General features: G+C 38.6%; 3 protein-coding genes across 3 annotated transcripts in view; 2 read left to right on the forward strand and 1 right to left on the reverse strand.

Moving 5' to 3' along the window:
* The window catches only part of PTPRK (protein tyrosine phosphatase receptor type K), a gene marked incomplete at both ends in the record, with an annotated part of 369,996 nt that extends 355,613 nt beyond the window's left edge, over positions 1-14,383 (forward strand). Inside the window, 10 exons of the mRNA XM_079550348.1 lie at positions 481-597; positions 1,313-1,467; positions 2,603-2,738; positions 3,475-3,624; positions 4,263-4,436; positions 7,404-7,535; positions 7,765-7,890; positions 10,349-10,512; positions 11,764-11,899; positions 14,330-14,383. Of these exons, the coding sequence (XP_079406474.1) occupies positions 481-597; positions 1,313-1,467; positions 2,603-2,738; positions 3,475-3,624; positions 4,263-4,436; positions 7,404-7,535; positions 7,765-7,890; positions 10,349-10,512; positions 11,764-11,899; positions 14,330-14,383 (1,344 nt within the window). The remainder of the gene's footprint in view (positions 1-480; positions 598-1,312; positions 1,468-2,602; positions 2,739-3,474; positions 3,625-4,262; positions 4,437-7,403; positions 7,536-7,764; positions 7,891-10,348; positions 10,513-11,763; positions 11,900-14,329) is intronic.
* Positions 14,384-32,832: 18,449 nt separating this feature from the next.
* On the forward strand, positions 32,833-108,611 carry THEMIS (thymocyte selection associated; the record flags this gene model as incomplete). The annotated part of the gene is made up of 6 exons (XM_079550232.1): positions 32,833-32,923; positions 46,988-47,146; positions 56,152-56,610; positions 59,503-60,548; positions 98,965-99,109; positions 108,181-108,611. 6 exons carry the CDS (start codon positions 32,833-32,835, stop codon positions 108,609-108,611), a joined length of 2,331 nt encoding a protein of 776 aa, XP_079406358.1.
* Positions 108,612-123,973: 15,362 nt separating this feature from the next.
* LOC306958760 (protein LEG1 homolog) lies at positions 123,974-134,582 on the reverse strand (the record flags this gene model as incomplete). Its single annotated transcript, XM_079550349.1, is given in 7 exon segments — positions 123,974-124,083; positions 126,130-126,368; positions 126,792-126,922; positions 128,057-128,241; positions 130,918-130,995; positions 134,230-134,555; positions 134,557-134,582. Coding segments are annotated over 7 exon segments (1,095 nt in total).
* Between the last annotated feature and the right edge of the window lie 9,597 nt (positions 134,583-144,179).

Raw genomic sequence — 144,179 nt, forward strand, 5'->3', positions numbered from 1 at the left:
TGAGTGAAAAATCATCTGAAGACAAAATTCATTTTTGCATATTAGGAAACTGAAATGAGCACAGTAAGTGGAGTAGTGATTAAATGTGCTTCTATATCAGTGACTAGAAATCAGCAAATTGTTTACAATAGCAGTAACATCCCTCAGGGAATAATATATCTGGGATTACTTGCAACGGTTTGATTACTGATATGAAATGCATCCCAGTTTAACATAAGTGGAAATGTATCCCATAGTTTGACACTAAAATTTTAAAAAAAGCTAATTTAGAAATGAATTTGGTGTGTAACTGCAGCTATATAAAGAAGCATAAACTCCCTGTAACTAGTATTTAACCTGACAGAGAAACCATTAGCTATGACAAGTCACATGCATTTGTGGTCATTTTGGAAAAGTATGGTGTAACATAGTACGTGCAGTAACATATCTTCAAGGTTTTATTTTTCTTGGATGTGAAGTGGTTCCTCGTTTTATATTTAGGTCAAGTGTTACAAGTATTGGCCTGATGACACAGAAGTTTATGGTGACTTCAAGGTGACTTGTGTAGAGATGGAGCCCCTGGCAGAGTACGTGGTCAGGACCTTCACTCTTGGAAGGGTGAGCACATTTTGAAAGGGCTTAGAAAAATGCTATTCCCTGATGGCAAGAAGTAAGTCAGGGACTGTGCTTCCATGTGTTCAGGTGGGATACCAAATCCCTCTGTTTGGTTAAGCCCACTGCATAGGCAGCCATAGCACCAGGTCTTTCCACTCATGTCTCTCTGGGTTTCAGCTTCCCCAGAAATGTTGACTGCTACCATCCTCTCTCTTACATTCACCTTTTCTCTGTAGCCAGACTTCTGAGCTGAGCTCAGGTACTCTGCTAGGAATCATGCCATTCATCTCATTTCACTCTGCCCTGAATGCAGCTGAGCCAATCTCAGTTAATCAAAGAACAAACTCTGTGAATGCAAGATATATGATACAGCTGTGGTCCACTGATGCATTATTATACTTGCCTGTGGATGTTGATAACTTACTGTCAATGAGCAGAAGTTCTGGAAATTGATGCAAATTGCATCTAAGTATAGGAAAACTATCTAATGAGGCAAAACTAGCATACTATAATAGCAAAAGAAAGAATGATGAACTTCAAAATGGAAATTAAAATACAATAACGTCTTTACACTTCCTATGTTCTTAGCTTTAAATAATCGGGGAAATGATGAAAATGGCATGTAGGTTCAATCACTGATGCCATTATTTGAGTCAAAGGATATCTTATCTGTGAAATACTTTGAAATTCATAACCTTTTTTTTTTCGCCTTTTACAGAGAGGCTACAATGAAATCCGTGAAGTCAAACAGTTTCATTTCACTGGCTGGCCTGATCATGGAGTTCCTTACAATGCTACAGGCCTGCTTTCATTTATACGAAGAGTCAAATTATCTAATCCTCCTAGTGCAGGACCTATTGTCGTCCACTGCAGGTGTGTGCAGATGTGGTAGATTGATTTTTTCCACAGCTGCGTATGGGAGCATTTGTAATAGTTTCTTCTGAAGCATTCATCATTTTGAAGTGTTTTGGGTTTTGTTTTTTTCATTTTGAATTACCTGATTCACGTTGCAGTAGGATTTGGTTGTCTACAGCAACATTTGAAAATAGCTGAATTCTAATACTGCTTTCCTATCTGGTATGGACAAAGATTTGCTTTTTCTGGCAAGAAATGCACCAGCTAAAGTAGTTTTATATTCCTGGCTGCCATCCTGGCTACCATTAGGTAACCTACAGTCTACTTTTGTGACAGCATTCAAGAAATGTAGATAGAGTTGTTTGATAATCTAACGTTATATATAGTATTGGAACAGATTATTAATTTAATCTATGTAAACAAGTAGATGAATGAAGATAGAATGAGGTTAGTGGCAGCAGGTACAGGCTGTTGTTTCCTGTGCAAGTTTTGCAAGGGTTGTATTGTTAAGCCACAGCCTTTTGATGATTTCCTTTCAGCTTATCAAATGTTCAATTACATTTACATTTCAATTACTACAGATAAAGTTACTAACTCTATACAGATTTTAAAATTTTAAAATTCTCTATGCAAAAATTATCTTCGGTTTATATAAAAATGAAATAAATCAAGCGAGAATCTGTGGGACACTGTGCTGCCGAAACCAGTTTAGTGCTTGGCTGATAAAATGAACACTTTAATTTCTGACTGTAAGGTATCACTTAGAAATCATCCCTAATCATTTATTAAATAAAGACAAGATCTGTCATATTTTGAAGTGCATAATGTGCATTTTGAAGAGCTTAATCATCTTCCAAGTTTAATTTCACCTAACTTCTTTTTTACTCTATGTATTGATTTAGGTGATTAAAAAGAGAAAAACAGATGCTTTTTTGCTATTTCTTAGTTAATCAAATCTGATTAAAAGTGGTTGTTTGGGGCACACCAAAATTTTTAAAAGACATTATGAAAGAGAGAAAATAAATATTTGGTAGTGGTTGTGATGAAAAAAGAACTGGATGGTTTTACAAATAATGCTCACAGCAGAGAGTTTATAAATTTTATAGGTGTTTTCATGGAACTATTTCTAACAGTGTTTACTGCTCCTCTTCAGTGCTGGTGCTGGACGCACAGGTTGCTATATTGTGATTGATATCATGCTAGACATGGCAGAAAGAGAAGGCGTTGTGGATATCTACAACTGCGTCAAAGCATTACGGTCCCGTCGCATCAACATGGTACAGACAGAGGTATAGTAGTTTTTCTTCAAAGTACCTGATGCTTTCTGAAATATGCCTGGTCAGAATTTCACTGTTACTAGCCAAAGAGCAGACAGTGGACAAGAGCTGGGGGGCAGTTGCCTCCATGGGAGGCACTGCTGTGTGCCAAGGTCATGCAACAAGCCTGTCAGCTCTTTCTGTCATCATACAAGTGAGTACTTGCCTGACTTTGTAACAAAGGGAAAGCCAGAAAAATAATGGGAAGAAATACTTCCTATTGAGACACACTTGATTTTACAACCAACCTAGCTACTAGGTAATTGGTGTACTAGCTCACACACACACACACAAGGAGAACACAGCATGCCAAATAATTGCTAATCACAGGTAGTGCTTGAAGCAATTTACACTTTCTGCTACTACTATAAGAAAAGCTATTTTTGAAAAACAAAACGAAAAAAGACAGCAAGTCCCTTATTCTGTATATACAGAATTATACAGGTTCTGTATATACAGAAACCCATAAGCACCATTAGAAAAATGAGCCCCTCAAATAATTTGCCGTGTCTGAGCTTTTAAGTTTTACTAACTTAAAATTGGTTCCCAATTATGACAAGACTGTTTGTACTAAAGCAGTATTTAATGATTAATTAATGATGGACAGTACCTTGAGTTTTATACTGTGCAGATCTATTTTTCTGAAAAGAAGGAAAGATTGGTTGTTTTTAAATGACAATAATTCTTGTTTCTTTGTGTAATTTGGTAGGAGCAGTACATCTTTATTCATGATGCCATTCTAGAAGCTTGCCTGTGTGGGGAAACTGCCATTCCTGTCTGTGAATTCAAAGCTGCTTATTTTGATATGATTAGAATAGACTCTCAGACAAACTCTTCACATCTCAAAGATGAGTTTCAGGTATTCACAGCTTTTACTAACTCTTCACATGTCAACTTTTTTTTTTTTTTTTTTTTTTTTTTTTTTTTTTTTTTTTTTGCCTGTAGATACATTTAATTTATTTTAAGGGAAAGAGTTTTCATATCATATTTATAGCATTTTATCTCTTACTTGTATTCCACAAAATAAAGTATCCATGTTTACATGCTTTGCAGAGTTACTTTAAATATGAAATACTACTCTTTGAATAACATTTCAGTAAGTATCTGTCTGGAATAAAGAGCGCTGGCTGAGAACCAGAGAGAGTTTCAGCTTGCATTTGCACAGTGAAGGCATAGCTCTTTAGAACTCCAAAGGATCCTCTTTGCTTTATTCCTTTCAGAGGGGATGGTGTCTGGTGGAAGCCATTCAGTGATACTCAGAGCATCTTTAATGCCCTCAAAAAGCCTTAGTAACCTTATCATACAGATAGGAGCTCTTATTTGAAATGTATTTTTATTCACATCAAAACACATAAGATTTGTTTGTTTGTTTGCTAAATTGTTTGCTAATGCTTTATGTTTTCTCACATTGCAATATTTTAAATTAATAACTTAGTGAATCTTGAGAATGTTGTCTGTAAGGCCAATGTATTAAAACAAGTCTCCTCTCTTTCTTAGACCCTGAATTCTGTTACCCCTCGCCTGCAAGCCGAGGACTGCAGCATAGCTTGCTTGCCAAGGAACCATGACAAGAACCGCTTCATGGATATGCTGCCACCTGACAGATGTCTGCCCTTCTTAATTACTATTGATGGGGAGAGCAGCAACTACATCAATGCAGCTCTTATGGATGTAAGAGACTGTCTTCTTTGTCTACGTACGGTGCCATGGAAAGCTGTGTAATATGAGAGAACACTTACTAGTATAAGAAAGAGTAATTCTTTCTTAGCATAGTGCCCAGTAAAACAGTCTTAACAAAGAAAGGTGGCAAATGGGAAGGAAACCCCACCAGCTTGTTTTGCTGGATCAGAAGGTTTGGTATCTTCAGTCTTTTGCATACTTATATGACCCGTTGAAAAGCTCTCCATATCAACACCATTAAATAAAGGTTTAAGTTTCCAGACCTCAAAATCACAGCAGGATCTCAAAAAATCTTATGCTTATCTGGAAGTAAATATTACCAACCTAAGGATGAGGTTACTATCTGTTTTAGGAGAAAATCTATGTATGTTGAAGTAAAAGAGATAGGGAGAGAGGAAGCAAAATGTTTCTTTGATATGCTTGGGGGGTAGATGTTTTGTGGTTTTTTTTTTTTTCTTATTGTTTGTATTTTGACTTGTAGCTCTCATATAAAGATTTTTAATCTTTGAAGTTTGAGTGGCAGAAGTACTCTCAGGGAAAAAAGGTGAAGTAATGGAAAGAATGGAGGTGAACCTATTTATAAATGTCTTGTTGATAAAAAGGCTCATCAGACATGCTGTCAGATACCTGCCTCTGCCTTCCTTTAACACTGCCAAAGTTAGGCCTCCAAAGCCTCTTTTTACTGTAAATACTTCAGTAAGTGGCCTGATTTTCAGAACATCTCATTTTCCTCAAAAATGTATTTTTGTCAGAAACTGCAGTGTCAAGAAGAGATTCTGGAATAAAATGGTAAATAGCATCAAAAGTCAACAGGACTGAGTGGTATTTGTTCCTGAGCTAGTGCAGGAAATGTTTGAACTACTAGCAAAATACAGTTCCTGATCTCACAATTAGCTATTGTGCCAGAAAAATAGAGTAGCATGTGTGAGACTAATCCATTACAGAATCATAGAGGCTGAATGGATGAATTAGAGTAGTGAGTAGAATTTTGGTAGCAGTCAAAATTGTTTAGAATTGCAGCTAAAATTACATGAAGCACCTGGATAAAATTGATGTTACAGAGACCAACCAGCACATCTATGTGAAGGAGTGTTTGGGGAGAAAGAAAAACAATAGAGACTAAAGGTGGTATGGCAGAAAGAATCTGAGTGTGTAACAGTGTGGAAGGCAGAGAGAGAAAGCAAGCAGCATGTTAATGGAGGCAAGTTTGTACAGACTGAAATGATAGTAATAAAGGGAAAGAAAGCAGCAGAAAACATTATATTACAAAGAATGCATATAACAAGGCAGTAAGTACAGTTAAAAATTTGGTTGATGAAAGGGTGGGGGTTGTTTTTGCTTTTTTTTGTCATTTTTTTTTAGTACTGATTTAGTCGGAAAAGAGAATCTCATTGCCGGGAAAGGAGAGTTTCAGTAGCAAAACAGAAATAGAAACTTTCTTCTTTCCACAGCGTATTTGTTCCTGTGTTCCCACAAAAAGGTGTCTGCTTCCCAGTGTGATAGCAGATACCCTGCCTGCTCTTTTTGAAGGTCTGATCATCTTAATCTCAGTATGAGCTCTTGTCTCAGGAGAAACCAGAAATGATGGGGAAAGGGCTAGGAAAGCATCAGCTTCTTTCTATTTCTTAAAAATATAAGGAAAGAATTGACAGCTGATGTTCCTCTTTGCTACCTGAATAGATGGAGGAAGCAGGACACAGGCTGCACCTCAGTATACTTCACACAGTGGGAAAAGATAGCAAACTATAGGGAGAAAACTGTCCTCTTCCTTATTTTATTGTCAAATAAGCACTGATACTAAAGGCATTAGTTTGTTATCTTCACAATTTACAGTAAGTAGAAAGGGAAAAAGTATTTTTCCTTCCTGGACTCAAACTGTGCTCTCTGAGGACTTATTGATATATTGCATTTGAAGTTCCCTCATGCCAATCTGCAAGCAAGCAAGCTGCCCTGCCATGTCCCTCTTCTAGGCTAATGTAATCTACTTATTTCAGTAAAAAGCATCTTAAATGCTTTTGTGCCAGTACAGGTGCTAAGTACTTAGTGTGGGGATCCCTGCATTGTGAACAGAAGTCCCAGAATTTTTACTTCAAACTTGACACTTAGGTTCCCATAAGCCTAACAAGGGTATCATGTCCTTACTTTTTTTCTCAGATGAACCTATCAGTGCTTTCTTGCCAGTTCCCTTGTTGCAGAACTCTGCCATGCATAGTTGCAGATTGTCTGCATAAAACTGCCATTCTTTTTTCTTCTGATTGCTGCTAGCAAGTCACATTCTAAAGAGACTTAACCCCTCTGCTGTTAGTTGTATCTCAGGCAACTTATGCTGGGCTGGAAAACCCTGTGTACTTGTGCATAACACAGCAAGCATGAAACAGAATCTTCTGTCCTTACACAAAATAGTATTTTGCTGTTTATCCTCTGCTTTGTCATGGAAGTCAGTTCAGTAATTCTGATGACCCGGACTGAAGTCTAGTAAAAGCTGCCATCAGCTTGGGATTGCATCTCAGTACACTGTCAGGGATGAGCTTTGTCTGCATCTCAGTTACAGAGCTGGCATGTGTCTTCGTGTGTGCAGGGTGACTAGCTAGGACTTTTACCACTTCTAAGTGCAGAATGGAAACAGGTTGTCTGCTGAGTCTCCCTGGCACAGTGCCTGGAATGGCACGGCCCTGAGCCTCAGCTTCTGAGCAGAGCCCTCCAGAGCCTCTGCTGTGCCATCTGCGCATTTGAACTGTGGTACATGGCCCATCACCGGAGGTCACAGACCTGAGCACAGCAGCATCCTTGTTCTTACTTGACGCAGTGATGTATTTGTAACACCACCTTCAGTGAAATCTGCTGTAATTAATGTTACAGCTTTGTTCTATTTATAGTTTGTTTTTTGTTGTGGAGTTTGAGCGGAAGTTAAGAAGTACTTCCTCTACCAATTGCTAATAAATTTGTTTGCCTTTGCAGAGCTACAGGCAGCCGGCAGCTTTTATTGTCACGCAACATCCTTTACCAAACACTGTGAAGGATTTCTGGAGATTAGTGTATGACTACGGCTGTACTTCTCTTGTGATGTTAAATGAGGTCGACTTAGCACAGGTTAGTTCGGGGCTTGAGTTTTCCATTTACTGTCACGTGCTTTAATATCTCTGCACCCACTACATGATCAGGATGTTGAGCAGTGCGGCTGTTTTACAGTTACTCTGTTGCTCTTCTTTACAGCAACTAACTAATACAAGTAAAGGCCAGGTGTGGTGTCTACAGTGGTGTAAGACAATGCTCCCGTTGTAACTTAACATTTATTTATACCCATTTTGCTCTGGCACAGGGCTGCCCACAGTACTGGCCTGAAGAAGGAATACTGCGTTACGGTCCCATTCAAGTGGAATGTGTGTCTTGTTCAATGGACTGCGATGTAATAAACCGAATTTTCAGGATATGCAATCTAACAAGAGTAAGCATTATCATAACATGTAACAGTTTTTAACACTCTCTTGGCTATTCTGGTTTTTAATTTTGAATAGTAGTAAAATATTAATGTTCTTTCGACAGAAAAATTAAAGTACTAAAGTCTAATGCTAGTTTCCAGGGCTATACTAGAGCTACCCATTAGGTAGAGAGAACAGTGAGATGAGTGACTGCTCTGTAATATTCTCCATGTAAGCAAAAGTTGTGTGAGAAGGATTCTGTTTAGTCAGTGTATGGAGAAAGGGATATCCATGTAAAGAGCATGTAGTGACAGGCATTTTATTTGCAACTTCCATGAGATGTTTCCCATCCTACATCAGCAACTGCAGCACTCAAAAGTGGTTATGCAACGAGCACCTTCTCAGTTTTAACTCCAAGAACTACACATCCTATAAAGCGTGGTGTGAAAAAACTCTGAAAGTTCCTCTGGAGGACTCTGCACCACTGTACCTTAACCTACCTTTGTCACCTTTTCTTAACTTCAGAACCAATGCCAGTCTTGCAATTTTGTCAGTTCTTTCACACGTTGTCTTGTCTCTTTGCTGTTCCAAAGTGTTTCACACTGTCACAGCATTTTATCAAACCCTGTTTGCAACACAGTGTCTGTTCTTGCTCACCTCTATAAATCACTTATTTATGTTGCCTACAAGTAAAAAGATACAGATGTATCTGTGCAGTTAACCAGCAGCCCCTGGTTGACGTACTGTATTATTCAGCTAATACTGATCAGGCCACCATCTAATATTAGATACTAGCCACCAACTGTGGTTTGTAGTATAATTTTAACTTTCATTAATGTTGAACAATTGCTGTTACAAACTTCAAGAGCAGTGCCTCCTGTGTTATTATTTTGGCTCACAACATCAGAGGCAGATGTTGGTGGTATAGCAGTAGAGGTTGAACCTTCCTGCCAATATTCTATTACATTTTGTTGCTGTATGACAGATGGCAGCAGAGGGGCAGTGTGATAGAATGGTGTCTGACATGGAAGTGCATATGAAGCACAAGGGTGTCATTGAATTTCTCCATGCAGAAAAAATTGTACCCACGGACATTCATTGATGCTTGCTGAACATTGATGGAGACCAGTGGATGTGAGCACAATGAGGCAGTGGGTGGTGCGTTTCAGCAGTGGTGACAGTGACATGAAAGACAAGGCATGTTGAGGATGGCCATTCAAGGCTCTCACAGTGCAAAAAGAAGAGCTTTTCAATGAGCTCACTGACGCAAATTGGCTAATAGGGGTGTCTGAGTCTAAAAGCACTGTTTTGTATGATTCTGTGATTCTGATGATTCCCTATGATTCTGTGATTCTGCAGCTGAGAATTTGCTCCATCAAACAGTGTTATTACACTCTTTGTATCTTTTGTTGTGTCCATGGAAATAAATAGGAGGCATTACTTTGGAACAACCAGAGTATATACAAACCTTTTTCTTTTTTAACTAATATTTTGGTCACACTTTGATTTTTTTCAAGTAAAAAGGGCAATCTGTGTGTGACTAGCTTCTTCTGTAAATTGTACTTTGCTTACATTCAGAGTCAAGGAAAAAAAAAACCAAAAAAAAAACCAGCTCTTCATGCCCTGTTTGGAAACTACAGGAAGCAGAGGAATGGGGATGGTGGTAAATATTATGCTACGACACTTTTTTGTTGGTGCATGTTTAATTTCCTTTTTTTTTTTTTTTTTTTCCTGTTCATTTCTTATTGCTTTTTCAGTTTTTTTCTGTTTTGATTTTCTAATTCTCTTTTTCTCTTCATTTTCCATCCATTTTGCCTTAATATCTTTTTCTAAATATTTCTGTGCACTGTTCTCCCTATTACAAAATGCATATTCCTTTTACTTTTCACCTGCCTCCACTCCAAGAAACTTAACAGGCTTTTTCCAGTAGCTGAGGCTTCTCTTGTCATCCTAATACAATTCTAAAGGATCTACCACGTGGAAGGCTCAAACTGGCAACAAGGCCCTCATGACTGTAATAGTCTGACAGAAAAGGAAGACGTTATTTAAGGAAGAAGATACTTGAATATTACTTGCTTATTTATAATGGGGTTAGTTCATGCATGGGAAGGTTTAAAACGTAGCTAACGGCATGTGTCTCTGCATTTCTCTAGCTCTGGGAATTCAACAATGATGGTTCTGAAGCTAAGAATGGAACTCCCTAATACACTGACTCTTGAGAATTTTGCCTTTTAGAAGTGAGGATAGGTTGCAATACTGACTGATCAGCATTGACTCTGTCTTGAAAATATTTACATTTTTTTCCTTTTTAAATCTTTTTTGAGCCCAAGAAGTATTAATTGAGACCCTATGATATGCAAAGTATACGTGTTGTAATCTGTCAATAATATAAACACTTTTGTACCATATTAGTTGTATATGTGGGTTTTCTCAACCTAGATGTAAGGGTGCCATGTTGACCTAAGCCTCTTTGATTTCCTTCAGCCACAAGAGGGCTATCTAATGGTGCAGCAATTCCAGTATTTGGGATGGGCTTCTCACAGAGATGTACCAGCCTCCAAGAGATCCTTCTTGAAATTAATCCTCCAGGTTGAAAAATGGCAGGAGGAATGTGAAGAAGGGGAGGGCCGGACCATCATTCATTGTCTGTGAGTGATTCTGAGAAACTCAGTAACGGCTCTTCGAACAAATATATATAAATTACTCCTTTTCTTTGCATGTTCAAGTGGGATTCTAATGGGTATGTTCCTATGGATATCTTTGTCGCTTAAAAAAGAAAAAAAGAAAGAAAATGTATCCCTGGTACTGCAGGCCAAACTTTGGTCAACTTTCAGGTTTGGTTAACTTTCAGGTTTGTTTCAGGTCAAGGTACCATGAGTATTTTTTTTTATGATCCTAAATGATACTGTGTATTGTCTTCTGTACCTGATAGCATGTTTTTCAAGTGCAAAATATGTTCAGATGAATTTCTGCAGCTCAGTTTAAGTTTTGACAAATAACATAGTATTTTATACTGAGTGACAAAGGTCATGTTTTTTGTGTACCTCTGGCTTGTCTTGTGTTCTTTTTTATTCCAGAAGGCCTAGATCTAGAAAAAATTCTATAGTGTGATCCTAAAAATATTGTTAATACTGACATTAAAAAAAAAACAAAAAAACAAAAAAACACTTGCTCTGTTCCTTAAAAGTATTAGCAATAAAAATTCCTGTTAAAAAGGATTTGTTAAAAAGATATTTTAAAAACGCAGTATCTTTTTCTCCCAATCTCTTTCCTTTATATGTATCTTTAAGTAAAAAAATTAAATCTTAAAAGTAAATCACAAATTTCTCCTTTACAAGGGAAAAAAAAGTTTCTGCATAAATGTTTGGAATTATCTTGTGGCCACTTTCCACCCACTCATCCTTGTATCCATGGAACATTGTGGCTTATTTGTACTTGGCAAGAAAAAAGCACCTATCCAACTTTCTTTAAAGTGAAGATTAACATAGTTCAGAAGTATCCATAAAGGTCAACAAAATACCTAATCAGTGGTGCCTTGGCATTGCTCTAGCTGGATAATCCCCATATTCTAAAATAAGTCAAATGAGCCTCTTTCCAGAACTAAACAGAAAGTATTGTACTTGCCATTGAATTTGCTTTCTAATTTTAAATGCAAATTGAGCTATAACACAGCTGGATGGCATGGTGGTCTGCAAAGACAGGGTTCAAAAGAAGTTATTGAGAGCAAGGTCAGAAACACAGAATGTCTCAGACCAAACCAAACCCATTGGAGCTGCAAGATGATTGCCAAAACCTTGTCTCTTTGCGGGAGTCACAAGTCACTTACGCTTACAGAAGCATGCACTGGGTGCCCTGTTTTGCTATAGTGACATTTAATCAGCTCTTTTCCTTATGTACAGAAATGGTGGTGGCCGGAGTGGGATGTTCTGTGCCATCGGCATTGTGGTTGAGATGGTAAAAAGGCAGAATGTGGTTGATGTTTTCCATGCTGTGAAGACTTTGAGGAACAGTAAACCCAACATGGTAGAAACTCCGGTAAGCAAAAAAAGCCCAACAGAATTACTACAAGTGGCCAGGGAGCCAGAGACTTGTCTTCTGTGAGCTGCATGCAGTATTGTGTCCATAAATCAAAGCAACCCTATGTGGGACTTGAGCTAAGAGAAGGTGACTTGTCTTTACACCCCCTTATTGTAGTACATATTGAGCAGAGGCTGATCTAATTCTTAGTGTGAGCATAAAATTCAGAAACATAACAACTTATGGTGGAAATTTATTGTGTGTACACGTTAGTCAGCATCATGAGAGGCCAGGCTAAGTTTTTATGCTAGTTATCTTTTAGTGATACTGTTACTTTCACAGGACATTCTCATTTAACAGGCTGATCTTTAATTTCTCAAAAGAACCTGGACTATTAGAGTAGAAGTTGTGGCACATTGTGCTCACAGAAGCCATCCTGAAATTTCACAGAACAAGGCATTTCTTCTTGGTAGGAAGAAGCTGTAAAGGAGATCCGTATATTTTACTTCTTTATAATAACTGCTGTTTTGGAAGCTATATTGAATAATGCTAGTGTTTGTTACTCTACCTTTAGTAGTCAGAAATGATACCTCAGCACTTAAAAGTCAAAGACTATGGGATCTAGTATGGGAATACATAAACAACATAAGCCTGAATTAGCAAAGCCACAAGATGAAACAAAGTATTTGTATGTACATTGGCAGAACTCAAAATGACCTTCGCTCTTCTGAATGTGTTTGTATACATGAATGCATATCTGTCTGTCTAATCACTTCAGTCACCAAAACTGAACATCATGGAAAGTGCTTAAAAATTCCTCTGTCTTCCAAATGCATTTTTTTTCCTCCTTGTAGCTGAATGTGAAAGCAGGTTAGACAGTGCTCTGGTGCTTCTGCCATTTGACTCTCACGCTGCCAGAAGCCAGTGTCACTTTTCAGCCAGATGGCTGCCTACAGCATAAGATTCAGGGATGCCAATCGGAATTAAAAATGTTTTGCAGTTTATACATCCTGAAAATTGCTTCTGACCTTGTGAACTTGCATATTGAGCAAAATGGCTGTAGCTGTCTTTTCCTACACTGCCCTTTTTCCAGGTGTCAGTGCTTGTTTAGTATCAAGTAGCTTCTGTGGCACGATTTGCTTAATTAATGTGTATCACTTCCATCCATTGCTACTGCATAAATTAAAAAATGGTTAACGTGTTAACAACTAGAACATATTGCAGCAGCAGTAACATTGGTCTAGGTATTGCTTGTTTTGCTGCAAATACTTTACAATCTGCTGTGCTATAGACTTCTGAGATGCAACATATTGAATTGCTGCCTTGATTTCAGTTCACTGCTGTGAGGAAAACTGGTCTGATCACATGGAAAATTACTTTTGTCACTGTAAAGGGAGGCCAAGGTAGATTGTCTTTTTCTGATAAATAGTCTGAAAACTTATATTTAATTTCAAAATAGTCCTGAATTCCAGTGCAGTTTTCATTTGCAGATATTGAATTTCTGTAGTTATGTATTGCTGTGCTTTGTGGGTTTTTATTCAGAACTCTTGAACAGCAGCAGCTGTTGAGTCATTAGTTAGAAAACAAACCAGGAAAACCAATATACAACATTGTCATGTGCCCTACATTCAACAGCATGATCAGATAACACAAAAAAGCAGCACAATAAAACCTTTAAGATATCCCTACCATTTCCTGCTAATTGATCACACTGGCTTATTTTGAACCAAGAATGAATCACAAAAGCAGGTTTGTTTTGTTTGGTGGTAAGGACAATAAGGATTGAGTTCATTTCTTGTTTTTAATTCTCACTGCTTTCTCCTCTCTCCTTTCTCCTCCCTTTCCCCGAGTACCAGCTCTGAACAGCAGGGTTGTTGTAGGAAATACTAAGTATGTTGAACTTTTGAGCTCTAACTTCTCTTTTAAATGTGCATTCTCATATCCTGGGCATTACATCAGAGCTATTGAAAAAATGCAGACCCAGGGCAGCGTAGTGTCATAGTTCAGTATTCTCTATATTGCTGTCAAAGCAGTAGTTACCTGCTGAATATCAGCTAACTTACATGTACATGGTGTTTCAGAGTTGAGCAGCTTCACTGCAAAAATGTTCTGGCTGATAGGAGAGATTCTCATGTTTGATAACCAGTTCAAAAGCTGAAAAAATTGGAGAAGTAAATCATTGCATTTCATGGTCAGGTTTATTTTTTATATTTCGTTGGTTATGGTTTGTTTATAAGTCAGAGCTGGTAATACACTTGTGTAATAGAGGGGTGAAAGAAGAAAAGTGAAAAGAGGAAAAAAAAAGGAAACCAACCCAAGTGTGTCAGTCTTGAATTTAAAATTGTTTAGTAGTCAGAAAAGGCTATTCTTGTTTGTAGTCATTGTTGCTGTTTAATGATTTAGAACGTCAATTTAACTTTATTACTTTTTTCCCTTTCTCCCTTAAAGGAGCAGTATCGCTTCTGCTATGACGTTGCACTGGAGTATCTGGAATCCTCTTAGTTGGAATGGATGTGACAAAGTTCACCAAATATCTGAATCTCATTACGCTGTTTTGACAACAGTTCTTGATCCTGTGAAGAAAGATTTTAGGGGAAGAGGGGGGAGGGGGGGTTTTAAATTTTAAATGCAAAGTATTTTTCTTATGAAGTTGTGTATCTTAATAAAAGAATTCAATCTGTTTCTATGCTTGTATACAGTATCAACATTTAGTGCCACATAAATACTATTTAATGAAAACCAGAGTCAGAAGAGATTTGCGCAAATTAGGACTTTTCAGTGTTTGTATATGCAGCCGTCTCTCAATTACAGTAGAGCGACCATCTGTTGCATGTATCAATATTTCCTATATGGTATTAATTTTCTTTTTTTTTTTTTTCCTTTTGATACATTGTTAAAGTACAATAACAGTGCAGATTGATAGTAAGGTTCATTCTTTATACGTTTCAAGTGTTGCATATATATATTATATATAGTTAAAAAAAAAAAAACTGGCTTATTTTGTTTTAATGTGCAATGATGGCTGGATCACATAAAGATCTTTATAAAGAAACTTAAACATAAGCCAAAGACTCAAGTGTAAATATGTCTATATGGAGAAAGCACATGTATTTATTGTTTACTTGCATTCCTTTTTTGATGGCTGAAAAAAAAAAAGAATCATTTTTCTTGAAGAAAGCTTTTTTTGCTGAAATCAAGTGTAAACAATTTTTGTAGTTTATTTTTTGTATGTTTAGTGTAAGTAGAAGACATACTTTTTATGCATAGACCAAGAAACATTGGTATAGTGGTTTTGTTGTGTACATGCTTGTGAATCAGATCAGATCCATGTAAACAATTATAGAAGGTCTTTAACCACAGGACCAAAATCAAAACATTTTGCTGAAAATGTATAGTTTTTCACATTTGCATTAGTTAAATACTGATTAAAATCTGTGGAAGGAAGGGCGCTCATCAAATCGACCTTGCCTATGACTTGCACATCATTGGAAGAAATTTTTAAGCACCGTTAGAGTTCTAAGGGATCCAATTGTTAAGAAAGATACTGAAGCACAGGTCTACAGGAGAACTGTCAGGCAAATAGATGGTTCTACAAATGCCCTTTAGTGCAAAAAGCATTTGTTTAACAAATTGTAAAAATAAGTAATGTTTATTTTGATGTTTACGAACATGTACGCTTTGCTTCCGAGAAAGCAAAATTTGAATAAACCAAATCCAGATTCTCATTACTTGTGGTGTACAAAATATTACTGTGCTTTTGCTTAGCATGTATCCATTTGTTCAAAAGCTTTCCTATATCTCATCAGTTAAAGTCATTTCAGTCTCTTGTTGGTCTTTTTTAGAACGGACAGTAAAATGATAAGGTGCTTATAAATATTCTGTAAAGTAAGAGTGAATTAAACTTTTATTTAAAGATTTTTTTTTCCTATTTTAGCAAGCTCTCACTGTCCTTGTTAAGGAGTTGTATTTGTGTGAAGATATATATATTTGGATAAAGAAGAACTCAGAAAGAAATTGTGTTATTTTTCACTTCAGCATTTCAGGGAGTGTTTGAAAAGACTCTATATCATATGCATGAAAACCAGTGCATTAAAGTTTCTTTCTTTACTTCAGGAACATGGAATTACCCTTCTAAAACTATGGCAGAGAAATGTTTATAGGAATTTTTTTCTACTATTTTTTCAAAGCTCCTCTCTGTATTGTTTACATCTCTAGTTCCAGATCTTTAAAAAAATCATTTTCTTTTGTTGTGCAATGGTAGTTCCTGCCTATGAAAAGTAAACAAATTGGGTTTGAAAAAGTTCAGTGAGTCTTGGTACTCAAAATTACTCAATTTTTTGCCGTATTGGAAAGGGAATTTTAGTCTTCATGGAATGGAATGATAATGTTCTCAACTTTATCTGTAAGGCCATGGCATCCGGCTCTCAAAATGCTTGATCCAGCTCTCTGCTCTTCCTCTTCTGTGGGGACAATGCAGCTTCTCCGCAGATGGATTCATCCTGCATGTTTTAGGCATTTAATGGGGTTAAGTGAACTGGGTTCTGGAAGAACCCTCCTCCTTATCCTTAAAGATTGCTGAGAAAACTATATTACTCTAGAAGTCTAGATTAATATTTTTGACAGATGAGATGAGCTGCTCTTAGGGCTGTGGAATGTAGAAACCAAATTCCATACTGATGGCAGTGATTTTCTTTATTTTTTCTCTCCAGACCAAAAATGTAGCATTAGGCTGAATGAATAGTTAACTTTCATAGAGAGCTCCTACATGAGGGATCATAGGGTCAGTCCTCACTAGAAGTGCAAACTGCTCCCTAAGCAATTTCCAAGGTGCACCAAGCATGATTGGTGTGTGCACAAACCTGAAGCTGGGCTTTGCAGCATACTTGAGCAGAATGGTGCCTGCATGGGAGTCCTCAGTCTCCATCAGCTACAAGGTATTTCAGGTGATTGTTCTGCAAATAAGTACTCTGTCTGTTATTTAACTATTATGGGAGTGAGTGTAATTTCTGACTAACTACATACCTGACCTAAGGAACTTTGCAATAGCTCATGAAAAACCTGCAGGAAGTTCTTGCTTGTAAGGCTAGGGAAAAGTAAGCAGAGGGAATGCAGAGTGTGAAAAGCACCTCAGAAAAACCATTCACCAGTAGGGGTTTATGTACCTTGGGGGCTTCTTAAGCAGAATGCAACGTTATGTAGAATCACCCATTTCACACAGATTCAGAGACAATTGGTGCTATTTTTACATTGAAAGTAAACATGAAGCTTTAATCTTAGCATGCTCAGTATACGCAAGCAGTTACCTCTATTTATTTCATTCAAGAGGTCACTCAGAAAATAGTTATGTAGTCTAAGTAAGTCCTTGTGTCACCAAGGTGCCAGATTAACATCCGAGAAATAAGAAAGTAAACGCTGCTGTGGGAGTATGATATTTCAGTTCCAAAATCCAAGATCTGAAAATGCCAACAAAGGAAGCAATGGTAGGCAAGAGCTATGTCACTGAGCCTACAAAGTGAATTGGTGTGTTGAAGGACAAGAAAAGGGCAGTCTGAGAAAAATTGTTGCAGACTCATTGCGTGGCCAGGCCACCTGGACCGACAAATGACCACATAAAAGGCCTTTTTTAAGGTTCATTCTGCTGCTTTGTCAGAGGAAACCCAGAGATCTTGCAATAAATGTAAAAGCTGCTTTTATAGTGCTCTGTTCTGTGCTGAAAAGTAGCTCATTTTCTGCTTTACTTTCCCGTGTCATGTAGAGGTCTGAACTGAGTTAAGTGATCCTAATCTCACAAAGGAGCTTTTGTGGTGTTTTATTGCTGGTGCTCTTCCTTTGTTAAACAGACAAAGGTCTCTAACCTCTGTAGATCCAGGATTGTCGAGGACAGCTGTGAATATTCACTTATATCTTTACCTCTGGACTTGAATATCTGTTAGCAACATCTCTGTATACAGAGGGTGGCTTTCAGAACATATAAAGGTTTTGTGTCTTAAGTTTGCCTTTAGATAAATGCAGCAAAACGTTGTATTTATGATTTCTTTTAATTAGAACATCCTTTCAAACAGACTGGCAATGTAGAAATGTTTCTGAATTATTTTTAAAATTGTGTAAAATTTGATGGTTGACAGACGTGTTAGTTTGCTCCACTTTTCTCAGAAATTAATCTGTTCCCATGCTACTGGGTTTAGATTCCTAATTCTGCAAAGATTGACATGTATGATGACAGGCATAATAGGATCCTTACCTAATAATAATGTTTATTAACTGTGTCTTGAACAGCAAAGAACAGGTGCTTTTGTGCCATGTTGAGATGCAAAAGCTGATTTCTGTAGACATTCATAACCCTTTCTGGCTTCCATCTGGATCAGAAAACAGTTCTGTGTTGACAAATTATATCAAGATAAATTTGAAAACCCCATATGCTCAGAGATTTTTCACATCTCCACTAAATAAGCAGAAGAAAAAAAGAAAAAGAAACAAACAAACAAACAAACAAACAAAAAAAAAAACAGTTACAAAGCCCATCTTCTGAACCTGGAGCCAAAACATATTTTCCTGCAGGTATTGGAATATCCTGGAGTTCTCTGGTAATGAGCGTGAGATGGTATCTGGCAAAACTCAGTAACTCCAGATTTTGATGTGTGTACTTTTGTGCCAAGTGCAAAGCAGTGTGAGGTCTTAGCATTTCATGGTAGAAAACTTTGATCTTTCATTTCTGAGCCTGACCATTTGTAGAGCAGGAACTGAAGTGACAGAATATTTTTCCAAGTCCTGAAACTTTGAGGAAAGTTACTGTCTGTTTGCACTCCAATAGCGAATGTGAAAACTGGAGATTATAGTTGTAGTAGTTACATAGTTAGATCTATAAGTTTCTCTCCTGAGGTAAGCAGATTGAGTTGTTTTCTGTAGCAACTGTGAGAAACACACTCAAGATCAAAAATTTCTATTCAGGCAAAGATCTCTGTGAAAAGCAGTTTATTCATTATTGCAATAATGAGCGCACAGGCCCTACTGACAAGGGAGAAATTGCACTACTAGTCAGTGAAATCCATTCCGTTATATACCCAGGTCCAACACAGGTAAAGTCTCTCCTTGCACTCACTGGTTGAGCATTTCAGGCTTACAGTCTTCCAATGCTGTTGCTACATTATGATTCCATACACTGTCTGTTACCAATCCATTGTCTTTATGTTCTGTACTTTTTACAGTGACAGGAGGACACTATGTTAAACAATCTGCACGCTAGTTCTGTTCTGTACTGGACTCTCCCCTACACTATGTAATTACTTTACCTAGTGCCTCTGCCAATTTTACCTAGGTCGGAACGCCCCAGTCTCAACTTTACTCTGTTCAGCAACTTTCTTTGTGAAAGGCAACTTATCCTATGCTACATACAGAAATACTGAAAATTTCCACTGCAAAAACGTGATCTACCTTTCACACAACCACAAAGCCTAATTAAGATAAGCTTCAGAAAAGTTTTGAAAGATGCTTATTGTGCTAAAAATTGTTCTTATGGACCTCACTCCCAATAGGTGAAATCCAGTTCATTTGCAGTCAAGGACATACGGGTAAAAGTCTTGTTAGCCAGGTTTCATTAAGCATTTCTGATCCACTTGCTGTATCAAAAGTAGGCAAAATATGCATCCAGACCATCCAGACCAACAGTCTGAATGATCTGTAGCACAGACTCTGGTGCTGTAGCTCTTTTCCCCAGTTTCAGGATGGAGTTGTTATGAAACTTGCTGATGGTACAGAATAGCAACACAAAATTGCCTCCATTTACTGAAAGTGCTTGAAACCACCTGCTGAAATGGTATATGCATTCATTTTGAGTTAGGTAGAAATCACTTAGACTTAGGAAGCTGTGGCACTGCTGCAACCTTTTCTGTTGCACAAAATTGTATCATTGAAGCTTCAGTCAACGCAGTTTAAACTGTTAAACAGGTTAGTGCTTAGCTTCATCTTCTCAAATGATCAATGTTTCCAGCTTACCTTGCATTAAGAAATACGGCAGTGTTTCAGCAGCACTTCCACAGGTCAGACAACTTCAGGGATGAGGATAAAAGTGGAGCATAAAAGCACAAGGTACTGTATAGGTTCATCTAATATTTCTCCTCCAGCAAGATGAGCTAGTTCAGCTAGTGTGACAGTGAGCTGTAATTACAGCTGAGAGAAAATAGCTGTGTGGTTTTGTCTGCGGTAAAGGCTTTTAATATATATATATATATATATATATATATATATATATATATATATAAAATCTTTTCTTTTTTTTTTTTCTTTTTTTTTTTTTTAAGAGCAGTGTAGAAGTGCAGGCTTTGTTTCTACTTCAGCATGCCTTCCTTTCAGGTATTTGTTTGCTTCAAACAATAGTCTCACTTAATGCAAACCTTTTCTAAGATGATACTCCTTCAAGTAGTCAGTCATAGCCCATAGCACTCTCTGTGCTCAAAACACAAGTAAGCTGCACAGATATGATAGATAGATGCTATATTGCTTTCAAGGAGGAACTGCAATCCTTTTTCATAAGGGAAGTTGTAGCCTTTGTGAAAGAGTAACCTGTGAACTGTCTGGGGCCAGCAAGAGGATAGGAACCTTGTTCTCCAGTTTGAGCAGCAGCATAGGTGTAGATGTAGCATAGACAGGATGAAGAGTATAAGAACTGAGACAAAATGGGGACTTCCCCAAAAGGCTGCAGATAGGAAATGGAAGAAGTTCTGAAATCCTCAGTCAGTGAAGAATTTTCAGATTCTGAGTGTGTGTTGTGGCTGTGATCAAGCAAGGTTGAACATATGATATGTGTCACTGGGGATTAAAGATTCTGAATAAGGGGCAATACCAAGAAAAGGGAAGTGCAGTTTTTGTGAGCAGCTACTTTAGTAAGTAAAGGAGAGATCAAAGTATGTGTCATGAAAGAAAAAAAGCCCCCCTAGATGGGCTTAGAAGAGGCAAGAGACTTGAGGAGCAGTTTGTACAGATCATTTCATGGTTAATGACCTCCGCTTGGTATTAGGACTCAGGCAGTTAACAGCCTTGAAACCCACAAGGTGCAATGTTTGTGCTACCATAGTTCTCATCGTTCATCAAGAAAATGAGGAGAAACAACTTTATGATGTTGTGATCATTCAGATAATCTATATCTTAGTTTTCAGGACAAGGAACAGATGAAAAGTAAAGTAAATTTGACAATAAGTTACAGCTCAGGCATGATTCCACAGCATGATCAGCTCCTAGTTTACTCTTAATCAAGACCCAAATGTGGCCAAACAGTGGATGTGAGCACAGTGAAGCAATATGTACTGTGTTTCAGTAGTGGCAACAGCAATGTGAAAGATAAACCATGTTCTGGATGGCCACGCAGACTTTTAAGAGTGCAGCATGCAGGTTCTTGTTCATGGTTGGCAAAAATGCATAGCTATCAGTGGTGACCATGTTGAAAAATAGTGTTTTGTAGCTGAGTTTTCTCTATCTAATAGCGTTGTTGTGTTCTTTGTATCTGCTGTAGTTTCCAGGGGAATAAATTACTTTCAGAGCAATCTACATAATTTTAGTTCTGTTTTGTTCTCCCTTTCTTTGAAAAAGAAAATGTAAACTGAGAAAATTAAATAGAACTCAAGACTGTGGGTGAGAGAGGAAGCAATATGGGAGAGCCTGCTGAGGCACAGCTACTTGACCATGGCCTCAGAGGAGCCATCATAAAGGAAAGTTTCAGAGAGACGAGGAATTCTGAGTGTCTTGAAAACAAACACCAGTTTGATAAATGGAATAGCTTCAGAGTCCTACACCATTCAGTGTCTGGAGAAAGTGACAGAGTTAAGATGGGGGAGGAGTACATGCCCCTGCAAGTTGTTTATTTGCATTTACAGTCCAGCACACCAAAATAAAAGTTGAACAAGCAGGTGGCCCTGAAGAGGATAAAACATGACGATTTATTGATGATAGAAATAATACATTTTCTGTTTCTCTATTTTTAGGTCTTCAACACCTTTTTGGTCATACAACAACTCATTGCAGTATCATGAGCTGTGCTTGCTCGTTACCATGAGTTTCTGAAGGGAGGTATCTTTCTAGAGTTGTCAAAGGCCACAAAAACATTTAAGAAGGACAACTGTTAATCTTTTGCGGTTTTCAGAATAACATAACTTCTCATATCTACTTGGTTATATTCTTCTTCCAGTGGCTTCAGTACATGACTGGGATCCAGCAAGTGGATACTGCCCTTTTCAAATTATGGTTTATGCTGCTTAATTTTAGTTTTCCAATTCATGTTTTCACTAGTGTTTTTAACTCCTCTGCTCTTTGTTTATCTTCTACATCTTCACACAAGCCAAAGCTAGCAGCAGGGATGGGACATAATGTTATTTCCACAATGCATTTTGACCTTTTGGTAGAAAAGACTTCAAGGAATATTTTCAAAATTTGCACTAAATGGCTGGACACAGTGCAGCCCAAGAACTTACATTATGTAGGATCAGTTAGTGCCCTGAAAGCAAGCTTCCTACTGTTTATAATTAAAGTCTGCTGAGTGCGTTAAACTGGAAAACAAAAACTTAATTGCAAAGTGATACAACTGCAACTTCACTTTTGTTCCTTTGAGTGCTTTTCAAGTTGGGGGGGAGGTGGAAAATCCTGATGATTTACAGTTCTTGAAAAGTCTATGGGTTTTAAAAGCAATGTGAAGCTGTGCAGAGAAAGGTTTGGTTGGTGATGAGCTGATGTATGTTTCACTCAAAGAAAATGATTTACTTAGATATGTATGGGAAAGATCAGTTAACTCAGTAAAAGATTTTGGGTTAAGGAACTGGAAATACGGATTCTGGTCATATGTATTCTGGTGTGTATGGTATAACCAGCTTTGAACCCATTGCGGTTGATGGATAATGTCACAATTAAGCAGTTTTGAAATAAAACTTTTAATTAGTGAAGGGATTGTGGCAAAAATAATAATAATAATAATAATAATAATAATAATTTCCACACATTCAGCTTCCAATAATGTTACTCTAACTGGTGTACACATGGAAGCTGGGAGAGGGGCTCTCATCTCTCTGCCATGGTGCTGGGTTAAATTACATTGTTCCTGGACAGAATTCAGACATACAGTGGTTTAGGAAAACCATAACTGTCCAACGTAAGTTGAGGCACCCCAACTTACAATCTCTTGAACTGATTGGTCTTTTCACTACTGTCTAAGCAAGAAGAGAGGTTGATCCCAGGAGTGCCCATCATAGGGCAGGTTGGATGAACAAAGGGATCTGCTTACCTGCTGGTTTCAAGATGTACAGAATCCTCAACTGTCTGTTAAAGACAGAAATCGGCAAATTTTCTCTGGAATAATTGTTCAACCTTTGGGCTAATTTTTGGTGAAACTCTGTTTGCTTTGATTTTTTTTTAATTCTCCTATGAAGAGTTCAAGTGTTTGGATTGGATGCTTTTTTACCGTCTTTCTCTCATACGATATATTATATCTTCCTTGAAAATCTTGTCTTTGACTATACTGATTTTTGTAGATGAGTGGAGAATGGATTGCAGAAAAGAAATGAGCAGAATATGTTATTCTGTTGTTGTAAAACGGGCTTTGGTGTAAATGACAGCTTTCCAGATTTCATCCTTTAGATTTGGGAAGTCTGTTTGGATTTATTTGTCAACATAAACAAACAAGCACATTTATAAATACATTCTTCAGAGAGATGTGAAGGGAGCTGTAGTCTTTCAATTTTTTTCAAAATGAATCTATCTGTTTATGCCTGTTGTTAGTTAGAACTCATAATGTGGTCAGCAACAGAAGGTCTGGGATGCTGTAAGGCCCTACAGGCTCTCTGCACCCTCTGGCTCAGGGTCCCTAGCATTATGGTGAGGAGAAGGATCCAACTGTTGTGCTGTATGCTTTACCCAGGAGAACATGTGCTAGGAACACATTGAAGGAGATGCCCAAGGGTCACAAATGCTCTTGGATGCCAAACAAATGTAGATGTAACAAACTGAAAGCAAGATAAAGGCTAGCAGAAAGACTTAAAGTCCAAAGTGAGAACCCCAGGATGTTTCCTTACAGACCTTTTGAAATCTTAGATAATTCAAAAGGTAATTTGTGGAGAAGTATAATGCAAGAGGGCTTTGGTAGGGTTATAATATATGTTTATATTTCACTCTTGCCTATAACAAGAAATGGATGTAGTATATGCTTCTCAGTAAATTACCACAATACATAAGAAGCAATGAGATTTGTTTAATTTTGGAAAGCAGAAAAGACAGGTGAGAAAATTATGAAGAATCCGGACCGATTATTTTAATAGGAAAAGGCTAAAACATGAGAGAAGTTAGAGAAGTTCTTCAGAAAAGCTACAATAAATATGGTCTAGGGATTCTTCAAGAAAAAAATAAATATATTTTACAGTCTTTTTGTACTGTGTCCTGATGAAGAGCCTCTGTGCTCTTTCCTCCTCCATAGCTGGAAAGGCAGTCTCATTGAAGAATTCAGGAAGGAAGTACGTTTATTTTGCAGCTCTAAAAGCTTTATTTTTTTTGCACTGGGAAGCATGCTGTGTTAGTGCTCTTCCTGTTTGCTGTTATCTGCCACAAATATGAGGGTTTAGGGAGAGATGCTGGCTAGCAGCCATCGAGAGCATTCCCCTCTTGTGTGAGGTACAGAACTGAATGTGTGCCATCACTGAAGAATTTAGGGTGCTTTTGGTGATGGCTCTGATTGTGTTAATGGTACAGACAGGCAGGAGAAGACAACACTCTGCTCTTGGGAAGGGAGAAATAGGTCTGTAAGAGGAAAATAGGGGAGCACTTTTTTCTGCTTGGTGTAAAGCAAATATATGTTGTTTATGCTGGACCCAGATTTTTTTTAATGTTTTTGTGTGTGTGTGTGTGTACTTTATTCCCTTTTTTCTTTAAGAACTAGTACATATTTAACTGCTCTTACCTGAAAGCAGAAAACTTTATGATAGATAAGTAAAAAAAGCAAACATATTACACAAACAACAGAATTATTGTATTTGTGTCTATGCCAAAATACAGACATATCCTGGCTTCCAACCTACTGCCCCCAGGGATGAGGAGTGGTGAGAGGAGACAGAGAACTCCCTGGGTGCTCTCTTATCCCAAGGGCTAAAACTCTGGCAGGTGCCAGCCTGAGAGCCTGGCTGCCTCTTCCAATAAAATCACCCTCTGGCTTTTCTTTATCAAAAACCTTAGTTTTCCCACAGTACTCTTGAGCTTCTTAAAATGCCTTTGCCTACGTTTCATTCTCCTATATATTTCAAAACAATAATGATAATAATGATAATAAATTAAGGAAAGAAAAATAAAGAGATCCGCCAATTACTGAACCTTTATACTGCCTCTTCTTAAGAAGGAACAAAGGACACCTGGAAGAGGGCCATTGATGCAGAACAGTTAAGCAGCAAACACAACTTATCTTTCACATGTTAAAATAATAATGATAGACAAAATGCCTTGCGGCAGGATAATGTAAGTGCCTTGAAAAAAGTAGAAAATTAGAATCAGTTTAGCTGATATGTTGGCAAGTGTTAACTGCATTTTATATGGAGTCTTGATTCTTTGATGAACACCCAATTTTGCTGCAGAAACAATTTGCTCTTAGACTCAACTTCATAAACAGAGCGGAAGTAATTGCAATTAAGATTGTTCTCCAACTTTCTGAAGCTGTTTCCAAAATCAGGCCAATAAAATTGAGTGCTTGGCAGACTGTGTCTGCGTACCTTTTTCAGAAGTGTTCCTATTAGTAGTTAAAAAAAAAAAAAAAAAGAAAGAAAAAGAAATGCTTGTTGTTCTAGGTATTTTAGAGTAGCAGCTGATATTTCTGTTCCAGTAAAAATGGGCAAACACATTCAGTTCCATCACTTTATCGTTAATTTCAAAGTAACACGACAAGCATGTAATTTAAGATATATATTAAGTAAAAAAAAAAAAAACAAAAATGCAAGGTAACCGTTATTAAAACAGATGTTTTTCTGCTTTCTTTTCACATCTATGTAGACTAAACTCTGGATTCTAAAGCTCACATAAAAAGGAGTTGGTAGCGCTCTTTCTTCCTCTTATGTAGACATTAGAGAGGCGAGGAGGGTGAGGTGCCAGTTTACATTCTAGCTCTGTTAAGCTCTCTGCTGTCAGAGAAAGTCAAACTGTTTTCTTTCTTGTCTGTAAAAAAATTGTCAGTTGATAGGTGAAACTTCAGGAATAATTAGTGAAAGGAGACGTGTAAACTCCATTGGGTGAATCAATCTTTCACAAATGTATTTAAATGAATTCAATGTCCTTTTCTTTGAACAGTGGCAGGGTGCAAAAATTCTACTTTGGATTCCTTTAACAGCATCTAGAAACCTACATTGCCTCTTTAAAAATAAATTACTACACACCTCACTCAAGGAATCACAAAGGGAGAGAGTGATATTTAAAATTAATTCAAAAAATTTCTCCAACATGTCTCCAGCTGTCAAAAATACCTTGAAGATATGCCAAACATATTTCAAAACACTTTTTGTAATTTGAAGATATCTCAAGTAATTTTTCCTCCTGAAGTAAATCTTTAATGGAACTATACTTTTCCCCAAAACTGATGTCTTTTTTTTTCCTTTTTGTTTAGGCACCTTCCTTTCTTTTTCTCTGCAGAAATCATCAATCTGCAGAAGCCAGATATTTAATGGATTTTGCTGAGCTATGTGGATCTGATGGTTTCGGACCCTAGCTCTGTGGGTGACTGTGTTTAAGTTGGGCTTTCAACACAATTCCATGGCTTTTTCCTAGACATTCCGTGTAGCCCTGGGTAAATCACGGTTTCTCTGGCTTGGGTCTTTTTCTTTTCTTTGAGGCAAAATGATGCCTGAAACTGAGTATGGAAGATAGAGGCCAAAGTGTTTAACATTTGCTTAGCCACTGGAAAACTGAGTTGGATTTTTTAATAGATTTTACACTGTGATGCGGTATATACACATCTTAATATTCCCAAGAGGATACCAATCTTATGTACTGCAGTGTTAAATAAAAAGTAGCACTGCTAATTGGAGATAATCTGTATGGCCCATTTTGTGTAAAAATTATCAATTTTCACAGGTTCCTCTTTGTATTGGAAGGACCCAGAATTCCTACTGTACCTTTGCATTTTACTTCATCTTCAGTGTACTCCTCTTAATGTATTTATAAGAGGAAGCAGCATTAATTAATAACTCTCTGTAGATGAGGGAATCATTAGCTTTATATTTTGAGTCTACACAAGTGCAGAGGTTACAGATCTCAGATCACATCCTCCTTTGTGTGGTTGCACAATGCATTTGTGGAGCTGCGTGCCTGTGCAGTGCATGCATGTTTCAGGGTTATGAGTGTCAAATTCATACACACTGCCAATGTACAGGCAATGTTTCAGGGTTATGAGTGTCAAATTCATACACACATACAACCAACTGAAAGCCAAAACTCCTCCTTATCAAGAACATCTGTTAACTCATATTAAAATAATGGAAAACCTTTCTGACTCCAGTAGATTCAGAATTTCTCAATAAAATGCAGAAAATATATACAGGTTATTATTGTTCAGTCCATAAGCACGGTCAGCCAAAAACTTGCAGTTTTTCCAAACGTAATATGTGTATACGTGCTTCAGTACTTTTAAAAGCACTAGGGGATCCTAGACCTTCAATAGACCATTCACTGAAGTCAAACATTGGCAAACAACCCTTTGGGCTTGTGAGCTTTTACTAACAGACTTTTGTTCACACCTATTAAGCCATTTAAATTTTGTATGAAGAGCACATCTAAGATCTCTCTGCCAAGCTGCAAAGAAAAGTCAAAGAACCCAAAATGTAGTCCTTGAAAATATAATGGAAACTTCACAATGCATTCACAGGACATTAAAATGTTCCAGGATTTTAAAGGCAGGAACTGTCATAATCCATTGGGGTGACTGCTTACTTTGTGAAGGCTTTAGGATTTTTCACTCAATCGTTTTGTACCAAATCCAACAACTTGGAGTAGAGCAAGATAAAGTCTTTACAAGGGTGGATTTTATTTTTGTCTACAGGTTTCAGTTGATAGTGAAATACTATACATTTCTGGGCTTAATCATCTTTGATTTTTAACACAGAACCTTATTTCAATTTTCAGCAGGATCTTGGTATGACTTTGTCTGGAGAATTAAAAAGTCCTCTACCCAAACTGACTCATCCCAAGGGGAGTATGAACAGAGACTGCATGTGGAAGTAGGAATGTTGAAGTATATATATATGTGTATTTTTTATCATTGAAATACACTGTGCAATAAATGCTTTAAATTTTAAAGTGAAATTAGAAGTGATTGTTACAGATGTGGGAGGATTTTACATAAATGTGAGGCTAAGAGAACTGGAAAGAAGATTTCTGTGTTCCAGGGGCAATAATTTTGGCTTTACTGGGCAACCTATGCATACAGAAGCAGTAGAATAACTTTTACACAGAGATGCATCTATCATGTTGTAATGCCCTATTGGCAATTAGATCTTCAGCCTGTTCGATTCCTGTCTCCCCAGGATATCCCAGATTATCACTGTAGGGATTTTTTTTTGCGTGTATAATGACAGAGGTAATGAAGAAGCTGCTGAGAACACCAGTTTATGTCACAAAGGCCATTGAAAGGACCTGGCTGTCAGCTGTGAGTCAGGTGCAGCTCAGATGGGCTCTATAAAATCTTAATGGTCCTATAAAACCAAAAACCTGGGAGAGGAAGATCCCAGCTACTGAAATCTCTGTGGCTTCTTCTCTTGCTGGATTCAGGCCTGTGGATGAATTTCAGTATAATGCTGTTCAGTCCACTTAGCTGTAGAGCCAGTAGACTTATAAACAAAGCATGATTATGCAGCTGCTATGTTACCTATAGTAACAGATGACTTATTTATCAGAACACTGTTCTTAACCTTTGTGTAGTCCCGTATTTAGTTGAGGCCTAGACATCCAAGTGTCCATTTGTTCCCTTGGGAGATTATTTCACAGCTCAATGTGTGCTTGTGTCAGGAAGAATTCCCTACAGTTTAGTCTGACTTTATTTTTAATGACAGGTGGAATTTCTACCTTGCACTGGAATAAACACATAAGCATACTAAACTGCTGCCATACCTAGAGTTTGATTCAAAAGGCAGCAAAACCATTCAATACAAATCTTATTCACAGCTGCCTTCCAGGTCTTAGCTGTTCCCAGTTTCCCTAGAGCATCCTCCCCTTTGGAATTATAGTTCTGCCAGCTCAAATATCAAATACATTTCCCTTGTATTTATAAACTCTGTAAGTGGGGCATATCTTCCTGCAGACATAATGCCTGGTTTCATATTTACTGAACCATTTCAAAGATTCTCTTCAAGCAGCTCAACTAATGGCTGCATTTATCAGGAGATAGGTCTGAGCTTAGAAAAGAACCACAAACTTTTACAGATTTGGAACTGATTTTATTTGCAAACCTCAAACATTGCATTGGCTTCCTGGAAATCAGGAAGTAAAACAGATATATATTCACCAGTAAAAAATATCCCACTGGGGAACTATGGGGATGGAGTGGCCAAACGAAATGCTGCCTATAGACTGCTGGAGTACATGGGCAACATGGAGTTCTTAATGCAGAAAACAATAGCTCAGAGAAATAGTTGTGGTAAGGATAGGTTTGGGACCTATTGGTTCTTTTGGTATGAGAAGATTGGTCTCATATTTTGGCTCTTTTCAGTACAGGCTATATGTATTTTTATCCAGCTTGTCTTTATCTTCAGTATTGAAGCAGAATAAAATCTTCCAATTCCAGATCCTCCTGAGGATTTAATCTTCAATAGCTCACCTCCCCCATTTTTACCAGCAGTCCATGATGATGATGTGGCAGTCTTCCTTTCTGGGATGAAGAACATAATGGAGGTGGTGAATGGTTTTTCTCAGCACTTTCCGTCACCCATCAATCTGGAAAAAGCTCATGCAAAGTACTTGGGCGAACTGCTCTTGGTGCTATCAGACATTAAGATTCCTCAGGTAACACGTGAACAATGGGTAGTATTCCTGAATTTTGTTAGGTTGTGTGAGAAAGAGCTGCTCTCCACACACACAGAGAAACATAAGGTACCATAGCTGGGTATTCCCAGGTGTGCTACAGCAGGGCCATCAGCACAATGAGGGCTCATCTGCCCACAGGAGGAAGCAGAGAGGCACAAAAGCAGCTAAGAACTCAAATGACATCTCAGAGAAAAGAGATCCTGCACAAAGCACCTAGAGCATCATAGGGAGTGTTGGGGTGATCCCACTATAGGAGATTAGAGTGAGGCAGTTGGTGCTCGTGTGATTGTGTTTCTGAATTGAGCTCTGTGGCCAACAGTGTATTTGTGTTTAGGTCTATGTGTCTGCTGGGGACACAAGCTGCTGTACTGGGGACATGGATCTGTGACAGCCTCACTGCTGTTGTGCTGCTGGATTCATCAGCCTACAGCAGGTTTTGTGCTTGTCTTACACAGAACCCATACATGTTAGTATTCTTGCTTTGTTGGTTTTGAATGATTTCAATAACAGTTATTAATTTGTACGTGCCTTTGCAGCCCATGTTAAATGGCTTTTGTGTTTCTGGCAGTCTTAACAAACTGAAAAGCCAAATACAAATGAATTCAGGAACAGTAAAAATGGCTCCAAGGGCTCTTTATCCATAAACCAAAACAATGTGAAGAGGTAAAGCCAAGTTCTTGGCACTGACACACTCCCTGACAACCTCAGGAGCATGTATATGCAGAAAATTGGCTTTGATTCACTAGAGTTATGCACGTATTTTTTCAACATATGAAAATGTTGCATTGAAATATGTGTAGTTTCAGCTATTTCAGTAGACATCTTTATGTGCTTAAAAATTATGCATGCAATCCCAGTTGGACCCTGGGACTGTCAGCTTTTTACAGTTGATCTTTTGATTACCACTGAACCTGTATGATTTCCCCAACTCTCTCCCAGATCAGAGCTATTTGCTTAATTTCACACGGCTGTTGGGAGGAAAGAGGGGAGGAGTTCTGGGTGTTACAATAGTGCATGAGTCATTGGATCTGCATATTGTCTACCTTGCCTTTTACTATTAAACCTAAAGTCCTGTTATTTGTTTTGCCTGCAGCACTTGCAGCACTAACAACTGACGATAGCAAGCTCTGCACCTGCAGTCTCTCTGTTTATAAACCTTCTTTCACGTGTTCTGCAGCAACATTTGTTAAGACTAAGTGAATTCTCCAAGTACCACAGTTAAAATGGCACCTCAAAAGCATCCTCTTTTAGCATTTGGGTTTTAAACATATGCAGAAGCTGTTCTGGTTTCAGCTAGGGCGGAGTCGATTTTCTTCATAATATCTAGTATGTGTTTTGGCTTTTGGTGAAAAACAATGTTGATAACACAAGGGTGTTTCAGTTTTTGCTGAGCAGTGCTGTACAAAGCCAAAGATGTTCCAGTTTTCCAGTTTCTTGTGCTTCCCTGCCAGCTAGGGGGTTGTGGGCAGAAGGAGCTGAGTAGGGACAGAACTAGAACAGCTGACCCAGACTGGCCAAGGGGTCATTCCATACTGTATGATATCATGCGAAAAAAAACTGTAAACTAAGGGGAATTAGCTAGGAGGGGGCAGCCACTGCTTAGGAATGTCTGGGCACTGGTAAGCAAATGGTAAGCAGTTTTGTTGCGCATTACTTGTTTTTTAAATATACAGGTGTGTGTGTGTGTATAATGATTATTACTATTATTTATCTATCCATTTTCTGTTTTGTTAAATAGTTTTTATCTCAACCTATGAGTTCTACCTTTTTGTTCTGATTCTTTTCCCCTATCCTACTGGGAGGGCTGGGAGTAAGCGAAAGGCCGTGTGCTACTGCTTGCCAAGCTAAACCACAACATAAAGCTTATATTGTTTCCTCTGAATTTTAACATGAAATACAGTCTCAGAGGTTAGTGAAAATAAACAGTTGGTTATTGTCACGCTTACTAGTTTGTCTAACATCCTTCCTGCTTTCTGACACCTCAGGGCAGCATGAGAGTGGTGCAAGGGGAACATGAGAGCACACGCTTCAGCTTTCCTGGTGATCTGATTCTACCACTTGTTCGCTGCATGTCTCACTCTTCCAAGGAATGTTACTTCAATAGCAGCACTCATTAAGGTTCTGAACAGCAGCATCAGAACAAGTGCTGGGATTTTTCCTTTAATGCAGTCAGATTTTCACACTGTATTGGAAAGCAGCCTCTTAAAATCCATTCCTGGTTTCAGTATCTCAAATTGGAATCCCCATGACTCACTGGTGACAAAAAACATAAACATCCTGGTCATTTTGCATAGCAACATTGTGTCTTAATGTCCATTTACATGGCAAACTCAGGTACTCCATTTTTATAACTCAAATCCAGCTACAGTGCTTAAGGAAGAAAAGGTATCAGAACAAAATGGTTTCGTTTTTTCTCTTCAAAAAGTCTTTGTGGTTTTGAAGATACCAAACACTGAGTTATTTTGCCACGCTTATAGGGGGAAAAAAAATCAACTTCAACCCACCCCGATGTGATACCTTTTTCCCATTTTAGGTAGGGCAGGTGTTAAATACTTTTTTTTTTCTCTCTCTTTTCTTCACAGAATTGATATTTCCAAGCATCAAACCAGTAGCCACAAATCAATGAGATGGAGTTTTGCAGTGGATGCCCCTGCCTGCTCCCAAGTCCAGTACCCATACTGATGCCCACACCACTTGGTGGAGCCAGGTAGCCCAGCTCGGCATCCCCACATCACAGCACTCCACCTGCAGCTGTGGGAGGAAGCAGCCTGCAGGTCAAAGGAGTAGAAGTACCTCCCTGCACCACTCCTCCCCATCCCCACACCCCCAACGCTCACCAGCCACAGCACGCACCAGGCTGTAAGCCTTGCAGTTTCTAAAGCCTCGCTGGCCTTCAAGCACCAAAATTACATGCTGCCTTGTGGCTAGCCATGGTATCTACCCTGGAGAAATTCATTCATTCTCTGGACCCCAGAGCCCTTCCGAGGGTCCTCCAGATTCAGTCAGGCTTCTATTTCGAAGGTGAGTGAGGGGTACTTTCTGGCACAGCTTTCCGAGTTCATCTTGGACATTGGATTCTCCCTTGGGTGGCTGTGGGAGAGGCAGAGGGGGAATACTGACAGCCCTGTTTCCTGGCAGTTTTCCTCTAATTTTCCCTCTCCTTTGAAGAAAATAATATAAGCATCAATGGCTTTGGAAGTGTCTTTGGTATGATGTACATATGCTCTTTGCCAGAACTATGAGGAAAGCAAAGTAGTTAGAGCTCATCATATTCTGGAAGGAGTACTGGAATGAGTCATGAATTTGCTTCACATGGGTGCAGAGTCATCGATCCAGCAATGGCAAATCACAATGTGGGGGTTAATTCATTAGCACTAGCTCTGCTCTCCTGGGATTGGCATGGAGAAGCAATCTCTGTTTCTAAAGTAAAGAAATACAGAAACTGGAAAGCAAATGTGGGAAATGGTAAGGAAAAACAGTTTTCTGACATTTTGCCTCATGTTTGAGGGTACATCAGGTGTGTACCATTATGAATGGATGGCTATGAGCATGACAGGGGCAATATTTTGATAGGTATTTTTGCTGCATCAGGTCTTTCTATGTAGTTTTTATACTGGCCTATGTTTGTGCACAAACCAAAGAGGTAAAGAGGTTTGTGCTGCAGAGAGGTTCTGTGCTTGGTCAAGGCATGGACTGCACGTAATGAAAACACCAAGTCAAGCCCATGTACCAGTCTGGGAAAAGAAGGTTACCTACCTGTCACTGCAGATCAATGGTTTGCGTAGGGATTAAGCAAGGCCCCAGTGTAAGTAGACTCCCTGGCAGGACTATGCATGGTGTTACAAATTCCTGCCTGTCAAAGAAGAAAGAAGGAAAAGTTGGGCTTATGCTAGATAAAAGAGAGGGGACTTTATGAAACTAGCTTAAGCTTCAGAATCCATTATATCTACTTTTATGTAGATCTAAAAATCCCCACGTACCTCCATAGGAGAAGGAGGTAGGACACTGTTGCCCTTTTCTGCAGGCGTAGAAAGTCTGAGCCAGGGTTGTCTGGGCCTATCCACTCCTGAGGAGGTGCAGAACAGGAAGGGCACTCAAATCTGCAGGCACAACATGCCTAGGATGCATAGGACCAGCATGCAAAAAGGCACACTAAAAGATTTATGTGGCAAAAATTACCAGAAACTTTTGAAAATATGTTTTTCTGGCCTTCCCTCACTTTTACTCATGTCTTGTTCAAATTGCATTTTTAAAAATGACCTGAGAACTTGTTTTCAGCTTAAACTAAATGAAAATCTTGGTGATAAGGCTGCTACCTAAGTGATGAATAGTGGAATTTAAAGTAAAGCTAGAAGATCACTTCCTTGAATTTGAGTAGCTATAAATACAATATGTGCATGTATCTGGAGGTTCTGAAGACACGTGTAGATGTGGCACTGTGGGACATGGATAACAGGCATAGTGATGGTGGACTAGATGATCTTAGTGGTCTTTTCCAACCTTAATGACTCTGTGTTTGTATGCTGTGAGTATACACACAAAAATTACTGTGAGATACATGTATATAGGTACAAACACTACAACAAAACTGCAGCAGCCCCACTGTCAGCAGGTTTCTGAGTCCCTACAGTTTGCATCTGGCTGCTGGTGGGTGGCAACACTCCACACCATTAGAGAATGGAGTATTTCAGCACGTTTCCATTTGCTGTGTAGGCTCTGGTGCACAAGGAGAAGGAAAATTGTGGAGGGACAGCCCCCTGGCCAAGTTGCAGCAGTGCACTCTGATGTATGAGGCAGCTATCTCTCAAAAAAGAGCTACCTGACCTGGGGAGTGAGTGGCACATGCCACAGTGACCCATGAACATCTGCACTGGCAGAGTGAGGCCTTGAGCTGCTCTTCTGCTTCTTCAGCCCTGGCAGCACCACCTTTTCCTGTTCTCTGCTCTTAGTGCTTTCTTCTCCACTCCACAGCCAGTGTATCTTGCATATACAACAAGCTAGACTGATGCACATGTGCAGCTCAGCTCCTTTCTTCATGCATGGCATAGGGCCCCAACATTTTAAAGTACTTGACTACTCTGATCCCTACTTGCAGTGCTTCTTCTCTTTCTTTCCTTGTTTCAGGGGAGGCTTAAAGACACTCAAGACACTCTTTGTCTAAGAGGTCAGTGAGAGCTAAGGCTACAAAAGGTCTTCTTGCCTCAGTGCTCCCTCCCTCCCTCAGTTGCTGTCTGCACTGCATCTTTCCTGAGCACTTTACTTCCATCTATGTCTTGCAGCAGGGGGGAACATGCTGTTCTGTGATTGCATTCTGATTTATATTGCATTTTCTGAAGCAAGAGAGAGACTGAAGTAATTCCTGTTATATTGCTAAACAGGAGAGTGGGCCATTTTGTGCACTTTGAATTTCCATTAGGACAACCGGTTCCAAGTCCTTTCTTGACCAAACTGTCACTCGCCTCCATCAGCCCCTTTTGATTTCTTGTACTGCAGGCAGTACACCTGTAATCATGGTGTGGGCAATGCCACATCTCCTGACAGGAACGGATTTATTGCTATGGTTGCATGGACCAAATCAGAGCATTTGTACAAGAAGATATACTTTGAAAGCATCACACTGCTGGGTTTGTCTGAAACTGATCAATTGCAAAGGATGGCTAAATGTATGGCATGAGAATTTAAAATGGTGTGAACATATACAAAGGTACATGCTATGCTTTACCCCACCCTCCCCATCCCCCCCAAAAAAAACCAACCAAAACCCACAAGGGTTTTTTAAAACCATTGAATGGTAAGTAAAATAAATAATGATCCAATAAATCCATTAAAACTGTCAAATCAAAGCTGCAGCAACCAACCAATAAAAGTCATAGCCACATAGCTGGTAAGGATATAGTGAAGCTTAATTCATGCTCTGTTTTTCTGTGGTGCACTGATGTGCCATGATGGTGAAGCTCTTCATTTACTCAATCTGGAAGCAACGTTTTACATAAAATGAATCTATGTCTAAACAATTCTACAACTGTATGACTTGCAAATTAGACTTGCTGCTCTTAAGAGTTTCAGTACTTCTACAAGCATAAGAAAAGTATGTTACAGGTCTTTATAAAGATGAGATGCTTTTTTTTTTTTTTCCATGGTGGGAAGTGTTTTTATTAGAAGCTGCGAAGTCAGGTTCCAGAGTAAGAGTACGAATTTGGTTGCCCCTAGGCAAGAGCAAAGCTCTAATGATGATAATTAAAATGTCCCATTCTATCTTCATACCTGTGTAGCACCAAATACAGTCTAAGTTCTTCTTAGGCACAAGCCTACCTACTACAGCTCTGAGTGGAGAATGTTGGAAACATGCTTTGTGAACTCATTCCACCGTTAGTTTATCTATCAGCCTATAAAAACTCCATCTCTGCTGCTGTTAATAAAACTGTGATTTATTTAACCATGTCTCCCAAAACTGCAAGTGGACAGGAATGTGTAGATCCTGTTTCAGTTCGGAATACTTCATACTAGAAAAGTTGCAGACAATCAAAATGCTGCCTTTTGTGGTATGCTACACCCCCGACACCTCTCTAAGGAACAGTTCTCTTTTTTGTTCCTGGTTTGAAGCAAAGGGTTGGGTTTCCTGTAATGCTTTACATAATTGAGATGATACCAGAAGCAAACTTACACTCTTTTTCATGCCATGCTTGGACTTAGGTGTGAGTTGAAGACCTACCCTTTTTACCTTGTGAAGGATGGCCAAGGTTTAAGGAGCTGGCTCAAGTTCCCACCTTCTTTATGCCCTTTCCTTCTACCAGAGTGTGACTTTTGGATCAGTGCATCTGCCTGCAGTTACTCTCTACGACTAACACTGTGCAGAGTCAGGAAGATGGGTTTTTAATAATAACTCTAACTTTGTTAAAGTCCTTTTCATTCATCACACTCAGTGGGCCACATAGAAGAAGGGAAGTTATTGTCATCCTTGAAAACAGAAACACCAGTGAATGGAGAGAGTGGTTCTGCTGGCCCCAGGGATATTTCTCAGAGCAGCTGTTTAGGACTCTGCTGTTCACTGTTCTTTTCATAACATCACTGCTGCAGAAATCAAATTGCTAAACTACTGGAGGAATTAGAAAGGATGATTATAAGTTGAAAGCAAATTTGTCAGATACAAATATTTTAGTAATCAGCACTGATTAGAAAGCAACTGTAGCGCAGTCTGAAGTACATGACAATTTAATAGCTTCTTAAAATATGTTATTAACAAATTAAACTACTGAAACTCCATTGGAAAATGATTTGATTGACTGAATGTCTTTCTTTGAACATTTCAGTAAATATTGATGCTTAGTGAGCTAAGTATTGTATGGCCACTGATTTTTATAGATGGCGTGCAGTATGAGCTTTCATCTTTATGTTGCAAAAAATTACTTCTGTTTTAATACTGATATAATTATTTTATGGGTAATTTAATTTAATATTCTGCAGGCTTAAGTTAACCACTGGCAGGATAGTAAAATGTGTCAAATTTTAATTGTGAAAAATGTAGAACTGCTCAAGGCATCTATTCTGTTGCTGTTTCTTTCCACTAACGGTGTTCCCTACCCACAACCTTCCCAGCTTTTGCTTCATCTAAAAAGAAATCCCACATAGTATTTTTTTTATTCCCCTAAAGCTAAATATTCACAGTAGTGATGGGATTAGGATACAGGGAACACTTCACAGTACAGGGAGACTTGATAGATCCTCATCTCTTTTCAACTGTTCCAAAGCAGTATGTGTTTCATAAATTGCAGTGCCAGACCACCTCCTCTTTATGATGGAATCATGAAACTCATTGGGAAATTTTTTTGTTGCGTGTTCTTTCTGTGGGGAGAAGGGATCTTTAAGCCAGCAGCCCCCTGCTCCACAGGCCTGAAGTTCAGCAAGGCAGAAAGCTGCAAACGCAGTTCTGTGTTCTGCTCCTCCTGGAGTCTGAAAAGTACTTCAGGGACAAAGTGGTGAGAAGAGAGATCACTGCAGCCTCATGCACATCCAAGGTTAATGTCTTCGTATATTTAAGAGGTGCCTGATATTGCCAGGTGTGGGATTTTCCCCCCTCTCTCCCTGCCCTCCCAGGCTCTTTGGTGCTCCCTGACAGCTGCAAGAGGCAATGCCTAACAGAACTGATAGGGATGTGCTCCTCTGTTGGTTAACGTGAACTGCTCCGTTTAAAAACTTTCTTGCAAACCTTGAAGAACATGAACACGGTCAGATTCATGGTTTCTCTTGGCTCTCTTTTTCCTACCTCATATCCACATCTGCTTGCCTTCTTGGCAGTTTCAGTTTCACCCTTTCTGCTTCTGTTACTGGGAAGAAGCTTCTTTCCAGAGTGAGCTTCTGCAAGACTTGAAGGAGAGCCACAGGTTCTGCTGGCCATTAGCAGAGCACTGCAATTAATTACAAACACTCTGTTAACCCCTAAACTGCAAAATGACTAAAAGTGGAATCCTCATACATCATCTCATCTGGACAGTTTTGAAATGATTTGATGAAGATGATTAGGGCTGTATTTCTTGGAGATGGAAGATCAATGAAAATGACCTGTGCATTTGCTAAGTGGAGTTCCATATGAGTGAATACCAAGGGGAGAACCAGGTAAGAAATTGTAGAACTTTGTGGTATAGTGTTTTTTCTTTCTGATTTCTCTCATTTTTTCAGAGAGAGAATCCAAATGTGTCCATGAAAATTGAAGGGTTTCTTCCCTTGAAGATAGTTATTTTCTCTCCTCTTGATTCAGCATTTAAGAAAGTGATCCCTGGGTAGAACAAGAACAACAGATTGTTTGATTTCTCTTTTGTGGTCATTAGTCAGAGATGTTAGTAAATTTTCTCTATTAATACATACCACCGAAACTCTGCTGTACTTGCTCAGATTGCTTCAAAAACGTCTTTTATTCTGAACAAGAAGGAAAGTGCCTTTCAATGAATGCAATATGAGAACGAAACCTGACTTTTATGGGTCAAATATTGCTCATTTTATTCATCCTGCTGCCCCCAGTAGGATGACTCATCCACATACAGTACAAAAATCCTGACCCTCAGTAGCTGTCTCTGAGGGCAAAGCTGTTTTGCGGATTCCTACGTACACTTTTTTCCATTGACATTCAGCTCCAGGCCTCTCTGTTGAAGGCACTAGGTATAGGAAGGATATCCAAATTGCTTATTTCAGTACAGGGATCAACCCTTCCCCTGTGTGCTGATTGTTGCAGCAGTGAGTTGGAGACCTCTATGAGTGGGAGGAGGAGGTCTGTGGTGTGAGGAGCGATGTTCTAATGTGTTCCTGCCATCTTATAAAAATGCCACCACAGCTTACACAAATGCAGGCTCTGGGAAGATATCTGTATGACTACAGCAAATAAGTGGAGAGGAAATGTCGTGATACACACTTCCCATTTAAGTCTCAGCCCATGTTCTGTTGCTCAGTTGCTGGGGGATTTTTCTTTCAGTAACTTTTCTTCCCATCATGACTTATGTATGAGGGAATGTGGCATTTGTTCAGGTTCATAGTTACTAGTCAGACAGTAATGAGCAGAGGGGCAGAATGCAGTGGTCTCAGTGGGTAAGGTGGTTAAACAAGTTGCCAGTTTGGGATTTTATCTGTAACACTCAACACTCTAGCTTGACCCTGCAACATGATTTAAGAAACCCAGTTTATCAAAGCACATATGTTCTTAAACATCTACCTCAATAAGCATACCTTAAGTTGAATTAATGCTGCAAAGCAAATGAATAAGACTAAATAAATCACAAACAGTTAAAACCACAGTTCAAAAGCAGATTTTGGCATTGTTTTTGCTACTACAATAATTCTGACTTGCAGGAGTAAAACCAACAAAAGGTCAAAGATGTTGTATTTGGAACTGTGGTTTGACTTGCTCTTTCCATTATAGTGGGTGCTGCACATACAAAAGCTGTGCTGCCATATACACGAGCATGAGCCCTCAGGATAGATGAGAATTAGAAAAAGAGGGGAAAAAAAAACACATAAACCTTCAGAAGAGAAATAAATCAGAAACCACGGAAGTAATTTTTTAAAAATTCCATTATGATTGAAATGGCTCAAAGCACTTGACATTTAAAGTTTGACTTTATATGATGAAAGATAAATCTCACTGCTTCTGTTTTTTGATGGTTTTGTGTCGGTAAAACCAGACCTTCTGCAGTCTAGGTAGATGAGATCAAGATCAGATGCTTAGAAAAGAGCATTTTGAAGGTACCTCCATGGTAATTTAATTACTGAGCTCCTTGGAGAATTTGTGTCCAAAACTGACCAAATATGCAGATTTTTGCTGCTTAGAACACATTAGAAAGAGAAGACCTGTTACATAGCCCAGTAAGTCGTTCTGGCATTTGGTGGGGGTCCTGCTACACACAGTGCTGCTTTGTGACCACCGCAAGCATCAGGACATGGGAGCATGGCGTGCGCATGGAGACGCTGGGGATCCCCCACTCTCATTGAGTACAGGGTTATGAAGGAAGGGGTGGATAATAGCTATACAGGTACTTCATAATATTTGCATCCACAGCCAGAGATTGGAGAGAGAAACTGGGGCCTGCTTAATTCTTGGCCTGCCACTGATTGCATACAATATTTTCAGCCTCTATATTTTTCCCACAAGGTATTTAGCTTATGGGATTTAGTGAGGTAAGTCCAGCATGCTGATTGCCCTCTTCAGTTCTCGGGAGATATTTGACATAAAAAAAAATAAGTAACTTCTCACTGTCAGAAGCCAGTTACTTTTCCCTATTGCTTGATCAGGGTTTAATACCATTAATGTTGTTAAGCAAAACTCTCCAACCTGCAACTTCATAACAGATCTCTCCTTTTGCTAAAGAGCATGAACCCTGAACAATTGGCTGACCCCCTCATAACACTCATAAAGAATGATATCTTTTTTACTGACACTAATTACAGATACATTATGCTCTTCATACTACTTTAGGTGCATGTAGCAGCCTTAATAAAAAAAATTGCAGTTAATAAAACTGCAATTTCAGCCCAGCTATGTCCTAGCCAAAAGCAGGCTATTGTAGTTCTGGCTGAATGGCTACACCAAAGGGTTATGCCTTTCTGGGAAAGCAGAATCATGTCACCAGTCACTGAAACACAGGCACCTCTGATCTGGGAAGACAGCATCCATATGGGCAACCGATGACAACATAATAGTGGAGAAAGGAACATTTGGAGAAGGACACTGGGACAAAGTTCTCCTCTTTCAAGATATGTCAGGAGATCTTTCATCTCCTAGCAAAGCAGCCAGATTCCTGGTTCTTTGGATCTTCTTTCAAAGACCTCTGAGCCTGCCAGCTGCAATGAATTCAGTGGGCGCCACTGAGAGATGAAAAGAAATAATTTTTTTCCTTCAAGGATTCAAACTCACGGGGATGGGGAGTAGATGCCTCGTGTTTGGCTCAGAAAGTCATTTGGTTGCATTAGAGAAAAGTTTGAGTTTTGTTAAAAGAAGAATAGGGGATATTTGAAGTGCTTTACAGAGCACTCAAGCAGACAGACTGCCGGACTGGGAGTCAGCCAGCCTGAGCTTGAGTTCCAGCCCTGCTGAATGGTCCTCTGTGCAATCTTGGTCACATTTTTTGTCTGGCTTCATTGCTCTCACTGGTCCTTCTCCTTTCTGCAGTGCCCAGACCTTTGTGACTGAATGGAGTTAAGTAAAAGTGATATATTATCAGTGTTTAGTCATGGACCTAATTTTGAGCAACACTCCTTATTGGGGTCACTGAATTTTTCACTCCTAGAGTAGTCAACAAATAGACACTAAGCTACTGGGAGAGAACAGAAACTATTATGAGATATTTGCTGTGCTGTTCTAACTTGTAATATAAAATATTTATCTCAGTGGTGCTGTCACTAGACCTGATATGAAGAGTGACTTGATCCACCTCACCATTGGCTGTCTCTTATTTTTTATTGAAGTTTTTAATATGAAAACACTCTTTGTTTACATTTAATGAGAAATAATTCAAATAAAGGGCTCATGATAGGAAGGATGCTGGTGTGGCTGCTTAACATTTTGGGAAAGAATGGAGGAGAAAGATATTGAGCCAATTGTTATGGTTGCTTTGATGTGATCACAGCAGTTGCTAATATAGATTGTCAAACTAGAGATGAGCTTATGAAAGGATAGAAATGAGTTTTTTGCAGAACAAAGTAGCAATCTAGAAAAGGTGGTTTCAAAGACAACAAGCCTTTAATTACAACCTTCAGGGGTATTTTTTTATCACAGCAAATAGCTGCTTTATTCTGTGTTCTGCTAAAATGTATTTTGCATTATATTGCATACATCTTTCTCAAATCAAAAAGATTCAATTCTCAAGTTTACTGGATTTACAATTTCAACTTTTTCTTTGAGACTCAAATGGAAATGACATAGTGACTTTATGTTTCACAGCAAACGAACATATTGAAAGGTCTGCTATAATTTTAATTTTCCATATATTTTGTGGGTGTCCATTTCACATAGACTGCAATGAACTTTTTCAGGGTCATGTTGTCACACAGTGGGCATTTTCACAGTTTTAAGACTAATTATTGTTGCTTTTAAAAGAAAAAGTATTTTTCTTGTCATTTTTGAAAACCATGCTTTTTCCCTCCCTCCTTTTTATCAGCACAAATATTTGCTACAAATGCCTAGATGACAAATCACATAAGTAACATTTTTTTTGTCTGAACAAAATCTTCATTTTACTATTCCACGTGAACAGCCAAGCAAGGGCTAAAATCAAGGCTAAGGCAATTTACTTGCAGGCAAATATGTAATTACAATCAATACTATACATGCAACTGCACCCCCAAAAGTTAATCTGTTCTTGTATGGCTTACAGAGTTTCATTTTTTAATGATTTTTTTCATATTGGTATTATTAAAAATAAAGCTTCTGCAATCATAGTCTTGGTCTGTTAGCTATTCTCCTCCCAGCCCTTCAACCTCATATTCTTTCACCTTTGGTCTACCTCAAATGAATCTGGTAAAGGAAGAGGTAATTAAAGTCCTACAAGATGCCCATGAAAGTGGTCATTTAGATAGAATGCCTATCCCCATGCTAATCTACATATCTGGCTGTCAATCCACTCATATGCATGAATATTACTGCTGATAAGCTGTTGAAAGTTTTTCTCTGAATTCCTTAATTGATGGAAAATGCTGTGATGTACTTCAGCTGGTGGTTTACAAACTATCTACGTGGTCTCTCTTCTGGGCTGCAGAGTGCTGTCCTGCAGCTATGAGACCTGCGATACTTGGGTGCTCTTTACATTCAGTCCACTAAATTTCTTTCTTTTCTTGAAGACTTAAATTATTCTTCCTAAATGCTTAATATCCTTCTTGATCATGTCCAAAATATGTCTTTCCTTTCTTCCTTTTTTCTTTAACATGAGTTCATTTTCTTTGGTATTATTTATTACAAAGTATTATGTTTGCCAGTTAATTACATACTCAAGTAACCATTTATTTCTTTAATGGTAGGATAACCAGCTCCCTTGCCTTTCTTTCTTTCTTGCATTCTTTTGTTAGTGCTTTTTTTTTTTTTTTTTTTTTTTTTTTTTTTTTTCTCCTTTGGAGTTTTGTTCTTCTGCTCTTTTGTTTCTTTCTCTCTTTTTCTCTTTCTCTCTTAATTAGACCTGTGACTTCTTTTAAGTTTTAATTTTAATATAACTTTTTCCTGGAACTGGTGCTTTTGTATGAACAATCCATTTGTTTTCCTCTACATGTTTTTGTTCTGATTAGAGACTGTGGGAGTTAAGGTGCTGTGACAGCCCTGTGTGTCTTTCTGCACACATTCCTTGGTGGTTTGCAGTCTGGTGTTTATAATCCATCTTTTTCTGAATGCATTATCCTGGCCCTTGATGTTTCAAACTGAGCCTGCAGCTCCATGTAATGCTTTCTGTATACTCCAGCTTGAACTCCATATGCTTGCCTGCCTCAGGTATTTTGTCTCTTTTTGTAAGTGCGGATTTTCTTTTCTTATGTATTTTACTCTTTTCTTGTAGTGTTTTAGATTCCCTACTGTCTCTAAGGAGCTGAGCTTCTGTTTATCCCATTGTATGGGAACTAATTGATCACCTGAGGTGAACAATGAGTCAGCTAGGGGAGCACAGGTGAAGGCAATTCACCTGTGTTGCCGGAAGGGGTGGAGCCTGGCTCTACCTCTCCTAGACCCATTTAAGAGCTGGCTACCAGTGTGGAAGGGTCTCTTCTGGAGATCCCTCTTCTGGAGTTTCACAGTGAGCCCAGGATATGGGTAAGCATTCTATCTATTCTCTTTTGGTATAATAACTGTTGAGCCAAGCTCTCTGTTATATTTTATAATTATACCATCTGTACATTCACTGATTATACAGCCACGTAGGTTGCTCACTGCAGTTCTTATGCTTTGAAAATTTAGATTGCTTTCTCAAAAGTGTATTTTTGAGCCATCTAGTCATCTATTTTTGAGTGTTTGGCAGCACTAGGCTCTTTTTACAGGTGCTGCCAGACTGGTTCTTCAGTTTCTTTAGCCTGCTAATAACCGATCAGCATTAATGCTTTTTTTTAAAGTTGTGTTTATGTTTTATATTCTATATGGAGGGCAGAGCTTCTCAAATTCTCTGCAGTATAATTTGTAGCAAAACTATTATGCTCAAGGAAGAGCAAATCTGGTAAAAGTAGTACTGCCTCCAAAACCATCCATAATCAGGGACAACCTCTGTATCCCCTCCTCAATTCCCAAGGGCAGCACTCTGCTGCAGATATAGACTGAAACAGTGGTTAAATCTTCTTCAATTACACTTTTTTTTTTTTTTTAATAGAAATTTAGCATCTGTAATGCTACATTCTTTGCCCCAGGATTGGTTCTTGACTTGATTCACTCTAGCTACTGTGCTATTTGGAAACCACCTCGAGCCAGCTAGGTTACTGAACCTTCATTGTTCAGTGCCTGCATTCTTATGGAGCAGTGTTGCCTATGTCTGGATGTGTGGTGGGTCTCAGATGGACTGAGGGGAACTTGCAAAGGCTGTCTGACAGAGATGAAAGTAAATGTGCCTGAAGCCCATAATTAGTCAGTGGAGTTACTTTCAATACATTAAATGATTTCTAGGGGTCTCTTTTCAAGTGAAGTAAACTGGAGAAGCTAGATCTAAAGCTGCACTGAATAAGAAAAACAACCCTGGAAGTCACAAGCTCACACTTTGAGTGTATTTTTGCAAATATTTATTCAAGGGTGAGAATATTGGAATTCTTTTCTCATCTTTCCACATTTCTATAATATGGAGCTCAATTGGTCCTGTGGGAGTCCCTGTATCTAATAATATCATGGCTGCTTGTGAAATCTACTGTCTGATGTGAGGAGTGAGGTGATTCAGCTCAAAAGGGATATTACTCTCTTCATGGCTGCTCGATTTTTCTCTCCCTCTCGTTTTAATAATAATAAGTATTGCACACACAGTTTTCTGACTGTCATAAAATATCCTATGGAGTTCAGCTGAAGCAATGAGAGCTATGATAATTCCTCATGCATTAGAGCAGTGGCTACTGCAAGTGTAGCAATATCTGGTGGAAGAAGTTGGATTAGTCAGTGTTGAATTTCTAAGAGGCTGAAAGGAAACAACTACACAGTGTCTTTACAGTAAGAAAACCAAATTGTTTTTTTAACAGTAGAGGGCAATAGCTTTCTTGGTCTTCTGCTTGGCATCAGATTGATTGAAAGGATGCATGAACAGAATGTTCTTCCTCTTGACTGTGGTTAGTATTTGTATGGCCCTGTAATCCAGAACAACTCTACACTGACCATTGTACTAATGTGCAACAGAAAGTCATCAGTCTTCTGGGAATTTTAGAGTCTAAGTACAATAGTCCTCTCTATCCCATGTAGTACTACAGGAAGGGAAAACAGACAACAAAAATCAACTATCATAAGATTTTTGTTTGGACTGTTTGTTTAGATTTTTTAAAATTATTCATTAGATTCCTTCTGCATAAAGCTAAAACCTATGCTCACATGTCTTTTTCAGTGGAGTTTACTACTTTCTGTGTGAAGGGAGTTCTGCAGGCAATGGCAATATTTCAGTACAGGCAATCTAAATTATTGATTGCTGTATATAGCCAGAGGTCAGGTTTTAAATATCCCTCACTGCTTGAGACCATTCTGGCAACTTATGTTAAAAAGAAGAAAGAAAAATACAAGAGTTTAAATTGAACAAGATGCAAGAAAGTGCTATTAGAATGATTGTAGAAAGGAAAATTTATCTTCTTAAAGAAGATAAAGAAAATTTGTTTCTACGAGATTTTTGTCAATAATGAAACCAAGAAGGGACAAAATTAACTTTGCAAGTACTCTTGGAATGGGAAAAATGAAAATGAGTAAAAAAGAAACTTTTTACATAATGGAGCAAAGTCAGTAACAGAGGAAGGAAAAACAGTCAACAAAAAATGAGTGGAAATGAGAATAAGGTTTCTCACCATGAGAGAAACGAAACTCTGAGGAAGGATTCTAAGCATGACACTTCCATATCAATTCGGGATAGGGCTTGATAAATTCATGGTAGGAACTGCACTGCATCAGAAGAATGGAAGCTGGCGTTAAATTCAGCGTTTCTGACAAGAGGATTTTTGTGTTCAAAGTAATACTATCTACAAATAGAACTCACAGAAGACTTAATCACTATGTGTTTGCTGCACTGTATATATAATCAATTAATTCCATGCCTCAAAGCTTCTACTATTTCCTGCAGGGACCAGGAAAAAAAAATTCCTTCTTCTGCATAACTTCGCTTTTGTTACTCATTTGCGTTATTATTCCACTCTGACACGTACATGCTTCTGAAACACCCGAGACGGACATAGCTTGAATGGAAAAGGAAGGTCAAGCTGCACTTCTAGTTGGTGCCTAGAGAGACTGAAGTCTCAAGATGAATTTTCTTATGAACCTAAGGAAGAAAATAAAGATTAGATTAGTTGTTACAGGATAAGTATATTTCATATAATTTCAGGGTTTTTTTTTTTTTATATAAAGACATAAAGATAGTTGAAAAAGTGAGAAAAAGCTGAACATTTTTCATTTATGTTTCTTTTCAGGTTCCATCTATGAAATGTTCGGAAATGAATGCTGCCTGTCAACAGGAGAAGTGATTAAAGTTATTGGCTTCAAAATTAATAAGCTCATAGCAAGTATCTGTGAGAATAATGAAGACAGCCAGTTTTCTGCCAAAGTGGAATTACCACTAAATTTTCCTGGTATAGTATTTCATGAATACATGTTTTTGAGGAATTATAATCACCTTTTTGCATTTTATTTATTTACTGTCTTCACTGATATTTATTTGAGCTTTTGTCTCAGCTGTCAAGGATACAATTTTATCAGATGGCACAAAAAACGACCCACTCATTTTTACATTTCCATTCCTATAGTTCTCTTTCAAATCTGGATAGAAGTTATTCATGTTATAATGTTCAGAAATGATCTTTATACTTGAGGTCACTCAGCCTAAGAATTCTTACAAAGACATCCATTCAGTTGTTTGTGACTGTCAAATTTTGAGATTTTTTTTTGCCATATATGCAGAACATAATTTAATTACTGTTGGTATATCAACCATTCTGAGTAAAAAAGACTTCAAATATTTTCTTATGTTTCATTTTGATTTAATCATTTATTTTAATTCCTGTGGCCAAAGTGGCTGCATTGTGCCTGGGAACAGAGGAAACCAGACAGTTCTATGGAGATGTCCCAGAATGCTCACCTTTTTGAACTTGGACTTGATGCTTTGCATCTGATACTGGCTTAATATTTTAATTGAAAATATCATCCTCTGATCATGTAGGGAGAGGTGGCCAAGTATTGCATCTCATTTCATCTGCTTTTTAGGGACTGCCTGTGTTAAGTAGAGGAGTGACTGAAAAGCAGAGGGGGAAATACTGTGAGTTTATGCATGTGGGAAGTGGAGGAGGCAAACCAGGTTGAGAAACTGCCTGGAAAGTGGTGAACCTAGGAGCAGTAGATTGAATTCTTGACTTGGTAACATCACTGGTGTTTTTCTATGCATCACAGTGCATGTAAGACTGTGCGCAGGCACATATAAAATATTTAGGTTATATCAGCCACCAGAATTGAGTGTTGTTTTTTTTTTTTCTTCAGAGGGAGGCAAGGCACATTTCCTTAGCAAATAAAATGCAAAAGCACATAGAAAAGCAACATTTCATCTGAATTACATAGGGAAGTATCTTTTGCCATGCCTTCATTTTCAGTCTCTAAAATACACATTTCTCTCTGAAGTAGTCCTACATATAATGTTCTTTTCCCTAGTAGATTCTCAATATGCTTTCATGTTATTCTTATTTGATGAATCAGAACCTTTTGTATGACCACTTATTAAGAGGCTTTTTTGAAATGTCGTTTTCAAGCACTGATAGGTCCCAAAAATAATGATTAAAGACATTTTAATTATTTGTGTCTATCTAGAGATACTGAAGTACTGTGATACTGTGAACTCTCAAGATACTTAGTGTTTTTCTTGAATTCCAATCTTTGCTATTATTAATTTTTTTTCTATATCTCTAAAACATATGTACATGTAGTAAGCTATAGTCTGTATCTTGATTGACAGATGGGGTTGAACATCTGAATCCTAAAACATCCAGCACAACTAAGCATTAAAAGTAATCCTACATTTATTAATGTTGAATCTCATGATTTTTAGAACAGAATGACTTGTGATTTTGAGTAATTGAACTCGGTGACTCTGGATTTGCTTGCACTCAAGTGATCAGTTTTACAATTTGGCATTTGGATATCATGGCCCTGCTGAGAACACCTTTAAATTTAGTCAAATACCTACAATTTATATCTTTGTTATCTCCTGACTAGTTTTCTAGAAAATGTACGCATTATGTATACACATTATGTTCTCAGTGAAACAGTTGGACTTGATAATCTGGGCCTGAAAACCCAAATCTTGATCCAAATGAATGAAACTAGTCTAACAATGTTGTTGGCTTGTCTCATCTCTACAACAAAGAACAGAACCAAATTGCTGATGATATTTTTCCACACTGTTGTTGATTTTTTTTTTTTTTCTTCTGTAAAAATATCCACAAGTCTCTAGACTGTCACTGTATTCTCATTGCACTTGCAGGGCTTTCTTGCTAGTATTGATGAAAAGAAAACATTTTTGATGTTGTTTTCCACTTCCGTTATAAGTTGTCATTTGCATGTGATGAGCCTGTCTACCCTTTCACTTTATGCATGCTGACATAAGCAAGCCACTCATCTGTTTAGATAACTCTGGGGATGATCTCTCTGAGAGAAGAACTGGGCTCATTGGCTTTAAATGAGCCTTCCTCTTTGTCTTGCTGAATGTGTTTGCAACCTACAGAATTCTTTTTTTCTGCTCTGGCAAATCAGATTCTTGATAAAGGCCTTATCTGGCCTTTGCATTAGCAAGACCACTGCAACTGCAAGTTCACTGTGTTATTTCATTTTATCCTTATTCTAATTTGTTCATCTTCATGCCTCAGAGGGCCAGGCTGTTCTTTGTGTTCATACATTGGACCAAAAAGAAACCTGCTGCTACTCTAGGCATTTTGATGACTATATATACCAGCATTTTGAACTACAATTTTCACTGCTAACAAGTTAGCAGAGACAGGTAATTTACACAACATCTGAACAGTGTGCCAGCACAAATGATTTCATTTTGTTCTGTTAAATTCCCTTTTCTGCAAAGATATTATTTGTCTGTCCCTGTTCTCAACATGTCTCTGACAGCTGTCGCTGCTCATTCCTAGAGGACCTGACAGATGTAGCTGAGCACAACCATCCCTTTGAGCTCTCAGCCTTTGCTAACCATGAGGCAGGAGACTTGCCTGTGGCCATATATGCATGCAAGAGCTGGGACTGGGCACAGTAAGGCTCACCTTAGTAGGAGTTAAAGAGCTGTCAGTCTGAAAGACTTCCATGTAGCAGAGTGAATGCCCTGCAAAACAGAAGCTATCAGAAAATCAGTCCTTGAGCTTCCGTGCCAAGGAGATAACAGATACATGGCTCTCCAGTGGTGATGCCAAGTTTGAATTATGGTGATCTGATGAAAATATTACTGTGACTATCAGTGGCACAGACTGGAAAAATGATACAGAGGAAAATCCCATCAGCCTCAGGAGTGAAATAAGCAGCAGGAGATGAGGGATTATAGTAGAGAGTTTGAGGCACAATGGGAAAAAGATGCTGCAGCAGATGGAACAGAGGAGGAAGTGTGGGTGGTGGAAGAGTGGCAATCAAATCAGCTCCAGAGGAGTCAGGAACTAAGTTGATTCTGTTCTTCTACAATACTTTGGGAAACAGAAGCTACTATGATAACACCAAGCAGTGGGGTGTGGTTGGCGTACAACAGGGACAGAATGCCAATCAGAGGGACCTAGACAGGCTTGAGCAATGGGCCCAGGTGAACATCATGGCATTCAACAAATCCAAATGCTAGATCTTGCACCGGGGTTGAGGCAGTCCTCACTACTGATACAAGATGGGGAATGAAAGGATTGAGAGCAGCCTTGCTGAAAAAGCCCTGGGGGTACTGGTAGATGGGAGGCTGGATATGAGCCAGCAATGTACCCTCACAGCTCATAATGGGCTGCATCTAGAGAAGCGTGGCCAGCGGATTGAGGGTGGTGATCCTGCCCCTCTGCTCTGTGCTAGTGAGGCCTCACCAGGTACTGCATCCAGATGTGGAGTCCTCAGTACAGGAGAGGCACAGATCTGTTGGAAAACATTCAGAGGATAGCCAAAAAATGATCCAAGGTTTGAACACCTGTCCTGTGAGGACAGGCTGAGGGAGCTGGGGCTGTCCATCCTGAAGAAGGCTGCTTGGTGACCTGATAACAGCCTTTCTGCATCTAAAGCGGTGCTACAGGAAAGAATGGGATAGACTCTTTAGCAGGGTATGTGGTGATAAAACAAGGGGAAGTAGTTTCAAGCTTAAAGAGGATAGATTTAGGTTGGATACAAGGAAAATGTCTTTTGCAGTGAAGGTGCTGAGGCACTGAAACACGCTGCCTAGAGATGTGGTAGATGCCCTGTCCCTGGAGACTTTCAAGGTGAGGTTGAATCAGACCCTGGGCACCCTGATCTACTTGTGCATTTCCCTGTTCATTGTAGGGGAATTGGACTAGATGGCTTTTAAATGTTCATTCCAACCATAAGAATTCTATGATTCTAGTTTAGGACAGAAGGTCATTCTGTTATTTTTAACTTGAAGACTATTTGCTGCTCTAGTAGGTGAGCCTGATTACCTCAGTAATCTGTTGGACAAAGAAGAAAAAGAGAATGGAACGGATGCTCCTTTTCTTCAGAACTCTTATTAAGGCTGGAAACAGGGAATGTGTAAAACTTCATAGAGTTGCACTGTATTACTAGTAAAAGGGAGCTAAATATATTGTTCTGTACAAATGTGGAAAAACATCCTTCTATATAAACATGCTTTTCCACAGCCTGAAACGAATCATCCATATCATTTTCTCTCCCATAACAATAAAAATTATTTTCTCTGACTCCAAAACCCTCTTCCTCTATCAATGTGTACACCGTTAGCTAAAACATTTCTTGTAAGTTATAGGGTGTTCAGATTTAGGGCTTAATAATTCTGAAATGATAATTAGGCAGGAATTTCACTAGCTGATATGGATTCTTGAAGAGTAACAATGCCTATAAATTTCACTAATTACTGTTTATGAGGTCTGCTCCGAAAGTTATGCTTAAAAGTTATTTTATTATGTAGGCCTACAGTGGTACAGAGATTGAACCTTCCCACCAATATTCTGTTGCAATTTTTTTTGCTATGTGACAGATGGCAACGGAGGGGCAAGTTTACATACTGACATCTGACCTGGACATGGATGTGAAGTAAAATGTGAAATGAATTCCTCCATGTAGAAAAATGGTGCCCATTGACATTCACTGACACTTGGTGAATGTTGATGCAGATCAACAGTGTATGTGTAGACCAACAGATCTGTGTGTTTGATCATATCCCAAATTATTTGAAAAATAGATATATGAGCAAGAATGTCAGCTCACAGTAAACCTGCTGGATTTTTTTTTTTCTAATTCACTCTGGTATTCCCCCTAACATTCCACCAAGCATGGAAGTCCAAGATATTTTGATTCAGTCATTTTTTGATTTGTGAAAAAATATTTTTTTTTATTAACCTCAAAATGTCCAAACTTTAGTATCTCAAATTTGCCATATGTCTCCTTACTCTGGAGAATTCCTTGCTATTTAGTGCTAGGAGAACAGTTGTTTTTGTAATTTGACTCATAATGATTTTAATGAGATTCTGAATAGTTCCAGATAACATTTTTAAAAACAAATTTCCACATGAAAAACAAATAAACATGCCATGGCTAGGAGAGCATTTATGAGAAAGCACCATGGCAGATTATGGCAGTTAATTAGGAATTGCAGTTGTTTTCCCCTAATCGTACTAGAGTAAATTTTTATTTATCCACCTCCTCTCTGTAGAGAGAAAAACATATGGAACTTTACATACTTATAAACAGGTGGCTATTAGGGGCTTATAATTCAAGGGTCTCATCAATACGGAAGCTAAGAATGCAAGTCCACATGGCCCTTTAGTTGTCTATGCAAACATTCTGTCACTGAAATTAAGAAAACAAGCAGAAGGGAATATGAATGTTTTTCTGCTTCCAGCCCTGACAAATTCAGTCTGCCTGGGCTCGAGGGGATAATCTGTTGTCTAGTTTTGTGTGAGAGTTGATAATTATGCTTCTACATGAAACCTGCTTTCCAACCCATGATGGTCACCAGTTTATTGCTGGGAAAAAAAAAACTGGCTTCCAAATAGCTCTGCAATCCCAGGGAAATTCCTAGAGCCCAAGTCTGGTGTCAATTTCTTAGAGGAGAAGTAAGTTTCTCATGACTGTGTATTGCCATATATTATCAACTGGAAATATTTTTTAACATAGTTTATGGAGCCTTCTAAATGTGATTCTGGAGGTTTTCTACGGGCATTGCATGTGCCCCTATATCACAAATTTGCAAACATAGTTATTGCCTTTGAGATACATCACATGTTGTTTGAATACATTTCTAATGAAGAATATTCCTATTTCTTTTCTCCAAGCATTGCCAAGAGATGATGTCCTTCCTTTCTGTGCTTGCCGTGCATGACACAGAAACAGTGTTTGGGGATGCTGTCTAGTCCACAGCTTCAGACTGTCATTGGTGCTTTGTCACTATGATATTTTCTAAATGCTGATGAACCTGGTTTGTCTTGATCTACACTGACAACTCCAGTAGTGATTATGTTTGCAGTGGCTAACTTGCTTGCTAATAACTGTTAAAATCATCTATTGGAAGCACTAAAAATACTAGTGAGAAAAATAGTGTGTGCTGCAGTTTTACCTGTGCAGTTATGTTCATGGATGTGGCTTCCTTGCAACTTGAAAAGAAGTCATGAGACTTTCCCACAGTGCTGCAGTGAGGACAGACAAAGAGGATGTATATGCATTAAGATACTGAATTCACACAGAAAAAGCTGACTGTCATATAGGCAAATGTGAAGGCACAGAATCACAGACAGCATGGGCAGAGTTGGTGACTTATTTCTGCAGTAAATCAAATAGGCTGCTGCTGTTTTGGTTGCTGACAAGTGCTCAGAGCTATTAGTTGCCACAGCTACAAGTGATCTCATGGGGTACCTAGAACTGAACACACCCAATATGGTGATAAAACCTGTGAAAACAGAGAGAAACTTTGTGTCCTTAATGTACTTAAAAAGAAGTGCACTAAAGCTATGAAATGGATGTAGCAGTTTTTGTTAAAGATTAAAAAAAAAGGTTGTCTAGGGACTGATTTGATATACCCTTTCTAAAGACTGAAATCCTAAGGATCCCCTGCCTTGCTCCAGGCCCCTGAATTGTGTTGATTGTGTATTCAGGGTGAAGCTCAGTAATGGAAAAGGTGTGGGAGCAATTTTTAACCAAAGCAAATCCCTTGAGAGGGGTCTAGAGATGGTGTGAATGAGTATCTTCCCTGCAGCTAGTAGGAACTGAGTCCTACTGCATCATACCTGGCTGAGATTTGGGCACCTGCTGTGGCATCCTTCCCATCTTCTCACTCTGATCAACACCAGAAAGGAAGTCATAGCCAGCATTGTCCCAGTTTCCCTTCTGAATGGTGAGGTAGACAAATAGAACACTTACAACTTTTTAGATGTAGTGTGAACCACTCATGAGATGTAGAACTGGTGAGAAAGTGTCTCTAGTTGTGCCAAGCAACATTTCTTGAGTCTGCATCCCATTCCTCCTTCATAACTGCCAAGATGGGAGAATTCCTTTACTCGAAGGACATGATACCATTTGTATGGTCTGGAGGAGGCAAAGGAAATTAGTAACAGGGCCATGAAATTTCTGCTTTTTGGCTCTGTAGGAATGTAGGAAAAATGTGCTACATTGCCCTGGGATATTGGCTTCACTGTTGGCGTAGCTGTGGCTAGAACATAAAAGATACAGTGCGATTCTATGAGGCAGCATTCATACTGTTGCATCTTGGGAAGAGGATAGCTTAATCACATAGCTCAGCTAAACCCTACTGTTTAGTCCTTTAAACTGTCAACTTCATCTTCCTCTGTGAAAACTCTCACACAAATATAAAAATGTACATTTTTCTTGTGATGTGAACTCCTAATGAGACAGCTCCAAGGGCCATGACTAACATGAAATAATAATGGCCCCAGGGGCTAGAGAGGCTCAGATGCAGCTTCTGCCTTACAGTACAGTATTTCAACACTTTAATTGCATTGCTATGGCCGCAGTATTCCAAACTGAGAAGCACTCCATCTGATGGTCTGGTCTATCAGAGATGCTAAGAACAAGTTCTTTTTCTCATTCGTACCTTCAAACATGCTCATTCTTGGAATTCGCAGTCTGCATGTAGAAGGAGGCGTCGTACTGATGTTTAGGGAGAAAATTCACCCTGTGTCTCAATGATCACGTTGCTGTCACTCTTTCTCATATCATGTCTGCATTTGTTTCTTAAGGTCTGGTTTCCTGAGGAAAGAGATAAGAATTTAAGAGAACATGTTTTTTGTTGTTGTTGTTGCTTTGTTTGTTTGTTTTTCTGTAGCAAAAACTTTTTTTTTTTTTTTTTAATCACAGGCATAAAAATGCTGGATGTCAGAAATGTTGTAGCTGTAGAGTAGAATGGGATAATTCCATCTATCTATTCTTTGTATCATATGGTTGATATTATCTTCACGCAGTTACATTTCTAGCAACTGAATTACCTGCTTGTTGTGGTTTAACCTGGCAGCAGCTCAGCCCCTCACAGCCTTTCGCTCACTCCTCTGCAGTGAGATGGGGTAGGGAAACAGAAAAAAAAAGTGTAAAACTCATAAGTTGAGACAAAGAATGCTTAATATGACAGGAAATGAAAGAAAATAATAATAATAACAAAAGAATACATGAAACAAGTGAAGCACAATGCAATTGATCACCACCTACCTACCAGTCCCTAAGAAGCAGCTACAGCACCCAAGCAACTTCCCTGAATTTTATAGTTTTTACACAAGATGCCATATGGCATGGAATGTGCCCTTGGCCAGGCTAGGTCAGCTGTTCTTTTTCTGTCCTCACTCAGTTCCTTCTGCCCGCCCAGCACCCTCTTTGGCAGAACAGCATGAGAAGCTGAAAAACTGAAACGTTCTTTGCTCTGTATAGCACTGCTCAGTGACAACTAAAACACTGGTGTGTTACCATCATTATTCTCATTATCAATAAAAACATGGCACCATAATGAAGAAAACAATCATTATCATGGCTGAAATCATGACATAGATATGATCAGGGGTCTTATCAATCCTTAAAAATATCTAATGGGTGAGAGTCAAGTGGATGGGGCCAGGCTTTTCTCGGCTGTGTCCAACAACAGAACAAGGAATACAAACTAGACTGTAGGAATTTTTATATGAATATGAGGAAAAAAAAATCTCTAAGGGTGACAGAGCACTGGAACAGGCTGCCCACAGAAGCTGTGGAGTTTCCTATGGAGGTATTCAGAACAGCCTGAGTGCTTTTCTGTGTAATCTATTCTAGGGAGCATGTTTTAGCAGGCAGTTGGATTAGGTGATCTCTAGAGGTCCCTTCCAAACCGTGTGGTTTTTGATTCTGTGATTTGTCTCATCTTGCTTTGTATGCTTTCCTTCTTATAATGCATCTTTTCTGTCCTTAGGTCTTTATAAGATTGTGGCAGACAAAACACCATATGTCAGCGTTGAAGAAATTACAAGAAAAGTCGCTATTGGGCCAACAAGATTTGGCCATCCGTGTTTCTACAGCCCTGAGGATATAAAACTGGCAAACCTCACTATCAAAAAGGGTGAGCAGATCACCTTCAATTCTGTGGAAGAGATCAATGGAACAATGGCTGTGAGCTGTGTTATGGTCAGAAACAACCGGTCTCATTCCTTTATTTTGCCCCTATCACAAAAAGGAAAATTCTACGAGTGTGAAGATGACCAGATATACACCCTAAAAGAGATTGCAGAATGGAAAATCCCTAAGTGCAGAAGCCGGATTGTCAAACTTTCCAACACTTTACATATGTGGAACTCCTCTAATCCACTTCCTGAGAATTTTGGTGGCTACTTGGTTCTCATGCCTGTCTATGAAGTGCAGGCACTAATGAAATGTAAGTAGGAATTAAGGTCAAAGAATTATTTACTCTGTCTGATGTGGCACCCTTAAATTCATACAAGTTGCTCAAGGAAGAATTATGTTTGGTCAAGAATTCCTGGGGCATCTTTACCAGTGATGCTTATTCCAAATTGCAGAAAGATAAAAATAGTATTCCCATATGTATTTCCCTGTCAGATATTAATACAGATAGCTTCCTAGTATTACTTTCTGTTATCATTTTACTTATCACTAAAATTAAATAATCTTTCAAAAGGAGATATACTACATAATGAAAAAGCAAAGCTTAAGAATTCAGTTCAGTTCTGAGACCCTCTTTCTTTGTATCTCTTTGGCCGTGGAGAAGTCACCAGATCTCTGTAGGCACTCAAGGCCAGCCTGGATGGGGCCTTGAGAAGCCTGTTCTAGAGGGTGGCTATCCGGCCCATGGCAAGGAAATAGAACTAGTTGGGCTTTATGACCCTTTTGAACCCTATCTGTTCTGTGATACAGATTTTATAAGACACTTCACTACAGTTTGTGAACTACACTGTGTTTTTCAGACTGACGTTCCAGAATGAAAACCAATATTATTTTACTTTATAATAGAAACAAATATCAATAGATATAAAAGATTCATGGATGATCTCTGAAGCCTCAGGGTCTGAGGAAATGGGAAAGAATTAGAAAGCCAGTATCTTTAAAAGCTGTAATTTGTGTTCTGAGTTTTTAAAATAAGGAAAGAAAAGGAAAGGAGAAAAGATTTTTTTTTTTCCCCTTGGTAATTAAATACTGTTCTAGTTGTTCCACCAAAAAGCTGAAACTTGTTGTTTCAGTTCTTACTAATGTTTATATCCATGCATTACTTTGAACTGAAGATAGAAGTTGTGCAAGGGCATAAGTACACAGTGAAATACTCCTATTTCATGATGGCTTGAATAGCTGAGCAGCAGCAATGACTTGTGTGCTTACACAATGTACTGACTAAAGTTCCTCCCTAATTTAAAAAAAACAAAAAACACAAAAACAAAACCAGAAAAAATAAAAACCAGCAGCTTGTACTAAAATACTTGATTTTGCTTGAGGACCACAAAGGTAATAGGTGGAGACTGACTGCAGTTCATCTTAATGATTCACCCATAGTGTTAAAGTTTGCAGGATAGGAGCTTAGCTTTTGTGAAGCTTTGCTGTCTGTTGCTTTTACTGGAAGCACATCAGAAAGCACAGAAATGAAATCCTGAGAGAAATATGTCATTCAGGAAGAAAATAAGGGGGAGATTTTTACTATGGAAATTCCTCTGGGTGATGGTGTAAGTTAGGAGATAAAATACACAAGAGAAATAAAAGCAAGCAGAGACTTTTAGCACAATATACTATAGCTACTAAATGCTTTTCATGAGATATTCCACTCTTCTTGCTATGTGATTTAAAATATGAGCTTGGAAAGCATATCTTCACCAGATAAAATGAAAAGACAAAAAGTTTTCTACAGCTCTAACTATATTCAGAGATCTAATCTTAGTCCTGCATCTGGATTCACTTCAGTATATACTTATGACCATATAGATGTATAAGAAGTCTTAGTAAGAAAATGAGGTTTCTAAAAAACTTTTAGAAGATTCAGAAGTATGTAGTATTTACTCATTTTCCTAACAGATAATTCCAGTGAGGGCTTTTGTTGTTGTTGTTGTTGATTTTGTGTACTTATTTATGTTTCATAGTATTCTCTACATTTAAGAAATATTAAATGAGCCCTAAGTAACAATTTAATACAACTTGAAAATTAGGTTTTATGATGCATTATCAACTACTTTTTTGTGAACAGTGAAAAAAGAATTTTCACCAATTTTAGAAGAACTATAGAGAGATGCAAAATGAAGTATGAGAAATACTAATCACAGTTAAATAAAAAGGATCCCTCATAAGAGAGGTATCTGATTAGATTTTCACAGGCTGTGGTCAGGAATCCTCTGTACTTCTCAGTCTCAATGAATAACAAAATTTTGTGTCTGGACCTCTCTTAGTTGTTCATAGAGAATGTTCGTTTTCACTAGTTGTTCCATGTTCCTTGACTTTCACATGTGGTGGTTAGGATTGTTTCACCTGAAGGTGTTAATGTGACAAAGGCAGAGTGGAAGTAGACAGACCCTGAATTACTTTCATAGAAGTTATTATGTAAAATACATGTTTGATACCATCTTTAAGGCATGAAATATTGATACTCCATAGTAGAAGGAGGTATGTGTGTAGTATACCTGTTTGAAGGTCTCTGCAGAGTGAATTTTAATAAAGAGTCATTAATATTTACTTGTTAAATTTTACTGCATTTGTTAGTGACCTCTGGTATCACTGACCTGGAGCTAAATTCTTAACAAACCTTAGTTGCACAGTCATCCTATATAGTTTGAAATTTTACATGCTAAATTTTTGCAAGTTTGGTTAGAATTGTCATTGCTACTTGTCAGATTGCTAAAGACAATAGCTCAGCTTTAACTGTGAATATGACCAGGTACCTTAGGAAAAGATACTAGAGTTCTACAAGTAGACCTCTATAGTTGAAGCATCCTCTTTCACTAGTAATAATGAATAAACTTCATGATACAAAGATCTTGCTTTTTAAGGAAAATTACGTTCATTTTTAATAATTATCAGTACTTTCCTTATTATAAATATATAAGTGTGTTTAATTTGTCCCAGAAATACCTTATTCTCATTTCCTTTGTGAGGTCTTCTGCATATCTGCTAACCATGTATTTCAAATTAAAACAGGTAGACTTTGACTAGCCTACAAGTTGTACAGTCGCACATCTCAGAAAAGGTGCATTTCATATTTGGCCAACAGGGCATGAATACTTTAGTTTTATATCAATTCGAAGACAAAACTAAATATTTTTCTTTTTCTTTTCAGTTCGTAAGGACGTAGTTCATATCCTCTCTGATCTAGATGTTGAGGTCAAGGATATAACAGACTGTTACGATACTAGCTCTTTCCTTCAGCCACTGTCTTTGGAAGATGTATTTGAGAGAACAAGCAAGGAATTTCCCATGATTGCTGAGATAATGGACGGACTTTTAGGAAGCCAGAAACCTTATAACTTATTGCATACAGGGAAAGAGATTGTCATCTATAAAAAGTACCAGGCTACAAGAGTTATAGCCTCTGAGATCAGAAGCGATTCCTCCAAAAGACATTTTTTAATCCCTATGACCTATAAAGGAAAGTTCAAGAGAAGACCTCGGGAGTTTCCAACTGCCTATGACTTAGAGATAGCAAGAAGTGAAAGGGAACATCTTCATGTTGTAGCGACTAAAGCCTTTGATTCTCCTCATACAGAGCTTTTTTCTGTTTCAGTTGGAGATCAGTTTCTAGTTCAGCAGTGTCAGACTAGTGAAGTTCTTTATGAGGGAAGAAAGAAAGTCATAGATGTTTTAGCTTGTGAACAAATACTAAGTAATGCATACAAGAAAGTGCTTCTCCCTATGTACATGGAAGGTGGCTTTGTGGAAGTGATTCATGACAAAAAGCAGTACCAGCTTTCTCAGATTTGCAAAGAATTTCATTTGCCTTTTAATGTCAAAGTGTCTGTGAGGGATCTTTCCATGAAAGAGGATGTCTTGGCTGCGGTGCCTGGTCTGCAGCTTGAAGAAGAAATCACAGACTCTTATCTGCTGATCAGTAGTGCCAGCAGTCCAATGGAGAGCTGGGAAATTCCTGTGTATCGCTTAAACGTGTTGGTTCATTTACTCAGCAAAGATGTCCAGACAGTTGTACCTCCCATGATTAAGACAACAGTGGAAGAGATCAGTGAAGAGCAATACTATATGGTACGAAGATATGAAAACCAAACCGTACTTCCACCCCCTAGACCTCCCAAAAAGCCAGCGACACTTGCGCAACAACCTGTTTTTGCAGTTTCTGAGCAAGATGTATCTGATGTACTACAGGCTCCAAAGGTAAAATATTGTGCTATGTCTGTCTTTGAATTTCTTACAAACATAGGTCGTTTATAGTCTCCACTTCACACCATCCTTGTGGTGTTGTACACAGATGGCTCTCCATTCCTTATAATAGGCAAATTAGCCATTATAGACAACAGTGTTTAAAATCTCCACTGTGTGTTCACTGATCCATGAAAAACAACAGAACCATGCTGACTCACAGCAGAAAGCTTGGCCTTATTATTTTAGACAGGCAATCCTTAATTGCAGCAATGCAAAAGTGAATGGAGAGACATAAAGTGGTTATATTCATACATTTATTAAGGGGTAACATATGTTTTCATTATATATATCAAGAGAATTTTGCTCAGCTGGAAACAGCAGAATCAAATTCACAGAAAGTCAGGCTGTATGGATGTTTTTAACTGTATATTTTTGCACTTACCCAAGTGGCAAATAGATCTGGAATAAAAAGGGCAACACTTTTAGAAAAGCCCTCAACATTAAGAAAGTACCCCTTCTAGGACAATTTTCTTAGCGATTAACCTAAGCCAATGCGTTTGCATTTTTGTGCTGAGTCTGGCTGAGATAGAAATTATTTTCTTCATAGCAGCCTGTGAGATGCTGTGTTTTGAACTTGTGACTAAAATGGTGTTGGTAACTCATCGGTGTTTAGGCTGTTGCTGAGTAGTATATGCATAGCAACTAGGCCTTCTCTTTTTTCTACTCTGTCCTCCAAGCAAGAAGGCCAAAAGGTGGCCTAGAGGCTGGGAGTGGACAGCTGGGATGGATGACCTGAAGTGGCCAAAAGAATATTCTGTGTCATGCTCAGCCATAAAAAAGATGGGATTGATTGGTCTGGGAGAGTGGCCATAGAACAGAAAATGGCAAGCCATCTTTCTTCTTGTGGAAAGTGGTGAGAAACATCACTTTTTTTTTCTTCCTCTTTCCTTTACTTTTTAAATTGTCTTTTTGTCTACTCAAGAATTTTCTCACTTTTCCTTATCCTAACATCAGAATGGGAGTGAATGAATAGGTAGATGGGTGTTCAGCTTCTTGCCAACCCATCACAGTTTTCTTGAATATTGAAAGAATTATAGAAAGACAGGTTGACGGATTTCGACAAGGGACTGTCCAGTGGATACATAATGTCTATCAGTTTCTGTCTTCCATATGCAAATTCAAATTCCCTACAGAGAAAGAAGACTGTACTCTAGAAATCCTTTCAGAACTCTGATGAGGCCTCAATATGAGGCTGCAGAGCAATTGTGCTGCACTTTAAATGCAGTAGAACTCATGGCATTGCATTCGGGGTGCTCTCAGGGAAAGTTATTTTTTGTATTGGTACCAAACTAAGGTCCAGCTATAGCCACCATGGAAGCAGATCTTAAGTGAGTTCTCATCCTTCCTTGCGTCCCCCTCCTTAGTGTCAATTCCATGACCGCATACAGGTAACCAGCTCCACAGAAGTTCTGGGAGCTAGTTGCAACAGAGCATAGGAGAAATGAAGAAGTAGGATGTGTCTCTTGGATAAGAGTAATACAGGAAAAAATGGTATGCACTGATGCTTGCAGCAGCTTAAATAAGCCATTCTACTATTCTAGGAAGGACAGACAGGATGAATCCTGGAATTAACAGAGAAGTCTTCAGCCTGGCACTGGCTTGGGATGCTGAACAGGGGAAGAATTCCATAAATACAATGTTTCTGGTAGACTTGTGTGGTAATGCGGATTCAGACTTCCTGCTGTGACTGGTGGCTTGGCTTGGTTGTTGAATCCGTACCAGACTTGTGCAGTACAAGTATTTTTCCTGAAGTGAGGAGAGAGCATTAAGAACTGTGTCCAGTTCTGGGCTCCCCAGTGCAAAAAAAAGACAGGGATCTCTTGGAAAGAGTCCAGCAGAGGGCCACAAAAATGATGAAGGGCATGGAGCATCTCCCCTGTGAAGAAAGGCTGAGTGAGCTGGGTCTGTTTAGCCTTGAGAAAAGAAGACTGAGAGGAGACCTGATCTAAGTCTATAAATATCTAAGGTGTGGGGGGCAGAATGGTGAGGCCGGACTCTTTTCAGTGGTGAATGGTGACAGGACAAGGGGAAACGGATACAAGCTGCAGCATAGGAAGTTCTGCACAAATGTGCGCAAGAACTTCTTTACGGTGAGTGTGATGGAGCACTGGAACAGGCTGCCCAGGGGGGTTGTGGAATCTCCTTCTCTGGAGATGTTCAAGACCTGCCTGGATGCCTACCTGTGCGACCTGCTGTAGGGAACCTGCTTTGGCAGGGGGGTTGTTCTCGATCTCTGGAGGTCCCTTCCAACCCTTACAATTCTGTGATTCTGTGACCAGAGAGGGATGAGTTGAGTTCTTCTGCACATTCATGAGTGAGAATGACCTTAGACTGCAAAGAGGTATGTGTAAGCAGACCGTGCCAGAGGACATCTTTTTTGTCACATGCTACTTATAAATAAATAATAAACTGCAGTTCGAATTATTTGAATTATGCAGATTCATAAATCTCCTTCCCTACAAAGACGAAACAAGTAGAGTTCCCTTATTCATAAGATTAAACATTGTGAAAGTAAATGTAATAGGTTTAAAGTCTCACAGAATACATTATCTGTTCTATCCCAAGCACAGCAAGTCCTCTGAGAGGATGTGGATCGTAGCTGATAGGCTTTGCCTTGGCCTCTCTGCCAGAAACAGCAGTACAGAGACTTCATTTTCTTCTAAATCTAGCAGGGATGTCTGAGGTCTCAGAAAGTTAGAGATTGTGCCAAACTGATAAATAGCTCACTTTGCATATTTTGTGACTCTGCATAGGCTTATTTGCATAAATAACAGACAAATGTTTTAATGAGCTGAACTTAACCCTGACAAGGTGGCAGCCTAGAATAAGCTTTAATGCCACATGAATTGCCACTCTTCTACAGGTATCTCTCTGCCCGGCTGTATGCTGGAGGGTGGTGTTCCTCACCAAGTTGTTGGGAGCCTGGTGCTCCAGGATTAAACGCTGCTGCAGTACGAGTCCAAAGAGGTCTAAGATACGGCTGTTCTATGTCAGTAGTGGAGGATGCTCTGCCACAGCGGGTTACCTCTAGATATGGCTTGTGCTTTGAACACCTATTAGCTATTCCAGCAAGATTGTGAGGGCAGAGAGGCTGCAGCTGTCTCTACCTGCTGCTCCCTGACCCTGGGGAGGAGAATACTAGGGCCAGGAGCAGAACTGTATAGTGTGTTTCTCTGTGTTCTTTTGGCCATTTTAGCCACTGAATTGTATGAAATCAGTGGCCAGTATGGACTGGAACCTCACATGAGTGCAAGAACAGCCTCTGGATGCAAGGTGCAGTATTACAGAGACACGTTTGCACAGTTCAACAAAGTCCACAGACAAAAATAAAATAGCTGCATTAACCAAGCCCTATGCCTAGGCTCCTCACAGGGCTAATTAATTTGGCTCAGCTCCTGCTGACACAGCTTTCTCTTCCAGAGCCTAGGGATCCTTTCTCTCACTTCCAGAAGGCCCTGCAGACTTTTGCTTTTCCTCTCACCTCATCATTCTCTTTGGTTTAAAAATAAAAAAATAAAAAAAATAAAAAAAAAAAACAAAAAAATAAAAAAACATTCAGCACACATATGTTTGAAGTTTTGTATTAGTTGTTAATTGAATGAAGAAAGAAGCTCGTGCCCTGCCCTCTGTCTCCCCTTCCCATTCCCCCCCCCCCCCCCCCCATGCAAAATAAATAAATGAAATACAATGATAGGCATCTGGAATGAATCTGACATTTCAGAATAATTAACTCTGTCTCATAAACAATATAATCTCTATCCACCTCTTCAAACCATATCAGTTCTGTACCCCCAGCTGAGGACAGCACTGACAAAACAGTGGTACCCTTTGTTGAATGGAAAATGGGATACGAGCACTCAGAGAAAATCCACATTTCTTCACTTGAGCCACTGGAGAGAAGTCCTCAGGGAGCTCTAACTGCCATTTTGAATGAAATAGTTAAAGTCATTCAGATTCTGAATGGTGAGCTTAGCTAGAGAATGAGAATGACCTGATAAAATCCTAGTAGTTAATGCTAGTGGTTTGAAATTTGGGGCACTCACTTGCCTGGAGAGAAGTCTTCAGGGAAGAACCAGACAGGACATCACCTTTCTGAAATTAGGATTCATTTAAAAGAACAAACCAGATGTGCAACTGAAAGTTCTTCAGTTAGAACCACCGCTGTGAATATAAGAAACTCAGTTTTTTGCTTAGTATCTCCAGGTGAGCAGAAGAAATTCAGTGTTTCCTAAAATTTCTTTAGGCTTTTTATCTGATGCCTGCAGTTTCCTCCCCCTGAAAAGATGCAAGGCAGCAAATTCTTTCTAGATTTCTTTTTGCTTATAAGAATTACCCATTCAGCTGAAATATTGACAAGCTACTGTGTGATCAACAGATTGAACGAAATTATAGTTTACACAGTTTGAGTTTCAAGTAGTAAATAAGCAACAGATTTAGGAAGCTTTATGTATATCCCTCCACAGTTTTGGTATTTTGTCTTTTTAAAACTATTTTTAATTGAACAGTCAAAGAAGACTTCTTACCAAATATTTCTAAGTGAATGTTATTAATAGGAAAACAGTAATCAATGCATGGAAAGCCATTTAGTTTTATACTCCCTGGGGGCACTAAATGTGCTTCTTAATGAATTAAAAAATAAAAAGGAAAAAAAAAAAAAAGAAAAAAAAAGAAAGGACTCTTCCGCCAGCATCTTGCTCCAGAAAAACAGTAAGAGAGGTGAAGAGGAGCTCCATCCAGGTCTATTTTCAATAGCCTGCTTAAGCATGTATCTAGCCAGAGGAACATTAGTATCAGTAAAATACTCACAAGCTTCAAGTAAGGATTGATGCTAAATGCCTCTATGAATGTGGAACTGGAAAAGTCAGTCACAGGCAGTAATCTGCTCAGCCTAACAAGAAAGCTGAGAAAATTCTGACCAGGCAAACTGGACTTTAATAAAAAAGTAAGGATCAGGACACGATAGTTAATCGTCATCTTGTGCTGAAGTCCATTATCCTTCAAAAAGTTCATTACAGTGTTCCGATATCAGGAAATTTCCTGCCTTCTTGCTTTTTATTTCAAAATTAAAATGAAAGAAAAATTATCGCTTCCATCTAGCCTTGCAGTTCTACAAACTGAACTACTGAAATCTGCCATTAACATATTTATCGCATCTGTCTTCACAGCAAAATGAAGACTTATCTGGAATTAAATTGATAAGACATAAGCTGCATTTTTCAGCAAATGAGTTTTCCTACAGTGCCTCCTTTCCTTTCTCCCAGCAACTTCTTTTCTGCTTCCAGAGCATTTATCATGGATTGGGGGCCTTTATGCAGCCTGTTCAATACAAATATTTTTACTGTGTGGCAAGTAACTTAACATCCTAAATAAATAAATATTAGAAAATACACATAGGACAGCCAGCAAGGATCAGATAAGAACAGACTGCAATCTTTTGGCACTAGGAATAAGGAAGGAAAGTTTGGTTTATTAGTAGATGTAAATATACCTGTGCAAATTTAAGAAGGGTTTCTTTCTACAGGTGCACCATTTTGACTCTTAAGGCTGCAGTCATGCTTCCTCTCCCTTTTTCTCTGTATCCATGGAAGAGGAAGCTCCTCTCTCCCTGGAGTTGTATCTTCCACCATCTCTCCCCACTTCTCACAGAATTTCTTCACATTGCTTTCCAATTGCTTTGTGAGACCTCTCAAATAGTATGGGAAAACTGGAATTCCTATCCATGGAATGAAATACCTGTCCTATGAGGAGCAGAAGCTGCTCATCCTGGAGAAGAGAGGGCCACAAGGTGACCTGATAGCAGCCTTTTGGTATCTAAAGGGGAGCTACAGGAAAGAAGGGGACTGCCTCTTTCACAGGGTCTGTGGTGATAGAACACGGCAAAATGGTTTCAAGCTCAAGGACGGTTGATTTAGGTTAGATATAAGGAAAAAATCTTTTACAATGTGGGTGGCGATACATTGGAAAACATTGCCAAGAGATGTGGTTGATACCCCGTCCCTGGAGACTTTCAAGGTGAGGTTGGATACGGCCCTGGGCAACCTGATCTTACTGTGATGTCCCTATTTGTTGCAGGGGAGTTGGAGTAGATGATCTTTAAATGTCCCTTCCAACTCTAAGGATTCTATGATACTGTGAAGTGCAGTCTTTACAGATTTATGAACACCTCATCTTATCACGGTGGCCAAGTTCTTTACATGTGTCAAAACCCAATCCCCACCATAGCCTGGTCTTGTGAGTCAAGCTCCCAGTTTCCTGCAATCCTGTGTGTTGCCACTTCTTATTCCTCCAGGTACAATATGCACAATGGGCTTCAGGCTCCCTCTCCCCTACCCCACCTGTGTCACATGAAGGTCTGACTTCCCCCAGACCCACATGTCTTGAGCATCCCCAGGCTATACTTGCCAGTGCCCTTCAGACTCCAAAGTTTTGTAGCTTTGATTCCTCACTGTTCTCCACTGCTTTCAAAGAAGTATGGCTTTTCCTCTTCCTTGTATTTTTCCAGCACATTTTCTCCTCCCTGCAATCAGGCAGTGAGCTGAAGCCAAGGCCACATTCATTTTCAGACAGGAGCCAAAACGACAAATGGATTTTCATCTTCTTCCCCAGCAGCATCTGTTCCAAACAAGAGAGCATCTGTCTTCAGCTAGGTTTTTAGGGGTAAAACTGGAGTGAGCAATAGATACTGTTTGGTCTCAAGCCACTTTGTGTTCTTTTGTAGGCTTGAAAGCCTCAACTGCAGGACTTTGTATTGGTGCCATTGCAGTGATCGTTATAACTGTGCCTGTAACTAACCTGGGGGCCCATGACCAGTTCCCAGGAACATTTTATGCATCTTGATACCATGCTGGACTGATGCCTGCCTATGTGCCATCCCCCCTTGTGTCCCAGATTTCTATGCAAAATAAACCAAACAGTGTTGCCCGTGACTTGGATGGTAAGGGATCAGGTCTGCTGATAAACTCTGGATGAACCAAGAGGAAGGAGTTAAAGAAGCAGGGAGCCCTAAAGCCCCGGCAAATAAATGACTGGAGTTTTCCTGATTTTCTCAGTATGAAGTGCTGGTATTAAGGCGTTTTTCTATTTTAAACAATATGAAACACTTAAAATTTCCACAGAGAAGCATCAAGTCTGTAGTAGGCACTTACTGTGGATTGATGTTACTCTCAAAACCAAAATAAAATGGGGAAGATAGCAATGTGCCTGCCAAAAGGACAGGCAGTAGATAATTGCCTGAAAAACTAGCAGGGCAATCTGAGGCGTAAGTCACATTGCAGAAAGCCATTACTGCTGCAGGAATTGCTGATATAGTACACGAAATTAAGGAAATACAGATGAACATTTGGGTATGCTGACTGATGTAAATGCCAACTGGCTAAAAGAAAATTACGTAATTTAGGATGAAAAGTGAATGACTTAGAGAATAAAGAGATAAGAAATATAAAAATAAAAGGGATGCCTAGAAGAAATAAAAAAAAAAATAAATCAAGCACAGAAAAAATATGGCACCCCTGATAAGAAGAGGGAAAATTCTGCATAAGGTGCTTAAGCCAACAGCCATTGATGTCAGTAGAAGAGGAATTGACTGGCACTTCTTTTTTTTCCCTCAGGAAAAAAAAAAAAAACAAAAAATGGGGGGGGGGGGGTAGTATAATATCATATATTTGTATAATTACAAATCTGGGCAAAAAAAAAAAAAGGTAATAAAAAAATCAAAATGCTGCTGTAGTGCAGTAGAATAACTCCCCAGAAAGGTAACACAGGAGGAACCTGATAAATTGTTCTCAAACTTGGGTTCCTTGCAGCCTGACTTCCCATGTCACTGTTCTCTGGGCTGCACTGCCTCTTTTGCCCTTCTATTTGTAGCAAGGTCAGAAAATGAAGCCCAGGGGCAGCTGGCATCTGAAGTGCCGCTTGTCACATGCCTGCTTAAACATGTTCAGGGGCTTTTCTGCGCCCTGATGACCATCTGGCATGAGGTGCCTGATGTCACTGCTAGTAACTCCCAGTCTCATTTGTGTGGCTGCCCACAAACAAAGTGCATTCTGGAGTTCTGGAGTGAGCCTGGGGTGCTTGAGTACTCAGATTGTGAGCAGGAACAGTTTCAGAAAATGCTTGTTTCTACAACAATACTTACAGGAGCTGTACAGTCCAACAATGTTGGTGTAGGCCCTGGTGATGGCTGGGCCATGCCCAAGCTCCAGCTCTGAGTCTGGGAGAGTGACAGACAAGATTTGAAGCAGTAGGAGCAGAGTCCAGTTTCTGAAAACTTCATTTTCTACTCTGTAAGCACAAACATTTACCATGGAGTAGCACAGTTCAGACAGCATTGAGCAGTTTGATATCCAGCTGTGGGATCTTCTGTTAAGAGAGTAATTCTCTGTCTGCTTTACTTGAAGACAAGGATAACTTAATAAGAGAATAAAATGTCCTAGTGAGATGCAAGGGCAAATATGCAAATTTCCAATCTGTTAGCAGAAAAAGGATGCACATCAGAGTCACTAAAGTGTTGAATATGGTCAATGTAAAAGGTAGCACTGATGTTTTCCATTTACATTATGCCTTCCCTCAAGAAATTCAAGTTTTTGCACTACTGTCACAGCCAGGCATCCCAGAACTGAAAGTTCTGGTTTGGATTATCCTCCCCTTGGTTCCACTTTTTTTCTTTTCCTTTTGATGGCAACAAGAAATTTGAGGACGCATAGTCTATTCTGTAGCTATAGCTATTTTAATTCCAGTAGAGCCTCTGAAAAATCAGAACAGGGGTTTTACAAAGGCTGTAGGCATTAGTTTGTATCACTTGAAAGAGTGTGATGGAGTCTTATCAGACAATCCATTGGTAGGAGTCAGTACAGGGAAAAAAAAAAGAAAAAGATAAGGAAATAAGCCTCTTTGCTTGCTTGTGGTATGTTATGAACTACCCTGGTGGACAGTACTGGGGCAAAAGAATGCTTAGACTACAGAAAAATAGAATCCAGACTTTTCTCCCAGTTTTTCCCTTTTTCTAAGGGAAAAATTGGGAGTGGCAGTGCCTGCCATAATGAGATTGAAACCTGAAGCAGAAAGCAGAATAAGACTATTCCCAAAGCATCCTCTTGTTTATCTGTTTATATATTTATTTTATTTTAGATATCATACTTTAGTATTTATGAGTCTTTGGAAAAGTAAATTATATTTTAAGACATATATGTAAAGTGAATAAACCATCTGAAATCTACTTTTATCTATCCACTTTGTGTATGTGGTATATGCATGTTCTTCAGTACTAATGAGGGGGAAAAAATGGCTGAGTTTGCTTGTGAAGTGATCCCATTTGAAGGAGGATATACTAAGCAGATGAACTGCAGCTCTACAAGAATTTTCTGTCCATGCAAGGAATGGGGTTTGCAGGAGATCTTTAAGCCTGGGTTATGTTCCCTTGTCTGTCTCATGACGCGAGACAAATCACATAATTATCATTGCCTCAAGATATGTGAAGAAACTGCCATGTGAGAAGTGAGAGTGTAGATTTCCAGCTCATTAGTTACTCTATATGGATTCTTAAATCCCAGGTAAATGCAAGATACATTACTGCAGTTCCATAAGGGTCAGAGCTGCCTCACATTTACTCTGGAGCCATAACCACCCAGACAGTTGCCATGGAGTAGTTAATGAGCTGGAAATCCACACTCATTTACTTTGTAGCAACTTGTAGCTGTCTCCTTTATGAAATGGGACATAATGCTTCATTTTCCCATTTTCTGGGGTATTTATAGTGGCAGGCATCAATTTTGCTTGTGTACAGCATTTTGTTCACTGGCTACCACAATAGGAATGGCAGTAACAACATCAAAATAATAGCACCGAAATTCCCAGATGCTACTATATTTTAACCTCACTTAAAAGTTTTCATCTGAACATGAATTTACTGAAGAGGTGTAAAATGAAACCGACTGTTGCCTAGGACAGCTTAATTCTGAAGTGTGGTTATTTGAAAGCAGAAGAAACAAGAAAGAGAAGTGGTGCAGACTCATCCCTTATAGCATTGCAAGGTGGTAACCTTGAGGCCCACTAACACATTTTTAAGCTTGATCTGTCTATAACCACTTCATACTATCTTCTCATAGTAGGCAAGAGCTTTTGTGCCTGCTATCTGCATCTGCTGCTGTTTATCTAGCTAGTGTGTTAAGCTGTCTTCATCTGGCAGCTTGCAGAATGTAGCAGTGAGTTTCGGAGATGGGGGGGTTATAGTTAGAAATTCAGATGTTTCTCAGACTGCCTCCATAAATTTCCCTAGTTTGTGGGACTGACAAATGCTAACATTAAACTAAAAGTTGCATTTTAAAGGTTAGTTTGTGCAAGCATGCAAGGTGTCAGTGAAGGAGGAAAATGAGGAAATGAGCCTGCTACAGTATGGGTTATATATGTATTTTTTATTGATAGATCATATTTGGATAAAAAGTAGTGGGATGTAACTGATGATGTATAAATGAAGGCTGACCTGAGAGACCATTTTCCCAAGTCAACCTCACACAAAGCTCATACAGCCAAATCACTTATACTGCCTGCAGTGATGGAGGAGCACCACCAGTTGGATGGAAGAGAGGACTAAGAAGGTAGGCTAGAAAGGTGAAATTGAGAAGCAATGAAACAGAAAAAATGGGATATCCAGTTCTATCAAATTGTGATATGTTATAGGAAAGCAGAATTTATGTAGGATGGAGGGATTTGCTTTTTTGTTACAAGAAAGCTTTTCCAATTAGCGGAATTTTTATTTGTAAATATGACATTTTCCCCTTGTGAATATGCTAATTTGTAACTATCCTGCCTTCATTGCCTCTCACATAAAAAGAAAAAGTAGTTACAGAAAAAAAATCATGAACCTTGCAAAATGATTATGAACTGCTTACACGAACCGTGGTTATCAAGAAATATCAGCTTTTTATCTGCTGATTTGTGCCTCACTAAACAGACAGCGTTTTTTTTTCGCCTTGTACTCTGTATAGTCCATCAATATATGACCATATGGATACCTAAACCACAAACCTCCAACACTACAGATGTTCCCAATCTGCTCTTGCAGTTCAGACATTAAGAAGGTGGATGCAAAAATACAGAAGCTAGGAGAAAAAAAGAAGCTAACTCCTCAAACAACAGGCTTAGATTGTGCAAAAGGCTTTTTTTGTTAGTTTGCATGTTCAGAAAACAGAGATAAAATCCTCTCCTGAAATGCTGAACTAGTTCTGCCCCACATGAACATCAAAATGTGAGACATTGCCTTCTACTCTCCAAAATAGAAATTAAAACTTCTTGAAAATGTTTTATGTTATTGAATAATTGTATGCCTGTAGTCTGATGTTGCTATTGCTGAACTTAATTGAAGAACCTTATTAATCATGGATTTGACACCTCATTCAGTTATAATAATGTTTTCTGTCAATCCAAGCTCTCATTATAATTGGATCTTACTTAAAAAAGGAGATGCTCCATTGACTGCTCAGATGCAGGAAAATGCAGGTTTGAAAATGAAAATACTGGTCTGAATTCTATTTCCAGAGAGTCTGCTTATGCATGTACAAGCTGGATAACACATTTATCCTTGCTGTGTGTCACATTTGGATGTTACTGTAATAAGCTTCTCTCACTGACTGGGCTCCAGCTTTAGAATCGTAACTATGAATGTGAAAGCAAGATGAGTAAATAAAACTTTTTTATGGATGCTAGTATATCACCACTGCAATCCAGTTGCAAAGAATTAACTAAAAGAGATGGCTTGTGTTAAGTTGAGAATTTGCAGTCAATTTGGTTTTCTGCAAGGTTTTTTTTTGCTGTTCCCCCCCCCCTCCCCCCCCCCCCCCGCCATGGGTACTCAGTATGTAAACAGTATTAGATATATTCCTTGCTATTAGTTGAGGATTAGATTGCCTCAAACCAAGGCAATTTAATGTACTGTATAATTGTTTACAAAGAGTTAGTGGCAAGGAACAATTCGCTCCTACCCTTACTGTCTTTATAAGCACTATCATTATAAACAAGGACAGATACAGGACAAACAGCTGAGAGATTTGTAAAGGCAAACAAAAATCCAGGCTGAGGCTGAAAGGACTTGGGGCAGCATCTCAAAAAAAGTGTGCCATTTAGAAAATACTCAGTGGGTAAAATTCACAAATTGCATATTGAAGTTCTCCAGCTCCATGGGTGTTAACAGAGGGAGGTGGCTTATTTCCATGGAGCCACAGTTCATAAGGATGCAGAAGCCATGGGGTAAGCATGACTTAGTCTGAATTTAAAAAATAAAACCTGTACAGAAAGCACTTTTCCTATAAGAACTGAAATGATAATTCCCCAAAAGCATTCTTGTTTACTAATGAACCATTCTGGTTACAATAAATGGGAACTTAAAGTAGCTTTCTAATGCATCATTTAAAGCCAGCAAATATGGAGAAGCCAAGCAGTTTGTACTGATTTGCAGGACAAGCTACAAACCATATTCTGATGCCATCAGACCTGAGTACAGGTTAGAAAATTGCTGTGAATTAGGAAAGAAATCTGTGGGTTGTAGAAATGTATAGGAAGATCTCACTAGAAGAAGTCAAAGGGAGTCCTGTAACTAGTTTTGAAGAAGTCAGAAGCAATCATCAATCTGCTTCAACAGAAAGTAAAGAGGGACAAAGTAGCTGATGGGAAGCTGTCACAGCTTGTGTAAAGATCATGTTTTCCAGAGCTGCAACTCATAGAGCTTGTGTAAGTTTCATTTAATGGAATTCAATATGGTGTAGGGACTTAGAATTTGTGTGTTTGATCCTATGCTAGATACACACACTGAGAAAAATAATGTAAGCAATCTTTTCCTCCTTAGCTCAACCAGATGAGGCACAGAAGAGAAAATATGCTGTTACCTAAACCAGAGTTTTGTGGCCTTACTGAGGAAATGCATGTTCTTCTATTATTTGTCTTCAGTCAGTACAGCTCAGCACTGTTTTTTACTTTACTTTGTGCCGTGCAAATAAAACTTAGTCTTCGTGGAAGCTACAGTGTCTGAGAGGAGAAAGAACAAGGCTAAGACTGAGAGTGCTACAAATGTGAACAGGAGACTCCAAGAGAATGTGGAGAACGCTTTTATTTTTGTGGTGGTCATTGTGCATTTCTTTTCAAAGTTTTGTGCATGAGTAGCTGACTGATATTTAATCTTTGACAGAGTAAATAAAAGTCAAGGTTTTCTTCGGGTGAAGTGTTAGTTAAGATCAGGAGATTTTTTGTTGCTAAAGCACAAATGTCATCCAGTCATAGACCAGGAGAGCTCATATGCCTCCACAGCTACTCCTATATTTTAAATTTGTGGAGGTTGCCCAGTGGTTTCTAAAGTGCCTATTAACACACCATAAACAAACAAAAACAATAACATTTGCAGTGGAACTATTTGGTAATTTGGTAATTCATTTGGTGAAATAGGATTTGAAATAATACCTTTTACAATATATAACTCAGTCAGCAGCTCTTGAATGCATAGAGTTAATATTCATATTCTTGGGCTATCTGTGAAAAGGTCAAACAGGAGACATTTTAATCTATGTTTTCAATTTGTGGCTATGGAGTTATAGTAATAAATCATAGCAGCTTTCAGAAAGATCAAGACTAACAGTATTGTGTAACTCTAAAATTCCAAAGGACAACAGTTTTGACTAGTTTGTTTTTCTTGAACAGTTGAGCACATTTTCTTTGTTTTTTGTTGTGCTATCTTATATAACTCTAACAACAATATCTAACAACATAAAATGGATGTGCTAACAACTTCAAATTAATGGAAGCTTTAAGCTTATTTCAAAAGACACATTGCCAGACACCACCATCAAATTTTTCATTAACTTTTCAAATGTAAATGAAATTTTGCACCTAAGGGCATGCACAGGACAGCTCTAAGGACACAAGAACACTCTGAAACACTCTGAAACACTCTTTCATTCATTTTAAGAATCCTTCAGGAGAGTTTTGTGTAGTCAGATGTCCTTATACATTGTATACACCCCTAACCAAAGCGTCCTGTTTAGGATATTTTCAATATGTATCATTGTTAAGCTGTAACTACAAAGAAACCTCCTCACCAGCTTGAACACGCCTGTCAGAAGGCCTCTTTCTTCTAGTTGACACAGTTCATTAGACAGTGCCAAATTGTTTCCTTTTTGAAACCCCGACTAGTGGCATGCTTTTGACTGCTTTACTTACTCTAGCTGCTCAGCTGTGACTGTATCTTGACGCCCACGTGCAGACAATTTAAGAAAATTCAGGTGCTTTCAGTTTAATGGAATTGAAATTTCTTCCAAGAATTGTAAATTGGGAAGATTTATTCTGAGAAAGGAAAGAGAGGAATATAGCATGCATACTTCTTCAGTGCTTAAGAGTCTACATGCCCTCCTGGAAGCTACAACACACCCATCTATTGTGGGAAAAACCACATTCTCAGGTGATCACTTTCATCCCAATCCTATGAGTTGTTCCAGTGCCTTGTCTTTTCCACTCTCCCAGGTTTGTGGCATGTATATTAGAGTCTTATGGGATCTGGAAGTTTCCATACCAAGAATTAGGTTCATTTCCGCACAGAATCAGGCAAAAACACTGTTTAATTTGCATGTAGGTCATCAAAACAATGATTTGAGGATTCATGCTCTTCTGCTCTGCATATTTTATTCCTACTGAACTGAAAAGATGATCTGCAAAAGTGTAGATATAAGCATGTAGCAGAATTCCATAATAGGGCTGGGAAAATGTTGTGTTTCTCAGATTTGTTTTTCTTAAATAAAAGTAAATATTGACATGCTAATTCTCTCTAGACAAAGAGAGAAAGAAAGAATGCAAATGTGAGAAAAGCCTCCTGTTTTTACATCTCTTGCAACACTACTAACTGAAGGGTACACTGAACTGTAGGATATCTAACAGAACCTTCTCTATCCATCCCTTTACTTTTGTATCTCTTTTTATAATAGGAATTATGGGCACAGATGAAAAGATTTATGCACACTTTAAAGGTATAAAGAGGGTCGATCCCTCAAAAGTGACAAGTGTAGTTGGTTTCATTTGTTTATTTGTTTGTTTTCCAGATTCTAGTCTAAGCTGTGTTTACTTACTGGTTGAATCTTAGTTTCAAGTGTTGAAATTCTTGGAGAGTGCTCTTTTCTTTTCTCCTGCAGATGTGCGCACACACAATTAATTAGAATAGACGAAAGGTGTTTATTTTGACAGACTAGCCACACAGCATATCTTGTGCTTTTCTTGCAACAAGATGTATATGTAATCTGCACAGAGGTAGAGTAGCAATTTGAATTAAAATAAATAAACAGTTCCAGTAAGCTCCTAATACAGTTTTTGTGGCCAAACTGGGGTGGGGGGAAGAAAAAAAGAATAGCATTTCAAGAAATATTCATGGTTTGTACTCCTGTTATGAATTCAATAATTGTATACTGAAACTTTGTTCATATTCCTCTCCTCTCCTCTCCTCTCCAACAGTTTTCGCTCTGAGATAACTTTGGATAAGCATTTTAAGAAGAGAGGATTATTTACTGGTATTCCACCATTAAGAGCACATTTGTACACTTAACATTGCATTTCATTTGAAAGCTTGTTCAATTAAGATTCTATCTCTACTGTTTTAAACAGCACTTATGTAGAGAAAGACATCAAACCCCCAAAAAAGCATGCTTTTTCATATTAGATTTTGATTCACTTCTGCCTTGTCAAATAAGAAATGCAATATTCACCTGTCAAAAAGTTTTTTAGCCACTTAGCCACTTTAGTATACTTTACAATAATAAAAGGTGATAGATAACCTCCATTAGTGATTTGATCAGTCTGTGAAAACATCACTGTCATTCAACTTGCAGAATATGACTGACAAGTAAAATGCTCCTTATAAAGCAGATTCAGTACAACTCCAAAGGATTAAGCATTTGGGAGTTCCTATGTCCAGAGCACTACTGCAGTTACTGCAATTATAGCACTACTGTTTCTTATTACTGCAAATCTATTTATCTTCAAATAACTAAATATAATTAAGTGAAGGATTCTTCACACACTTCTTGCTTTTACAATTTGCTTTTTGTAAGTCCATTTGTATATGCTTTTTGGGAAGAAACAACACATTGCTAGTATTTTAAAATAAATGAATTAATGGTGGGTAAGTTGGAGCACAGTTTTAGGCTTCCCAGCATTCACTAGGAACATTTCACAGGTGAACTGTCTTGATGTACATCAGCAGGTGAAAGTACCATTATTGAACATATCCTGAAAAGAGAAACAATAAATAACTATATTTCATTACCTTTGTAGGGCCATCAGTGTTTCACTGAGAGATGAATTGACCAGCTGTAGTCTCTCTGTTTGATGGAATCACAACCAGTTGCACTAAAGTACATATGCTTTGGCTCCAAGGCAATCCTGAATGCAGCCATTTCTTTCAGTCCTGTGATCCTGATGAATAGCATCTTGGATTCTTTTCTTTGAGAATTTAAAGGCATGATTCCACCTGGCTGCAATTTGTATCACTTTTTTTTTTCTTTCTTTCTTTTTCTTTTTAATAATTAATTTATTTAGGACAACATTTTAAATTATATCAAAGCAGAAATTAACTCTTTTCCCACTGTTTTGTGACTGACATCCATTCAGGCTGTTACATGTAGATGTGAACAGCACAGGTCAGTGATGTGCGATGTGTGTTCATGCCCACTGCACTGCTTGTTAATTCTCTTTAGAATGATATATTGTTTTCTCCATCGAGGTTTCTGACAGTTCAAAAAGTACACTGGACAAGATTCTAAAATTTGTTTTAAATGTAAGCATACCTAATTTTTAAGACCATTTACCCTGTTGATGTTTGTGGTTTTTAATGCAAAAAATTCAAGAGTTTCACATAAGCAGATAAGAAGCCTTGACTATTGAATCCTTTTGTTCTATGTGACTCATCCTTGTTTTACCTCTTTTTGAGAACTGCAAGGTGCATTCCAATGACTTAATGAATCTGTTTATTTCCTCTCTGCAAATCTACAAATGCTCAGATCTACAAATGCTGCAAAATCACAGGCTTATTGTAGATGCCTGGAGTATTAATAATGTAAATAAAGACCATCAAAACTGGATTGGTATTTTACAGGCAAGAAATATATTTTTTTCCCATGCAATTTATAGTCAAAAAATGTCTTTTCCCAGTATCATTCTCCTTCTGGTGCATGCTGGCATAAATAATTCCTCCACTGTTAGTGGAGCTATGCTAATTTATACCCACAGAGGACTTGGTCTCAAAAGTCTAATTTAGATGACAATGCTGAAGAGCAGGGACTTGCCATTTTTATTTGTATGTAAAGTACCAGGCACTCAAGTAGTGGTGTGTCATTAAATTATTTCTAGGAAATAAATTGCCATTTGCAAGGCTTGCTCTTGGGTAAAATTATATCTTTTTGTATGACTTAAGACAGATGCAATGAGTTAATTTAAACAGCTCCTCTTCACTTCCCTAATTTTGTTCTCTCTCCTATTTCCTGCCTTTCCTCTGCTGAGCATGCTTTCTTCTTATATCTCACTGAAATAAATACATCCTTGCATGGTAGCTCAAGTACTTCATTGCAATGTTCCCTCAGTCCTGAAGTGCCTTGATTAAAAGTGAGGTAGTAGGGCATAAAAGTGGTCAATGTCATTTATAATTCCTGAGAAAGCTAAAAGTTAGATGATAAGACTTTTTAAAGCCACTGGAGCTCCCTCTTTCTCAGCTATAAGGTTTTTTGCTGCACAGCACTGAATTTTACCCTAGGGTTGTTGACTGAGTTGCAACAGATCTGACAACAGTCTCACCTGCACACTGGACTTATAACCATTAATGGGGCACTTCATTTCAGAGGAGTCATGCAATTCCGCCAAGTGATGTGCCTCTGCTTTTCAGGTCTCTTGCTAGTAATTTTATATAGGTTGTGTTCTGTTTTCAACAGTCTGTTCTCCTCAACACTAATTGCTATTCTATTTATCTTTACTGTATATGAGTCTTATTCCCATATAAACCTGGTCCAACAATTCTTGTACATTAGCCTCTATTTCTGTCAAGGGGGGTTGGACTCGATGATCTCTGGAGGTCCCTTCCAACCCCTACAATTCTGTGATTCTGTGTGATTCTGTGTGAAGATAGCAGAACAGACATGTAGGTATGTAAATACTGCTAAACGTGAGACAGGGCTGCCTAGGTCACAAACACTGAAGAATGATCCTTGCCATCTGAAAAAAAAAAAAAAAAATCTGCAGAAAGGAATGAATCAAGGTTAAGGTTGTTTTAAAGATTATGTAAATGAAATGGAAAACTTATGTGTCCTATGAAGATGTTACGGGCAGTGGAGGAAGCTGTGAACTGATTCTACTGCTGTACGAGTATTTGATTCTATACTGTCATTTAATCTTGATACTCATCCATGCTGACCTGCTGTACATTGGAATGCAATGTATTGCATTCTGTTTTCTATTTTGTGTAAAGCAGGTTCCTGTGGTGCTTCAGATAACACTGTGAGAGGCTTGGTGATTATTGCCATGGTGACCGGCACATACAGTGAACCCTCAAGAAAGATAACTTTTGTCTTGAGAAATCAGTTTTGATTTTTCTCAGAGTTGTTAATATGTTGGGATTCAGGTAAACCATATCTCAGCAGAATCACTGTTTTTTTGATGATAGCTATGTACATTGCTGGAGACAGGATTTGTTCAATGGTACGTAAAGAGATGTAAGTAGTTTTCCTTACTGGTAGGCTACATTTAAATTAACTGATTTTTCAGTCCTTAAGACTGAAATTTGGTGGAAGTTTTCTGACTTCAAACCTCTGCTTCATTTAGAAGCATTCCATACACAATATATATCTCTATATATGTTTTATAAAAATACAAATGTGTGTTTGCTTCTGTCTATTTATCAAGATAAATGAATTAAGGCAAAGAATTTTGTTGTTATGGGCTTTGTTCTGTTTGGTTTTTAAAATTTATTTTGCATCAGCTACACAGGAAACTGAATAAGAGTAGTAAAAAAGGAGAATACAAGAGTAGTGCTAGCTATAAGGGCCCTGGGGAGGTATTTATTACTATTGCAGCTGTTTTATTGCTTCAGCTGTTAAGCAGCTGGAGGGCTACTCATATCTGGGGAGCTGATTTGACCAATCATTGGAGATTAAAATTGGGATATTTCAGTGAAACAAAATTCAACTGTGAAGTACTGTAACAGTAAAAAAATCTTACATGAATATTTACTGTCATTGTATCAGCTATAGGCCCATATGGAGCTAGAGTCTTGGGGTCTCTGAGCCCTGCAGAAAGATGCAGTGAGTAGTAGTCATAGCAGATACCCTCATAGGCAGAGAATGTGTGGCAGAGAGAAAAAACAGCAGATGACTTGCCTGCAGACACCCAGCAGGTTAGTGGCTAGATATGTTGGCAGTCCTGTTTTGTCCTGAGCTAACTCTCCAGACATAATTTTTTTTCTGAAGTTTTTGGGGAAGATAATAGACTCAGATCCCAGATAAAATATTTGTTGAGACATTATCCTACAAACTGAGTTCACAACAACTGTTGTATTTTTTAACCAAGAGTTTGTCATATGGGTTGAATTAATGTTGCCCTTGAAAGAATGCACTTTTCTCATTGCTGTAATGTGTCCCTACAAAGCTATATCAAAGCTTAGTTAATTCTTTGTTAGAATAACCTTGTGAAATATTACAAGGTGTTATTATTGGAAAATTAGTTTTAGGTAGATAAAGATCATCAGCAGACAGCACTTTCTTGAATGATCCTCGCTTTGTCCTGAAAGCAGAAATAAATTTTACCACCTTGCTTTCCTGGAAACTCCTCCTTGTTCTCTCCCTCTGTTCAAGATGGAATGATAAAATACAGGCAAGAAAGAGTTCTAGAGCAAGTGACTGTCATACTCAGTTTTCCTGAAGTAAGGTCCTCTTGTGACAGTGTACATTATAACTGTTTCCCTTGCCCAGAACATTAACTTCCATCATTTCCAGGAGAGCACTGGAATCTGAGGATTTCCTGCAGTGAAGGATTTTGGTCAGAAATTAAGTAAATATTTATAACAGGACAATATTAATAGGAACTACTTCAGGTGGGCAAAAGCCATTTATTTTAGCAAAGGGTAAACTCCAGTGTCGCTGCTTCTAATCTGAATCTGGCCAGTTTTTCACTGTGCTGAAGTAGCCTTAAGCCTTGAGTGCATGGCAAAATCTGGAAAGAGAGTGGCTGTGTGTTGATGGCATGATCAGAAGTGTAGAAGTTATGTGAGGACAGTTTCTCTGGCTGCAGTGTCATTCACAGAAAACCTAAACATATGGCCCACATAAACATTTTACAGATGGGGTAACAAAAGGTCTTGAATGCATGGAGAGGGTTGTGCTGAGTTCGCAGGGAGCCCCGGGGGGGGGGGGGGGGGGGAACCATGCAAACCAACCCCATCATCCTGTCTGCTGGCTCTCTGGTTCTCTGCGATAAGTGCAAATCTTCTTGCACTTATCTTCTTGTCCTCCCCACTGGTAGATTTTTAAATAACTTTACAGATGTTGATAATGAGCAGCAGTAACAAAAAACATGGCTCTGCTCCAATGTCTGTGTAGTATCTGTTAAAATTGGATGGGTTGTTGAGGAACAACGCTGGGAATTGATGACCCTCTTGATTTTATGGCTCTGTAATGCTACCAGATTCAGTAACCTGCCTAAATTGGAAATCTACAAAAGGGGCCTAGATTTTTTTATCTTTCACTTCGGGCAGAGGCCTACTAATTACCAAATGAAAGCATGTACTAACATATTGTGTAGGTAAATAAACCTTCTCATCTATAAGAAGAAAAACTTCACTTATCCTGAAGTATTTACTGTGCTGCTTGAACCTGAGTTGAGTTCCTCTCTTTTATCAGTAGCAAGACAAAAGTAGCCATCAGGAAGAAGAGATGTGCAAGACTCTGGAAGAAAACAGTATATTAACAAAATGTACTGAGCAGAGACCCTATTATAGTATCTATCCTCTCCGCTGTGCCACTGCAGAGCTAGAAGTGATTGATAATAACCTTGTAGTTACTGTACAATTTGCCTACAATTTTATAGTTTCAGTCATGGCATTGATCTACAGTTAAAGGAGATAATTCCTGTGTGCTATCTTGCCAGTCTGCCAAGAGCAAAGTACCAATTGTATCTGTAGTCACTAAAAATGAATACCTGCTTGAATCCAGGGTTTAATAGGGAAGTTTTAGAGAGTTATATTATGAAACTGTTATAAAGAACATTCTTAAGTTTGTAAGAGAAATATGATGAGGACGATCTAAACCTAGAAATTTCTATCAGTAATACTGCTTTTGTCAGCAGGGTGTTTTATAGCCTCTGCTTTCTGCCTTTCACTATACGAATGCTGCAAACCATTTCTGCTGAAAATAAACATTGCAGACTAACAGTTCTAAGATACTGAGAAGTATTTTTATAATTTTTACTTTATTAATTTGCAAAAGTGGTAGAAAACTGGAAATATTGAATGCAAATAGTTTAAAGCACATCATCTTTTCTTTCTGCTTCTTTTTTAATCTCAAACATATGCATAATGGATCAAAATACAAGCTTTTTTTTTTTCCAGGAAAATTTCTATTTTGGACTAGAAACTGGGCAGTTCAGCAAAGATACAATAAAGCTATAATAGATGTATGTGAATCTTTCACACAGTACCTTCCCAATTTTATTCTACCAACCAGCCCTCAAGCTTACAATGAAACAAATAGGTCACAAAACCACACAGACCACTTCCTGTAAGGAAGTGCTAAAACTGGAGTGTGATGAAACACATGGGCTTCAAAGAGCTCTACACTGCAAGCACAGCCTCTTACTTTTTTTCTGGAGCTCGTTCTTATATGCACTGAAGTCTGGTTTTACTATGCCAATGTAAAAAGGGGCCTCAAAACGGTTACTGTCAAAAAGGGGAATGCTTTCCTCCTGCTATTCATGCTGGCTATAGAAATGACCATATGGACTAGGAAGAGCCAGAAGTTGCTGACCCAATACATTATGGCTCGGAAGGAGCCATTAGAGGTACCCTTGGGTTGTCTATGTCACAGCTTTTTGATTTGCAAGATTTTCCTCTTATTATTTCAGTCAACACTGTTGTATTTAGGACTGCATGCCTTAGAAAATAAATGCTGAAGGAATGACTTCTGCCAGCAAGTTCTCTTTTGTTACCCGGAAACTGTCTCTATCTCACAGATGCTCTTTTATGATCCATGTGAAATGAATACAAGATTTTAGTTCATCTCTAGATAGATTAGAGATTTAACTTTTTTCTCAAAAGCCTTTCACATGTAATGTGTAGTGTAGTGCTGACTGCTATCCAACAGCTGCAATAAGTTTTGGAGGTTGAGGCTAACCTGAGATGTGCATTGTTTATATATTTCTTTGAACATCACCAGGCACCCAGGTATCATAGAGGTATTTATTAGTTTTGAAGTTTTCTACACAGAAGTAAATAAACGTCTATTAAACCACAGAAATAATGATCAGTGCTGTACATTCTTTTTTTATTCTTGTCATCCTTCTCATAAATCGACAAAGAAGGAAATAAATGATGCCAAGTTATTTACTTTATTTATTATCTGAATTTTCATAGCACCCACAATATGTTAAACACTGTCTTTATCTCTGGAAAGTATAATTCCTTCCCTGAGTACTCTCAGATTAAGACTTTCAGGATTTTTGAGTATCTGACTATCAGCTATAACATACTTAGGGCCAAAAATATGTGTTGTGGTGTTTGTTTGTTTGTTTGTTTTGTTTTGTTTTTTGTAGAAAACAGAGTCCAAGTTCCTGTTCTTCCCAGATCAGGTTTGTCCTACACCACAGTGAGACTTCCACTTGCCAAATAGGATTAGTCACTGTAGTAAACTTAAGTATGTGTGAAAGTGTTGGCAGGGTCAAAGTCTCTAAGGCTCTGGTTCTGTAGGCACTTATGCACATGCATAATTTTACTCACTGGGGCAAGAAATATACAATGGCCAATAATCAGCCAGATGCTTTTAAGAATGTGTGTTACTTTCATTAAACTCACAGCAAGCCATTTTTTAACCAGCTTGAAAAAATATCAGGCATCAGGATCTCTGTGACTTGGTGGTGATCATTTCAGATTTGCCATTTTGTTTCCTCTAAGGCAGTTTCAACTGTGTCCCACCCATCTTTGTGTGCATTGCCTTAGAACTTAGTCAAGCACAGAAATTGCTATGAAAACTCCATGGTATGAAAAGTTGGAGTCAGCAGGAGGGAGCAGGCTGAAGGCAAATAACTCCTCACACAGGTCACACTGGTCTATCTCCATTGCTGTTGTCAAGAGGATGACATCTTGGTGTGGCTTTGCCCCTGTTCTGTGGAGGATGTGGGGTTAGTCACAGCTCCTGGATGTGTGGGGAGCCTTTGCCTTTGTCTTGGCTTCAGCACCCAAGATGGGAAACTGATAACGACAGGCAGGGAGTGTTCCTACTTGACATTTTACTTGATAGCTGTTATTGCCAGTTGCAGCCTCAAAGTTCTACCTAGTAAAGACATGCACTCTTACTTCCACTTGAAATAATTTGTATTTGATTCTAGGAATATTTGATTGCTCAATAGTTATGGACTCTGGAAGCAAGACTTTAACAAGGCAAAACAGAAGAGCTACAGTCACAAGCAGGTTGGGGCAAGAGAAGCGTAAACAAAGTCTGACTGTAGGTGGAGTCCTTTCCCAATAATCATGATCTGCAATTTAACTAGCTTGGTTAGTAAGCATAGGTCAATGGACTCCCCCAGGATCTGGATGAATTTCAGAGTTGGCTGAAGTAGGATGCGAACACCCTCTGACTGTGACATTGGCCTCAATCTGTACAGGTCATTGCCTATTCCAATTTTCTCCCTTGCAAAAGGCAAGGGCTTAAGAAGTCATCTGGTTTGCTGCCACTGAAGTTGCACTAGGAAGATAAATTTCTGTGCTGTATTGGGGATTACAGTAGAATATCCCAGGTGCAGCTAATGTGACAGAAGAAAGAGGCCTTCACTTCCCCAACCAGTCCTTTCTTGTTAGTAAGAATAAGATCAAGCAGCACACTCCTCCTCGTCAGCTCTTCTACCATCTGCATCAGAAAGTTATCTTCAAGGCATTGTAGGAACAGCTTGAATTGTGTGTAGCTGGCTGGCACACACCAACCTGTGTAAAATATTAATTTCCCTCCTATTCGTAACCTTCCTTTAAATTTGGAAAGCCATAATGAACTCTCCCCACAGCCTTCTCTTCTGGACACAGTGCTCTAAATGGGATCTCAAAAGGGCAGAGTAGAGAGGGACAATCACCTCTCTTGCCCTGCTGGCCACTGCACTTCTGATGCAGCTGAGGGTACCATTGATCATCTGGGGTGGAAGCTCACACTGCTGGCTCATGTTAAGCTTTTCATCTACCAGGACACCAAAGTTCTTCTCAGTAGTGCTACTCTCAAGGAGTTTTTCTTCTAGTCTGTGTACATATTTGGCATTAACACAACCCAAGTGAAAAATCTTGTGCTTTGCTCTGATGAACCTCATTAGGTTCACATGAGCCCAACTTTCGAGTTTATCAAGGTCCCTCTAGATGCTTCCCTTCTTTCTGCCATATCAACTGCACCAGTAAGCTTGGTGTCATCAGCAAACTTGCTGAGGTTGCACTCAATCCCATCATATTTGTCACTGACAAAGATGTTAAAGAGTACTGGTCCCAAGACAGACCCCCAGGAACACTACTTGTCACTGGCCTTCACCTGGACATAGGGACATTGACCATACCCTCTGTTTTTGACCTTCTAATCAATTCCTAATCTTCCAAATAGTCTTCCCTTTAAATCCATAGCTCCCCAATTTAGAGATAAGGATGTGGCAGGGAACCATGTCAAAAGCCTTACAAGTCCAAGTAGATGACATCAGTTACTTTCTCTTTGTCCACTGATGCCATCAAAGAAGTCCAATAGGTTGGTCAGGCATGACCTTCCCTTGGTGAAGCCATGTTGACTGTCTGGATCTCCTGCTCATTTCTCATGTGCTTTAATGTCTTCCAAGGGGGTCTGCTCCATGATCTTCCCAGGCACAGAGGTGAGGCTCGCTGGCTTGTAGTTCCCCAGGTGCAGCTTCTTTCCTTTCTTGTAAATAAGTTTGATGTTTCCTTTTTCCAAAAACTGTGGACTTGGCGGACTTGGCTTCATAGTCACAACTTTTCAAATACGATGGAGAACATCTTGGCAACCACATCAACCTGTTCCTTCAGACCCCTGGGATGCATGTCATCTGGTCCCATAGATTTGTATATATTCAGCCTCATGAGGTAGACTTGGACTTGCTCTGCCCTTACAGTGGAGGGAGTTTGTTCCCCCAGTTCCCATCAAGAGGTCTGGGGAGGTAAGGTTCAGAGATGTGAAAAATGAGAATCCTGGCTGCAAGAGAAGATGGAAGCAAATGACTCATTTAGTACCTCAGCTTTCTCCATGTCTGTTGTAGTTCTTCTTTCTCATTTATCACAGAAAGTACGCTCTTTGGCCTGTCTCTTCTGACCAATGTATCCATAGAAAACTTTTTAGTTGTTTTTAACATCTCTTGCCAAGCTCAGTTTCATCTGTCCCTTGCCTTTCCTAATCTTATCTCTTCATGTCCGGTCAGCATCACTGTATTCTTTCCAGGTGACATGTATTTGTTTCCACAGCCTGTACATGCCTTTCTTTTCCCTCAGTTTGACCAGTAGGTCCTTGCCAAGCCATGCCAGTTTCCTGTCTTCCCTGCCTGCTTTCTTGTTCTAGGGGATAGGGAGCTCTTGCTATCACAGAAAGACATCCTTAAAGAGTAGCCAGATTTGCTCCGCTCCTTTAAAAAGATCTTCCCAGGAGATCTCATCCAACAATTCCTTAATCAGCTTGAAGTTCATTCTTCTGAAGTTCAATGTCCTGATTCCACTCTTTGCCAGAATCACACTGATCAGATTTGTTGAAGGTGCAGATGAAACATACCATAATCTACAAAATAATCTGACATGTGACACAGAGCATTTAGGGGAGGCCAGGTCTACACATTTGTACTACTTTCTGTTATTAAGACTGAGAAACTCGTTCTACTTGTGCAAGCAATGGGTCTACAAATATTACCTCTCGAAACTGACGTGATTGATGACATAATAATCTCTTTCATAAAATTCTGTGAGCTTGCTTAGGGTTATTTCACTTTCCATCTCCTGACATAAAAGTGTCTATATCAGAAAAAAAAATCTGTCTGACCATCTGAATGTTGAGAATGAAGCCTCAGGAGAAAATTGCATTTCATTTTGAAAGGCTGGTGGCTGAATTGAAACGCAAACGAATGATTAAACTTATTCAAAGATTGAATGAGACCAAATTTTATGCTGCAGAAATAAAAGCTTTTCTATATTCCCAAGGTAATTTGGTGGACTGAGGAAACCAAAACAGTTGTATGTGAACTTATAAGAGATGAACAACTCTGCTCTCAGAAAAAACTGAATAGTGCTTCCTTGTTAAGAAACATTTCTAAGCATTGTCCTCTGAATGATTATGAATCCGATCGGAGAATCTTTCATCTGATATATATCTGTTGTCATTTTGGCAAAGTCTTCTGAAGGCATGTGTAGATGTCTTGGCAGCTCAGAATTTAACAGCAGTGTTCACAACAGCTGCAAGAGTACTAAAAAATATGCTATCTTCTTAGACTTTGTTAAAATGGGAATTCATTATTTTGGTCAAGACATGAAGATACTTACCATTTAGACTGTCCTCTTCACATAGGAACATCCAGAAAAATGCTGAACAAGCTGTCTGAAAAAGTTGCTGTAGCACACTGAGGCTATGTGCAAAATTCAGACAATGTTTCAAGAAGTTGGACATATACTGAACAAAACTGAATGTGAACTGGGGAGAAACAGTATCCATTTTCAGGGCTGCCTAATCACAAGTATCATCTGTAGAATGGCAGAAGTAACAGCTCAGGCGTTACTGGGGTATGATCAGTTTTTAAGAAAAAAGCATGCTTTACATGGGTAAAGTTTCACGCTCCCCTTTTGAGAAGATATGAGAATAAGCTATTGAGTGACACTAATGAAATACTGATTATCCTACTTTTAACCCAACCATTATTACAGTGGAAGTAGTGTTCCATAATGAATTGTCCCATATCATAAGGAGAGAAGCAATGAAAGGAAATCTATTTGTTAAGCATGCTGTCTGACTGAGAAAAAAAAATCTGCCCTGAAGTTTTATAAATAACCTAAATATTTAAATACCTTAGAAGATTAAATCATAGGCCTTTCTGCGTCCATCAAGAGCCCCCACAGATATTGACTCCTGGAAAAGTATGATTCTCTTAATTAAATTACTCTTGCAATACATCAATATTTGCTTAATGGACTGCCATATCCAATCTACCATAGCTATGGTAAGAATATAGTCGTCAATAAGTGGGCAACAAGAAATTATCTGCTCAGAACACTTGTCTGGGAGTATAACTACCCATGTAAAACACGTTGGCCCAACCAGCTGGTCAAAATCTATTTGATTTGAACACGGTTTTGTCAGTTTTGTGATTAGTGCTGGAAAGGCACACCAGGATACAAGGTGAAACCTGATGATGCTACACACTGAGAGCATAAGCAATAGACTGCCCCAGAAACTGAGAATGAAACAAAGATCTTTTGGTGCTCCCTATAAGCTTGAAGACTAGCATTCCACAAAAGCTAAGTGAGGATGTTGCCAAGATTATCAAACACAGACTTCACATTCACCTGTACATGATTAAATGCAGGCCATTTCTGTCAACTAGAAATACTTGCATGTTCTGTGTGTTACATCTACAATATGAATTGCTTGTACTTCCAAATTTTTCTTAACATCACTGGTAGTATGTGGGAGCTGACCTACATCACCTGACTGCGATGGGATCTCTCTCATCTCACCACTGTGTATTGTTCCAGGCAGTCTTTAAAAATGAAGTCATCTAGGCTGAAAACTGCTTGCAACTCAAAATTCCTGAGGTCTTTTTCCCTGCTTGCAAAAGACTGTGCCACAACTGATCCACTGCAAATTTTACAGGTTGTGTAGAAGTTCAGCAGTATCATGAAGGCCCAAGATAGAAGTGTTCTACATTTACAAACCGATATTTCCACGATCCAGTTCTGATAGTTCCCCTAAGTTTAAGCCACAGATTTAGGATACTCATTAATACAGTAATACAATGGTCTGGATTACAGGAAAAGTAAGTGTCAGTACAGCACACAGCTCTAGCAGGGCACCTGCAATGCTGGAGTGTCTCCTTATAGATCTCTTGAAGAGATCTTTGCTCTGAAACCCTGCATGGGCATTTCCTAGCCTTCCCCACAGCCTAGGGGAGCATATATGATTTGTCTAACAAGATTCCACATTGTTTCCTTGATAGACACGCTGTTTACTCAGAATACAATAAAAAATGTTCACAAAAGAAGAAAAGAAAAAGGAGGAGGGGAACTATTTAGAGTTCACATTTCTGCTCTTTCTCTTAAATGTTCAAGACACAATAAGGGATAGCATGTGCATTTACTTGGTTTACACAAGAGTGTTCATGTTGACAAAAATAATATGCTGCTTATCTCCTTTCATGAAATAACTTTGAGGAGTTGTGTTATAAAAAAAATAACTACAACTATAGAACTTCTCTCTCTTAATTGACTTTTTTCTCTCCCATACAGTTTTTTTTACATTGTTTAGATTTAGATTGTACTTAGTCCTTTCTCATCTGATTTAGATCCAGTTGCTGTGTGAAAGCCAGTATAATTTTAAGAGGCAATATTTGGAGAATTTTAGTTCACCTGAGCTGAAGCCATAAGCTAAGCCAAAGTATCACAGTACAGGCACAGGCTACACTTTTATGTTCATTTTTTAATAGAATCCTAAATAAACAGAACATGGTGAAAATGTGTAACTACCATCTCCAGCATAGTTCCTTTGGGAGCATCAAAAATATGCTAAAGACACCGTCACAGTCACCACAAAGTATGAGAACATATAATTGCCACATAACTGAGAAGAAGATGAGCCAGGAGACCTCTCAGACCCCTGTACATTCAGCAGCTGCTGTGCCCAGAAGGAGGATGTTCTGTGTAGGAATGCAGGAAGAAGAAGTATTTTATTTTAGTACCAGAAACCTCACTCCCTTGCAAGCCTACTCTCCCCTTATATATTGTTCCCCACAGAGAAATGAAGAAATTCAAAATTCAAGCTGCTAATAGCTCAGTTTGTCAAAACAGTCTGAAATGTCCCTTGTAATGGTTTTTGTAAATACTTGTGCTATCAGGATTCAAACTTTCTTCCTTTTGAGAAGGAATGCAGCTCCTCCCTGCTGTATTCTTCAACTCTGATAATAAGCCAGAACCCCAGTGACCTAGTCAGGTTTGGTAGCCACCGGTGTGCAGTTTAACACAGCTGTAAGCAAATTCTGTGCCACACTTTGAAATTATGTCAGATAACAAAGAATAAACAAGAAAGGGAAAAAAAAGGGGGGCAAAATAGTTTATTTCTGTCAGAACATATTAGCTTCTAGTGGGCAAGCTGAAACACTTCCATACTCATACTTCTATGTACATTTATACATATATATAAATGTATGTGAGGAGATAAATTCTTGGAGAGGTTCGAATCTTACAAAAATACCTTTTAGAATAAGAATGCATTTTACTCATAAAATAACCCATTTCTCCTTCACTCCTGCTGTTACATTCCCCACTGTGGCCTGGAAACCAGATGATTTTCAAAAACAAGAAGCCTGATTCTGAACTCACATAGTACTGAGTAAAGTCGGGGTAATGCTTACGGACTACATGGAGTGGGTCCAGATTTACACCCAGTTTCTAAGATCAGAATCCTCTCTGAAGTATTTAATTCCTACCAGTGTGGTGCCCCGCTGCTTCACTGAGGCTGTTGTCTGCCATGCACAGCATTTTCTGTCATTCAGTAAGAGGAAGCACAGTGTGAGCCCTGCAGCTGGACCTGCAGACTAATGCTAGGAAGGGAAGCACAACAGCCAAAACTTGAAAATGATTTATTTTAAAACTCTTGCTCTCCCTCCCCAACTCTCTCTGCAGGGCCACAATTACAGGAAATGGGGCAGGATACATTCAGACCAAGGGGAGCCAGAACAAAGCTGCAAGTGGATCAGGAGTTCAAGGGGAGACTGGACAAATGCTTGGAACAGTTGAGGGTTACAAACAGACAAACCGCATCAAACTCAGGAAATTCCCTGAGCTGAAAATAGAGACTGAGAGAGTATTTGGAAGAAGCAGGTAGTCAGGCTACGTCCTTACTTTTGCACAGTGCCTGCTTAGGATAATGGTGAAGAGATTTTGAGACATATCTTGATCTGGACCAGGGTGGATAATATTTCTTTTTTTTTTTTTTCTTTTGGCAGAGAAGACCAGAGGTTTGAGGGAGAGGCAGCCAGGAGAACGGTGCAGTGAGGGACTCTCTATCAGGAGTTACAGGAAATTTTCTTCTTTTCATTTGGTTTCAGTTCAAATATTCCCACATTAAATTGAACTTGACTTCAGCATTCACATTTCACTCTGTTGAGTAGATTACATCTGCAGTTTGGCAGACCTGCAGATAATTAGTTCTCCTTGTAATTAAATTTCCAGTTAATGTCCCATTAAGATAAATGAGAAGAATTTGCATCTTCTTTTTAAGTGGTGATTTCACAAAATGCAACATTTCATAGACTTTGAGCAAACAAGCACTTCCACTTGCCAAGGTCAGATGCAATTGTAATATAGTAGCAGATCTTAATAATTCACATCTTCAGATTTTTATTTTATTTTTTTCCAAGAGCCATCCTGGGGAAGAGCAGAGCCTGCCTCGTAGTTAAGAATCCTGAGCAATGGGGTCCAGTTCTTGCTTCAGTTCACAGTCACTTTCTCATGCAATGAGTGTCATGGAAACCAGAATTTTCACAGGTGGCTGCTAAATGCCTTTCCTTGTGCAACCTGAGGCAGCTGGGGCCTGTTTTCTGCAGCTGAGCACTCACCAGCATGGCTGAGAGCAGCAGGCCAGGCAGGCAGGCAGGCAGGCAGGCAGGCAGGCAGTGCTGCAGCAGAGGTGGCATGGTTAGGAGTGGGATGTGCAGGAGGGGGACAGCAGGGAAACCTAGCCAATACCCACTAATTTTCTGAAGATATGAATACAGGAACATGCCGGCATGTAAAATGTGGAAAAAAAATACATTCCTCTGCGCAAGGCATTGAACAAAGGAAGTGCCGTCACAGTCTAAGTACTCAGGAAAAAGCACGCTTTGAGGTGCAGGTGTATCTGAAAAAGAAACAGAATACAAATATCATAGACGCTAGCTAAAGAAGAAAAAACTCTCTTCTCTGCTGTGAGGCCCTGGGAGACAAGCACTTCCCCCTTTGTGTATTTTATGAGGTAGGAGGAGGGGAGAATGAAGAGATGGAGCTGAGATGGCGTGCAATTCTATATCTAGCATTTGAACTATTGCTAAACATTTCAAAATACTCTTCGGATTTGCATCACTAATATCTGAAGGTATATGCTCAGTGATTTTGTACTGGCTAATTGTTTCAATCCAGAACACTCAAAGATGTCCTAGATTGTTTTCTGTTCTTTTGCTTGTATACAAACAGAGCAGGAAAAGTATGCCTGAGAAAAAAGAGACCAACAGTTCTAGTTACCCACAGACATAATAGATCCTTTGGTAGCAAATCTTCATTTAAAAATCTTTTGAGACATATTCTGTACCAGTCTTGGACTGATTTTTGGTAAAGAAAAGGATCTTATTCAAAAATAAGTGGTTAGATGAATACTGTGAGCTCTGAACGAGTGCATAAAACTTGTTGGATAAGAACAGAGAGCTTCAGGCTCTGAAATTCTGGAGCAAGCAAAGAATTTTAGCAGATTGTAATAAAGACACACACTTGCATGTTTTTATTTATAACATGATGCAATTCATCTGTAGCTAAATCAGCTGTAGATTTCTGTGAATTATTTATCTGAAATGTGGGAACTACTCTTAAAGAGCAGCGATTTTTAGTTACCTTCTTAAAGCCATATGAGATTTCTTTGAAAAGCTGTGATATGCACACAGAGCAGCCCTTTTCTAAAGGTTATGCTGCTGGCTGGACACTTTGTTTTTCCCCATTTGCTGCTCTTTCTCCTCCTAAATCACAGAATTGTAGGGGTTGGAAGGGACATCAAGAGATCATCAATTCCAGCTCCCCTGCTAAACAGGTAAACGATCAAACCTCAGTCTGTTTAGGTAAGATGTTTTAGCATTTCACTGCATAGCACTACCCCAAGAAATGATCAACTCTGATGAGTATTTTCCTTCTGCCTAGCCTTGATACAACTGTGAAATTTGTTTCGCATGTGGTTTCAAATGCAGGGAAAGGGGTGGACCAGAGGGAGAAATCTTTGTCAGGTGAGAGGTGAGGCGCTAAGCGTTTAGCTAATTTTTGTATTGCTGAATTGTACACCCTTGGGAATAACTTCGAGGTGCTCAGGCTGGGCATAAGGCAGAGAACACAGCCATCTAGCGGCTGCCGCAAGCACCTTTGTCGCGTGCCGGAAAAAGATCCCCAAAACAGAAGTTTGTTCCGTTCTTACAGAAATGCCATTTCCTTCGTTGTTTATTCACTGTTAGTCACTATGCCATCGGAATATTCATTCAAGCTCACAAATAGGTTGAGCGTTGGGTAAAGCTCAGTGTGTTCTGCATGCTGTTGGTTTTTTGAAGACCATTCAGTCTGATATGCTATCTGTTTTTATTTCTTTAGAAAAGGATGTAACTGTAGCGTGACTTTCTGCTTAGTTTTGAGTTTGAAATCCTTATTCAAGCTTTGGGCAAAGATAAGCTAAAGCTCTCTCCACTTTCTCGAATATGCTTATTTTTAAATATGCATTTTGAACTCTATGCCCGCAGTGGCATCTGCCTACAGGATATCATGACTTTATTACATAGCATCTCCATTGTAATCTTCAGAAAAACCTGACAACACAAAATTAACTGTGGTGTTGTAAGCACATACCTATACTCTCCCATACAGAGAGTACCTTGTACAGGAGAAACCTGTTAAGAATTTGAACCCTGATTTAAAAGAAAAGTTATTTAGTCAGAGTTCCATGTCCCTTCCAGGCAAAAAAGAGCTCATTAACTAATGTGATTTTGTTCTTGCCTTTGAAGTGGTATAATCTTGACCCTTTCTTGGGCAAAAACAGTTCATCTGTAGTTTATAGTACCTTATGAGTTCTGCAGGCAAAAAATTTTCCAATGTGTTTCTGTCCGGTATGTTAATGAGGTTAAATGAGGATCTTCTTTATTTCTCATGGCCTTTTTCAAGCATCTTCTAACTAGCTCTTCTTTTCCACAGTCCAGTGGACTGTGGAAAATGAAGGCTTGATATCATGTACTGGAATCAGTGCAATGGGGAAGGCTGTTAAAATTTTTCAGTATTAAACCGTAGACCCTTGTCAGTGCCCTTAGCCATAGGTACACTCTGTCCTTGCAAAAAGTACATTGATCTGCAAGATAAGTTGCCTTGCCAATGGATCATGTAAGAAGGCTACCTTGGGATGCAAGTGAGTAATAATCCGAAGGCAGTAATTTCCTTTCAAGTCCTAACTGACTGCCATAATAATGCAAATTTCTTTAGACATGTCAGCAGTTTCCATTTTTGTATTTCTGTCATTTGAATTTGTGCTTCCCATCTGTTACATGGAAGAAACCCATTCCTTCTATTCATATAGTGGATGAAATTTTATTTTGAATAGCGTTGCTGTAATTCTGGATTGAATAAGTTTAAAGAAATGTAATTACTCCAGCTTAGACACTTAAGAACCAGGAAAGAATTTGGATTTATGTTTCAGGAGGGCCTGAGATAGCTCTTACCCTGGTTCTGTATTGATACCACATGGGAGTCAAATTCTGAGTATTTTCTCTGATTTGCTCCAGCTCTTAATTTTCCCTATAGACAGTCATACAGATATCATGAAGTTTGGAGCCAAATGATCCCTATTGATCTAGGTAGCTTGTCAATGTACAGGATGCTCTGAAACTCATGAGATTTTCTCTATATATCAGCAACTGTGACTAGCTTGTCAGACTGATGTGTCCTTCTATATTTTTCTCTCATCATGTCTTTAAAACACACTTCAAAATATTAAAAGCTGAATTTTCAGCCTAGTTTGGGCCTCTCCATGAACACTCTGTTTTATGACTCTCTTGCAGAATATTAGTTTGTAGCGCTGATAAATGGCCTTTTTTGTTTGAAAGGAGCGCGATGTATTTGGACTGAAAAGCCATTTATCACACTTCCACTCTTTTTTTTCTTTCCTGCTGGCAAGGTGCATGTAGCAATTAAGCATTTTACAAGTAAATTACCAGTGTAGTATATGCCAAAGAAAAGTATCTGTCTAGAGCTTTGGCTTGATTTTCTGAAGACAGTAAAGTGTGCCTCTCCAAATTGTCTTTAAAGATTGTAGTAAAAGGTTTATGATCTGTATCTGCTAGCATGGGTGACTCATAATAAATGTACTCCAAAGGTGTAGTGCCATGTCCAGCACTGATTGCTCCAGCAAATGAGTACTCCTCTTCACTGGAGTCATTTGTAATCATACAACAGCTTGACTTTCTGTCTGGAAAGGCACCGTTTTGTCAAACTGGTTTATGCCACTACATCTCTCATAGCATTTTCAGAGACTATGACAGCTGTTGGTTTCATATTTACTCCCACACTTTTCTGCACTTTAAACAAATGCTGCTTCTCTTCCTTACTCTGAATGTTCTAGATACTGTTGAAGCTTTCTTTTATTGTTTTTTTTTTTAAAAAAAAAAACAAGAAAAGCAACTAAAATAGTAATGCATATTATGAACACACGAATTATTTTCTTTCTTTATATACAGATTTAACAGTTTTTACTACTTGTGTGCTTTAACAGCTCCTCCGTCTGCTATTCTGCCTCAGAGGTTATACTCGTTTTGCTGGGCTACTCTTACAATTAGTTTTCCTTGTCTTACTGAGAAGTTGTGACCAAATCATGATGTTGGCTTTATGTGTGGTATGCAGATTGCCTCCAGTAGTTTTTAGCAGACATTCTGCTTGCAAAGAAGCAGAAATGTCAGGATCTTGTGCATCATGGATTACAATTCTGATCCTCTAAGAGGAAAGATGCAACACTCTATAGAGCTCCTCAGCCTGAAGAAATGACTCAGGAGAGAGATTATATATGTAAAAACCTGAATGCAGGAAGAAAGTGAATAGAGAGTGAACACAAAAGCTGCATGAAATTATTTGGTAGGATGGTTTAAAGAAAAAAGGAAAATTACACAATGCAGAAGTAAGCTCTGGAACTCATTGGCACATGATGTTGATATCAGAATTGTAAATGAATTCAAAAAGCAATTGCACATATTAATGGAAGAAATATTCTCAGGGACTATTAATAGCCTGAATTTCTAAAGGCAGATAAGAATTCAGCTTGGAGCTGTGAGAAGCAGCAGCTAGCAATTGCAAGGGCAATTGGCATTTTTGGAAAAGCTTCTCTGCTTCTGGTGCTATAGAAGGGCAAAGTATTTTTGTGTGTGCAGATGTCACTGCTTCTGGGGTGGGCAAGGGGTGAGCTGTTGAGGTGAACTTACACACACGCACACGCAAGTGTAACGCATTATGCTCTTTAAGCAATCAAGGGAAATTAATTCCAACTGCTCTCTCTGAAACTCAGTTTGCTACTTCAATCCATACATGTTGGATAAATTCTGCACTCATTTTCAGCTTCTGCAGAATGTTGCAAGTTTTGTCTTACCAAAATGATGAATCTCTGGTCTTTTAGTTCTCACATGAGCCTCACACTCATCCTGTTTGATCTAACGCCTCTTATTTCCTGAGAGAGACTTTGCTACACTATCTTACCTTACAATCTTACAACCTTGTTTGCCCTCTGAGTTATTTATGGACAGTGAGTGAACCTCCATATAGACTGTGCTGTTAAACCTGCCTAGTATGTGGAAGATTACTTTAAGACTTTGTAATTTTTGTGCAGTTCAAAAAAGCTTCTTATCTCTGCTTGTCTCTGGTTTAACTGTTACCTGTAGATCCGTTAAGGATGTTAAAGTGATATCAGATCTCAGCAGATAATGAAGTGACAGTCCAATTCCTGTTATCCTGTTGGTTCTTATGTGTTTGAGCTCTGCATATTTTAATTTATGTACAGTGAGCTCCAGGCAACTACTCTATCACGATGTTTGTCTTTGTTGTGGACTGATAAGATCAATACAAACTCCAGTTATGCTATTCCTAATGAGAGAATATTTCTGTTTGAACACTTGTTTCTGAGTTATTTAAGGCAACATAAAATAAATATTCTGAACATATTAATTTATTATTTTGATTGCAAGGATTAATATTCTAAATAAGGATCTGAATAGAAAATCAAAGAATGTCAGTGTTGGGTTTTTTTAATTTGATTTATTTTTTACTATTATTTCTATAGTTTAAGGTCATTTAGTTTCCTGAAAACTGACTTTTGACTGAAAGCATTCTGCGTGCCAATTATCCCCAATAACTCAAACAATTTGCCAGCAATACATCCCTGTCTTTCCCAAGACCTTTCAATTGTGATAAACAGACATGAATGGTAGTGAGGATAGGACAAGTTTAGTGACGGCCTTGAAAACTGTTATTTAAGCATGTATTTTCTCCATTTAGAAGGTATTCAGTAAGTGCCCGTAGAGTTGCTCATGTTACCAGGGACAGGCTGGCAACAAATCTGTAGGCATATTTGGGTGCAGATAGTCAAGAAAAAAACTGGAGATCAGAGAAAGGCTGCACTCTGCTGGTGAAAGAAAGTGAAAGATCCTGCAACTTCAGTAAAGTCATTCCATATTTCACCAGATTAGCATTGTTTTAGTTCTAACCATATCATTTCCACTGGGTTATTTTTATTTCTTGCCATTAATGGCTTTTTCTGATGTTTCCATTCTCTTTGAAAAATTTTCCTCAGCTTGAATTTCTTCCATGAATTACATTACCATTACAAGCTTTGCTTGGTGTCAGAGGCTCTTTTGCAATCAAGGAGAGTGCTAGCCAGCACTGTACAGACTGCACCACAGACATGCATCAAACACTGTAACTCAGTCAACCCCTGCAGTTCGAGCTTTCAGTGTTAATTCAGAAAAGGGAGAACTACTCTGGGTTCTTCTAAATGAAAAAAAATAGTATTTTCCACTTGTATCATGTCATGACCTGAGGAAAATTGTCCATGTATTTTACAGGTTTTATCCTCAGCTCTTCTGCTCAATGTGCTCTCATAAATATTTCTGTTACTGGTGACTTTCTTGTTGCTAGCTGGTGTCTTCTGTAGAAGGGGCAGATTATTGTTTAAAAATTGAGTTTGTGTTCTACTTTCACAAATTGTGGGTTGATCCTGAAAAGATCAGACACTATTGTTCTGTAACTACTGTCAATTTTACCAAAGCGACCTTCTGTCTCTGAATAGAATGATTTTATCTTTGCTGAGGAAAATCTATGTAAGATTTTGAATGGAAAACCTTACAAATTATCTAAAAAAAAAATGGACTTTCTGGTATAGTGATCGCAACTGAACTGTAAGCCACTACAGCTCTACAGCTACTCCATATTTGCAATAAAGATAAACTTTTTTGACACTTTAAATTAACAACTACTTACACAGGTAAAAAACGTTTTTTTTGACTGAATATTTGTAATATAAATAGATTAGACTTTAAAAAAATAGAGTTACAAAAATATCTGTATCAAGCATGAAATTCAAGGGGTGAAACTTATTTTCTGCCATGTTATAGTATAGCATTATAATTAATTACACCATAGTTGTCTATTCCTATCATCTTACTATCTCTACATGCTATGAACGCTACTGAATAAATGTAATTGAAATGTCAGACTTCACACAGATTTGTGATATAATGTATGCCAGAACTAATTTCATAACTCGTTATATCAATCATCAATACAGTAGAAGTACTTATTCAAAAAGAACTCTACATCAGCCAGAAGAGATGGATAAACTTCCTCCTTGTGTTTGAGTCTACATAGCCAATTAAAGAGAAATCTGTTTTAGAGACTATTTGTTTACATACAGCATCTTTTAATCATCTTATTTTGTAAAGTACTTGTTCTCAAATATAAGAATTATGGTGACTGATGATTTGCTTTGGCAAACAGAAGATTTGTGGTTAAATTTCAGAGAAGTGACCCAAAGAATGTTGCTCTTATCTGTCACATCTCTAAAAGTACTGAGTCTGGAGTAAAGATTTACATGTGAAGTCAATGTTTTCTTCTATATAATTTCAGAATTTCTGCGTAGACACCAAGAAGAAATTGTGCTCAAATCAAGACGCTGATGTTTTTGTTAGTTGCCAAAATGATTTGGTGCATCGTGACAATGAGAAGGACGTGACTGGGGAAGCAACATTAGTGGAAAACCGTGTGACTAAAGGTTAGTTAAGACTTATGATTTGAGTTATGTTTTAGCAAAGCTTAACTCCTGCCTTGATAAATAACTTATATGCAGCATTTTCTTGTGTGATTTTCATTTGGAATCTGTGCTTCAGTCAAAAGTGATGAACATTTCTGCTCCTTCTCCATAAATGCCGTAAGGCAAATTCATCCAAGCTCTCAACAGCAGCATGGTATTAAACTCCGTTTGACACTGAAACATGAATACTCAGTAGTTTTTAGAAACAGACTTGTGTGAAAATATGCACTTTGTTTTTCCTTAAGAATCTATACATCTTCTGCTACTAAAAAAAAAATAATAATAATAATAAAAATTAATTCCAACAGATATATTAAGGATAAGCAAGCCATTTATATTAAACATTTGAGGATGTCTTCAACTTTTTTATTTATTTTGAAGAAAAAATAGCATTGAGCAAATTACTTGACTATTAATTGTTTTTAAGGACACCATTTGCGATAACTGGTTAGGCTTTCTACTTCTTTTTTAACTTTTCAATTTGTCAGAACATATTCAAGTAGAGAAGCCAGATGATATGAGGACAAATCCTTAAGACTTTGAAGTAAAAATAAAAAACTCAGTTGGTTTCATTAGTTATATTTCAAAAATGAATACATTACATTAATTATGACACCAGCACATTTGGAAGGCTAAAGCACAAATACTCATCCTCACAGCATTTGTTTACTGATAATTGATATCAGTATAAGAAATTCCCATAAAATCTCCTCTTTACTGTCTTCTCATTCAGTGTGCCAATCTCCTAAAAAAGACTGCTTATCTGAAACCATGCAAATGCAACATGAACAACCTTTATATTTAAAAATTACTGTAGTGTATTGAATATTCAATGATCTGTACTGCTGTGGAGGTTGATTGTTTGGGAACAGTTTTTCTAACAGCGTTTAGGTTTGCAGCAAGCTGCTTTGGAAGATAATCTCATATTTGTTATATGGTGGCTTTGAAAAATCTCCCTGTAGGTTCCATTTTGTTACAACTTAATGATCTGATGATATTTTATAGTGGTAAATAGTGAAGCTTCCAGGCTGGCAGCTGTAGAGAACAGCATTCTCTGTTTAAACCCCAGGACAACATTGTTAACAAGATGAGTTAATGATGAACTCTCTTGTGCCAAGGGAACTACCTGCACATAACTGGGGCTTGACTTTGACAACTGATGTCCATGCTGCAGGGAGCAATTGAATCACCACCATGGGTGATTCAGTCCCTGTGGGGTAGGGCAAGTGTGACTGAGGTGTTCATGGTTAACACGGGACCTTCTATTCTACTCCATTGCAACAAGGAGATTTCCCAGCCCCTTTCTAAATCACAGTTAGGGGTACAAGTTCTATAAATGTAGTGCTCAGGTGTTCAATATTTTCAATCATAAAGACAAACTTGGACTATTTGCAGTTGTTCCTGTTTTGGAGCTTTTACCTACTGTGATTCAGAAGCATAGCAAAACAAGGCATCATTGCTAAGTGCCATCTGCCCTACGTAGAGTCTGCCTGCTTTCTCACTCTTTATTCATTCTGAGTTAGTAAAATTACTCTTTTGTCCATCCTACTAAATCTTATTTGTCCTCAATAAGCTTCTAGAATCTCCAGAACTTCACCATTTTTACTTTATGTAATTCTAATATTCTTTGCCATTTGAGAGCAAAGTGTGAGGAGTGGCTGAGGTCCCTTGGCTTGTTCAGCCCAGAGAAGAGGAAGATAAGGGGAGGCCTCATGGTGGCATACAGCTCCTCAAAGGGAGATGAGGAGCAGCACTGAGTTCTGCTCTCTGATGACTGTGACAGGACCAAAAAAAACAGCATGGAGCTGTGTCAGGTAAGGGTCAGGCTGGGGGTTAGGGAAAGGTTCTGCACCAGAGAGAAATGGGCATGGAACAGGCTATGCAGAGCTGTAGTCACAGCCCCAATGCTGGAGTTCGAGGAGCTTTTGGACACCACCCTCAGGCACAGGATTTGAATTTTGGATGGTCCTGTATGCAGCCAAGAGTTGGAGCTGACACATGCAGGTCCCTTCCAACTCCAGATTCTCTATGACAGGAAAGTTTTCTAGTAACCTTTTTCTAGTTTTATTATTATTTTTTTAAATTATCTTCTGTTCAGTGTTCTCCCATTAAGATCCTAACAATAATTTTGTTGTCCCTTCTCTGAAATCTGGGTTTTCACATCTTACGCTTAATTTTATAGTTCTTCCTGATTCCAGAGGAAATATTTCTTTCAAATTTCAAATATCAGTCAGGCTCTTTTTCTTCTCCTGTCCATTTCCTATCTCAGGTTTTATTCCTATCAATTTCCCCAAGCTTATGGCTAGAGACGTATGCTTTGAAATAGTTCTAGTTGTACGACCAAGTTCACTAAAGAAAAAATTGAAGTTAGAGCTGCTGAAGACTTTCTTGCTCCTGCTCCTGTAAAGATTTGCAGTGCTAATTCCTTCCACTTGGTCCAGTTCTAAGCCATGTTTCTGATTTCAATCATGTCTCTCTTGCCTTATTCCTCATGAATGCTGCAGTTAATTAAATCTGAGCTCATTGTACATAGACTGTTAGGTGAGACCTAAGTTCAGGTAAAGACTAACCTATGTCACTGAGGATTTTCAAACAAAACAATCATAGAATCATAGAATGGCTTGGGTTGGAAGGGACGTCAAGGATCATCAAGTTCCAAGCCCCTGCTACAAGCAGGGCCACCAACCTCTAGATCCTGTACTAGACCAGGTTGCCCAAGGCCCCATCTAATCTGGCTTTGAGCAGCTCCAGGGATGAAGCATCCACAGCACTCTGGGCAGCCTGTTCCAGCATCTCACCACCTCACCACCCTCACCACCTTAAAGAACTGCTCCTTGACATCCAATTTAAATCTTCCTTCCTTGAGCTTAAGATCATTCCCCACTGTCCTATCAAATCCTCAGTACCTCTGTTTAGCACACACAGAAAATCAAGAGACAATATCATAAAGCTTTTTCTGCAAGACTACAAAGCTTCTCTTGTTTAACTGCCTTGGAGGATATCCCTGAACAATTTTTGCATAACGTTGAGTATACTGTGAATTAAAAGTTGGAGACAGGTAAATCTAATAACATAGAACAAAGAGTGATGATAGATGGTACACTGGCACACCCAGATCAAAGCTGAAGGTTTTTTTCAAAGCTGTGTGTTAGTGAAGTCCAAATTATTGAGCTTAATTTAAAGTTAACTGCAAAATTACACAGCAGATTTGATTAGAAGATAAAGCAGTTCTTCCTGGCCAGTCAAGGGATCCCCAGGAGTCCACTGTTGCGTGCAGCACTGTTCCAGAGTGTATTCTGCTCTGTTAATTCAGAGGATAATGGATTAGAAAATATGTCAAGACTAACAACACAGAGACACTGCTGTGGGTTTTGAGTGGGAGGAAATGTACCATTCACTGACTAATCTTTAAACTTCTACTTGTGAATGTTAAGCCAACTTCCAAAGCACCAAGCCATTTCAAATTCCTAATACGGATATTGAATCCATGCTGTCTCTCTCTCTCAGAAAAACAAAACAAAATAAAAACAGTTACAGACAAAACTGCCATTTCTTATCAAAGGCTAGGTTGTTCTGAGGAGAAAGGCAACATGGTTCTCTTTCAGTGTTAACGCCTCTATTGTTTCCTTGCAGAGTTCATATTTGTAAAGGTAGTATTTATTATCTTTGTTTCTAAGAAATTCATCCTTATTCTACTGTTTCAACAAAACCTGATTTGGCCACTAAAAATATCATCTTATTTTTTTAGATTTGACTGAATTTGAATTCCTTAAAAATAGTCACAATTCTGCAAAGTTGTAACTCTTCACCTAAAACTTGCTGTATTGGTTTGTTTTACTTTAATTTTGAAATTTCTTCTAACTGGAGTTTCTGAAACATTATCTAATGCTGTTTTGTTTTAGGTGGCTTTTTTTTGTGGGGTTTTTTTTTGTTTGTTTGTTTGTTTGTTGTTTGTTTGTTTTAATTGGTATCTGGACACTTTAGAAAAGATATTTGAATGTTCTGTCCTTAAACACTTGATTTAGGAAGGCTGGGAAAAACAGAAGGGACCTTTTGATTGCAATTCAGTGTGCACAAAAATAGTATACTATCTTTGGCAATGGAGATGATTTAAGAAATTTCTGCTCCTGTTCTTGATATTGTACAATTTAGGGCAATACTTTTGGTTACAGAGCTATACTCAAAAAACACTGAAATGAATGGAGCATAGTAATTTCAAAATTTAAGCAAAATGAAGAATTTTAAATTACATTTTAAAAAGTTCTTACATTGGCAATATCACAGGGAACATGCACTAATTTTCTGAATTCAACCATAGGGATAAGCAACATGAATTAGGAACCCTATACTGTATATGTGAATGAAAACTCTTCCTTTACTTTCATTTTTAACTATGGAAAAATTGTTATTACCTTCTTTGCCTCCTTGAGTCCTGTAATTATCTTTAAAACAATAACTGTATTATTTTTCCTTTTATTTTTGGGCCGTATCAAAGACCTTATTCCTTGTTGATGTATCTTCTGAGATAAGCTAACAAAAAATGTTAAGATAATGAGTTAAAATAATCAGATTGCATCACTTAATAGGATTATGTGTACTCTTTGGTAAATTATACTTATTTTTAGTTAAACTTAGTTTTATTCTTAGCTTATATTCAGGTTGTACAGCAGGGAACAGAAAGCATTGACTCTGCATCCTTTACACATTTCCCTTATTTATTAGATTTGACTGCATATAAAATATTTGCAATAAAAATCAGTTTCCAGGCAGCAGCATGTAGAACTCATTACAAGGAGAAAGTGTTGCAGTGTTACATGAAGGGAACTAAAGAGGACTTTGTATGAGTTGCCCCTCCCATTTTCTGCCCACGCATGTTTCTGTGGTGGTCCTTTTTTCAGGGGAGGCTCAGACTGGATATCAATAAAATTTCCTCAGCAGCAGTGGTGAGGCATTGGAACAGGATCCCAAGGGAGTGGCCATGGCACAGAAATTCCAGAGTTCAAGAAGCATATGGACTAGCGCTCAGACATGTGGTCTGATTTTTGGATGGTACTATGCAGAGCCAGGAGTTGGAACTTATTATCCTTATGAGTCCCTTCCAACTCAGGATATTCTATGGTTCTTCCTTAGGTGGAAGGTGGTGTGCAGAATAGCAGATGGTATTGGGTAGGGGGCATGGTGCAACACAGAGCTTCTATTCCCTCTATATCTGCACAGACTTTATACTTTTCTATGCCCTCCTGCAATGACGTATGGCGGCACCTGGAATATGCAAATCCTTAAAGTCCGTGACAAATGTTTTCTGTGAGAGTTATTAATATATGAAGTGTTTGATTTGTAATTAAAAAAAATATTTATCAACAGTAGTGCAACAACAGAAAGTAATGACTGTAAGGATTCAATAAAACCAGAAAGATAGACTAGAAAAAAGTGGTAAAGAAGAAAAGTTAGAAATAAAACGACAGTGAAATAAGTCAGCAGTTGTTTGTATCTTTCAGGAAATTCTTTTTTTTTTTTTTTTTAAATTGAATTTAAGATTAAACTGTTCCAAACAATGTGCTAGTACATTCCCTACAGTGCTAAATGTTAACCATACATGAATTTTAACCCTGCAGTACATATGAAATATTTTGATTGTTACTTTTAACAGTTTTTAAAGACATTATAAACCATCACTAGAAGGAATGATTGATGGATATCAAATGTCAATTGATATCAATGGATATCAGCCCAGGGAATAGTCTGTTCATTTCATTAGCTCTTATTCAGCACACTGACTTCCAGTAGCACTCCCCAAGGAATTAACTCTCACTAGGATTGAGGAGCATCAGAACCAGGCTCACAACAAATAAAACACTACTGTTAATAAAAATACTTTGACTAATACATACACTCTTCCATTCTGTGCTTTTTCACTGATGTAATGATCAGACACAAGGATGTTATTTTACCTTGTTTGATTCACAATATTATTGTGCATAATAATTCACAACTATTGTTTTCAAGTTAGTCATATCAAATGCTAAATGTTATTAATGTGGCTGAATGTTAGTTTATGCAGCATAAATCCTGAACTGAGATATTTACCACAGCTATAAAACTCTATTATGATCGTGGCCAGGAGTGTTTACTCGTGCAACCTTTTATATACATGAACTGGGGTTTAAAGCACTGGTTGCCTTCCAGCAGTGGTGATGACAGGTTACTTTTGTGCCTGCATTTTGGATGAGTGCAGAATTGAGAGTTATGGCAACTGTTAGTGACCTTGAAGTCTGTGAAAAAAAGCTAGTATATTCAGAAAAAAAATCCTACCCACCTGAGAATGTGAGTGAGACAAATGGAAATTTTTAGTCTGCGGAACATTCCCTTTCCACTATAAAGGCAAACATAATTATACAAATTGTTCCAGGAAGAGCGGAGTTAATGAAATTTGGTTTAATAAGGATTCAGGTCTGTTGTCCCCTGCTGCTCCTTTCCCTCCTTCCCTGATAATAACCAAAACTCTCCTTATGGTACTCCTATTATATGAAAAAGAGCAGGTTTGGAGCTATGTGTGTGTTGAGTGGCCAACCAATACACACATGCTGATTTATCCTTCTGTTTGCTGCCAAATGGAGAATGTAACAGCTGTGTTCTGCATGCCTCTCTTTCAACAGAGGATCTAATACAACTTTCTCTTCTGTAATCACACTATGGTTTCTTCCCCCTTTTCAAATTTGACTGAAATTGGCAAGGACAAACTTTAAAAAGTACTGTAGAGATTGGCAGATGGATGGATAGACAACATGATGACACAAGCCTCGTTTTCTTAGCAGTGTAGATGATATATCTGATTCAGTAATTCAGTGTTGAGGCTAATGGATTTTTTTCAAGTAGGAAAAAAATTGCATTGATTTCACTGTTCAAAATCTCCTTGGGATCCTTATCCCATTCATTGCTTAATGCTTTACTGAAGTGTAAATATATACATTCCAGAAAGCGTCCTACATTTTATTTTAGACTGGAGACAACTGTGATTTACTCTAGCCGGATGACATTAAATTTCCTTTTCTCCTTGAGTTGTCTTGCTTAGAAGTATATCATTTTGTTTTTCTGTGTTTGGGAAAGAAGAAGGTCTAGCTATGCCATCCATGTGCATCCTGTACTTTATATCTGTATTAGCGAGTCTAACTGTACAAACAATATTTTCCGTGCTGAATCACAAAGATTAGCTTATTCATTCGGTGCCCATTTTATTCATTAGTTTACTTTTACTGACAACAAGCACAGCCAATCTGAAAATGAACCACAGACCTGGAAATGTTTGTTAAGAAGATAGTAGCCACTTGTGTGAGTGCTGTGAGTGAGATCTCCATTGAATTTCCCATCATAGGGTGGATTCCTTTCCCTTTTGATGTCTAGATCTGGAAATATATTGCTAATTTAGTCATTCCTGTAAAGAAGCAGGGGTACTTGAAAGCAAATTTGTCCATGATAAGTTGTGTCCTGGTTCAGGTAGACAGCTCCTTGATGAATGTGATGGTTATTTCTGGCCTTAAAATCAGAGCTTCAGAAAAAAAATGAGTCCTGTCCTTTTCTCAGAAAGAGGCACCTCAGCCATGGAGAGTCTTAGAACGAACTGGTAAGAACAATCATACATCTGGTTGCTTGGAAAAGGGGAATACAGTTGTCCCAAGAATAAGCTTGGGAGAATTTTTGTTTGAAAAGCTCAGTGCCATAAGGAAGAATGTATTCGATAAGCATGGCCTTGCAGAGAGATCAAATAGGCTGTGAGGGTTTGTACATATTTGCAAGTTGTTTCTAGTTACGTTGCTGTAAATTAACCAAACAGAAACAGCTGTTCCCAAAGCAGTATTTCACACTATTATACCACTTCATATGAGATTTACTTTTGAAACACAGTGCCCTCTCAGCTCCATTAAACATGGGGCATTGTGACAAACCTGAGCAGTTCCTGTCTTGCTGCTGTACATCTCTTTCCCACTCCTGCAAGTGCCAAAAAACATGGTGGCTCCAGAGGGAAAGTGTGGGGCACTGCTTCTTGGAGGGATACAATAGGAATATATGAGCAAGGCAGGAGATCATAGGGCCTTTTGGCAGCAGGCTATAGCTCACACATGAGAAGAGTAAAATCAAGCTCTTTCCACACAAGGGATTAGAGCAGAGCCCACCCCACTCTGGAGTTGCTAAGAGGCCTCATGTGAGGGTCTTTGCTCTAGTGGGAGAAGGCCACAATTTTTTGAAAGGTCAGTATGGCTGAAGGTTGGTCTGCGTGGATGCAAAGAAATGAACTTCAAGGCTTTTCACTTAAACTTTATATCATTCTCAAGCTTTCATCTCTATTTATTGTATTACATTCTGAATAAGAGAAAACTGGAGATTTTGGCTTCAGGAAGTCCTGAAAAGCCACCACATATTCCTAGCTACATATTCATCTTTTCAGGCAAAGAACATAGGAGCAAGTCTGCAACAGGGATTGTAGGTATTGCATGATGCACATGGATTGCTCATCTCTTAACAGTTTAATTCTGCTTTTACACTCTCAGTGATCACACTTCTAAAGCATTTTATTAAACCTTTGAATGGTCTGTGGACAACTGTCAGGGAGTAGACAACAGATTAAGAAATATTTAGGTGTTACACTGAGGATCATGGTTTAGCGGGAAATACTGTTGGTAGGTGGATGGTTGGACTAGATGATGTTGGAGGTCTTTTCCAACACTGGTGATTCAGTGATTCTTTGATTATCTGGTTTGTCTGTAGACTGTGAGGTACAAGCATAGCTCAAAAATTGAGAGAGGAATTCTTAAAAAGTGAAGATCATTTTATAAAATGGTCAGCTGGATTTCATTCTTGATCTGCTGCAAATGCAAATGCTGCAAGTCACTTAAGATCTCTGTGAATATCAGAAAAAAGAAGAGAGCATTTTTTCCTTTGTTTTTGACTTTTGTGATTGTGTGAATTGTACATTTTTTTCTGGGCAAGTGCAGAGCCTTCAGTCTCCTTACAATCATTATTTGTTGATTTCTCAGGTCTAACAAATAAGCCACTTAGAAAGTGTGAAGATGAAAAGGAACAGAAAGAAGAGCACGACTATGAGTATGTGGATGAAAACATAGTTGAATACGTAAGGAAAGCATTTCAAGATGGCACATTTTGCCAATTGTATCCTGGGCTGCATCAGAAGAAACATGGTCAGCAGTATGAAGGAGGTGATCCTGCCTCTCTGCTCTGCTCTGGTGAGACCTTGCCTGGAGTACCGCATCCAGATGTGGAGTCCTCAGTACAAGAGAGACACAGATCTGTTGGAGTGCGTCCAGAGGAGCACCACAAAAATGATCCAAGGGATGGAACACCTCTCCTACGAGGACAGGCTGAGAGAGCTGGGGTTGTTCAGCGAGGAGAAGAAAAGGCTCTGGAAAGACCTGAAAATGGCCTTTCAGTATCAAAAGGGGGGCTGTAAGAAAGAAGGGGTCAGACTCTCTAGCAGGATCTGTTGTGATAGGACAAGGGAAAATGGTTTCAAACTAAAAGAGGGGAGATTTATACTGAATATAAGTTAAAAATTGTACATACGATAAAGGTAGTAATGCATTGAAACAGGTATCCAGGGATGTGGTGGATGCTCTGTCCCTGGAGTCAGAATGGACTGGGCTCTGAGCACCCTGATCTTGCTGTACATGTCCCTTATAGTACTTTGCAGGGGAACCTTTAAATGTTCCTTCCAAGTCAAATGATTCTACAATTCCAAATATGGATAGCCTTTGAAGAAAAAGTGTGGTTGTACTCTATCATCACATATTGATGCAAACAAATGTTGTCAGAGTGATTTTCATGTTTTCCAGTAACCACTGTCCTTCAAAATGAGAAAAAGTTTTCTCTGAGAGCTACCATCATTGATTGTTGCATATGTTCTGTGAAGAACGTGGGAAAGGCACACCTGAGTTAGACACAATTACTTGTGACCCAATGTTACTCTTAGTGATGCCACTTTGTCAAAGTGGTATCTCTAGTTGTTCTGGTAATATAAGTGCATAGGTGGAGCTAAAACCTTAAGTAGACCAACAACGCAAAAATACGTGAAAGCACAGAGAGAACAGCTTTGTATCTGAAAGCTTGTCTAATTTTTCTGATTTATGCCAGTTCGGTGTAGCTGCAATCTTTGTTCCTTTTTTAGAAGTGTGCACCTTCTAGTCAATAATTAAGATCTGTCTCTTAAAAAGCTTTGAGAAAATTATTTCTGTTTATACTGATTTGTTGTATTTCTGCTTTGGCAGCCTTCGGAAAATTTAAAGTACTGGTGAAGAGGACCTTTGCTTCTAAAAACTTTAAGTATCATTTCCAGCCAAACACAGATCAAATTTTTTCCTGGATACGAATGAAACTGCATAGTACCAACATATTTTACTCATACCTGAACCTTCTATTAACTTTTCTTGACTTAGCTGAATTGCTTTCTTATCAAGAAAAAAACCAGGAATCTCAGAAATAAACTTGACATGTGTTTCAATTATTTAGATTTTTTTAATTATAAAGTGATTATTTTTTCAAAATGTACTTGTTATTTCAAAATGCCATGCAACATTTCTATTGCATTTGAGTTGGGCAGTGTACTGCACCTGAAATACGCTTCTATTTTTTAATTTTTTTCAGATCCCCCAGAAACACGTAGGAAACATACATGATTGAATATATCTGTCTTCAAATATGACATAAAAGCAAACAGAAGCCCCCAGTTTTTCCATTCAGAAGTCCTCAAATAAGGGCTGGTTTCCCCGCCATCCCACACAAAATTCCCCTCTAAATTCTCCAAACCCCACACAAAATTGCCCTCTAAGTAAAGAGTCAATTTTTACGAAGTCATGAGACTAAAGAGGTTCCCTGGGCTCTACAGGCATCAGTAGGTGGGAGCACACCCATGAGATGTCCAGCCTCTCCTTATGCAGTGGCAGAAGTATGTTGTAGCTTCTTGTGATTTACACATAAATTTCATGCTTTCCAGGGCAATTATGATATTCACATGATGAGCTATTCTTCTGCTCACGGCCACAGAAGTTCAAAAATTACAGGAATGATTGAAAAATGAAGCGAAGTAGTCTGCTTCACAAACTAGCATTTAGAATTTCTATCTAACTTCCACACTTGCACTTGTGAGCATTTTAAGAAACGTGGATTTGATGTAGGCATACGATGTTAACCATTAATGTGGGAAAATGCCATATAAAACTTGCCAGGTAAAGTGATTTATGGAGCTTAAAAGTCAGTTTTTGAGCATGTATGCTACATTGCTGCTTAAAGGAGGTATTAAAAATAACCAAATAAGTTTTAAGTTTACTTGTAGGAAAATAATGCATATCTTGCATCTCTGTCAAATGCCTAACATCTGAGACTGTCAGTTCTGCTTAAGGAACTCTGCAGTCAACCATTTCCAACCCTGATCCCACCCTTTTACAGGGCATTTATGCTGTTCATTAGTATACTCCTTTAATATTTTTGTTACATATGAGCTATCAAAACGAAATCCATTGATTCAAATTGTTGCAGAAAATAGTTATTAGGAAAAAGAGTTTTAAAGAAATACAAAAGCGATCCTCAGTAGTCAGGCATGCTATGAGAAAACCAGTATTCATTATTTGCAGTTTTTCATCAGTGCCAGAAAAAAAATCTTTCTACAGGCCAAAGTGTGCTAGAATGGCTTTAGTAATAGCTAGCCCTCACTCAAAGCAAAAGGGAGTAAGAAAGAAGGAGATTTGCCTCGGGTCATTGCTATGATAATTTTGATAGAATAAATGTGTCCAGGGGGTCAATGATGTTAACATGACCTCATCACTCCAGAGCAGTAAGCAATCAAGCAAGGGACTTGACTACACATGTCTTAGCTTGCTATAGCAACAGCCATTAACTGTTTCAGGATGTTGCTTTCTGGATTTGAACTTCAAATGAGTACTGCTAAAGGAATAACTGCAGTTGGCTAAGTTTGGGCATTTATTCAATGGGGGACAAAAAATAGAAAAGAGAAAGAAAATGCTGCAGAGGATAAACAATCTACAGATCTTTGTTTTCTTCCTGCCGTAAACTAAACATTTTAGGTGGCTTTGTTTGAACAAATTTATTATTATTATCATTACTATAATTATTATTATTGTTTTAAATTTGTGCTTTTTTAAAAAGAAATTGTATGAGTGTCAACGGTTTACATGCTGGTTCGGCTGAGTTCCGTGACTGGTGGGGCAGAGGAATTTCACAAAATCCACGCCTCCGGAAAAAAAGGGAACAGGGGACCCCAAAATAATTAAAAACAGTGGCAACGATCTGAAGAGAAACAAACTCATTTACTAAATATGGTATCAGAATGCAAGATAACACACCGTAATAAAATATAATTAGAATTGAAGCTATCAAATATCAAATATAATGAGAGAGAGAATGTCCGAAAGGTGGATAGGCCTCACCATAACGCAGAGGTGAGATGTGCAATCCAGTTGAGCAGCAGGGAGACAGGAGGAGAGCTGACGAAGAAGAGCCGACGAAAAAGAGCATCAGGTGACCTTGCCAGGAGCTTTATCTCCTCTCTGCGACCGCAAAGTCCCCTGGGGAATGGAGTTCTCCTCCAGACAGGCACCTGGAACTTGAGCATTAACAGTTAAACTCCCAGTGCACTACATGATGTTATGATGTGGAATACTGATAATCAAAATCATAAAACCATGACATTCCACCCCTTATTCTACATCACTACATCATGCTTAATATATACAAACAAACAATAATTACCAAACATTAAACACATGCACACACAAAACTATATATATGCATGGAATTACTGACTGCACTCCCCCAGCATCAAATTCCCTTGTGAATATCCCCATTTCTATGCATCACCCACCAAATGGACCCAGGTCCCTGTGCAAAAACAGTTCCACGAAGAGGTTTGCACTTCCCAGAAGTTGGAAAGACCCAAGCCACTTTTCCCAACATGCTCTTTACATGTGCTACAGGGATCTTATCTCCCTTAACAGTATGTAGGGAGCTAGCAGGACCATTGAGATTGATCAATCCTCTAGCATTGACCAACCAGGTGGCTTCTGCCAAATGCTTCTCCCAATGCCTAAGTGTTCCACCACCCATTGATTTTAACATGGTTTTTAGCAGCCCATTGTAGCATTCAGTTTTGCCAGAAACTGGTGCATGATAGGGGATATGAAATCCACTCGACGCCGTGATCTTTGGCCCAAGTATTTACAAGAGAATTTTTGAAATGAGTCCCATTATCTGACTCAATTCTTTCTGGAGTGCCATGTCGCCACAGGACTTGTTTCTCGAAACTCAATATGGTGTTTCGGGCAGTAGCATGGGGTTACTGTATGTGTCTCAAGCCACTCATAGTTGCCTGTACCACAGTAAGCACATGACACCATTGTGAGATTGTGGCAAGGTGATATAATCAACCTGCCACACCTCCCTATAATTATACTTTTGCCATCACCCTTCTCCCCAGAGAGGTTTCATCCTCTTGGCTTGTTTAACTGTGGTGCATGTGTCACAGTCATGAATAACCTGTGCAATAGCATCCATAGTTAAGTCCACCTCTCGGTCTCTAGCCCATCTGTATGTTGCATCTTTTCCTTGATGGCCCGAGATCTCATGGGCCCACCGAGCTAGAAATAATTCAACCTTGTTCTGCCAGTCCAGGTCTATTTGATCCACCTTAATTTTGGTAGCTCGATCTACCTGATGGTTATTTTGCTGTTCTTCAGTAGCCTGACTCTTGGGCACATGAGCATCTACATGGCGTACCTTTACAACTGTATTCTTTATTCAGGCAACAATATCTTTCCACAGTTCAGCAGACCAAATAGATTTACCCCTTCTTTGCCAGTTATTCTATTCCCAGTGCTGTAACCACCCCCATAAGGCATTTTCCACCATCCATGAGTCAGTGTAAGGATAAAGCACTGCCCACCTCTCCCATTCAGCAACATCTAAGGCCTGCTGGACAGCTTTTACCTCTGCAAATTGGCTTGATTCTCCTTTCCCTTCAGTGGCCTCTGCAACTTGTCGTGTGGGGCTCCATCTGCAAACAGGTTTAAAAGAGAAAGCGGAATCTTTTTTTTCCCTCTCTTTACAGAAGCAAGATAGCAGTGCTCAAAGTTTACAAATATCCCAGAATATTGGCATTCCGCCTGGACTTTCAAGCTCAAGTTTTCAGTGAGCACCTGTGAAAGTGATAAACTTTTCCAACAAAGCTCCCCAAGAGCAGAGAGATTCGTTTTAAAGCTAAAAAGCAGCTTCTGCCCACATTGTCCATCAAGAATGTCAATGGTTTAAGGGCTGGTTTGGCCCAGTTCCGTGACTAGGGATTTTGCAAAATCCGTGCCTCTGGAAAAGGGAACAGGGGACCCCAAAATAATTAAAAACGCCCAGAACTTGAGCATTAACAGTTAAACTCCCAGTGCACTATGTGATGTTATGATGTGGAATACCAATAACCAAAAATCATAAAACCATGACTATGAGACGGACTGAGGTTGAAATTTTTACTTTAGTTATACTGAGAGGTAGGTTCCTGCATGAAGAAGGCAAGTTGAAGACAGTGCTACAAATGAAAACCAACATTCCTGACCCCACCACACCATTAATCCTGTACTTATTAAATACATATTATACAAATTAATGCTGTTATCCTAAGGCATTTCTCTGGGCCTTTCACACCACTGTCCCTCTGAGCTACCTTTCCTTTTCTAGTATCGCTGGGTTGAGGCAAACTTTCCAAACTTGGGGACGTTAAAGACAGGAAGACAAATCTGTAACCGTAGTTGTATGTTCTCGACACTTCTGAAAGTCTTCCTATTTTTATTGTTTTCAATACTGATTTGGGAGCGTATCCAACTCTGTCAATTTTCATTTTTTGGTAATTTTTCTACTGTCTAGTGCTTTCACTTTTCCTTAATGTGCAAATTAAAACATTTTATCCAGGCAATAATGAATTGTGATTACTGGAGGAAGGGTTGACAGATAGCAAACAGGGTGTTGCTCTGAGACCTATTCATCCAATGCACATAGGCATTGTTTTCCACTTTCTGGGCCCATTGGCATATTGTTATTAAATGTTAACAGCAGGGTGGTGAGACACTGGAACAGGTTGCCCAGATAAGCTGTGGATGCCCCATCCATGGAGGTGTTCAAGAATAGGTTGGATGTGGCTATGGTCAACTTGGTCTTGTGGAAGATGTCCCTACCTGTGGTAGGGGACTTAAGACTTCCTTCCAATTCTGATCACTCTTTGATTCTGTGATTCTATGATTAATTAAGTGCTAAATAACTTCCCTTTAGGCTTTCAACTCTCTTATCCCACATTAGAGCACAGCTTCTGGGAGTATCACTATGAGGATAATGTGTCTTCTCTTCAATTTCTCAGACTAGCAACATCATATAGACTTCATGGGTGCAGTAATGATGGAGACACACTAGGACTCTTTGGTGGAGTTGCACCTTATACGGACAAAATGAGCTCTTTTGCCTGTACATGTCAAGTATTTCCCTAAATGGCATAAGCTGTGCTGGTAAAAGAAAAGTTTACTGGTTTGAGTTTCACATACTTAGACAAAGTTGCTGGAATAGATGTATCAGAGTGCCGTGGCTTAAAGAGTTAATCATGCAAAACCCCTCCCTCCCCTCAGGAGAAAGGGGTGGGAAAGGAAGAGGGGAAAAAAAAGATTGAGATAGGAGAAACTAATTTATTAACAGGAATGTGAGATAATACAGAATAATAAAGAGTAACAAATAAAAATGAGCCAAAAATAAAACCGTTTGAGAGAGACAGTCAACCTGAGTCTTTATCAGCAGGCCTTTTATGGCTCACCTCCTCAAAAAGACCAGAGAGTTCTTCCCCCATCACCCGGAATCAGAAATCATCTGGAGGCTCCTGGAAAATGCAGTCCCAGTGCACCTTTGCCTTGAAGAATCAGAATTCACATGAGACTGCTAGAGATAAACAGTAAACACAGCACCACAGTGCACTGTCTCTCCTCACCCAACAGTCTGTTGCATGATGTTACGATACAGAATACTGATAAAACCAGGACACAGGCTTGTACATTAGCTTTAATTTTGTGTAGTCTTGGGATTACTGGTGTAATTGTGCTGACAAACCATTTTATGGCACAAGCAAGCCCTAATTCACAGTCATTAATTTGACTCAAGAGCACATTCACCTGTGATCCTCGTATAATTTTTAAAGCTCAGAAAAATGATTTCCTGTTTCAGTCTGATATTTTGTTGTTTTTCACAGACATCTGAAGCAAAATAATTATGAAATTAACTGGAAAAAAATATAAGCTACATCATTCACATATTAAAATCAACTGCAACAGTAAGAAAATCTGCATATGAAAGTGCTGTCCTTGTCTCACGAAGAGCATTTGAGGCTACAATTTAACTTTAAGAATCCCCTGAGAAGCTAAACTGCTTACTCATCCTAAGTAAGAAGTGAAACCAGCTAATGTCTCATGATCCACTGAAGGGGCAATGTTCTTCCTGTATGTGTTTATTCATGAATTCACATAGTCATATAATGATGTCAAGTCCAATCTTTCATTGCACCTGAAATGCCAGTTTATTTTCTCAATCACTGTAGGACATATGCAAAAGGAAAATCCCTTTTATTTATTTATTTATTTATTTATTTAAGTTTGGTTTGGTTAGATTTTCTTTGAGAAATGAGTAGTAGAGAGGGGAACGAAGGGTAATGTAAGATGAACTCCCATTTCTTCACACAGATACATATGCTACAGGTTAAGGCCCAGAGCTACAACCAGCAGGCCTCAGCCACTGTTTCTGATGATGAGCACTGCTTTGTTGCACAAGTGATGCTGTTGTACCACAGCTAATTCACCATGGAAATCAATGTCATTCCTCCCAGGGGGAAGTGTTTCTCAGTAGGATTGAGGTTGCCTAAATTAGGTAATAATGCCATTTCCACAGCCCCTTGCACAGCTTTAGTTTGTCTCATGGAATCATAGAATCACCAAAAGACCTTCAAGATCGTCCAGTTCCAACCATCTACCTATCACCAATATTTCCCACCAAACCATGTGCCTCAGCACAACATCTCAACATTTCTTACAACACCTCCAGATTTATCTAGAATCACACTAGAGCTGTAGTTTTTGACAATATTTTCAGCAGTTTGCTGAAAACACAGCTAGTAAGAAAGAACAGAAGTTGGTGCTGAAAGAGCAAGGTGCCTCTCTGCTTCAAATATTGATGGTCAGTACTGCTCCAATGGAAAGAGGGCACAGGAAGAGCAGCAGAACATTTTATTTGGATTTGTTCTTTTTTTTAAAAAAATAAATAAACAGCAAAACTTCACAACTGTTCACTTTGAAAGACTTCCCTTAATTTACATTTCTGAAGACAAAAATTAAGAGCCAAATACTTACATAGTATCTGTGATTAAAAAAACCTTGGCCTAGAAGGAGATACCATTCTTTACACCCTGCTAGTGCCAAGCAGCAGCAGTGAGGGCTTCTGATAACATGGATGAGCATCCTAGTGCACTTGGCAGAGAGCATGTAACCAGGCCTGTTGTTGGAGCAGCTGCATCCTGTCTGGGATCCCAATGCACAGTCATATATGAACTGCATGGGTACAGTGTTTTTAACATCCTTGGTTGGCACTGAACCTAATCCTCATGTTCTGGAAGAGAACAGAATTGTGGATGTCTGCAGCCTGAGTCTGATACTCACTATCTGTGGGCAGTGTGTGTATAGTGAGTGCTGTTTATCCAGATTTGGTAGATCACAGGAAAGTGCGTACACCTCTGGCAGTGCTTTAGATCTCATGGAAAATTACTAAGAACTGATGTGCAAACATGCATCTGATGTGCCAAGAGTTTCCAGACTCACAGCAGCTTGATCAGACTGGCATATCCAGAAATGCCTGACAGCTGTGCACAACAGTCAAACTTCCCAGACAGTTTTAGGGTGGAGACAGGGAGCATGTTCAGAAAGCCTACACATACCATATTTTTAGTTCTACTGATGATTTAAAACACCCACAAAAAAATGCCTTGATACACTTTAAAGAAGACTTTTCAAGCAGACAGCATAGCATCTTCAGATTTTCCTATTAAAATTCCACTGCATAATTAATTTTCACTAATGCAAATTGATCTAGAATTACTCAATATTGTCTTATATTAACTTATTCAAGAAAAATGTTCATCCACATTAAAGTCAGTTACAATTTATGTATTAATTGTATAGCTCAGAGTGCTTTGATTCCGTGCATATGTAGCACACAGCATTTAGCATACCACTTGTTAACATGGGAGATTGCAGGTGCATACGAATCTTGTAACTGGCTGGCAAAGCACTTGCGGGTGTTTGAAATATGTTTCAAGTGTTTTGCTCAAAAATTTGTATTTCTCTTTGTAGCAGTTCAAAACAGCCATTTTTTATGCCAGCAAAAGCAGACTGGTGTGGGAATAAAAGGTATTCGTTGCATATTTTACTGACTATTTTATTTCTCTGCTTAATGTGATATTTTCCTCTGTTAAATGTCTGAAAGATATGAGATGTTTCTATTATGATTCTGATTCCTTGAATAGTATGAAGCCTGAATAATGTAGCTGTCAGGGAAAAGATGAAAGCCAACAGCCTTCTGGGCTGCACTGTGTCAGCAGCAGGTTGAGGGACGTGATCCTTCCCCTCTACTCAGCTCTGACAGGACACTTGGAGTTCTGGGTCCTGTTCTGAGTTTCCCAGTGCAAGGGAGATATGGGCACACTGGAGATAGTCCAGCAAAGAGTCGTGTGGGTGATTAGTAGGTCAGGCCGGAGTACCTGATATACCACAAGTAGCTGAGAGAACCTAGAATAAAAGAAGCTCTGATTAGTTGCCCGAGATGATAGGATAGTTATGAACACTGTGAGATGCAGCTATTTTAATGACAAGTCCTTTGAAACATTCTGTAAAAGCTTTTGGGACCTAGTCTGCAGGGAAAGAAAGAGAGAAGCAAAGATAACAAAAAAAAAAAGTAAAAATAAAAATATGCCAATCAAATCATATCAGCCCTTTTTTCAGCTTCTTCCTTTTAAAGCTATTCTGGAGAAATTTCTCTTCTTCACATGGATTCTGTTACATAAGGAATCTCATCTTACCACCTCTGTCATGTGCAAGAATCCTATCCAATATATTCAACCTCATTGAGCTCAGTGAGTTTTATTCTTGTGAGTAAAGGTGGCAGATTTTATGAACTTTATAGTTACAACAGTGGCAGAGATGTCTCCAGTCTCCTTTCCTCTGACACATCTGTTAACACCATATCCCATTACAGGAAGGAGAACTGGCCTGCCCTTTCAGTTGCCATAGTTCAGAGGCACAGTGCCATTTGCATGAAGTTACTGGAGTGGGAGAGATGACACACAATCTTGCTAGGGAAAATGGAGAGGAGGTGGTAGGCACAAAGAAAGATCATATAGTAGAAGGTTTGTGTTCGGTGCTGCAGTTCCCTTACAATGTACAGATGACCACATGCTTGCTAATATATGTCTGACAACACTGAAATGTCACTGTGACCCTCAAGGGACCTGTTCCTTATTCCCAGATACTGATGCTCAGGAAGACTGCACTGAAGAGGAGAAAGCCATTTTCAGGTGAACACAGAATGCATTTGCTATGCCTGAAGAAAATACAAGTGTATTTAAATAATAAGATATTTGCTTTTCAAAAGATTGGCATAAGCTTTTGCACAGACCTGTTAGCTTAAGGGCTTATCTCTTTTAATGCTAAGGAATATTTCCACTGTGCTCTCACTACAGGCCTGCTCAGGAGCAGCTGCTTTCGCAGCACTCCATGTGTGCCTAAGCCCTTAGTGAGATGGCATTTTATGTTTGGATGATCAACATGCACATTTTTATATAACCAGCCTTTGTGTCTCCTAAGATAAGAAGAATCTTCCCTTAGCATTCTTCTTTAAATGCCAAAAGCCCTTTTGTTTAACTACAATGTGTCAAACAAATGCTTATCTATTACACTCTTCCCAACAAGAAGCCACTGTTTATTCTTGCTATCTCTTCACTTAATGCATCTGATACTTTTATACCTCTCCCAAGTCTACTCAAGTGTTTTCCTAACATTTTTCACTTTGATGCCCCTGTACCTTGTTAACTTACAACTCCTTGGTGCCATGTTAAAGTTGGTAGATGAAAAGTGTTTTCCAGCTTTTACTTCACATATTAGTGGCAGGTTGCTTTTTTTCCCCTCTCCCTCCTTTTTCAAAAGCACTTGCATGCTAGGAGTGTTCTTGTGCTTGGCAGTAATACATCTCATTGACAAGCTTCCTCTCTCTTCCCTTGGGTTTCTGTGTGTCCTAGGACACCCTGCATCACTCTGAGGAAGCTGGAGGGGCTGATGCCAGTGGGGAATTATTTAGGATCTTCTTTTCTACTTCTGCTCTTTCCCTGATCCACCATCACCACATCGGACAAGTCTTAGGTCTGCTAGCATTTCTAGGCCTAACATTGCACAAACGGAGAGGTGAAAAAAATCTTTCTTTCTAAAATGAAGCTGTTCCTAAGGATGGTTTATATGACCTTGATCTCTTCAGCTGTACCTGCTGCAGTCTCTTCCTGCAAACATCACACAAATAGTTTGTAAACGGAAGTAATAGACAGCAAAGATTTACTTTCACTACAGTTTCATCCTGGATATTTTTGCAAAGATTGAATCAGTAAAAAAACCACTGTAAGATATGTTTTTTTTTTTCTTTTTTTTTTTTGTAGATGAATATTCTACAGAAATTGAATCATATTTTAAGGAGGTATAAATACCTTGCAACAAGTCCTGATGTCATTCTGCCTCCACTCCTTGCCCTCTGAACACCATCTGGAAAAATCACCTTGTGCTCCCATGTGAGGCACATCCCCTTTCTTAGGGGGCAAGCGGGCAGCTCTGCAGGCCCTGAGCCCTGCCAGGCTCCTTGCCCTGCTGAAAGCCATTCTCAAAACACCTCGCAGCCCATCTCATCTGTTCTGCAGTACAGGAATTTCGTGAATTCAGGCTCAACCCAGAAGCACATTCACATTCTTCAATCACATTGAAAACATTCTCTTGGGCATTAGCAACCAACACACCTTTGTGGGTGTGTGCTGTAAACATTGTAAACGTCGACAAGACAATGCCTGACAAGGCTCTGCTGCTCAGCACTGCTGCTGAAATGAAATGGCAGTGGAAGAGGCAGAAATTTCATTTTGAAATTCATCTGAAGTAGATTTCAGACCTTTTTCAGGTGACTGCTCCTTGCATTCCCTATAGAAAAGCTCAACATTAGACTTAACATAAGAAACATGTTGTTTCTGGAGCCAGTGGAGTTGGGGTGAGGGAAATATTGTAACAATGGGTTTTGATCTTGAACATCTCCCCCTTCAGCATCAAGAACTGGATGTCCAAGAACACTTTGCAAGAGCAGGAGATAACATAAACTGGTCTGAAAATGTAAGTAAGTGAACAGTTTGTTCTGGGGAAAGGTGGATCTTCATGTTGTGCACCAGCTGTCAAAGGATTATGCTAGGTTTTCTGTCCTGCAGGCTACAAATCAACCTCTTCTACCACCCAGCAGAGCCCACTAACTGCTAGGTTAAAGGCTGCTCTGGGCAAAAACATCTTTGCTCTCCTTCCATACCTAATAGGAAAGTATTTTTTCCCACTATGGAAATTTTAATTGATATTATTTATATAATATTTATTATATAATATAATAATATTATATAGAATAATATAATAACATTAATATTATATAATATTAATATGTTATATAGTATATAATATTTAATATTATATAATATTAATTTAATATAATTAATACTTAATTATGCGTTAGAGAGCATGGGCTGGTAAGTAAAGGAGCCCAAACAGATTTGGAATCACAGGGAAAGGGAAATTCACGAATCCAGCTTGAAAGAAAAATACTTTTCTACATTTTTTCAAACAACTTTGCATGCGAGCCCTGCAAGCTCTATGCCTCATTCTTAAAAAAAGAAAAGAAAAAAAAAGAAAAAAAAAAAAGGTAGAAGTGGCTTTCCTTTTATCCAGCAAGAAGGGAGATAGCCTCACCCCTAATATATGTCCATTATGTGACAGTTTGGGACACTATTTGTTAATGCACACATCTAGATTTTGGCAAGGTTAAGTGCAACAGCTGTATTCCCAATTACAACCACCTAGGCAAGGGCAACAGCCACACCTCTGACTTTGTTTTTTTTCAGCCTTTGCCAGCTTTATCAAGCACAGACTCCAGTGCTCTCCCATCCTTCTTCCTTTTCACTGCTTTCTCTTATTATCCCTTTTCCCTACATTCTGACACCCAGATGTATTCCTACTAGGATGCATCTGTTTTGTTTCTAGATTATCTGCATCTGCTCTACTTTTGGGAAAGCAAACTATGCTTTGTCTAAACTTTTATACGTGCCTCAGACTGCTCAGCTCAATTGCTGTCCAGTTCCTAGAGCCTATACCTGACAGATCGGCATGTTTGACTTGTTTGAAATGGGTTTGAAATGCATTAATGCCTGAAGGTTTATTAAGAGAGATAGTATTTTTTCAAAATAATAAAGTAATTCTTAATGTTGTCATGAACTCAGTTCAGGAAATATTAGTCTTTTAAAAAATATCTCTTAGAAATATCTCCTTAAGTGCAGCAATTTGCAAGCTTGTAAGAAATGTGTTTTTTTCTGTTTGCATTAATGGTTGAATATTTGTTGCTGTTTCTTATTGTTTGTAGGTTTTGTTTGTTTGTTTGTTTGTTTTCTTAAAGCCCACCTGAGATTAAAACCTGAGTTAACCACAGAAAAGACTGAAAATTGTTCTCAAACTTTCCTGAGCACAATTAATCTAATCCTTTAACAGCTGGCAGCTGCAGTAATTACTTTTAGATTATACCTAAAGTCTGTTGAAATCTAATTACTCTGATCTATGAACCAGGTAATTAAGGTAAAAACTCCGGCATTTTCTTAGACCTCATTAACTTATTTCCTTTGAAAATCATTAGCTAATGATGGTACATTAAGAGTTTATCCATAAAATGACAATGAATAATTGAAACCTTTGTCCTGGGACATCAGAGGTCAAAATAGTGTTTAACTGCTCGATGTCTTGATGGCTATTTCTTCATTTACAGTGCAAATATCATGCCAGTTTAGGGAGAACAAACCAATTGAACTGGGAAAGTGGCCAGGAAGGACAAATATTTTCCTTTTCATTTATTTAGTATCCATAAAATAACTCAAGACTTTCACTGAGATATGCAGACCCCTGAGAAACACCACTACCTGTTGATGCTCAGGCTGTCTGGAGCTCGAATTCAAGAGCGAAGAGACACCTGGGCCCTGGACCTGACTGTTGTGTGGCAGTGTGGAAATGCTGTGATTTTAGCCTTGTTGCTGGCTGCCTGGCCTGATTCCCTGTCTCAGAGCTGTTTGCAAGCTCTGAGATGCTGTGTGCTGTGGCTCCACCTGCAGCATCCTCCTCTCTCCCCAGTGCAAAGGTTGTACACAGCCAGAGGATGAGCTTTTCACTGATATATATTGAAAATTTTGGATCCTTATGCTTTGTGCTTGTCAGGAAACAAAGAGAAAGAGTGATATGTATCTCTCACCCCAAATGAGGGTGTACTGAGATGCCTATGAGACACAGTTACCAACCAAGATGCTAGGAATGACTGAAAGAGGCAGGGTAGCCCGTAAGTGGTGGCTAAACTAAGCTGCTTACCTTTATTTTGACATGAGTCTAAAGCTAGTGTTATTTTGAACTATATTGTTCCCTGTACAGTGCAAGCTGTAACCCACAAGATGCAGCAGGCAGGGGCTGTGTTGCCATCCTCTGCTCTCCATCTTGGGAAGGCAACTCCAGCCATTCCCATTCTCCAGGTAAAGTTTTTGTAAGGATGGAGGACCCAAGTCAGCAGACTTCCTGAGAAACTTCTGCTTTCAGGCCCCCTGTCCCAGTTTTCCTCAACTTCTGATGCCACGTTTTTTTTTAATGAATTCTCCATATTGTGTTTTCATCTGGAAGAGTTTGATTGGCATCTGGATCTGACTCTGCTAGACATTGTGATGATGCACAATGCGAACTCAATTCTTTCTTAATAATCATATCTAATGTACAAAAGGAAAACTAATTCTACAACTATATGGACTACCTAATCACAGAAGCTGATGGATAAACCAATGCTTCATTGACATCTGTGTAACAAACCAAACAACAGAAATTCTGTTAGTTACTTAAGAGCTCTGCAGAGTAAGCACATTGGGCTCAGGATCTCTTGGGGCTGTCTCCTGAGCATCAGGTGCAGCACTTACCTGTTGCATAGCATCTTAGAGAAGGAGTTCATCTGTACTGAAGTATGTAAAAAAAAAAAAGCCTAAAATCTTTAATTGCAGCTGCTCTGTAGAACAGCAACTTCAGTAGGAAATTGTCAAAGCACTGGCTTTGGATCATAACTCAAAGAAAAGTTTTGGGACATCATCTGTTAGACCATCAAGGACCTGAGTACATATTTGCTGTGATCACTGTATACAGGGGGAAGGAAACAGTCCGAAACTGAATGTAAGTTGCCTTCAATTTTCTCTCCAATAATGATACATCATTTATGAAGTCAAGAAAGTAATAAACTTAGATTTTTTTGTAAGGCATTTTATTAAGGAAATTAATTGAACAAATGAGTTAATTAAAAAAAAATTAAGGATGCAAGTATCGATTCAATATAAGAGAGATGCCCACATGGCTATTCAGGAAATCCTGCTGTAAAGAAATTACCAAGACCAGTTTACCAGTCAAAACTTGGACTGGCAACCAAGTCCTCAATCAGTTTTCGGCCAATTTTCCTTGCTGCTTCAGTAGACATTGACTTTTGCCAGAGCTTCAGTGACAGTCCTCCTTGGAAAGAAACACAATGTGACACTGTCAGATTAACATGGAGTACATGCAGCTCGAGGCACACAAGGGATGAAGCACATGTCTGGCTGCAAACACCTAACCACTCTCCTGAGGTAGTGACTCAGGAGCATGCTGATGGTGTAGTAATTGCCTACAGCTATGTAGGAAGACACAGGCTATTCATTCAGCTTGGGTTCCTTTGTATTGATGGACAACTTGGCTTGTTCCCTTGTCACCAGTGTTGCAAATCAAAACGATTGAAGACACATGTCAGGGCCTTGTTCTGGAATTGCACATAGCTTCATAGCTTATGAAACAATGGCCTGATGGTCGCAGTCATGCACACTTCTGTTTTTACTCTAAATAAGCAAAGAATTTACTCTTCTGCCCCTCTGAGGCCTCAAGCTAAAGAAGCGAATGACCCCTACACTTTCATCAAGGCAATTAGCAGTCATTCTCCACGAAGCATTCCTGACCAGTCCTGCTTTAGCACCAGTTTGTACAATGCTCATTGCCTGCTCCCCTCTGCTCTGTTTAAAAGTTTGAAGAATCCGGCTCAACAAAAGAGTACATCTCATTTTGTCACGGGTGCTGTAACAACAAGGTCTAGCTTTTCAGATCCACTTTTAGACTGTCAGTCCAGAGCCAAATATAGTTGAATATAATTTAAAGTTCCATTTCTGATCTGCAAAGCTATCAGCAGGTTGAGCTAGCTTGCATACAACCCTCAACTGAAAGCAAAGCTCAACCCTTCAAAGCAGAGTCAGGGAAATCTCCAGCCTGCAAAGCCAGGGATTTCAGATAGATACCACACTGTTAATGGCTACATCCATATAGAACATCTTCAGCATCCTTGCCTCTTCTTTATCCCTTCGGTCCTGCATTCATCTGCTCTGCTGCCCTGGTGCTCTGCTCCTTGATTTCTACCCTGCAAGTCCTGCTTTCCCTTGCTGTCCCCACAGTGGAGAGATGAATTCTAGATTGGTAAAGAAACCTGTTTCTGTGATCCATTACATAGGCTACCATGCAGGGGACAGAGCTCTTAAAAGAAACCTTGAACTGTGACTTAGGTTACCAGTCATATGACAAAGCTGTTATGATCCTTATTCAAATTATGAAGCAATGTTCACCATTATGTGTGAGGAAAACAATTTGTGGTGTGAGGATGCTCTTTTGTAACACATAATATCTTCATTAATCAGTCTTCCAACACTAAATACAGCTACTGAATTTTCATTGAAGTATTTGGACAGAAGATCACAAAAACAAAACAAAACAACAACAACAAACAAACTATGGCTCTGGATACTAGCTTTACGGTGTAACTTCACACTGTGTTTTCATTTCATGCTTCCTTTCATAAAGGACAAATAAATAAATAGTATCAGCCCATCCAAATACTGTAATTATATGTCTCACCACTGGATGGTGATGCAGAACTTATTTTAGTTAAAGCTGTCTAAAGGATAGTGTTCTAGTGCTGGGAGAGAATTCTGTGGGTCTGCGTAATGTTTTCCATAAAACCAAAGATTGAGATGGAAAACAAAAACATATCCCACAAAAACAAAAACAACAACCAAGCAGAATACTTGTGGACATACAAACCATTGTTTTTGATCTTTTGCTCTTTTTTTTTTCTTTTTTTTTTCTTTTTTTTTATTATGACCTCAACTGACCCAGTAAATTGATTTACAGCTTCGATGGTTTCAGATTTAACTTGTGAAATGCAAGCTGGTGATCCTTTTTAAAGTTCCTGGGTAAACTGGAGGAAAAAAAAGAGCAAGATCATATGGTCCTACAAACATAACCTTTGTCTAATGTGAAGTCCCCATCACATACTGTCAGCGTTATCTCACTGCTATACTTTCTTTCTGGTGCACTGTTCACTTGTGGTTACACTTTTAGTCATACTTTTTTACTGTTCATCTCTATGAAGTGATTTTACTACCGTATACTGAAAATCACTTCATTCACGTGGAGAAAAGTACAGAAACAGAAGATGTAAGATATCTATGGATTACCAGCTTCTTTAGGTGGGGCTCATACCTGTTAATTGATTTGCTCTGTTAAGAGCTCTCAGTGATACAAGAACTTTGTTTTGCTGTGAACTGAAGCCACTGATGGATGGGAGGACATCCCCTTCAACAAGCATCCTCTGGGGCAGGAAAGCCTGGAAGTGGTTTGTGGTCTGCAAATCTGTAGAGAAATGTGTGGCTGCAATGAAATCTACACCATTAGCCCAGTCTTCACCAAAATTTGCTTCTGGAACAGCAAGATATTTTAAGCTGTAAGAAATAAAAGTAAAATTGATCAGATAATTGAAACCCACAGTAGAACACAGTAATCTATCATTTATACCAAATGAGTTTTGATCAGTGTGAAATCCTGAGCAATCTCAATTTAGTAGTGTCTTAAAACCTCCTGCAGCACTTTATGTATAATTTTTCCTGGCATAACCATCTCTGGACAGGTTAGATACAGCTCCTGGCTGAGGCCCTGGCTTTCAGATGGGAATCAGCATATTGTGTAAACCCATAGCCTGCCTGCCTATCACAGCCTGTTGTGCTGATGCTTCATCTCTTGCCGGATATCTCCTGCTCCTCGAGAGGGAAAGACCAGAGCCTCATACAAGCATTGTTCAGGCATTATCCTAGCAAACAGGCATGGAAGTAAGAAGGTCCCCCTGGCCACCTTTCGCATTCCCATACCTGTCCTGGAATTTGGGCAGCGCATAAGCAATGGAGGCAACATGCGCCTTCCACATGTAGTGGAGAGCATCATCCAGCACAAAGGAGGACTTCGCCGAGTTCATGGTTTTTTGCTCTGTAGATTGCAGATACTGCAGCAAGAGGGAGAAAAAAGCAGAGAAATAAGAGGATGTTTTGAAATCAATACATTTTTCACACTTACATACATACTTCACAGTAGAATAAGCTTTCAAGCTAAAGAAAATTGCTTATGAGTAGTTAGGATGTGTTACTTGTACTTTGTAAATAACTGTACTATATGACATAGGGAGAAATTATTAATATAGATTTCTAGAATGAATTTCTATTCTGACTGAAATTAATGAGATTTGCCATTCTTTAGCTTCAACAGAGTGAATGTTTTTCCCACATAATTTAGGTATTCTGTCACAGTAATTTGGACTCTTGTATCTGAGTGCAGCGGAAGTTTCCATGTTAAAATACTGAATTTCTCAAAAAACAGTTACTCTTTCAGCTGCAAACGCTAAGAAATTTCAAAAAATAAGAAAATGAGCCTTAATGGTTGTAATTATGTGATCATTTATAATAACTTCCTAAATATACTGTTTAGTATAAAGAATTTGCAGAAAACAAATCCAGCCTTGTTCTTAAAACCTATTCCTCTACTTAAAATCGCCAGGTTACTTGTGGTTTTAATTTGCTGATCATTATCTATTACCTGACTGTGAACAAAAATGTTGAATAAAGGTTATCTATAAAAAGCATTATTGAACCTGTGAAGTAAGAAGTACAGTTATATTTGTGACTGGAGAGCAACTGAATGATGTGGAAACAGAGTACGTAGATGTATTAAAAATATCCTCCTGAATTTCAGTTTTTTTGATGTTCAAAGGAATAAAAAGGCCCTATAAAACCATCTCAAGACCATTTCTCTAGGGTAATATCTATCTCGCCTGCATAATTTGGAATTGCTAACATTAGGAAACAAGTGTAACCGTTAACAGCCTCTAGGGACAGATGCTAAAATACAAAATTAGCTTGAAAGGAAGGAAAAGAATAAATAACCTGTAAAAATCCTGTCTTTCTCATCTCTCATTCATTTTATGTCATGCTTTGCTTTTTTCCACTGCTTACCTTTTTTTTATCAAGTTGCTATTGAAAGTAAATCAAGCCACCAAAATGCAACAAATAATAATAAGATCTTTAAAAAGAAATATTCAAGTACAATCTCCTACAAAATATTTTAAAAATTTTAAATTGTTTACTTCAAAGTAAGCTTTCCACTCATCCATGAGCTCGGGAATGCGAGAACGGCAGTCAGCAACACTGTAACAGAAATCATCTCTTCGGTCCTCTGGCGGCAGCATTTCTACCTCGTACTTCACCTCTCCAAAGAGGCCAGCTTCCACTGCACCCAAAAAGGGTATGATAGCCAGGTAGTAATTCATACCTGCAGTAAGAATTGGAAAGGAGGAGGCTTTAAGTGCTAAGAAGCAAACAATTTCCACATGGAGAAATGAAACCTCTACAACAACAAATGCAGTCATTTCAAAATGCCACCGATACAATTATGTCCAGCAGTGGGACGTATGTACTGAAATCCCCTAGTAGTAATAACTGTACTGATTCGTATACAACTTTTAATATTAATTTATATGTTGGCGGTAAGCATGTAGGAAAGCCAAGTTCAGCTCCTGCCTGCGCTGGACCAAATCTTCTATGAAAGCGTTTGAATGACTTTTGATGTTCTTCATGTTGGAAGAACAATTTTAGATTCTCCTCTTGATTGTGTCCTTCTTTGTAGAAATAAATTTTAATGACTTCCAGCAAAGAACAGTCTAAATCTCAGATTTGTTGGGTAGGTAGCTCTGAGCCATAGAGTTAAGAGGTCATTTGTTCATGCTTAATCTCAGTGCCATAGATTGCCCAGCTATTTGCACATGGTTCCAGCAGTGAGGACCAAAATCACCAAAGCACTATACCCTATCGTATATCCCTATCCTAATAATTATTCCAGCTCCTGTATGTGCGTGGGCCTGGCTAGGGATTCTAGAGGAGATGTATAGCCAGTGACAAGAGCCAAACAGAGGCCCCAAGTGATGAGAAGACAGTGTCTCAATGGGAGTCATTACTAAGCTGAGTCTTTCTTTTCATTCATTGTTTTCACCAGAGAAGCTGAAACTTGGATTTCACACCAGAATACGCTTAAATTCTTTCAAATATTTTTGCACGTATTACTTATTTATACCTGCTTGGGGAACTCAGACAACAGAACAGTGCAACAGAGGAATACACTGAATATTATTCTAGGTCAAAAGGAGGACAGGACTTCTTCAGCAGCAGTCTTTCAAGCAGAGTTTCGTTTACTTTGGGACATGTTAAATGTCAGTTTCTGGCTTCAGCTTATTCCCAGCTTAGTATGACTATGCATGCCAGGGAGGGTTGCCCTGGAGACCAGACCAAGCCACTTACATCCTCAGAACAATAAGGCATTTATCTGCAGCCTGAAATACTTTTTGTGTATTCCTGGTACAATAGAGTAAATCAAGGCTGAGATCATACATTTCCTGGAGGAAAACTTGCTATCATGAAGACTTACAGTGTTCAAAAGTAAGTGAAGAGCAGGAATGCAAATACTGAAGATAAATCTGATTTCTGTTCCAGGATTTCTGTTTCTGATTTCTGTTCAGCACAGATCTATGCAGTGACCCCTCTTACTTGTCAATGCATGGGACACCTTCTCCTGAGCACCTAGTTGTATTTATACTCACAGACACAAATTGAAGTTGGATTGAGTATCACAGTGAAATTTGGTTTAGCACTACATTTACATTTTAATTTACTCTGTGCTCACAGTTTTGGTCATATGAGGAGATATGAAATCAGTTTCTATTTCACTGTCAGAAGCCTCCACAACAAAGCACGGGTGTGATGGGGATAGAGAGAGCAATTCACTGCAGCCAAGCAGCAGGTCTTGTGAAAAGGTGCACTCACAGCAGAACAGCAAGGAAGCAGAGGGACAAAAGTGATGGAGTGAAAATGTGCTGGAGAGGGAAAGGTTTTCCCTTTTCAGTGGAGGGGAAGTGCATTTGAAAAAAAAAAAAAAAAAGAGAGAGAGAGATTTTCATATTTTTATTGACGTTAGATGTAAATACTGACTGTAAGTCAAGCTTGTCTTTTTTTTTCTCCCCTCCTATCTGTCAGTTCCATTTTTTGAAAAAAATGGAAGCTAATCTTTCCAGAAGAGACAGACTTCCAGTTTCATTAAAAAAAAAAACAAAAAACAAAGAGCCTAAAAATACTGACTTTGACTCAAATTGGATACAAGGAAAACTTTACTGGTTGTGTTTGTTGTCTTTTAAATAATGTGTTCATTCAGCTGTTTGGATAATGGAAACAAAAGATCCTTCTATTTAGACTGGTCATGTTTATGTTACTCAGTGTTCCTTGATGTAGGAAAATTATTAAAGTATTTTTGATTTATCAAATGAGAAAATCTGTTATTTTTACTTTACTTGTGGACTCAGAAAAAAAAAATTGTCTTTTAAGATCAACTCTGTGAAAAATCTATCCATACATTGTCCTTTAAGAAGCCCATTTCCACATAAACACTGGCTGTAAAATTACCAGAGGAAAAAAAGCTACATGCGTGTGCTAGCATTTGAGACAAAGAGCATTGTAGTGCTGGTGTTTTTTTCATTTATTCTGGAAGTGTTATTTGGTGGATTGTTCTGCAGAGCAACAGATACCCTTGACTTACATGTGGCATACTAGATAACATCCTTTACTCTTTGCAAAGTTCTGAGCTTAAGGACAAAATATTCCCTACTATTTAAAAACCTACTACTTGCTGTCTCACATTCTGTAATTTCTCCCATGATTCAGAAAAATCTTGCAGAAAATCTTGCAGTGGACCTCATGTACCACAGGAGGATGAGGCGCTCCACCACACCGACCAAGAGTGATATCAACAACACGCATGGCTGAACTATGTCACGGTTGGCCCTTCACTAAAATTTGTCACTTTATTTTTTATTGGCACTGCCTAATGCAAAGGTGGTTCCAAACTCTTGCCCTCTAGGACACAAATCATATTTTGAAGAACACTGTGATAGAGTATACTTACAGGACCACCAACTTCTTACAGATATACACAGGTTTCTGTGGCCACAGGAAGTCCCATTGGTAGGATCTGCTAATCTGCCTAAATAAAATGAAAGAATGCACTGATTATTTCTCAATTTTTTTTTTTTTTTACACAAGAAATCCAATTGAGATGAATACATATCTATATACATCAGTAAATCATTGAGAATTTTGCTAAGAGAAGTAGAACAATTGCTGTTGTCCTGCTTCATAAACTACTGTTGCTATAGTAGTTGAATTTCTCAGTCAATACTTCATGCAGCACATAGTAATATGACCTTATTCTACAGTTAAATTTATTGCTCACTGTAAATGTATTCTAGGAGTTTAAGGAACTGCCTGAAAGTGGGATATCACAATGATATTTTTATAGATACATAAATATACATGAACATACAGCCATAAACATGTGCATAGCTGATGCATCATTCTCTGTAGATGCAAGTCTAATTTTGTAGGAGAGCTGTTTAACGACCAGAATAGTACAAATTAAGTGTGCTAGTAATTGTATCACCTAATTGGGCTTTGTGATACAGAATCCCTTTCAGTTTAATGATGCATACAAACATTGCCTTCTTGTTAAGCTAAGCATGCAAATGTTGTTGTAGCTTATTAGCAGAGTTTTCAAATATCTGTTCTGTAACAAACGTGCAAGATATTTCACAATTATTTGTGACAGCATGTAAGACATATTTCACTTTAAGCACATGACATGGAGGAGTAGCCTAACTCCTTAAAGCACTCAGTTATGTACATTGCATGGTAAATAGTCATGTAAGGAGTCAGGAAATCTGTTTTAAGAACATGACATGGAAGTACCATAGTCAGGTTCAATGACATAAGATATTCCAGAAGCTCTCACTCCCCACCCTGAAGAGCACCTGCTCCCTAATGAGTCAGCTGAATACAGATGTAGCAAATTCTGTCAGAATCACAGAATCACAGAATGGCATGGGTTAGAAGGGACCTCAAGGATCATGAATCCTTGGGGGGTCTCCACAACCCCTCTGCTGCATGCAGGGCCACCAACCTCCACCTTTAATGCTACACCAGGCTGCCCAGGGCCCCATCCAAACTGCCCTTGAACACCTCCAGGGACAGGGCATCCACAACCTCTCTGGGCAGCCTGTTCCAGCACCTCACCACTCTCTCTGTAAAGAACTTCCCCCTGACATACAACCTAAATCTTCCCTCCCTCAACTTAAAACCATTTCCCCTTGTCCTGCTGTTATCCACCTTTTAAAGAGTTAATTCCCCTCCTGTTTGTAGGTTCCCTTTAGGTACTGAAAGGCTGCAATGAGGTCATGCCACAGCCTTTTTTTCTCCATGCTGAACAAGCTCAGCTCCCTCAGCCTGTCTTCGTAGGGGAGTTGCTCTAGTCCCCTGATTATCTTCATGGCCCTCCTCTGGACCCTATCTAACAGCTCCAACTCTGAGTTTTCTACTTTGCTGCTTGACTTTGTTTTCTTTTCTTTACACTTATTCTAATGTCTCACCTACTATTGAGGTGCGAGTAAGAATATTTTTGTGCCATTATTCCCTCTTTTCCTTCTTTGTAAGTATAGATACTACTTTTCCTACTCTTCACGCATGTTATGCCAACTGAAACTTTCTTAAAATCCTTGATCCTGGATTTGTACTTTTATATGCAAATGTGGGGGTAGAGACTATTCAGTTCCCTCAGTCTGTGTAGTCGAACTTTTCCAGTTTAGCTCCATCTCTAAAGTAATAATTTCTCTTTCCACAATCACATTCTAATCAGCTATCCTGTCTTACCCATCAAGATATCCTGTCCTGCCAACACTTGCTTTACTGTAAATGTGGGCAAATTAATGATTTATTTTTATGTCCATGAGTTGCTCATTACAAATACTTGTGCCGCTCTTATTAAACTAGCAGTTTCACTCATTCTTTGTAGATTGTATAGAACTATACTCATAAAAATATTTTCTCAGTAATATAGCCTTCACAACCAGACAGGATGGTTAATGCAACATATTTCAGTAGTTCAGGAATCTACTGTCCAGTACCATTTCCTCCTTTAAACTGTCCAAGATCATTCCACTCAAGCATAGCTTCTGAACGAAGGCGTCTTTGTTTCAGCCGTTCGCTGAATCAGCCCTCCTACACCATCCATCCCCTTTATTTTCTCTTTGTTTTCTTACATATAAAGAATGAAAAGAGGAAAAAGCCTGCTTAAACTCCAACCAAATTCTTCTTGCTGCTATTTGCCAGCTAGTGACCTTCATGGATTTTGCTACTTGTTCTACCTCCTTTTCTTTATTTTAACTTAGTATTTAATTTTCTGTTAGTTGAGATTATATGTTGGCAGCCTTCCTCCACCACCAGCTGCAGTGTCTACATTTTCTTCCAGGCAAATATGCATCTTCAAAAAATCCTATGACCTCAAAAAGCTACAGATTGCAACCAATGAACAAAAGCAAAAACAACAACAAAAGAAGTCAGACAGGTGTATTTGCTTACATCAAGCAAGAAGGATTTACTGCCAGGTACAAGTTCATACATGTCATGCTGCACCTGAGGCAGCATGCAGGAGAACACATTCCCCAACAAAGCTCTGGATACGATATTGCAGTATTAGGACCTTTGGCATACATTTGTGTCTGCTTCCCTAGTATGGGCTAACCAGCAAATAAGAATGATTGCTCAGAAAACCACTTGCTTTAAACTAAGAGAGAGAAAAAGTGGGAAAAAAGAGAGAAAAAGAATGGGAAAAAGAAAGAGAAAAGAAAAAAGAGTTAACAATTTTTGTTAAAAAAATACATATTTAAAAGGGTGCTTCTAAAATAATCAGATAAGGCAAAGAGGAGAAAAAGTCTCAGTGGGAGTGGTAAACGTAATTACGAAAATGAAACTATATAACATTATCAGCCAAAAGAAGCCTATCAGTTAACAAAATAAGAACAGTACTGCAGTGTGCAGACCCTCACATCTACCTGCAATAAACTGGGAAGACTGGGAATACATTCTCAAAGATTTTCAGGTAACTGAAGTGTTACCTTCCTCAATCCACAGTCCTTCTGGATTCTGATCAGTTCTATGTCTAATAATATATTTTTCTATTAGAAAATCAAATAGTTATTTCTCAAAAAAGTAAGATATTTCCTTCATCAAGAATTTCTCTTTCAAATTGGCAGCTTAGCATAGTATGTCAAAATTTACAATCTGAGTTTGTAGTAGTCTGGCAAGGCAGAAGCCTTGTAAAAAAGTGACTCAAAGCTGGTTTGGTAAACACATATCTGTTCTAGTAGCTGAAGGACATAATTCATACCTGTACGAAATTGCCACCCATGCTGCACTGGTAATCCCCAGAGAATGTTGCCAGAATTTTGGGATCCAAAGGCCATAAAATATTTGGCTGAAGCCTTTAGCATGCTCTTATACACTCCCAGTCGTTCTCGATAGTTCCAAGGATTGATGACAATGTTGTTGTCCTTAATTGGGAAATCCAGAAGGTTTTCAGGGGCAAAGTCCCACAGTGGGGGATAGATATCTTCTCCATTGGCATCTGTGTCACTCTGTGCTGTGGCAGCTGCTGGATTCAAGGCAACAACTACTACGAGAAGAAGAGCCTTTATGGAAAAGTAGGGCCACATCATGGAGGTTTGTGACCAAGATCTTCATTGTTGCAGGGCTTTTATCATGAAAGGTGAGGGCTGGGCAAAAAGGGTGACTCAGACTGCAGAGGTCTCTGTCTCACTTCCTTCTTTTCAGTGATCCTGACTTGGCACTGCCAGATGAACAAGCTGTGACTAATGTTCCTGCCTCTATCTTTCAAGAGCAATAGCAGATATTCAAGGGGGATCAATATGACAGGAAAACATTCAAACCTGTGCTGCCCACAAAATATATCCACATTTTCCAAAAGCCCACCATGCTGCAGTACTGCTTGTACAGTAGCAATATGAACCTTTCTGTCCCTGTGTTTCTTGTTAGTTGTCATGTTTTCCTTTCCCTACCTATTTCTTCTTTGTAAAGAGCAGACAGCAGTGTCATAGATCTCATCTCTAAAACAGATGCAGGCAGGTGAGATTAGCACTGAGTGGTTCCAAACAAAGTGATTTGAGAAGGACCTGTGTGCCCCCAAGGAGCAACAGTAGCATAAGCGTTAGGTATCTTTCTATTTTGGTTTTAAGACAACTTCCTATAACCATCAAACTGTTCATGTGTTGGAAGGAAGAAAATAAGCCTTGTTCTAGGCAGTACAGTACCAGGCTAGCTGTATTTTTACCATCTGTTTTGTTTGGAATTGTTAATTATGAAGTTCTAAAGTCTCCTACTCGATCTCCATGATCTTGTAGATTCCACATGCAATACAAACACAATGAAAACACTGATAAAATTGGTGTTTGAGTTAGTTACACTTCAACATAAATGAAATTGTCAAGCTACCTTCACCTCACCTACTTGCAGGATTGTATAATCTTCAGCTGCTTGTTCTCAGATAAGCAACAGTTGCAAAACTGTAGTCAGCAAACCTACTTATCTCTGTAGTCATGCTTTCACATGAGAAAAACTGCAAATGCTTATTTTCTTTGAAGTAGCTTTGTGAATTTTGTTCAGGTTTTGTATGCTTAAAATAGCTTAAACCAACACGTTGGATGAGAGCAACTCAAAACTGGCTGCAACCATAGACATGGCTTTTAACCATAGACCTAAAGAAATGTAACAGTTCAGTTGAAATTATTTTCCATCTTTTCTGTGTACTAGGGAGATTCCCTAGTAAATAACATCATTTTTTTTCAATGATCAGTTTTAATTTGTGTCTCCACTAAGGAGAAAAAAAAAAAAAAACAACTATTGAAAAGCAATCAGAGATCATCAAAGTAGAGATTAATTTAGACTTGTAGAATTAAGAATGGACTCGAGAACAATATTCCTAGTTACAGTGCCTTATAGAAGTTAAAAATAATTGAATTTTCCTCTTTTAAAATTTGAATGAATGGAATTTATCTCATCAAAGTGTGAACCTTTGAAGATTAATCTAGCTATGCAGAGAATCAGGCATGTTGAGAATGTAAATCATTTAAAATACATCACTGAGAGATGTATTGCTCTCGGCTGACCTCAGAGGGAGTTGAAATTACAGGCTTAGATGTAGACATAAATAAGCATTCTTAGATTAAATAAAATTAATACTCTCGTTGCTTATTTTTACATAATAATTTCAGAAATGTTCTAAAATTTATTTATTTACTTGAAGCGTAAATATAAAACAATCTTGAAGGTAAATGCCAAGAACTGTGCTGTTTATATTTATACATAAATAGCTCTATGTGAAATAACGAACAGTGAGCCTCATCTGAAAAGCAAATGTGCTGAAAGTTATTTGCTAAATTGCAAGTTATATAGAGGAAATGTGATTTACGAAATAAAAGGTGCAAAGATCATAATCATGCTAGGAAATAAATTTTGGTTTGGGGACATAAGGAATTAATTAATGATGGGGATTATTTTCACCATCACTAAAAAAAGTGACTAATTTGGGATTTTGAGCTCTCTACTATGCCTTCATTTAATTGTAGAAGAGATTATGGCTTCTCCTGGTGAGAGGTACTCGTAATTGTACATGAATACATAAATAATTTCATTTTCATTGCTTAAGGTCAAGATATGTGAATAAATACCTTCAGTTTTCACAGAGATACCGTATACATAAGTTTCTTTGAAAGTAATGCCTACTATTAACTAGAAACTACAACGAAGAGTACAGCAACACTGTTTGATAGAGCATATTCTCAGCTGCAAAACACTATTTTTCAACATAGTCACCACCATTAGCCAGTATGTAAAGCTAGTAAAAATCTACACAGTGAAGGTGACGCACTGTCACTGTCAGCACTGCTGAAACACACCACATATCACCTCACTGTGCCCACATCCATTGTTTGGTGTCCATCAACATTCAGCAAGTGCCAGTGAATGTCAATGGGTGTCATTTTTTCTGCACAGAGGAATTCAGCGATGTCCCTTTGATTCATAGACATTTCCATGTCAGAAGACATTTAGTCAGACAATGCCTATCAATGACTTAATGCCTGCCATATGCCAATTTTTGAGCTGGTTGGTAAGCATTTGTACTATAATCTAAATGATAAATGTAGTATATATATGTATGCCTAGAAATTAATACACCTTTGGCTCTGCCAAATTCCTTCATCTTTCAAAGTTTGAGCCTTTCGTCTTGTGCTAACAAACAAAACTTCAACAGTTCTATTCATCACTGAAGCATCCAATTCTTAAAAATTAATGTAATTAAAATATTCCTGCAAAATATTACAATTCATTTTATAGGCCTTACACTATCTTCCTGCTTACCTTTGTAGGCAAATAAGTTGGTACAGTTTGTTAAAGACTTTAAGGACAACAACTTGCCTTTGAGAAGTCATTACACAGGTATTTCAAGCTTGGAGTGCAGTCATGTTTGTTTGTCACCTTGAGCAGAGGTGAGGATTCACGTGATGTCAGCAGGACACAAGTAGTGCAGGTGGCAGGTCTTGAGTCATAACCAGCACTTCAGGAATGTCAGCATTGTAAATGACCAGAATGTTACGTTTATTAGCAATGTCAGTATCACTGTTTTCTTCACCACTGCTTTAATATGTCCCCCACAAGTTACTAAATGTGGCTGTGTCCTTGCAGACTCTGTAACAGAAGGAAGTCCCAGAAAATCTTGTGGGTAGTGTTGTGCTGCACTGAACCTGTAGTTACCAAATTCCTAGAGAAAATGCTGCAGTTTTCAACTGGGTTGCAGACTATGTTTCAAGATAACTGCAGAACTGCTGAGAAGCATAATACTAAATTAGATTTGCTGAGATTATGTATTAACAGTACTGTTCCTGTGTCAATAAACACACACTGTTGAAAAGAAGCTTATACAACAAGATACCATCATTTATGTTGAACCTTGTCTTAGTGTTAATCGTGAAACAGCTAAGCATCTTGTCTAACTTGCATAGGTGCATTGGATGATCAGTACAAAAAAATTAGCATTTCCAGTACGTGATGCACCCTTTTTTAAGTTTCCTGAGGTGCTACCAGGAACCTTTTTCTAGACATGCCAATCTTTGCCTATTTACTGCAGAGGATGTTTAAACAGCTATACTTCATTTTTCAAACAGTTCAATTGACTCTTACTCTTCAAGAGTATACTATTTGGAATGTAACAATACCTGAGGCCTATGAGGCAGGAAAAAAACTTGCATATGAAGGCTATAAAATATCAAAGTATCTTCAATGAGTGTAAAGGAAGAGAGCCATCACCAGGACTTTGTCCAGCAGTTTTACAGGGTTAAAGACATGCTCCAGTGAAGCGCACTGTAAGAAGAAACAGTGGCCCATGTTTGGTCTTCATACTATAAAAACATAAAGATTCTTTGGAGTGATGGGATGCTGGAGAAGGAGCTATCATATGGTGGCTCCAAAAATCCTTGGACTTGTTTTTTACTTCTTTGGAAAACACTATTCTTCTGTTATACATTAATACTCTTCTACCCTCTGCAGAAGACTTTTCACAATATACACTGATCCTGCCTCACCGGAAAGAATAATCTGAGCTGCAGATCTTGACAATTTGGGCTTTCAGTTGTGGAAATTATCTGTGTGGATGAAGGACTGCCATAAGATTTATTTGTTTGTTTGTTTGTTTGTTTGTTCGTTCACCTCTTTATTTATTTATTTATTTATAACAGGAGACAGATACTGAATTCAACACAGTAATACACATGCACAAATCAAATGAAAAATAAACCAATAATGAAAAATGCTTGCAATCACAGACAAACACTTCAGTTCTAGAAGAGATCCAGTTCACAGGTGTGGTGGGATGTGTACCATATGCTTATTTTTCTCTGAAGAAGGAGTCATTTTTCCATGAGACTAAATGGGTGAATGGTTGACTGGATAAATGCTTACAAAAACAGGTGTAAATCAGATAATTCTAGAGTACTGATTGCCAGTATAAGAAGAATATGAAGTTCTAGCAAGCTAAAAATAATGATTTTAGATCAAGCCTACATGCAACTCTTTCTTGCAGGATCAGTGTTAGGGTATATATACATTTAAAATAAATATTCAATCAAAAAATGAATGAAAAACACAGACCTACCTGAAACAGAAGAATTTTAATTTATCTGTGTTTTTAGACTATTCATTCCTGGGTGAGCTTAAATGGCATCTTATCTTAATAATGATGTTATGCAACTGCATTTTTTTGATAGATAACTTCAAATGGTACCATAGTCTTCATGTAACTCAGGTATCTTCAGCTCACCTTGTGATGTCTGAACTGACCATGGAGTTAGATATCTGTAATAATTAGTACCTATAAATTTGGTAATATGGGGAAAAGAAAACAGATATATTCTTGAGAGCAGCAGGGTTGTGATCAAAAGCAGGGAAGATGATAGTTGCAATATAATATATCGTGTTTTTCTCAGAGGGAGTTGTTCAAATACAGAACTAAATCTGCTTGTAAATTCAAGGAAATCTTTTGGCTGTTAGTTTGTGTATCACTAGGGAAAATGCAAACTGCAGAGAAAGTATTAGAATCATATTTAGTTGGCTTTATTTCAATCTTTCATTAATTATATATCCATTTATAGGACAAATAACTGAATCTTCACTCATATTTTTAGCATGGCATTTTAATTAGATGAAAATGGGAATAAGTGGGAATAACTAATTAGAAAAAATCAGCATAGCGGCAAAGATTCATTAAAAGAAAGTCACAAACATCCAAAGCACTGAATCTGTAGGTAGATGTTAGAGCCCAGATTTTATACGATGTGAAATATGCAAAATGACAGAATCAATTAGAAATTTGGGCCAAAGCTCTTTCTTAATTTTTTTTTGCCACTTGGAGAAGTAAACAATGTATTCATAAATTTTCATCTTTTGAAATTCAGAAACCGCAGAGAAAATATTCAGAGGATTGTGATCCATCTTCTTCCAGCTGCAGCCATTTTCCTTAGAGAAGAAATAAGGTTGGGGGGGGGGGAAGGGTGGAGGTTTATGGAAAGACAAGAAGGTAGAGCTAGCAAAAATAATTTTTAAAGAGAGAAATTTTTTTACACCATAAGCAGAGATAATAAATTTTGATACAAATCAACTTTAAATAAATGTAGTGAAATAGAACACAGGAGGTATAAATCATTCTTACATTTATTGCCTAATTCTAATTCTGTTATTGGAAAGAATAACACTCTTGTTGTTTCTAATTGATATTCTGTGTTGGTACAGAACAACATAATTTGGCTCTGCTTTTTCATTTGCAATTACACATGAAATAAGGGCAATTTTCAAGAAAAATAGATTTCAGACTTTCCTAGAAGACTGCAAATAACCCGCTAAAATATAAAACTAATCCTATTTGGTTTAATTAATATGTATATTTAATAAATACTTCCTACATATTATTAGTCATTTCTTAAATATTATCATGGGATTATATACCTAGAAAAGGCATATAAAGAACAGGCATATATATGGACAGACATTAGGGGGGGTGGAACAAACAGATGTTGAAAGACAACTGAAAAACAAGGCTAGCATTATCTTGAAATGAGAGCTGATAGTAGTATATGGAGGGATGTCACAAGTTGAAAGATGACAGAACACAATTTTAAAACAAATGCTTCTTCTGAAAAACATTATAATTGAAATAATTATAATGTCTATTTTCTTCATGCTTTTGTTTCACTTATGTCACCTTCACTTCTTAAATCACTTCTAATACTCCAATAACTGGATGCTTCCAAGGACTCCATTTTTGAGATTTTAACATGTCATGTTTTCATCTATATCAGTACCAACTCCAAAATGCAAATGCTGTGCAGAAAGACTCCTGCGAAATACAGGTGTTACACTAATGTCTATACATTGTACCCAATTATGGTCTGATTATGTACCTGATTATGATCTGATTTCTGCATGGTTCTGTGTGGAGCCAGAATCCGAGCTTGATGGTCTTTATGGGCTCCTTCCAACTCAGGAAATCCTATGATTTTATGATTCTATACTTCACCACAAATAACAGCATGTGAGAACTATTGTCATGGTAATTCCTGTATCTGACAGCTGTCGGCTTATTTTACACAGGAAACAGACCTGTAAGTTCTATAGAAGCCCTCAAGTTCGAATTGTAACAAAAATCCTTCTGAACAAAGGAGGGCTTTCTAATACACTAGCACATATCAACAAAAAATTAGGTCCTGCACTTTCAGATAGGTGATAGAGACACAGATACTTTGTTTTAAATGGGTTTGAAGTTGTATGGAAACCCGTTGAGCCGTGGCCTGAACCACTGATTAATCACCTGAGGAAAGGACTGAATCAGCCTTGGGAGCACAGGTGAAGACAATTCAGCTCTGTGACCAGAAGAACCCATTTAAGAGCTGACTGCCACTAGGGAAGGATCTTTTTCTGGAGGTAATTCCTCTTTGGAGTTTTCTACCACGAGCCTATGTCCTTGGATACATGTAAGCTTTTCTTTCTTGATTGTTGCTTTTTCACCACGATAATCTTTCCAACTATAACACCTGTTATGTATCATCCTAACTGCTACTCTTTCACCTGTACGGAAGTGAATTCATTTTATTCTCCAGGAATTCCTATCAAACTAGGACCTTTGAGGATTTACTAATTTCATGAGGGAAAAAATGCCAGGCTTCCTGGATATTCTTGGCCTTATGTTAGAGCCATCTCTTCCGATGAATGTGACACACAACCTTGCTCAGCTTGAGTCATGTTTAATACGTTTAACTATCACAATCTATATTACAAATAAAATAAATACAGAGGTCTCTCATTTTTCCATACAGCTCTCTGTCATGTAGTTGCTACGATTTCCAACACCAGCTGAGTTTGCCCTCTCCCAGCCTGTACCATGGTGACAGTATTTTTGCCTGAAAATACAGACCTCGCTACAAGCTAATATGCACTCATTAATGTAGCACAGTTAATCACAATCTGGAAATCTTTTATCTTTGAAGGATGTGGAAGCCAGATCCAGAGCAGTAAACATAGCCAAGCTTTGGGCTGGTTTCTGAAGGCTGATTTCTGAAGACTCTCCCCTGGATTTATGTGACATTTTCATCTAACCCAATTACAAAAGTTCAGTGGTGGAGCCAGAAAACTTGGATTCCTATCTTCATTCTGGGTCATTGAGTAAATCTTTCCAAAATCTTTTAGCTTATTTTGTCAAGCCAAGTAAGTATATCAGAATGAGAAACAAGCCCTGAACGTTGGCTTTTATCACCTTTACACTAGAACCCCAAACTGAAATGCTTTAGCTTAAGCTTATCTGCAAAATAACAAAACCAAAAAGCACGTTAAGGTATTTGATACTTGTTCTACAATTGTAAATATAACAGTGAGGACATAACACAACTTCTAACCTAATCCTTACTTTTTTTTTCTTACAGTCTACAGGCTGACAGCTGAAAATAATGAATTTAGCTCCCAATTTCTTTTGGAATCAAGGCAGGTGTCATGTAATTTGAGTGAAAGGGGATGGTGGAATTGAAAGCTCCTGTAGATTTGTATGTGGCCGCTAGATGGTGCTATATAGCTTTTCAATCTCTCCATTACTCTCGCAAGTAACTGAAAAAAAAAATCGGAAGAATAGATTATTTTTTTTTTTATACACATATAAATATGTACATAAGCTTTGCATTTAAGTAAAAAAAAAATCCAATTAGCATTTGTAAACAGATGGGTGCAATAAAAGAGTGCCCCTGATTTTAGATCTCCTTGTGTTGGATCAGAACAATTGTAGCAACGCGATACTGAATAAGTCTGAACAAACCTTTGCCAGCAAAAGAACTTCCAAAGATGTTTTTTAAAGTAACTTTATTCAGCAGTCTTTTATACTAGATTGGTTATCAAGTCTTTCTGCAGCCAGGATAAAACCTTAAGCTGGCTTAAACATCCATTACAATGCTTTTACTGAGTCAGCTTGCTTTTGATTTTATGAGACTGAATGCATACAAGTCTATGGGGCTGGATGGCATGCATCCCAGGGCTCTGAAGGAGCTGGCTGAGGTGTTTGCTGAGCCAAGTCACCATCATACTTGAAAAGTCATGGCTGTCAGGTGAGGTCCCGGATGACTGGAGGAAGGGTCACATCACTCCCTCTTACAAGAAAGGGAGCAAGGAGGATGTGGGGAACTACAGGCCAGTGAGTTTCACCTCTGTGCCTGGGAAGATCATGGAACAGATCATTCTGGATGACATGCTTGATTGCAGCGCCTGATGCACAGACTCAGATGTGAATGATCACAAATCGTTTATTACAAGTTCTCACATCACTTTTTTTGAATTTTCTTTTTCTGGCTTTCCCATCCACCCTACAACTTTCCCATCCACCTTTATGTGTCAACAGAGCATTTTACAAAGCACTCTTCAACCATTCATGCAGGCACTTATCCAATCAGAGCCGTGAGACATTCTTTCTTCTTCTAGAGATGTCCTTGGTTCTCATGCTGTTTACCTTGCTCCACAGCTGCTGCTCTGAACTGTTTTTTTTGTATTCCCACACTTGATCACATGAGGAATGAGCGTGTGTTCTGAGACAGCCAGCAAGGCTTCACCAGGGGAAGGTCATGCTTAACCAATCTTGTGGCCTTTTATGATGGAGTGACAACATTGGTGGACAAGGGAAAGGCGACCGATGTCATCTACCTGGACATGAGCAAGGCATTTGACATAGTCCCCCACCACATCCTTATCTCCAAATTGGAGGGATGTGGATATGATGGGTGGACCACTCGACGGTTAAGAAACTGGTTGAAAGGCAGCAGACAAAGGGTGGTAATTATTGGTTCTATGTCCAGGTGGAATGAGCTGGATTTTAGGACTGGTGCTCTTTAACATCTTTATCAATGACATCAATGAACCGAGTGCAACTTCAGCAAGTTTGCTGATGACACCAAGCTGAGTGGTGCAGTTGACATGGTGGAAGGAAGGGATGCCATTCAGAGGGACCTCAACAGGCTTGAAAGGTGGCCCCAGGTGAACATAATGAGGTTCAACACAGCAAAGTGCAGGATTTTGCACTTGGGCCAGAGGAATCCCAAGCATCTATGCAGACTAGAAGGAGTGGTCCTTGAGAGAAGCCTAATAGAGAAGGGCCTGGGAGTCCTGATGGATGAAAATCTTAACATGAGCCAGCAGTGTGCTCTTGCTGCACAGAAAGCAAGTGGTATCCTGGGCTCCATCAGA

The sequence above is a fragment of the Tetrao urogallus genome, assembly GCF_951394365.1.
Source record: "Tetrao urogallus genome assembly, chromosome: 2".
Lineage (NCBI taxonomy): Eukaryota > Metazoa > Chordata > Aves > Galliformes > Phasianidae > Tetrao > Tetrao urogallus.